Raw genomic sequence first — 144,179 nt, 5'->3', positions numbered from 1 at the left:
ACACAATATCACCATTGTTAATTAACTCTCTAATAAATTGATATTTAACATCAATGCGTTTGTTCCTCTTGTGAAAGACTGAGTTCTTGGATAGTGTAATTTCACAAGTGTTGTCATAGAAAATAGTTGTTGTTCCCTATTGGTCGTGGCATAGATCCCTCAACATCGTTCTCATCCAAACTGCCTGACACGTTGCAGTTGTTGCGGTGACATATTTAGCTTTTGCTATTGACAATGACACTATCAGCTGGTGTAACCAACCAGCCTAAAACCATTTCTAGTAGTGTATAAAATGCCATATTGTTTTGTTCCATTGACATACTTTAGAATCCTTTTCGTCGCTTGCCAATGCGTCTCCTTGGGCGTCTCCATGAACCTCAACACCAGACTCACTGCATACATTATATTCGGCCTAGTGGCGGTCAAATACATCAAATTGCCTACCATACTTTTATATAATGTCAGATTGATATTGTTGATGCAATCTTGTTTTCTCAACTTCAACCCCATGACAGTTGGAGTTGGTGCGGGCTTGGTGTTTGCCATTTTAAACCTCTCTAAGATGTCTGCTACATACTTTGCTTGGGAAATAAAAATAACATTTTCTGTTTGCTTCATTTCTATGCCCAAAAAATATCTTAGCAACCCCAAGTTAGTCATTTCAAACTCAAATTTCATGACTTCTTTGAAATCAATGATGAGGAAATCATCACTACCTGTAAAAATCAAATCATATATATATAAAATAATAATAATAAGCTTACCACTACGCTCTTTGATGTAGATATTATGCTCACCGTCACATTTGTTGAAGCCATTATCTAATAAGTAAGCATCTATCTTGCTATACCATGCACTCAGTGCTTGCTTAAGCCCATAAAGATATTTCCTCAACCTATACACCTTGTCTTCTAGGCCTTCTACCTCATAACTAGGTGGTTGCGCAACATATACTTCCTCTTTTAGCACTCCATTCAAGAAAGTTGATTTTACATCCATTTGATACACTTCCCATCTATGTTGCATTGCAATTGACACGGTTGTACGCACTATCTCCATTCCTATGACTGACGCAAATTTCTCTGCATAATATCTTCCATGATGTTGCTTGTATGCTTTGAAAACTACCCTTTCTTTATGCCTTTCAATCTTACCCTCAATGTTTCTCTTGCTCTTATATACCCACCTCACTCCAATGAATTTTTTTCTTGCGAAAGGTTCGCTAATTCCCATGTGTCATTCTTTTTTATTGCTTCTATTTCTTCCTCCATTGTCGCAACCCTTTTTTATTCTTTGACCTCATCCTCAAAATGGATTGGGTCATTTACATGACAAAATAATGCAAATAAGGAATTCAGACCAATGCTACTATCAACTTCATCTTGCTCATAAATTTCATCTAAATTTCTGAATTTCGATCTTCTTATGCTTGTGGCAGATGGGCTTGACATGTCACTTGAATTTCTGCTTGAAGTAGATGACGTTGTGGGTCTTTGTGGTGTGCTTGGACAAGCACTTGCTTGACTGCACAATGTTGTCCTATTATTTGATGATGGTGTCTGTTGTTGCCTACTTTGTTGTGCTTGAATAGGAGTACATGGAGCCATTGTTGAGGAATTTCTTATTGTTGTCAATTCCTCTTTGTCCTCATCTGGTATACATGGTTTCACATTGACCGTCTTCTCTAAACTTCCATCCCATGCTTCCTCTTCTATGAACTACAAATATCTACTGATTATGATCTTCTTGGTTGATGGATTGTAGAGCTTATATGCCTTGGAGTCATCACTATATTCAACAAATATGCATTTCCCCCCTTTTTTGTCCAACTTCTTCCACAGCTCATCTGGGACATGTGCATAAGCCACACATCCAAACACTCTCATGTTAGTAACACCATGCTTTCTTCCACTCCATGCCTTTTCGAGAATTACATTCTTGTCACTTTTGGTTGGACACCTATTCATAATATATGTTGCACAAGCGACAACTTCAACCTAATAATCATTTGGCAAATGTTTTTCCTTCAACATACTCCTCACCATTTCCATAATGATCCTATTCTTTCTTTCCGCTACACCATTTTGCCTCTGTTATATTTCTAGAATTTTTCAATAAGTATTTCAATTATTTGAGATCTAGTACTAAACATGTGAAGTTTCAAGATCACTTTATAATTTCAAATAGGAAGAAAAGTAAAAATAAATAAAAAAATATTATGTTTTGAAAATTTATTAAAGTTATTGTATATTAATGAGTTAAAATTAATTTGGTGAGTATTAATAGTTTCATATATATATATATATATATATATATATATTGAAAAAATGATGGGAAAAAGACTTAAATTTTTTCGCTCATACCCTATATATCTCTCTAAGTGGGGAAATACTAGCATTTGCACTAGATGTTGCAAAGGAAACACCGTAAGGCATAAATTCGAAAAGCATTGTGACATATAAAGAATCATTAAAGATGAAAATTAATAGGTGAAGGGTAAAGAGCTAGTACCCAATGCCCATTGCATTAAATAGGTCTTGTTGTTTTTGGAATTTTTTTCGCTATGACATCTGGCCAAAAAAAACTTTTCATTTTTAGTAGGCTATGGAATGACTTCAACTAGAAGGAGACAATACTGAATACTATCGCAGGTATTGAGGAGGAGGAGAATGTTTTCCTCGTTAGTAAGATGAATAAGGGCAACAAGAAAAGAGGAACTAAGAAGGGTTAAAAAGGGTTATCTACATTCCTCCATTGTGGGCTTTTTCTATAATCTTTTTGCTTCTCAATGTGTATGGTAAGTCTTCAACACTCTATCTCTGCTTCCAATGACTTCAATCTGCATATTCTTAAAAGGAGTTTTTGTTACTATTTAAGCTAACATCCTCTTTTTGGTTGGATTTATTTCTGTGAGCAGGGTGGTATTCATTCTTTTGGCTCTCTTTAGATCCTTTAGTTGTAAGTGCACAAAATTCATGGACTTATATGACACTGAATTATTGATAATGGGAGATAATAATCATGACAATTTTTTTGATTGAATTCTTTGGGTTTTATGTCATTTTATCTCCAAAATATCGTGATAATTTTGTTGGTTGGAACAAAGCTACAAGTTATAATAACAAAGTTGGCCTTAGAAATTCAAGGGAGGCATGTTGTAGTTAAAGGAACCCCAACTGTGTAGCCAACAAATAAATTGTTTTGGTTCAATCACCCTCAACTTATCCTTTTCTTGATCCATTTCACTCTTTTCTAGGTATCAAAATGATTTGCATTCTAAATTTCAATTAAAAAATTGTATTTCTAAATCCTATTCACTGAGTATTTATGGGAATACCAATTGCTTAATGGTTAACTTATGTTCTGCAGAATGCTTTCCAGCTTGCTTTCTTCTTGTGGATATGGGTGAGCACTATGTTCATTCAATGAAGGATAAATTCTTGTTTATAGAATCATAGGATTTACTATGGTAACGATGGGAAAAGTTGCAGTCTCATGTACCCAACTATCAAAGCACATTTAAACTCAAAGGGCCATCATATGATCATTGAGCATCATATTATTCTTTGTTTCATCGTACTTGTATTCATGCCCAAATATCAAAGCACATTTAAACTCAAAGGGCCATCATATGATCGTTGAGCATCATATTATTCTTTGTTTCATCATACTCGTATTCATGCCATGCATTACACTGCAAACCAACCAGCAATATTACAGAGCTAACATATTGAAGGGCAAAACGTATGTACCAATTTGGAGGGAAACGAGTTGTGTCAATGAGTAAGAAGATGCAAGTGCTATCCAACGTTATGCACACCATTTCCAACATCCAACATGATGGTCTTCTATCTCTTCTCAGATAGCATATTGAATTCCTATGTTCAGTTCTAATAAATTCATTTCCATTATAATATACTGCAACTCTTTGAAGTGATACTACTTCAAATGCCAAAGTACGGAGCCGGGGCCTTTCACACCATAGTAAAAGAAAAAAGGGAAATAAAGGTAGTATTCCATGCCAGAAGGAAGACTTCTACATAATAAAATATTTTTTCCTATATATTATGAAGCCAAGCAAAGTATAAATTAGTATAATTAAATAAATTAAATAGTTAATTAATGTTAATAGTCTTAGAATAAAATTATATCTTCTTACAATAAAATAAATTTCATTTTATTTTATTTAATTCTATTTTTCTTAATGTGATGATTCCTTTTCACTCTAATTTTAACTGTTTTCTTATTTTTATAATATCACTTTTGAATTATTAACTTTTCTCCTATTTTTAATCTTACTTTAAAGTTATTATGGTTTTAAACATTAATAATTATGAGGAATATATGTATTTGAAATAAAATAATTGAAAAAAAAAAATTAACTATTAAAGTTTAATTTAGAAAAGATCGTGTGCGATTTGTAAATGATCCATATTGTGTAATTTCCTTAGGCTGAACTACTATTTCCTCTCACGCGGGGAACTTGAAGGCCAACTGCATTTAGAGTGATACCAACGTACGTACCATTAGTTGATGCATAGCTACTTATATCAAAAGCTTATTTTCTCTTATTATTTGTATGTACAATTTTTAATATAATAACAAACATTTACATAGATTGGAACATTAATCCAAATTCAATTTCCAAATTACATTGGAAAGGGTATTTAATTAAGGATGGCATCTCCAAAACCACCAACTTAAAATAAGGTTAATGACAAAATTTTACAAGTTAAATTAAATTAGATTTAGTTTTGTTCTGGCAAATAATTGAATTTCTTAATGAGTATTCATTTCATACCGAATTGTATTGTAGAGAAAAAAAATGTGATGGTTACTCTTTTACTTTTTTTAGATGGTTATTCTTTTTCTTTTTTCTTTTAAATGACGATCTTAACTTTTAAGAACATGCATTATGGTGGAAATTCCTAGAATACACTGATTTGAACAAAATTTAAGTGCATTAATAAATAATAAGAAATATAAAATCTCAACGGTTCGGCACTTTGTCTTTTGATTTACTCTCATCAATGGATTTTTTCTTTGCTTTATTTTTACAATAGATTTTATGTGTCCCTCTGCCTAAATCCTGGGTGTATGTAAGTGTCGTTGTGATATTGACTTGGAATGAAAATCGTCGTATGTAAGTGCGGCTGTGATATTGACTTGGAATGAAAATCGCCGAAAAACAAAGAGAGGCAGAGAAGCCATACTACATATACATTTCTGGAGGGATATGCAGTTATAAACATTATTATATTATTATATGTAGTAAATCTATTCACAAAAGTTCCATCTATATAGACTTTTTCCATACTGCAATTACAGTTGCAGTTGTAGTTACAATTACAGGGTATAAACTTACTGCGCTATAAACTTAAACTTACTACGTTGTCCCCCAAAAAAATTTAAAATTACAAACTTGGTACAAATCTTGAAAGCCCAAAATCCAGTGCTTTGACATGCAATTCCTCGTCCAGCAGAATATTTGAAGATTTTACATCTGTGTGGAAAATATGCGGTTCATGGCCGTGAAGAAATGCTAAGGCCTCGGTAGCGTCTATAAAAATTCTGAGACAGGTATCCCAACCTGGGCCTTTATCCTTCTTCAGTGCCTTCTGCACACAGTTATAGCCACTAATAAAGTAGTTACTATAAGCACAACCGTTCCAACGGATTCACCATGAGTTGTTAAAATCAGTTAGTAATTAATAAACCAAACAATACCCTTCAGGTGCAATTAAATCAACCGATCTGGATAATCCATAAACCAAACAATACCCGTCAGGTGCAATTAAATCAAAGGATCTCGATAATCCAATCATCTAACAATGGATCAAATGGCAAAAAATGATGACAAGTGTGCACCAAGAAAAGTTGGTTTCAGAGAGAAATGCCTTACTAATTAATGCCTTACAACGTAATAATGAGAAACTAAAAACCAAAAACCAAAGCCCAAAGTTGATTCATATTTATACAAAGAGAGCGAGTTAGTGTTTAACATGAAAATTAATAAAGAAGAGGGTTGGTTGAATCGAAATTTATGTTAGAATGTATGAAACCTATATGTGTAGAGATAGAATCATACTACTAGAACTCAATAGTACAAGAGATATAAATACACTAATCTTTTAAAAAGTTGCAGAACAATAAGCTATATGTAGAGTCAACATTAAGGTTTAAGACAAGGTTAGCATGCTAGTGGGGTAATGCTAAGAAATAAGTGCATGAATTTTCCATACAAGAGATATAAATACACTAATCTTTTAAAAAGTTGCAGAACAATAAGCTATATGTAGAGTCAACATTAAGGTTTAAGACAAGGTTAGCATGCCAGTGGGGTAATGCTAAGAAATAAGTGCATGAATTTTCTTTGAGGGAACTTTATGTAAAAACACAATGACAAGGATCTATATATTCTTTAGCCGATATATCTATTGCTAGTGTAATTTTATATAAATATAATATTTAATATTAGTTTTAAGGTTTAATATTATTGATAGAGTTTATAATATTAATTTTTTGATTTTATTAATCAGTGGAGTTTATAATATCCTAATATTAATCACTAATAATTTGTAATATCAATTTTTTGGGTTTATAATATCAATAATCCATTGCGTTTATTAATGGAGTGAGCTTACAATATTAATCTATTAAGTGTATAATATTAATAATCACTTGAGTTTATTAACCTATTGATGTATAATTTAATTCTCTCCGTTTATAATATTAACCCTTTTGATTTAATATTATTTCTTTAGGTTTATAATATTAATCGTTAGATTTATAATATTAATAATCCCTTAGATTTATAATATCAATAATTCCTTGTTTATTAATCCATTGGGTTTATAATATTAATCCCTTGATTTTTTAATACTAATTTGTTGGGTCCACAGGGTCTTGTGTGTGTTGTTCAGAGACTCATAAATATTAATTCATGGTTCAGTTCCTTGCCCTATTTGAGTGTGATACGTGGACTCGTCACCCAACCACTAGGTAGCTTCACTAATAGCCATCTTACAAAAAACTAAAAATATTAATTTGTTAGATTTATAATATTAACAATCCCTTGGATTAATGATATTATTCATAGTATTAATAAAATTATTGACGATATAAATAATATTTTTCTATTATTATAATATAAAAAATATTATTTTGACCACGGGGCTTTGCATTGATGGTGAATGGGTGTTTTGTTAAGACACTCATTCGATAGGTCACCAGTTCAAATGCCCCGTCGGTGCTTAGATAGTATTATATAAAAATTATTGTTATATATATATATATATATATATATCTTCATCATTTCCAATATATCACCTAAGAGTAGAGAGTTGAACATGTAACTTCACATCAAGTAGTATCTTAACAACTCAATCGTTTATCCAAAACCTGGTAAACAATATTAATATTGTTTGAATTGCAAGGAAATTTTATGTCTACAGAACAACAGAGTGTAATCTACTCACATAAAAGCTCCTTTCAACATCAAAAAGAGAAGAGAACTGACATAGCACAAATATTAAGCTATTATCTAAATTGCAAAATTTTTTTAATATTAAATCCATGAATTGCAATTTTTTTTTAATATTAAATCCATAATATTGATGAAGATTTATTAATAAAATTTTGTTAATACTAATAACTATATGCCATTAAAAAAAAACAGTTCATTTTAATATATATAGATATATATATAAGATAACGAGTGCTATGCCATCAAAGTCACAGCATTTTTTATTTTTTTAACATATGTTAACTCGGTTTTAATTTTGAAACTAATTTCAATCAAATGCACACTAATTTTTATTCTTTTAAAATCTGTTAACACAGTCAAACTTAATCTTATACATGGGAGACTAATGTTACTCGAATCAATTTCGCCTCTATCATTAGAAAAAGAGAAATTACAATTCCGACCACAGCATGGTAAAAAACAGTAACAACTCCTTTCAACTAATTTGATGTGCGGAAATAAAAAACTCTCAGATCTTTATTCTGGCCAAGATTCTAGGGAATTGACCATTCTTTTGTCCACGGTAAAGAATATATCCGGTAAAACATGCTCTGGGAGATTTCCTGCGCAACTAAGAGTGATAGTTTGTAGGTTTGATGGAAGGCTCGGTTAAGATTAATTAAGTTACAAAAAGACAAGGTTGTGCCATCATGATGGCTATTTCCTCGTTGAATTCAGCAGTGGTTTTCCTTGGGAGGGCATGATTAAAAGCCATGAATATCTTCATCTATTAATTTAATTGCCAGGAATCTGAAACTTAGATCATTCTTCACACTGCCAAATTTTATAGACGGCTCTGCCTTCATTACTTAATTACTAGTTTTCGTACAAGTCAATACTCGATAAACGGGCTGGATCAAAAGATTCAAAGCCATTATTGTATCTGTCCAAAGTCGAATCCGTCGGTTTGAACGAAATTGCAATTCTGCCAAAGTCAACGAACAAAATTTCGACCGAAGAAAAGTCGATTGTAGAACGACCTTGCAGACAATGCACTTGCGTTGACATTGATAATAATGACACGTGTCGCCAGACATTACAAACTTGTGAATGCTTGACTTAACCAAACCACGCGTTATAGATGAAAGTCAACCATTTAGTTGGAGGACACTAGTTATATATGCACACACCGTACGCTTCAGTGATATGCATTAGAAAATCGGTGCCTACCTTTATATCAGGTGGGCATTCTAACCTCCGAGTCTCTGTGTCTTATTAGTACTGAGCATGCCCTTCTGTCTAATAGATCTAGGAAATTGGCTCTCTCTGTGCATTGACCCCGACCTTCATCTGTTATAGCTTCAATAATCAATCACTGTCTTCTGTCAGTCTTGCCATGAATTCAGGGCAAGATTGTTTGGATGTGGAGGTACCTTCATACTTCAGGTGCCCCATATCGATGGATCTGATGAGAGACCCGGTAACTGTTTGCACAGGCATGACCTATGATCGAGAAAGCATAGAGCACTGGATATTTTCATGCAAGAAAAATATATGTCCTATTACCATGCAGCCTCTGCAGAATTTCGACTTAACACCTAACCACATGCTGCGTCGCCTCATTAAGGGATGGTGCGTTGCCAGCAGCTCGAATGGCGTAGAGGAAATCCCCTCGCCCAGGCCACCCGTCGACTCCAATGAAGTGTCTAAGTTACTTCAGGCCGCACTCAAATCTCCATCATTCGAGGGCATTAATGCACTGAAGAAATTACGGTGCGTTGCGGAGGAGAGTCACGCAAACAGACGGTGCATCGCTGGGTTTGCTGCAAGTAATGTTCTGGTCTCTCTGATCAACTCCTCTTGCTGTGAAGAGATTGACAATGAAAAGTTCAGGACTTGTGAAGAGACTTTGGGAATTTTGCATATGCTTCCTATGACCCAGGAAACTGCCAAGTCGCTGGCGGAGGCAAAGAGTATTAGGTCGATGGCCTTGCTCTTGCATAAAGGAACTGACGAAGCTAGACATCAGACAGCCATTTTATTGCAGAAGGTTTCCACTTGGGTATCTGATTGGGAATTTATTGCCAGGGAAAGGATTGATATTTTCCGAGGGCTCTTAGAAATCATAACGCGTGGAGTTTGCCATCAGGCGACCATGGCGGCCTTGGCTGTTCTTATAGCAATTTGTAAGAAATCCAGAAAGATCAGATTAATGGCGATCGAGGCAGGCGTTGTATTTTGTCTCATCGAATTACTTCCAGAGTGCGAGAGGTCCAAATGTGAAAAGACGTTAGATTTGTTGGACATGCTAGTGGACTATGCAGAAGGGCGGGCTGCCATGGCTGATCACGCCATGGCTATTGCTGTAGTCTCAAAGAAGATTTTTAGGGTTTCAGAATTTGCAACTAAAAAAGCAGTGCGAATCCTTTGGTCACTGTGCATATATTCTTCATATGCTTCTATTCTTTGGGAGATGCTTCAGTGTGGAGCTGTGTCTAAATTGTGTATGCTTCAACAACTCAGTTGCGCAGAAAAAACCAAGCAGAGAGCCGACAAGGTACTGAAATTGCATGCAAATACCTTCAAAGTCTGGCCTTGTCTACCCTACCTAGTGAGAAATTATTATACACGCCAATGAAATTTTTATTCACTAAAATCATATCCAGAAAAATTGTTTCAATGTATTAATTTCTCCGAGGAATCATACAGTTTTTATGTAGTTTAGGTGTAAATGAGTAGTAAATTTGGGAAAGAATTAGCAAGAATGTGAGAGATTAAAATCCTTATAGATGTTCCATCTAAGAGGATTTGTGTCTAATTATATTTCAATGCTCCATTAATTCGAGCATATATGATATTATTGAGACTTATTTGTGTGTTTCACTGCGATACCAGTGAGATTTTCCTACTTATCCATCAAAATGGTATAATTCCAAAAGCATAGACCTGCTGAGAGTAGGGATGCTTTCTTAGTGGATTATTAAAGTGGTTTTTAATCATCAAGGAGTAAAAAAATTAAAACAAAAAGGTAATTGAGAATTTAGAAGAAAAAGATAAAAGGAGAAAGAATAAGAAAATTAAAATATAAAAAAGTTAAAAGCTAAAATCATTAAGGTGATTGAGTTTGAGTTTTCTATTAAAGAAGGTGACTGAAATCTCTTAAGAGTTGTTAGCATGGATTTTTCTGGTAGGTCACCACTTCCTATTTTCTTGATATAATGGTTTTAATATGAGAAGGTGACTGAAATCTCTTAAGAGTTGTTAGCATGTATTTTTCTGGTAGGTCACCACTTCCTATTTTCTTGTTATAATGGTTTTAATATGAGAACTTCACTACTAGCTAAAGATATTCTGTTGAACGGGTTTGAATAATCTTCAAGTTAGGGAGTATATAAATTGATGTTTCAATATCAAAATGATATTTTACTATCAGAATGATTAGCTTGGAACGAAGGATAAGGATGATGTAATAATATTTTTTTTATTATTCCGCAACAAAGGTTGGATGACATTTTTCTCAAAATTGCATACAATAGTATTATTGATTAACATCAAGTTAAGCCATAGAAAATTCTAGTGCCCGATAAAGCAACTATTATAACAGAAAAGGGAAGTTAAGCCATAGAACATTGTAGTGGCCGATAAAGCAACTATAATAACAGAAAAAGAAGTTAATCCATAGAACATTGTAGTGGATAAGGCAACTATTTTAAAGGAAAAAGGTAGAAGATTTTGTTTTTGCAAAAATAATGGAAAAAACTATGTAGAACATGTTCGAGGAAAATAAGATATACAAGAGATGAAGAGTGCAATTGTCTTAAACTCTATAGAAAACATAGGGGTGATGAACTCAATCTCAATCAACGGCCTGCTGGACAGCGTTTGTTGAGGAAAGTCTAAGAGAAAGCTGTGACATTGTAGGAGATGCAACTTATGAACATGGTGAAGAAAGTGAAGTCCACCATGCAAATACTACTAATGTGTGAATGATGAAATTGAAATTAAAAATAAAATTGAAAGTATACTGCAACAAATAAATATGAGAGAACGCTAGCAATGGAAATTGTTGAACACATGAATGAGACTATAATGATTGTTGAATTGGATTGCAATAAAATAAGTATTTATAAAGAAGTGGTTTGTTGGGCTAAAGTGTGATGAAGATTAAACTTAGTATCCAAAAGTTGTCATAACTATAATAGAAAAGATAAAAGAAACCATCACAATGGTTGAATCTTTTGTGATAATAAGAGAGGATGAAAGAAAACAATTTAAATGTCTTTTTTTTAAAATAAAAACTAAAATATAAAAAAAAAGAAGGTATACGTAATATAGTGTTCGGAGTAAAGTCCAAAAAAAACTCTTAATATAGAACTAAAATCAACCTGCATTAACAAGTAAAATTAAAGCAACATTTCTTAATTAATGTTAGCTAAAACATAGATTCATATGTGCTAGTAATCTTAATTAAAGGGGAAGAGCTAAAATATGTTAGTTATTTTGAATCTTTAGACAACATTTATGTAGTTTACATATACATGGATACTCTCAATTAAAGGAAGAGTTAATACCCCTCTGCCAGATAAAATTATGTCTTACGGCTACTAGCACCCTGAAATCTTCAAGACAACCTATGTGAAGCTTTGTCTTTATTTATTTTTCTGTTCTGTTCAAGTCAAACAATTCGATTTTGTTGAAAATGTAATTTCACCTACCGCGTAATTTATTTCCAGCAAAACCATTCAGGAAAACCGCCAACTTCCATCGGACCGCTTTTGCTAAAGGATTGATATTCCCTCAAACGCCCCCGATGCAATTAAAATTTGACGCGCATCCACCGTACTTTTTACAAAACCACTTTCTATCGGGACATAACATTCGTTTTGGTGAGCGATGATCGTTGAATTAGTGTGAACACTGTTCGCCGTCGGATTGAAGTCAAATTTTGAAGTACAGCCTGCACCTCATTGCGATTGCGTGGAGTAAAATTTTTTGTTAAACCACTGGTTTGTCAGGAAAGCAATTTAATGAATTTAACATGGTCGTAGATTGTTGGTAAAACGTTTTAATTTTATTATTTTTTTTTACCACGGAAGTATGGGCAAAGAAAAAAAATATGTAATTTTTTTTTTGTGGTTGCATATGTATCGTAAGTATTATGTTTTTTTGGTTGTTGACCATTCTGTAATGCAACGGTGGAACGCACAATAGTGCGAAGAAAAAACAAGCAGTGCTTAATGTCTTTTGTGCTGGAGGTTTTGTAATACGCAGGAGCGTATAATGATTTTTTTTTTAAGAATATGTGAAGTGAGTGAAATGCGCAGCAGCGCTGATGTATGAATCTTTTTTTGGTATTACAGCAACATATGTAAAAGTTTTTTTTACAGCAGTGAATGTAAAAGAGATTTTTACACATAGCAGTGTAAAATCTCAGAAGGAGACAGAGTAATGTTTTTTGTTGTTGAAATGTTTTTTTTTTTTATGAATCCCTCTGAGAGAAAGAGGATGAATTTTGTATCAGGAATCTTATTTTAATGAATACAAAGCTTTTGTGGGTATATGTAATACTCTGTTCTCAGAAATCAGTTATAGCTTCCCTGTGCTAAGATCCTGGAGATAAACAGAGCATTGTCTCTGTGTTCAGTTAATTGTTTTTGGAATTTTACCAGAAAAATTCCCAACAGTGGTATCAAAGCTTGTCCAGGCTCTTTGAAGGTGTCAAAGAAGCTGAAGGAAGGATCCTTTTGTTGCAGCAGCTTCTCCAGCAGAGTGAAGTCTCAGGCAAAAGGATCCAGGTATTTCTCATATTAGTTTTCTGTGTTACTGTTGAAGACAGACACTCAGTTATTTTAAATACAGTCAAGCATTTGAAGCATAGTTTAGAGAGCTAGAATGGCTGGCACCAGCACCAGCACTAGCATGGGTATTTTTAATACTCAGTTCTTACAGTTTAATGGGAAAAACTATGACTATTGGGCAATAACCATGAGAGCCCTGTTTGCTTCTCAAGATTTATGGGAATTTGTTGAATATGGGTTTGAAGAACCCGCAGATGAAAATGAATTTAACAGATTAACTCAGGCAGAAAAAGATCTGTTGAAGAGAAATAGAAAGAAGGATTCAAAAGCCCTTGTATTTTTGTATCAAGGAGTGCATGAGAGTGTGTTTCCAAGGATAACAGTAGCCAAGACATCCAAAGAAGCATGGCAAACTCTCAAGACAGCCTATCAAGGCATGGAGAAAGTTAAGACAGCAAAACTACAATTGTTGATGAGAGATTTTGAGAACTTGTGCATGAAGGAGTCAGATAATATTGACTCATTCTTCACACATGTGATTGGTCTATTCACACAGATAAGGTCTCATGGAGAAGTTCTTTAAGAAAGGAGGATTGTGGAGAAAATATTGAGGGTCCTACCCTCAAAGTTTGATGTGATTGTCACCACCATAGAAGAGACAAAGGATCTCTCAAACTTTTCAGTTGATGAACTTCATGCATCACTGATAACACATGAGCAGAGGTTGAGTAGAAATGAAAACTCATCTCTAGAGCAAGCCTTTAAGACCCAGATGTCCTTTGGAAGAGGAAGAGGTCAAGGCAGAGGAAACAAGAGAGGAAGAGGCAGAAGCCAAAACAGAGGTGGAAGAAACAGTCCAGCAAATGCTCAAGGAAGAGGTAGCAATCCAAATCAGAACCAAGGCCAAGGCAGCAGTCAACAAAGTGGACAACATCATGCTCAAGGACAAAGGTATGAAAAATCCAATGTCCAATGTTATTATTGTAAAAAATATGGGCATTATGCCAATGAATGTAGGAAGAAGCAGCATGATATGAATAATAGATCTAGTGCAAATATCACTAGAGAAAATATCAGCCAAGATAATGTGCTTTTAGCTTGTAACATGGCTGAAACAAACAGTGATGATATATGGTTTCTAGACTCCGGTTGCAGCAACCATATGACAGGAAACATAGCCCTGTTTTCTGCTTTAGATCAAAATGTGAAGTCACAAGTCACACTTGGGACTGATAGTAAAATTTCTGTTATGGGAAAAGGAGAAGTAAAAATATTTACAAAGAAAGGTGAAAAGAAAACCATAGCAGATGTCTATTATGTTCCTCGAATGAGATGTAACATCTTAAGTATTGGACAACTTGTTCAAAAGGGGTACAATGTTTTCTTTGTGAATGATGTATGCACCATCATGGATAGAGCACCCAGCAAACGATGCATTGCTGAAGTGAGGATGACAAGGAACAGGATGTTCCCTCTCAGAATAAGGGTAGATTTGAAAAACAAAGAAGTAATTGCAGCAGTTACCCAAGAGGCTTTCCAAAGAGTACCAAAAGATGAAAATTGGTTGTGGCACTTGAGATTTGGACATCTCAACTTTGGAGGTCTTAACTTGTTGAGTAGAAAAGGAATGGTAAGAGGATTACCATTGATAGAGAAACCGAACAGCCTTTGTGAAGGTTGCATCCTGGGGAAACAACACAGAGAAAGTTTTCCATCAGGGAAAAGCATAAGGGCAAAAACACCCTTAGAAATTGTTCACTCAGACTTATGTGGACCGATGCAAACTCCATCATTAGCAGGCAGCCAATATTTTCTAACATTCATTGATGATTTTACTAGAAAAACTTGGGTTTATTTCCTTAAGACCAAAAGTGAAGTGTTTGAAAAATTTCGGAATTCCAAAGAACTTGTAGAAAACCAAAGTGGGCTGCATATCAAAGTTCTAAGAACTGACAGAGGAGGTGAGTATATCTCTAAGGACTTTCTACGGTTTTGTAGAGAAAATGGAATTCACAAGCAATTTACAGCTAGGTACACCCTGCAGCAAAATGGAGTTGCTGAAAGGAAGAACAGGACCATCATGGATATGGCGAGGAGCATGTTGAAGGCAAAGCATTTGCCAAATGATTATTGGGCTGAAGCTGTACACTGTGCAGTATATATTTTGAATAGGTGTCCTACAAAAGTAGTGATGAACAAAGTGTCGGAAGAAGCATGGAGTGGGAGAAAGCAAGGAGTCACTCACATGAAATTTTTTGGTTGTGTGGCTTATGGACACATTCCAGATCAGCTAAGGAAGAAGTTGGACAACAAAGGGGAGAAATGTATTTTCATTGGATACAGTGAGGAATCCAAAGCTTACAGGTTGTATATCCCATCTACCAAGAAGTTTTTTGTGAGTAGAGATGTTCAATTCATTGAGGAGGAAGCTTGGGATGGAAGCATAGAGAAAACAGTGAATGTTAAAAATTGTTTGTCTCATGATGAAGATGATGAGGAGATGGCTGAAATACATCCCCAAACAACAACGCCAAACAAGGACAGCAAGAGACACCCTTGAGGAGAAATGAAAGTGCTTATCCAAGCACACCACAAGGAAGAAATTCAAGTGCGTCTTCAAGCACTTGTACACCAAATGAAAGAGGTAAGAAATTCAGAAATTTAAGTGACATTTATGATGAAGGTATGAATTCTTTGTTTGCTTTATATTGTCATGTTGATGACCCTATTCATTTCGAAGATGCAATTAAGGATAAGAAATTGATAGAAGCTATGGATGAGGAGATGAATGCCATAGAAAGAAACAAGACATGGGATTTGGTTGAACTACCAAAAGGTAAAGAAGTCATTGTAGTTAAATGGGTCTATAAGACCAAGAGCAATGCTGAAGGCAAGATAGAACGGCACAAGGCAAGACTTGTTGTCAAGGGATACAAGCAGCAGTATGGGAGAGACTATGAGGAGACTTCTACACCCATTGCAAGAATGGAAACCGTGAGAGCAATGTTGTCTATAGAAGCACAAAAGAAGTGGAAAGTTTACCAAATGGACGTGAAGTTAGCATTCCTAAATGGAGTGTTAATGGAAGAGGTTTATATTGAGCAACCTCTAGGCTATGAGAAGAAAGGCCAAGAGCACAAAGTATGCAGATTGAAGAAAGCTTTTTATGGGATGAAGCAAGCGCCAAGAGCATGGTACAGTAGGATAGATTCCTATCTACTGGAAAATGGATTTGATAAGTGTGAGGGAGAACCCACCCTCTACATCAAAGAAAAGTATGGTAGATTACTAGTTGTTGTGTTATATGTTGATGATGTTATTTTTACAGGTAATGATGACTACCTCATTGAAAATTTCAAAACAGTCATGAAAGAAGAATTTGAAATGACTGACATGGGTTTGTTGAGATACTTCTTAGGAATAGAAGTAGATCAAAATGAAAATGGAATTTTTATTTTGCAAGAAAAATATGTAAATGAAGTGTTGGGCAGATTTAATATGCAGGACAGCAAGGCAGCAATCACTCCCACAGTGATGGGATTAAAACTCAGCAAAGAGGACAGCAGCAAGGATTTTGATCCTAGCGTGTACAAGAGCATAGTTGGCAACCTTATGTATTTAACTGCAACTAGGCCTAATATAATGCATGCTGTTAGTTTAATTTCTAGATTCATGGAGAGGCCAAAAGAAGCACATTGGCAGGCAGCAAAAAAGATTCTGAGGTATGTTAAAGGTACTAAAAGGTTTGGAATTTTATATACTCTCTCAGAATGTTCCGATTTAGTTGGATACACTGATAGTGATTGGGCTGGAAGTGTAGATGATCGGAAAAACACATCCGGTTATGTTTTTAACATGGGATCAGGAGCCATTTCATGGGCTTCTAAGAAACATGCTATTGTAGCATTGTGTACAGCAGAGGCTGAATATGTGGCAGCAACAGCAGCAGCATGTCAAGCAGTTTGGATGAGAAGAACGTTAAGAAGCTTAGGCCAAGAACAGGAAAAAGGAACAATGATTTTTTGCGACAATAGCTCAGCTATTGCATTATCCAAGAATTCCGTGTTTCATAAGAGAACGAAACACATTGACACAAAGTTTCATTACATCAGGGAATTGGTAAGCAATGGAGAAATTGTTTTACAACATTGCAGGACTCAGGATCAGGTTGCAGACATTCTGACAAAGCCATTGGACCAGAAAAGCTTCGAATTTTTGAGGAAGTGTTTGGGTATGACTGAACGCCCAGCAGTTGAAATTAAAGGGGAGTGTTGAAAATGTAATTTCACCTGCCGCGTAATTTATTTCCAGCAAAACCATTCAGGAAAACCGCCAACCTCCATCGGACCGCTTTTGCTAAAGGACTGGTATTCCCTCAAACGCCCCCGATGCAATTAAAATTTGACGCGCGTCCACTGTACTTTTTACAAAACCACTTTCTATCGGGACGTAACATTCATTCTGTTTGGGTGAGCGATGATCGTTGGATTAGTGTGAAGATTGTTCGCCGTCAGATTGAAGTCAAAGTTTGAAGTACAGCCTGCACCTCATTGCGATTGCGTGGAGTAAAAATTTTCGTTAGACCACCCGCTTGTCAGGAAAGCAATTGAATGAATTTAACATGGTAGTAGATTGTTTGTAAAACGTATTAATTTTATTATTTTTTTTTACCACGGAAGTATGGGCAAAGAAAAAGAATATGTAATTTTTTTTTTGTGGTTGCATATGTATCGTAAGTATTATTTTTTACAGCAGTGAATGTAAAAGAGATTTTTACACATAGCAGTGTAAAATCTCAGAAGGAGACAGAGTAATGTTTTTTTTTGTTGAAATGTTTTTTTTTTTTTATGAATCCCTCTGAGAGAAAGAGGATGAATTTTGTATCAGGAATATTATTTTAATGAATACAAAGCTTTTGTGGGTATATGTAATACTCTGTTCTCAGAAATCAGTTATAGCTTCCTTGTGCTAAGAGCCTGGAGATAAACAGAGCATTGTCTCTGTGTTCAGTTAATTGTTTTGGGAATTTTACCAGAAAAATTCCCAACAGATTTCACTTTTGTGCGTGTTCACGGCTACGTGATTTGTTCGTATACCCATTAAAAAATATCATAATATTACGTCTGTAACTTTTCGTGAATATGGTGGAATTTAATAGTATTCTTCAAAGCATATGAAATCTAGACAGATTCGATACATGCACTTTTCTTGTTCTGAGAGTATTATTAGCAAAAAGATTTCATAGGTTGTCTTGCCATTTCCACCCCAACAGATTTCATGCCAGAACTTTTTATATCTGAAGTGCAATGTTTGATGTTTTTGGTTGTTGGCTTACTGTCAGTAAATGCCATTCGCGATGTAACAGGCTCACCATCTTTACTGCACATCTAACACAAAAATATCTAATCATCTCTATTTTGAAACCAAAACAACTGGAGTATTTTGACATATCGATGGATGGACCATATCGTTTCTATTTTGGTTAACGTTATTGATTTTCATAAATACTTTCTCTATGAAAAAATGGAGAGCCTGGAGAGTATAGGTTCTTGACGGTAAAGAGTCGTGGGCCACTAAACTACATAAATGAGATGTCTTACTGGATAATTAATGGTAAAAGTAGAAATATGAGCAGAGCCAGCGATTGCACATTTATAACATCAATCCATTCTTTGATGTTCTTAAAAATTGCAATTTCACTATGATGTTGGCAGCGATTAGTATGTGGTGGCACATTTATAATGAAATCCATTTAAAAGTTCGAGAAAAATTAGTTGCAATTGGATAATTGCGCTATAAAATTACGTTGACGGAAAAATTATATTATATAAGTATTAAAGTAAATTTTAATGTAAAATGTTAAAGAAAATATGGACGGAGGGGAGGAGTTTGCGGTAAGGAAAACGACTCACTGCAAAACAAGACAGAGTAAAAAAAAAATAACGCTGGGAGCAACAAAATAAAATTTATAATTTAATTCTAATTCATAAAAATACATTCATATGACACTACAACTCATCCACCAAGTAAAAACCCCAAAATTAGTTTTATGATTTTCTCTTCACTACCTCACACAGTCTTGCTCTGTAACTTTCTCTCTACATCTTAACTCTTTCAAAATGACTTTTACATCCATATTTATCTCAACATACAAATTTGACATTAATACATGACAAAGCAAATAATTAATACGCAGTGGAGTGTGGGCAACAATCACGTAGGTGTTGGAGTGTGGGCAATAGTCACGCAGGTGTTGTGATGTGTGGGCAATAGTCGCGCAGTGAATGTTTACATGTATTTACCAAACTTCATTAAATGCCTTAACCTCTGTAATGTGTTGCGGAATGGTCCGCGTTGTACTTCTGTTCTGACTTGAGTCTTTCCGTCTTCACTCAAAAACACAACCGCGTAGTAGTGGATTGGGCAAGCATGGTGTTTGTCAATGTGTTTAAGGCGACAGTTGGGATTAATATTTCCAACACTACCCCTTAATAACAACTGTCGCCATTGACAATTCCAAAACAGCCTCTGAGATAAACAAAACTTTCACGTGTTAATGGCTTTGTGAAAATATCAGCAAATTGTTCCTGTGACATGCAATGCTGCAACACAATTTCATCATTGTTAATCAACTCTCTAATAAAATGATATTTAGCATCAATATGGTTGGTCCTCTTGTGAAAAACAAAATTCTTTGATAATGCAATTGCGGAAGTGTTATCACAGAAAATGGTTGTCGTTCCCTCTTGGTCGTGATGAAGATCCCTCAACATCATTCTCATCCAAACTGCCTAACACGATGTTACTGATGTGGCGACATATTGAGCTTCTGTTGTTGACAGTGACATTATTCGTTTCTTCTTAGAGGCCCATGAAATGGATATTGAACCCAAGTGAAAAACATATCCTGACGTGCTCTTTCAGCGATCGACACTTCCTGCCCAATCACTGTCAGTGTAACCAACGAGCCTGAAATCACTTGTTGCAGTGTACAAAATGCTATATTGTTTTGTCCGATTGACATACCTTATAATCATTTTCAGTGCTTGCCAACGTGTCTCCTTGGATGTCTCCATGAACCAGAACACCAAGCTTACTGCATACATTATATCTAGCCAATGGCAGTCAAATACATCAAACTGTCTATTATGCTTTTGTATAATGTCAGATTGACATTACTACTGTAGTATTCTATGCTCAACTTCAACCCCATGATGGTTAGAGTTGGTGCGGGCTTATTGTTCTACGTTTTAAACCTCTCCAAAATGTCTGCTACATATGTTGCTTGAGAGATAAAAATGTCATTTTTTGTTTGCTTCAGTTCTATTCCCAAAAAATATCTTAACAACCCCAAGTCAGTTATTTCAAATTAACTCATCATGACTTATTTGAAATCAGTGATGAGGAAATCATCTCTGTCTGTAAAAATCAAATCATCTACATATAAGACGACAATAAGAATCTTACCATCGCTCTCTTTGATGTAGAGAGTATGCTCACCGTCACATTTGTCGAAACCATTTTCCAACAAGTAGGCATCTATCCTACTATACCATGCACGCAGTGCTTGCTTCAACCCATAAAGAGCTTTCCTCAACCGATACACTTTGTCTTCTTTTCTTTCTACCTCATAACCAAGCGGTTGTGCAACATACACTTCCTCTTTCAGCACTCCATTTAAGAACGTTGATTTTATGTCCATTTGATACACTTTCCATTTATGTTGCACGATAATTGCCGCAACTGTACGCACTGTCTTCATCCTCGCGATTGGTGCAAACGTCTCCGCATAATCTCTTCCATGCTACTGCTTGTATCCTTTGACAATAGTCTTGCTTTGTGCCTTTCAATCTTTCCGTCAACATTGCTCTTGGTCTTAGAGACCCACTTCACTCCAATTACTTCTTTTCCTTGCAGAAGGTTCACTAACTCGCATGTGACATTCTTTTCTATTGCTTCTATTTCTTCTTCCATTTTTGCAACCCATTTTTATTCTTTAGCTGCATCTTCAAAATGGATTGGGTCATCTACATGGCAAAATAATGCAAATAAGGAATTCAGACTAGTGCTACTATCAACTTCATCTTGATCATAAATTCCATTTAAATTTTTAAATTTTGGTCTTCTTGTGTTTGCTGAAGATGGGCTTCATATGTCACTTGGTGTTGCGCTTTGTGACGTGCTTGGAGAAACACTTGCTTGACTACGTGAAACTGTCCTATTATTTGTTAATGGTGTTCCTCGTTGCCTACTTTGTTGTGCTTGAATATGAGTAGAGTGAGTCACAGTTGAGGAGTTACTTGCTGCTGTCAATTCCTTTTTGTCCTCATGTGGTATACATGCTTTCACATTGACTGTCTTCTCTAAACTTCCATCTCATTCTTCTTCTTCTATGAACTACATATCTCCGTTGATTATGACCTTCTTGGTGAATGGATTGTAGAGTTTGTACGACTTGGATTCATCACTGGATCCAACAAATATACATTTCTCCCCCTTCTTGTCTAGCTTCTTCCTCAACTCATTTGGGACATGTGCATACGCCACACATCCAAAGACCCTCATGTGAGTGACACTATGCTTCCTTCCACTCCATGCCTCTTCAGGAACTATGTTCTGGACATTTTGGTTGGACATTTATTCAAGATATATGTTGCACATGTGACAGCTTCAGCCCAATAATCATTTGGCAAAAGATTTGTCTTCAACATACTCCTTTCCATTTCCATAATGATCCTATTCTTCCTTTCTGCCACACCATTTTGCTGAGGTCTATACCTTTTTGTAAATTTCTTGTGAATTCCATGCTCCCTGCAAAATCGAAGGAAGTCATTTGAGATGTATTCGCCACCTCTGTCAATTCTAAGGACTTTGATGTAGTGTCCATTTTGCTTCTCAACAAAAGCTTTGTATTGGCGAAAACGCTCAAACACTTCACTTTTCTGTTTAGGAGATAGACCCATGTATTCCTTGTGTAGTCATCTATGAAGTGTTGAAAATAGCAAAAAGAAATGATAAAAATGGAATCCATGATATTCCAATTTTAATTTGTCCTTGAATTAAAATTCGAATTTTAGTCTCTCAGCTGCTTGGAATTAATTAATTAATTCATTATGGATTAAATAGTTGGAGAAATTCAAGTTAGAAGTCTTTCTGAAGTCATTTAAGATTATCTCTTAAAGCAATGAGATTATCCATTAATTAAATAAATAAGATTGAGTTATATTTGAGTTGTAATTAGTTAGCTCAGTTTACTGAGTTAAGCCCAGTTAAATTAGTTCCAAACTATTTGAGGAACTAATTGTAAATTATCAGCCAATTGATGCATGCATGCACTCAACCAGTGTACTCTAGATAACTGAATATTTCCTCATCAGAAACTCATGCATGTTTGTTCTGAGAAAGACCCAATTGAGCTAAATGTCAAGGACATTGTACTATCAGTTGCATGTTTTCTCCTATAAAGGAAACTCATGCATGCAGTCAAGGTAAGGTTCCTTGAGAATTACGCAGCTTTGACAATGTGTTAGAGCACTGTGTGAGAGAAATGTTACACTTGGTGAAGGAGATCATGCCAGAGGTAACCGCACAAGGAAATAGGAGCTTGGAGGATAGAGGAGAATGCTTGCGAGAAACTTTGTTTGCCTGTGAGCATCCAGGAGGATTGTACTGAGAGCTAAGGCTTTGTATAATTTTGATGTATTTCCACCTTGTATGATAATATAGATAGTGGGGTTTTTAGCTAAGGCTTTCCCCTAACTATTTTTTGTGTTTCATGTGCATTGATTCTTCGTCTTATGGTTATATGTGTTCGGCTCTAATTCAGATCGATCTTTAAGCTTCCACAAGTTTGATAATAGAAGTAGATTATAGTATTTTACATTTGTATATTGCATTATCGAGTTAATCTATAGTCTTATTTTCTACATAGATCTCAGAGGTAGATTTGTAGAGAATTTGTAGGAAATTCTACATGGTATCAGAGCCTAGTTTATCGGAGCTGTGAACAGTATACGGAGAAGAGAATTCAAATTTTGAAGTTTGGGGTTGCAGGTGCAAATCGAATTCTTATCATTCTTCAAGGTTGGCCAATGAGATTCGAGTATGCCTTGGAAGGAAACTCGAATTACGTAGCATGGGAAGCTTGCATGGAGGCTGTATTAGAAGACAACGGCTTGAAGGATTTCAACGATCAAGAGATCCCAAAGCCAGGTTCAACTAATGCATAAGAGTTGGCTGAGTGGAAGAAGTGTGTGGTGAGGGCGAGATGGATCATCCTTGAGGGATTTCGAGACCATATTGTCTCGGGTCTCCATGGGAAGGATACTTCATATTCAATGTGGAAGACATTGAAGGACCTCTACCAGAACAATAGCGACCAGAGGAAATTGGCACTCAAGGATAAGCTTCGAAGAATCAAGATGGAGAACGACAATACTATTTCCAGATATCTAAACAAGCTCACCACTTGTAGAGATGAGTTTGGAAGTGTGGGAATAACTACTGTCGATGATGATATGGTGAGCCTCACTCTCCTTGGCCTTCCAAAGAGCTAGAATAGCTACCAGGACTCTGTGAATGGAAGGGAGAAACTGTTGGATTGGGAACGACTATGGTTAGATCTCATGCGAGATGGTTCTTCATCCAGGATGATGATGAAGAAAAACTGTCCTTAGCAAGTAAGACAAGGAAAGGGAAGGGGAAGGCATCCCATTCCGAATCGAATTCTTCTCATGGAGGGAAGAAGGTTGACAAGTCTAAAGTGAGATGCTTTAATTGTCACGAGATGGATCATTATGCGACTAATTTCCAATCGAAGAATTCCAAGAAGGGATCCTCGGAAGGATCGGAAGGTGAGGCATTAGCCTCTCAGTTCGAAATGGAATTCACCCTCATCGCATGCATGGTGTCATCAGTGATGGGTTGTGTTTGGTATCTTGACAGTGGAGCCTCATTCCATATGACTGGAGATAAAATTTTATTCAGTACCTTGGAGGAGAAAGACCTCAAGATGCACATAGAGATGGGTGACGACGAAAGGTATAGTGTTTCAGGAGTGGGCACAATTGCTTTTCAGAAGAAGCATGGAGCTCCTATCACCTTGATAGATGTGATGTATCTTCCTGGACTGAAGAAGAACTTGGTATCGATCGCGATGTTGGAGGACAAAGGCTACGATGTTGTCTTTAGTAAGGGAAAGGTTTTCCTTAGACACATCACCACGAGACAGGTGAAAAAAATCGGTTCATGAGTTAAGAACCTGTATGCTCTTGAGCTTCAAGATGCATGCAAAGCTTTGAGGAGCAAGGAAAATGTTAGAGACTTGGTGGTTGAGAGGGAGAGTAAATTACCTCTCAACATGCAGTCCCAGAAGAAGCCTCAGACACTTGTGGAGGAGCCACAATTAGAGTCGGCATAGGGATCACATGCAACCATACATCCAAGTGTGAGGTGGGGTGATGTGAAGTAATAGTCCCATGAAGGCTAAACTTGGGCAGGGTCCATTTAGAGGTTTTATCTCATGGATCGTACCTTGCTACGGGAGCCCAAAGTACATAGTAGTGGGAGGAATCAATGGGATTGATGTAGTCAGAGATCAAAGTGATAGAGGCTAGAGCATATAGATATTGAAGAGCGTAGAGAAGGATTGACAACAATGCAAAAAGGCAGAGACAACAGAAGCACAAAGTTTTCAGTTGATGGAGGCAATAGTGGTCAGAGATTTTGATGAAAGATGCATCATATTGATTCAGGTCGGATGTTTTTTTTGTTTCTAGAGTTGTTGGAGCTACAACACTTGAGAGAAGTGTTGCATGTAGAACATTCCAAAGGTTTAGGATCGGGATCAAGTTGAACTCGCTTCTTGTTGAGAGAGAGTGTTGAAAATAGCAACAAGAAACGATAAATATAGAATCGAGAATATTCCAATTTTAATTTGTCCTTGAATTAAAATTGTGAATTAAAATTTGAATTTTAGTCTCACCAGTTGCTTGGAATTAATTAATTAATTCATTATGGATGTATTAGTTGGAGAAATTCAAGTTAGAAGTCTTTCTGAAGTCATGCAAGAGTTATCCCTTAAATTAAGGAAATTATCCCTTAATTAAGGAGATAAGATTGAGTTATTTTTGAATTGTAATTAGTTAGCTTAGTTTACTGAGTTAATTCTAGTCAAAATTAGTTCGAAACTGTTTGAGGAACTAATTGTGAGTTATCAGTCAGTTGATGCATGCATGCACTCAACCACTATAGTCTAGCTAACTGGAGATTCCCTCATCAGAAACTCATGCATGTCTGTTCTGAGAAAGACCCAGTTGAGCTAAATGTCAAGGACAATGTACTATGAGTTGCATGTTTTCTCCTATAAAGGAAACTCATGCATGCAGTGAAGGTAAGGTTCCTTGAGGATTATGCAGTTCTAATAGTGTGTTAGAGTATTGTCTGAGAGCAGCATTACACTGGGTGAAGGAGATCATCCCAGAGGTAACTGTGCAAGGAAATAGGATCTTGGAGGGCAGAGGAGAAGGCTTGTGAGAAGCTTTGTTTGTCTATGAGAATCCAAGAGGATTCTACTAAGAGCTTGCTAGCTGTGAGAGCTAAGGCTTTGTATAATTCTTATGTATTTCCACCTTGTATGATAATACAGATAGTGGGGTTTTTAGCTGAGGCTTTCCCTTGAGTATTTTCTGTGTTTCATGTGCATTGATTCTTCTTCTTATATGGTTATATGTGTTCAGCTCTGATTTAGCTCGATCTTTAAGCTCTCGCAAGTTTGATAGTAGAGGTAGATTATAGTATTTTGCTTTGGTATATTGCATTATCGAGTTAATCTATAGTTAGATTTTCTACATAGATCTCAGAGGTAGATTTGTAGAGAATTTGCAAGAAATTCTACATGAAGCTCAATAAATAGTGGCTACCACCAACTGATGGTGTCTACATTGGTCCACATAAATCTGAGTGGACAATCTCCAAAGGTTCCTTTGCCCTTATTGACTTTCCTGCTGGAAATCTCTCTATATGTTGCTTGCCCAAGATACATCCTTCACATAGGTTGTCCGATTTTTCTATGATTGGTAATCCCTTCACCATGCCTTTCTTATTTAGCAAATTCAAACCTCCAAAGTTGAGATGTCTAAATCTCAAATGCCATAACCGATTTTCATCTTTGACCTCTTCTTGATAGTTCACTTGTGTGATAGCTACATCCTTTCTTCCATTCTCTTGTGAGTTCATTAAGAGTTGTTCTTGTGCACCTTCTTTCTCCAAATCTGATCTTATTTTTAGGGGAAACATTCTATTGTTTTTCATTTGAAATTTTGCAATAGTTGTCTTCTTGGAGTCCTATCCAAAATTGTGCACACATCATTTTTGAAAAATACATTGTAGCCCTTTTACATGAGATGTCCAATGCTTATGAGGTTGTGCTTCAAACGAGGGACAAAGTAAACATATGAGATGTAATTCTTCTCCCCATTCTTTGATAGGATATTAACTCTTCCTTTTCCCATGACAGAGACTTGGCTATCAGTCCCTAATGTCATTTTAGATTTCACACTTTCATCTAGATTGGAAAATATTTCTATGATCCCTTGCATGTGGTTGCTACACCCTGAATCTAGATACAATATATTACTCCCTTTTTCTTGTGCTACAGTACAAGCTAAAAACATGTTATCATGGTTTTGATTTTCTTTTGTGAAATTTACACTTGGTTTGTAACTAATGTCATATTGCTTCTTTCTACATTCATTTGCATAATGACCATACTTGTTACAGTAATGACATTGGACTTTAGATTTATCGTACCTTTGATCTTGTTCTTGATTTTGTCTTGGGTCTTGACATGGATTTTGATTGATGTCTCTTCCACTTGAGCTTGAAGGGTTGCTTCTTCCTCTTCCTCTAGCATATCATCTTCCTTTGCCTCGACCTTGACCAAGAGAAACTTGTGTCTTGAAGGAATGCTCTAATGAGGAGCTTGTTTCTCTATTCAGTCTATGTTCATGAGAAATCAATGATGCATGAAGCTCATCCACTAAGAACTGTGGGAGATCCTTTGTCTCTTCTATGGCCACAAAAATGACATCAAACCTTGCTGGCAAACTCCTCCAAACTTTCTCAACTATTCTTCTTTCTTCAAGTGTCTCACCATGAGATCTGATTTGAGTAACCAACCCAATTACATGTGTAAAAAATGAGTCTGCATTCTCAAACTCTTTCATACAAAGTGTTTCAAAGTCTCTTCTCAATATTTTCAACTTTGTTGTCTTGGCTTTTTCCATGCTTTCGTAGGCTATTTGGAGGGTGTCTCATGCTTGCTTGGACTTTATTGTTGCTGCAACCCTTGGGAAAACACTTTCATGAACTTTTTGAAAAATGTGGAAGAGGGATTTTGCATCCTTCTTCCTGTTGTCCCTTAACAAATCTCTTTCTGCTTGAGACAGGACATTGTATGTTGTTTCATTTGTTGGTTCTTTAAAACCATTTTCCACCAAATCCCAAATGTCTTGAGAAGAAAACAGGGCCTTCATTGTAATATCCCAATAATCATAATTTTTGCCATTAAACTGAGGTATATGAGGATTAGTCAAGCTTGTGCTTGATGTTGCGATTTCTGGGTAAAAACAACTTTCTACCTGCTCTTAAATATGCTAAAAAACAATCTGCCCTCAAGAGAATTTTAACTGCTAGTAAAAACACTTGTTTTTACACTGACAAAGTTTAACTTGCTCTGATACCATGTTAAAGAAAATTTACGTGGAGGCAGAGGAGAGGAGTTTCATGAAGATTTCAGTTGCAACAAAGATATCACAACTACACAGAGGCTTAATAAAACACAAGAAAATGACTCACGACAAAACAGAGCAAAAATAGAGTAAAGATTGGAGCAACACAATAAAACTTAGGATTCAATTCTAATTCATGAAAATACATTCATATGAGACTGCAGCTCATTCACGAAGTAAAAAATAAAGGTTTACGGTGATTTGCATTTCACCAGGGGTTGCGGAGTAACACATAGTAAAACACAGTAACTGTTGTTTTCATGCGCCCATGAAAATTCGCTCCACGATTTTCTCCTCACTACCTAAGAGACTTTCACTCTCTAACTTTCCCTCTACATATTAACTCTTTCAAAATGACTTTTACATCCATATTTATCTCAAAAACCAAATTTGACATTAATACATGACAGAGAAAATAATTAATACGCAGTGGAGTGTGGGCAACAACCGCGCAGGTGTTGGAGTGTGGGAAATAGTAGCGCAGGTGTTGTGGAGTGTGGGCAATAGTCGCGCATTGAATGTTTTCCCATATTTACCAAACTTTGTTAAATTCCTTAACTTCTGTGATGTGTTGCAGAATGGTCCACGTTGTACTTCTGTTCTGACTTCAGTCCTTCCATATTCACTCAAAAATGCAACCGCATAGTAGTTGACTGGGCAAGGATGTTGTTTGTCAGTGTGTTTATGGCGGTGGTTGGGATTAATATTTCCAACATAAAATTATATTATAAAAATAAATTAAAAGTTAATCTAGGTTGAGGGAATAATTGTGTCAATGTAATGAATTCATGTTGGGGATAATTACGTCTGTTTGTCATTTCACCAATGCATCGCCTCACTATCAAACACAGCCTCACCGTTTCAACCACATTAACATCTTCAGCTTCGAAGGGGCATCACCACCTCAACTCTTTCAACTTGAAAGATCAATTAACGGACTTATTTTGAGGCGTAGAAGCTATGTACAGTCAAAGTTTCATGGCGTAGAAGCTATGCACAGTCAGAGTTTTAATTTAGTTGTAGTTGTTTGCCATTTCATCCTTATGTAAATGAGTTAGAGTTTTTGTTAGCAATTGTAGTTGAGAGTTCTGTGTGTCTTTCATATATTATCAGAGCATTGTATGCTCAATCTTTCATCTGGTATCTTCCCTCTTAACATTAAAAATGACGTATGATCTTCCCTCTTAACTTTAAAAATAAGACCTTCAATAATCTTTTGATAAACCTATTAGAATTTTTTTATTAAATTTTTTAAACCCTTCAAACTTAAAACCTCCAGCGGTAGCTACAACTATGGTCCCTTTAAATACTTTTCGAACCTCTACACTGGATCCCAATGGTTATGCTTTGTCAATACTCACGGCGGTGTGGTAGTGGTGGTAGATGCTACTCGATACTTCTACTTTTAATTGGAGTTGTCTTTAGTGCGGTTTTTTGGACTTTCCGGTGTTGGAATCCAACATAAACAATTGATGTGAAATCTTGATTTGTGTTATTTAAACTGGTTTTTTTACTATATATATGGATTCAACACCCTGAAAAACCCCTAGGGCACTTCGATTTTGTAGGGGTTACCCATCAAGCTTGTGATTTCAATAAATTCTTACCATATTATAAAGAAAATAGTCCCGAAAAACCCATTGAAAAATCTTGCAAAAAATCGCACTAAAAACAACTCGCTTCTAATTTGGACAACTCTAGGGTCAGGTCCACTGACTGACGGTGGAAACAGTTGGGGTTTCTCATAGTGGCAGTAACTATTCCATTCTTCTAGCTTTGGGACATTGGGATTATGCACAACTGACAGGTTTACAAACACTCAGTGAACTCTCATTATAGTGTCTGTGGGCCAAATGAGCTCGCCTACGGCAGCTCCTTCCTCCGACCAAACATCAACCAGCTTATGGCTCAGCTTTAATAAAATTAAAAATAAGTTGGAGTGATACAAGATCTTTGCGGTCTTTATCAATGAACAAGGGAATTACTTCCACTGATGTTTGGCAGTTGTTTCTGACGGATAAAGTCTCGCTGGAAATTAATAAAAAATTCCTCTTCTGGACAGCGACAAATAAGATGATAGATGATGGGACTCTCTTTAAAATGGTTCTTTCTTTAACTCTTCACATTTTCTTCGCAGAACACAGGCAACGAACTCCTCTAACTCACATTCATTGGCTAAACAAATAGATTATCTTGAAGATGTATATAACCTAAAACCTCTATATATATAAAAAGTAAATGTTGTTGGCTATAGGACCCACTCACTCCCGAACCATAACACAAAAAGAAAGTAAGAAACTAACAACATATATGTATATATATCACGAAAGATAATTTTTCCATCGATACTTAAGTAATAATGATGTATGTATATTGTGAAAGATGATTTTGCCATCGATACTTAAGCAATAATGGAAAGTCAAGTCGCTACAACAAATAATCGATGCTTAAGAAAGAATGGAAAGTAAAGTAGGTACAACAAATAATACAACACGGGAGTAGGACACATCTGATACTAGACTGAAAGAATGAGAAGAGGAGGCACCAATAATGTCCACTAGGATTTTTCACTTGGGACAGTCTCCAAACGCATAACAACAAATTATACCCTCACTCTACTTTTCGAACAACTCTTCAAACAACCCTCAAAAGGCATGCAACACAATACAGGGTGCAACACAATATAGGGTATGCCTCCTCAGTAGAATTAGACACACCAAACACACTGTAATCTCAACAACATTCAACGCACAACTCACTTGCATCCACCTCATTTACGTTGACTTGACTTCGAACCGGTCTCTCCTCATTTAATCCTTCCTCACACTATACCAAGCTCTCATACCAGATGAAAGACATGGCGTACAACACTCTGATACCAGATGAAAGACACAGAGAACACACACTTGGAAATTGTAATTCCTACTTGTCTCACTTGTGATTCTTTCTATCTAGAGGAGTCTGTTCCTATTCCTTAGGTTTGTTATATCTGGATGTTCTGATATTTGTGTGGTTGATATATTCTTTCAACCAAGTGATTGTGTGTCAAAGATAGTCTACATATCTTGAGACAACACTAAATGTATTTATATGTAGCCTTATTTGATGTGAATATACAATATAGTGCGCTTGCTCAAATTTTAAGTTGGTATCAAAGCCTGTTTGGGCCTGGGCCTTAGCCCTCCCAAGTTGAGGATCATGGAGAGTAAATAGAAATGCATTGTTTAGTCGAATGTCTATGTTTTTCCATTATCAACAAACTCAAAGACTCGGATTCAAGTGACAGGGAGTCCTGCCTGATTACAATGGGTGTTCAGGGAAGTATCTGAGGGGAGACATTGGAAATGGGGCGGGATCTTTGGTTTTTGTGTTTGTGAAGCCTTTGTTTGTAGCATTGGGCGAGCAGAACAAGAGTGTACAAAGCAGATTTGCAATGTGCCTCTCAAAGCTCATTGAGAATGCCAAAGACCTACGAGTGGGAGATTTTTACCAGTTGAAATCGGCAAGCAAGAGAGTTGTTCCATTGTTTTGAGAGAGGTCACATAGTTTGATGTCAGGGGAAGCATGGTGCAGTGGCTTGGTTGAAAAATTAATTTGGTGAGGCATGTTCAACTACAGAGTAGTGAACGTCATGGAAACTCATTGTTTGTTATCAACATTTGATTTTGATTGTTTCCAGTTCGAATCCTATGATTAGTGGTTCTATGCTCTGCGCTCTTTTGGAGGCACATGTATCATAGTAGAGGAATTGAAAGGAAAGCTTCTAGGTTATGTCCACTTTCCCACCATTACACCATGTTCCCCATGGTTTCCAACAATTGTATCATGGTTGCCAATCCTCTCAAATTCCTTGTGGTGGGCGATTTGGGCATAATAGGTTTATACAATCAGTCCCAAGTGATTGCACATATGTGGAAGATTTTCCAACCTTTGACTGTCGATTTTGTCATTTCAATTAGAGATAGTTTTTATGAAGATGGGTTGAATGGAACATATGACCCAAGATTTGGAAAGTCATTCTTTGCCATTTATACCACCAGTTTGACTGCAAAAGAAGATTTGAGCAGGCTCCTCTGCTTATGTCCAAGGCGGTTTCACCATTGTCAATCTCAATGTTTGAGGAGTGGTAGAAATTATTAGACATGTTGAAGTCTTGTCATATTGGACGTTTATCAACAACGAGGGGGATTCAAGAAAAAATAGGGGTCAGGATGTCAGAAATAGATTATTCTTGCACATGAATCAAGGAAGTTGGAGAAATAATAATGGCAGAGCTGCAAGCTTGATGATATAATACATTTTTCCTCATAAACCATGAGTAGTTGTGTTTTGTATTTCTTTGTGTATTTTATTGGTTTTCAACATAAATATTTCAGCGAGGTTGTGGTTGCGTCACCATGGGAGAATTAAAAAATGGAACCTACGATTCAAATTTAATGATATGTCCTGTCTTTCCAAACATTAAACATTGTGCAGTCATTGCAGCGCAAGAGCCTAGAAAATGCCAAGCAGTTATTGCGGGAGGCCATCATCCTACACGTTAAGTTTACCCAGTTCTTCAAAGGTAAACGAAAGCCTTGCAGAGCTTTTCTTTTGTATAGGAATGATAAGTCATATTTGGCAAAGGTTGTTGCAACTGAAGAAGATTTAACATTTTATAGTATTTCTTCTTCGAACCTTGTTCCAAAATGGATCACTTGTTCCCAATCTATTTCAAATGGCTAGGGACTCTGCTTCATCAATAATATTTATTGATGAAATAGACTCCTTATGTGGGGAATGTGGAGTTCAACTAAGTGGAAACTCGATTGTCAGGGTATTGTTTTTTTTTAAATAGTGGTCAAACGTCATCTTGAGTAGAGATAGAGAAATTTGATGTTTTGTTAATATGAAACTTATTTTTTTTTATGTCTTGGAATCAGGATAAAATTATTGAGCCTTATTGAGCCTAGCTAACTCAATATCAGTAAAGTTATTTTGTTAGAATTCGCGACTCTAGAAAATGACAACTTAAGCATGGAGTTCCAAGATTTAATTAACAAAGACAAAGATGCCCAAGATATGAACAATTTCAAAAGATGAGGGAAAGGAGAAACTTAGCGATTAAAGGATGATGGAAAATAAATTTAAACTTTGTGTGAATTTGAGGAATAGACTCATCATGATGGTGTATTATGTGTCACATACAATTATTAGTAAGCAATTCTAGGATGTTTTGTAGTGGCCTTTCTTAAAGTGTGTACTTGGTAAATCCAAGAGTTAGAGTGTGTAATGAAAGCCCCATGAGGCATGTGTACCCCCCATAAAGTTCACGGTAATCTTAAAACCACTTTGTATTTATAGTGTTGGTTTGTAACCACGTGTGAGAGTGAAGTGGATAGGGATTCCTGTAGTCATGGTTTAGGGTCAGCCAATAAAATCCTTAGCATGGCTAAGGGTGAGCCGAGAAAACCCTAGGCCTAGTTAAGTTGGGTCTATGGTGAGCCTTGTTCACAGAGTTTAGCTTTAGTGGTTGTGTTGATTCTTCGTGGTTTAATTGAGTGCCTTCATGGCAGAGTTGAGTCTTTCTGGCTATGTTGAGCCTTCATGGCTGAATTGAGTGCCTTGGTCACAGAGTCGAGCCTTGGTGGCTGAGCTGAGCCTTAGTGGCCAAGAGCCCTTGTCAGCATGGTTAACTGTAATTCAATAAAACCCAGTGCATGGTTATGGGTAATCCGATAAAATCCATGATGATAATGGAGGGGGGTTTGTAGGTACAAGTACATGGATGTAGTTATAATGGTTGATAGAACCATGTATGCGAAGGGCATATTAGTAGACTTGTGGTTAAAGTGGTTGGAACCCATGCATTTTAGTGGATGGTTGCTCCTTTAGATGGACAACAACATATTCTTTCATTATGTTCAACCACAACTAGACTTTGCATATTGATATTGAGACAAGTAGTCATTAAGGGGGTGACCTAGAAATTATAATTCCTACTTGTCTGAGTTGCAATTCATTCTATCTAGAGGAGCCTATTCCTATTCCTTAGGGTTTTGATATCCAGGAGTTCCTAGATTGGTGTATGGTTGAGATATTCTTTCAACCAAGTGATTGTGTGTCCTAGATAATCTACCTATCTTGAGATAATACTAAATGTATTTGTATGTAACCTTATTTGATGTGAATATACAATATAGTGTGCATACTCAAATTTTAAGTCATCCATTTACACCTGCTAACAAAAAATCTAGCACATTTGATAATGATGAAATGGAAAAGAAACTACAACTGCATTACAACTTTGACGTTACATACCTTCTATGCCTCATCTATATTTATACACAAGATAAGTTTTTAATTTCCCTTTCAAGTTGAAAGAGTTAGGGCAATGATGCCCCTTCGAAGATCAATAGGTTAAGGTGGTTGAAACAGTGAGGCAGTGTGTAAGTGAAATGATAAATAAGCGTAATTATCTCCAAAATGTTTGGTGATGAAATAATAAATCTATCGGGAGTGTACAATCCCATCGTCCTACACCTAGAAGAATGGGGTAGTTACTACCACTATAAGAAACCCAAATCGTTTCCACTACGAGTCAGAGTAGTCAACCACATAGTCATCCAAATAAGAAGCAGAAGGTCGCAACCCTAATCGATGTCGAGTAGCATCTACAGTTGGGAGCCAACGTAGAGGTTTGAAAAGTCTTTAAAAGTGTCATAGCTGTAGGCGTTGCTGGAGGTTTTAAGTTTGAAGGGTTTAAAAAATTTATTCCTAAGTTTGTTATAGGTTTGAATGGTTTAAAACGTTTATTCCTAAGTTTGTTACGTGTTTATCAAAGGATTATTAAAGTTTTTGTTTTTAAAGTTAAGAGGGAAGACTATATGTCCGTTTTTTAAATATTTGATAGCAAATGAAAGACAAAGCATACAACTTGCTAATACCAGATGAAAGACACAGAGAACACACAAATACAATTGCTAAGAAAAACTCTAACTCATTTACATAACTATTTAATGGAAAAGAAACTATAGGTGCATTACAACTTTGACTTTTCATACCTTCTGCACCTCGTCTATATTTATACATAAAATAAGTTGGTTAATTTCCCTTTCAATTTGAAAGAGTCACGGCGATGATGTCCGTTCAACTCAATAGGTTAAGGTGGTTGAAACGGCGAGGCGATGTTCGAGAGTGAGGCAGTGCGTTGGTGAAATGACAGACGTGCGTAATTATCTCCCACGAGCGTAACAATGAGATTTTATTAAAAGTTTATTAAATATTAAAAAATAGAAGTTCATTCAATAAGGTTTTTATTAATAGTTTCACGTTATATGGACATTTTATGAAGAGCATTAAAGAACTTATAAATGGTCCTTGGTTAAAGGTTCAAAGATAAAAAAAAATTAATGTGTTTTTAATAAAAAAACAAAGGTGCACGGTATTAAAAATGGATTTTTTTTAAAAGAGAGATTAGGGTTTTGCAAAAAAAAATTCATCTGTAATTTTTTTTTTGTGTTTTTCCAGCATGATAGTGTTTTGGATGAAGATTGTGCCTTACAGGGGCGCATATTAGAAATCATATTTTTTTCGGGGCGATATGGAAGATAGACTCATGCAATCAAGAAAGCAAGTATAAGACAAAGGAAAGACATCAGTGATGTGTCGCAAAGAGAAACTGAAGAATATTAAGAAAAGGAATTGCAATGAAGAGGCGTATATCGTTGCCATATTTAGAGAGGTACAAGCTACAACTGAGGAACTGAGAATTATAGCAGAAGATAGAGAAGAGATCTAGGGTGATTGGTGTAGCTTTGATCTTCTACCACCTCCTATGTTTACTGGTAAATATTTTGATTTTTGGGTTATCAAAATGCTGACTTTTCTTCGGAAAAAAGAGTTATTTGAGTGTCAGTCTCATAACCCATATGATGATGTATGCGATGCTTTAGCATTGAATTTTATAAAACAGACATTGGATGAGAATTTTTTATGTAAGGTAGCAAAAGATACAACTTCGAAGGAAGCATGGAAGGTCCTGGAAGGATAATTTGGTGCAAAGGGGAGTAATCAAGTCAAAGATAGTAGTGTTGTACAACCTGTTGTAGCAGTACTTGAAGATGAAAAGGGAAGTGGGTCTTTAGCAACATATCTATAGAAATATGAAGAGTTTGGTGAATCTCCCTTGAAAGTGGATCACAATGTTGATGGTGTGTTACCAATAGGAGCTGATTTTGGCATAGATAATGTTACCAATGGAGAAGCAACTGATTCAGTGGATCCAACAATTGAAATTGTTGATGTTAACTTTGATGAAGAACAATTAACTAGTGATGAGTGGTTGCATATGATGCAATAGAAATATCTTATTGATATGTTGTTATTTGGCAAGAGAAACCCACTTGTGTTTGGAAACCAGGTGGAATAAAACTTGTTTGCAGAAGCAGAGGTGGAGAATCAAGATTATGAGGCATCGATAGAGTCAAAGAAGGAAGAAGAGAAGAAAGCTCTCATTCCAGAGAAGAATGAACAAAACCAATATGGTTTTGAAGATGTTTTTTCATATAAACTTAACATTGATTTTGTGTGTGCATATGTTAGAAGCAACCGAGATGAAACAACAAAATTTGAAGAAGAATTAAAGTTCCTTGAAGCATGGCTTGAAACACCATGTGTTGATAAAGTATGCATATAAGTTGCAACAATGAAGGTTGAAGACAACATGGACGATATTGAAATTGAAATGTCAATGAAATTTTCATGTATTGGAGTCCTGAAGAGATAAAATTCTATTATAAAATATTGTTGCAGCAAATTGATAATCAGAAGATTGATGATGAAGAAAAAACAATAGATGATGACAAGTGATAAAAGTACACATACAAACATGATTTTGAAGAAGTAAATGACATTCATGCATAGTCTGAAATGATTTTCTATATTTTTATGATAAATAAAGATATCGTGATGGAAGAGCTGCAACATAAAATCAAGAAATTGAAATTTGGAGCCTACAACAAAAAGAGAAAGCTGAAACAATTCAAATGATACAGGGTCTGGAAGAAAAGGAAAAAATAAATCCAGCACAAGAGTTGATGTCAAAGTTTTGATTCATTGTAAGCCTAGCTAAGATTTAGACCAGCATGCATGTCTATTTATGTTGATTCAAGGTTAAGTTGTCAGTTATAATTAAGGGGGTTTGTTGGAGATAATTACATCTACCTGTCATTTCATTGATGCACCGCCTCACTGTCGAACACCACCTCACTATTTCAACTGTCTTAACTTGTTGAGCTTCGAAGGGACATCACCGCCCTGAGTCTTTCAACTTGAAAGGGAAATTAACCAACCTATTTTGTCTATAAATATAGATGAGGTGTAGAAGGTATGCACAATGAGAATTGTAACGCAGTTGTAGTTTCTTTGCCATTTCATCATTATGTAAATGAGTTAGAGTTTTTGTTGACAACTGTAGTTGTGTTTTCTTTGTGTCTTTCAATTAAATTTTATATTATTTATTTGGTTGATATTGTTTCCCTTCAATTACGGTTTAAAAGCATGTATCATCCTTGTTTTTATATGACATTGAATATCATCAAATAACTCTGTCAAAGGTTTTCCAATAGACCTGAAATAAATTTGAACATTTAAATATTAGAAATTGGAGGAAAAGGGAATATGTTCATTACTTAGTTATCAGTTAAAGTTAAGTTATATAAAAGGTTTTCTAATCGACCTCGAATAAATTTACACATTTAAATACTAGAAATTGAAGGAAAAAGGGAATAGATTCATTACTCAGTTATTAGTTAAAGTTAAGTTATAGAGTTAAAGGATTTTAGGTAGAGTGTTTTGGTGAAGAATTGGTTTTCTAGTGAAGTAGTTCAATTTTCTAAAGATATGTTGTAACTGAGTGATTTATAATATTTATGAAATAATATATTTAATATGGTAGTGGCAACTAAATTTTAGAAAAATTTTAAGTTTGGGTGGGACTACATCATCTTCAATGTCTAATATACTTCACATCAAGAATTTCCTTAATAGAGCACAATAATATTTATGAAATAATATATTTAATATAGTAGTGGCAAGTAAAATTTAGAAAAGTTATAAGTTTTGGTGGGATTACATCACCTTCATGTCTAATATACTTCACATAAAGAATTTCCTTAATAACACACCCACTCACCATCTATCCAAGACCCCGTGGACAATTCTCCAAAAAATTTAATTCCAATTTAAGCAACAAAAAAGACAAACAAGACTAAAAAAAAGTATAGATTGTTTTGTAACATTCATTTAATACCAACGGATATGTATATTAATTTTATTAATTTATTCTATAAAACATATAATTTATTGAATTATTTTATATGTTTATTATTTTAAATTATATTTTATATATTTTATTTAATTATGAGTTAGATTTATCTATCTTGACGTATTATTCATTTTGACATTTGTATATTTATTTTTATGTTGAAGGCATGGTCTATATTGGAATTGGGTTTGAGGATTTCAAAATTTTAAATTATGAATAGTAAACATGAATATTAGTTTAATAAATGCTTCAACGGATAGTATAAAAGGTATGTGAGTGATTTTTTAGTTTCTTTGGTCTGCTCCTACCTTTAATTTATTAAAAAATAATCAATGAAGCATGACAAGAGCTATAATTTATTAAAAAATTATTTATCAAATGTTGCTTTGTCACTTGAGCAATCCTTCATTTGGAGTGGCGATTGAGTGCACACACATTAGTTTATAACATTTGGTTTATTAAATTTCTTGTTATGATTAATGAATTCTTAAACTCAATCTAAGAAGTTTTTACAAAGGGTTCAAGAGTCATTTTATAATTCTTATTTTTGAAGTATTTTTCAAACTTTTCACTTTTTTTTTTTTTTAAATATAATTTGATGATAAGATATATTTTATTTGGTAATTAAAACAATGTATTCATAGTTATTTACAATATAACGTATAAAGAGAACTTTGTAATACATTTTATGAATTATTTTTAGTATATTTATCAAATTTTGGAATTTTATCTTCTAGTTTAAAAAATTGGTATTTTGTCAATTTTGGTCTGTTACGATTGTAGGAAGAGAAAAAATAATTTGCCAATGAAAAAATATTAATGCCATGTCAAGTTACTTTGGAGATCAAAATTAAATTCTATCTTTTATATTTTTTTCCCCTGGGAAAAAGTCGTAATTTCTATTGATATAAAGAAATTACATTTTGTAGATGCTAAGGCATATGCATATGGAGGCAGTGTTGCCTGTCAAGTTCATAAACAAAACTTTTGACGATAATAGTAATGATTGTCTCCACGCAGGGAGTCTGATATCTGCTAAACTGTATCTATACCTGTTCTCTAACATAGAGAGAACAAGATCAAAATTGTAAACTATATCTTTGCAGAGAGAGATACTAAGTATCAAAATCTGGGTTGTATATACAATACATAATATAGTCCAAAAATATGTAAATACAAACATGCTATATACAGGTTTATCAGATCATATTATAGGGCTTGTAGCCCATTATCTCTAGTATCCACAAAAGGTCTGTGGTAATGCTGGTGGAAGGTCCCATCTATTTCCTCCTGTATCAGCCAGTCATTGCCCTGTCTAAGCGCTGCCTCTTTGGAAAGGTGATCTGCCCCCGTGTTTTGCTCCCTGTAAATGTGGCGACAGGTAAAGGAGTCAAAAGAAGATATCAATCTTTTAGCTTCTTCTAAAATATGCCTCAATGAAAATGCATTACAGTGGGATGCATTATTTAACCAATTGCAAACAATTTTGGAATCACCAAACAGCTGTAGATGTTTGTAGTTCATTTCCAATGCAAAATGTATGAGATGTTTAGCAGTGCAGAGTTCAGCATAATTATTGGTTCCCCTGCCTAAATTTATTTGAATCTTGTAGCAATGTGTATCATTTAGGTGAAGAATGGCACCGCCACCACATCCAGCCTCCTGTGTAGAGCCATCAAAGTATGCCCATGGTTTTGTTTTGTCTATGTTTTTTGGTATAATGGAGCGGGGAGGGGTAGTGGAGTCCTCCTCGGGGAGTAGATAATAATCCGCAATGATATGAAGCAGGATGGCAGGCCAGTGGGGAATTTTGTGGTTGAAAATAGAATGGTTTCTAGCAATCCAAAGTGACCAGCAAACTAAAAGAGGCATATTTCTGGATTTTTCGTTTTGATTTTGACACCATGTACTCCAGGCATCCAGAATGTTGTGTCCTTGCCATAATTTTAGGCTAGGATAGTGAGAAATGATGGAATTCCAATGTGCCTTAGTGGTGGGGCAATGTAGGAAGAGGTGTCCAGTATTTTCTTCTTCATTGCGACACACGTGACACCAGAAAGGGCCATGGAAGGATCTTTTCATCAGATTTGACCCAGTGGGTATCTTATCAAACAAAATGTTCCACATCAGTAAGCGGGTGCGAGGGGCCGCCTTTAGCTTCCAGAGTAATATCCAAGTTGGATTTATGTTTGGGGGTTTGTATGGTCCATTAATCTCAAATATCCCGCTTTTGGAGAATATATACCATGTTTGGCAAAGGCTCATATGATCTCGTCCGGTCCTTTGGTAAGTCGGATGTGAGCCTGTGTAAGAGAATTCGTAAATTCCTGCCAATCAGGTCGCCATTGTATAGGGATGTCCAGATCACGAGCCGATTTCCATGCTTGTTGTAGGAAGGAGGAATTGTTCCTGTCTCCGATGTGCTTGATGTGGGTGATACCCCTGTTGTGTAAATGCCTTATCAAGTCTGCCGGTAGCCTGTGTGCATTTCCACAACCAACCCATGGGTCCGTGCCAATACGGACAGCATTACCTTCCTTTATTCTCCATGTAATGCCTTCACGAAGGAGTGGTAAAGCATTAATGACCGCCTTCCATACATTGGAGATGTTATTGCTAGTTCTGTGCTGTTGTCTGAACCAATCCATCAGGTTCATGGGCCATATATATTTGACCTGAGCAACCCGAGACCAGAGGCTGTTTGAGGTGATAAGATGCCAATCGAGCTTCGCTGCCAGGGCTTTGGAAAAAAGATCAAGCCTTTTGATGCCCCATCCTCCCCATCTCTTTGGCATTGCAATAGTGTCCCATTTGACCCAGGCAAATATTCTACCTGGTTGATTACCATTCCATAAAAATCTACTACATATACATTGAAGTCTGTTCAGTATACCCTTAGGTATCCAGGCCAGAGTCATCCAAAAAACAGGAGTGGCCTCAATCACGGCTTTGATAAGGACTAATCTACCTGCACGGGATAGGTATTTATGGTACCAAACTTGTAGGCGCTTCTCCACTTTCGCAATCAGCCATGTCCAATCCGCGATCCTGTACATGTTAGGCTTTAGCCTAAAGCCCAGATATTTAAAACCGTCTTCTAGGTTCAGTGAGGTAAAAGGGAAACGTTGTGCGGTAAATATCAACTCATGTTGGGATCAGCCAAAGGAAGTAATAGTAGATTTACCATTATTTATAGTCATCCCGGTTTCCTGTTGTCTCCAATACTGCCATTTAAGAAAATAAGAATGTCATCAACAAATAATAGATGGGTGAGATAAAAATTCTCAAATATCTTAATGCCAGCCAGTTGATTCCTATTGCAGGAAGATATGAACGCCCTGCTTAATCCTTCCATGATAAGTAAAAACAGTAGTGGGGAGAGTGGGCATCCCTGCCTGAGACCCCTCTCCGAGAGGAAGAAAGATGTGGCTTCCCCATTTAATAGCACGTTGTAAGATACATCTTTAATGCAAGTCATGATCCATTTGATATATGCAAAGGGAAAGCCAAGATGAGTCAGAAGTAATCTTATGTAGAGCCAATTGGCTCTATCAAGTGCCTTTGAGAGGTCCACCTTCAAAATCATGCCTTTCTGTTTCTTCATCTGTATAGTGTGGAGGAGTTCCTGTGCTGTGGCTATAGCCTCATGTATCTGTCTATGCTGAGGGAAAGAAAATTGCTCCGAGGATATGTGTCTGGATAGGATAGGCTTAAGTCGGTTTGCAATGATCTTTGCAATAATCTTGTACAGGCAGTTATAGAGGGAAATGGGTCGGAAGTCGTTGAATGAGGAGGGATTGTCAGATTTCGGAATGAGGGCAATGAAGGTGGATTTGATGGCCAGGGAAATTCTTCCACTCCTTCTGTAATCCTCCACAATCTTGAGCAAATCGTCCCCCAGGATGTCAAAAAAGGCTATGAAGAATTCAATGGTCCACCCATCCGACCCAGGGCTCTTATCTTATTAAAACCATTTTATAGTCACCTCAAGCTCCTCCTTCGACACTTCCATCATCAGATCCTCTGAGTCTTCCTTCTGTACAAATCTAGGAAAGTATTCAGCAATCCACATGATTTCCAAAATATTCACAGCTCTGGGCACCTTGTAAATGCCTTTGAAGTGGTCAATAGCTAATTTAGCCAGATCCCATTGGGATGATACTGTTTGACCCTGCTCATTACGAAGTTCCCAAATAGTGTTTATGGCCTTTCTGCCATTAGCAAACTTATGATAAAACTTCGTATTGTCATCTCCTTTAGTGAGCCAGATTGCCCTGCTTCTGAGCCTCCAGCTCTCCTCCCTTTCCTTCAGAATTTGGGAACGCTTCGTGATGAGAGAGGTATAATGATTTTTATCTTCTTGTGTTAGGAAAGTACCAGCTGAAGAGTCCTCATGGTTGGCAATGGCCTTCTCCGCTTCCCTCAGGGTATTATCATCATTTTCTCGTTTCTGGTGAGCCCAAATTTTTGAGATCCTCTTAAGTTCTGTCAATTTCCTGATGAAGCCTATTGTATGTTCCTCGTGTTCCTGTATAGGGTTGGATTGCTAGTAATTTGTGACCATTTGGATGTAGGAGGGATCCTTGAGCCAAGAGGCGTTGAACTTGAAAGGGCTTTTAATCCTCAGATTTGTATCATCCAATTCCATAAATATTGGCCGATGATCAGATATGCCTCCAGTGCCAACCCACTGTCAAATACGCGGATGTGAGCTCAAAAAAGATTCTTTGATGAGGAATCTATCAAGTCTCCTTGAAAGGCTGTGGTCTCCACTGCGATTGTTTGTCCATGTATACTGAATCCTAGCCGATGGAATGTTTTCCCACTAGTGCTCCTCAAGTAGGGTAGAGATGGTATCCGAGAGGCTATCTACTTGGGCCGAGTGTCCCCAAGATTCACTGTATCCCAATGAAAAATTTAAATCTCCGCCAAGAATGATGTTGTCTGCCTGCATGAAATCTGAGTCCAAAAGGGATCTCCAAAAGTTTTCCCTATCCACACATGGACCATATATGTTCATAATGCGCACTTCAGATTCTATAGAGTGGGCATATATGTCCATACCTATAAATCCCCGACCTCCCTAAATGTTCCTGAGCTCCAAAGATTTGTTGTGTAGTCCAATAGCAAGTCCCCTGATCTCCCAGATGTGTCCAGGGCGTGGAAGGTCTAGTTCGGTAACCAATAATTAAAAGTAGAGGTAAGAGAAACAGCCGAACAAAGAGTTTCTTGTAGGAATATAATGTCTAGCTGTGTCGAGGTGAGCAATCTTTTGAGTGCTAGTTTTTTAGGAGGGCTAGCAAACCCTTTGCAATTGTAGGATAGGAGCTTCATGGAGGATGAGGCAGAGGGCCTTTCCTGGCTCTAAGGGACCTATCAATAGTTTGTTGTCACCTGAGGGAAACTTCTTCACCCGCAGTGTGTCTGGATTTAGTGAGAAGGGATGGTCGACCCCTGGAGGGTTTATGGGAGGCAGGGGTAATCTCAGGGTCCACTCCATTTGCGTCATGTCCACGATCCTTTGATCTGGATCGGAGAGCATACTGAGGGGATGCAGGGGGGGGAGGGGAGAGGAGGGAGAGAGGATGACGACAGAGATGGAATGCTGGGGGCAGTGATGGGAGGGGGAAAGGGAAGAGAGCAAATAATAGAGGAGGGAGAGGCAATACCCTAAGATTCAATAATTGTCGAGGAAACCAAATGTGATAGAGAAGAAGGGGAGCATGAGCTTCAGAAATACCAGATACAGGAGTAGAGAGAGTGGAGGATGTAGATAAAATACCCGACCTCGAGATGTTCTCCAATGCTGGACCGGTACTCACTCGAGGAGGAGACGAAGATGGGTTTGTGGCAGAGAGTGCCTTATCAGTGCTCACTGTCTCCCGAGTTCCCCGGGTGTCCACTGCTTCCTTGTCAATCATTCCAGGTACAGCGCCGATGTCATGTCGAGTAAGGTTACCACAGGGATGCTCCGACTCCAAACCCTGTACAGGGCTCCTGATCTTTTGCAAGAGGGGGCAGTCCTTGAATAAGTGCCCCACTTTGTGACATCTGCAGCATTGATATGGAATGCCTTCATAGTCAATGATCTACTTGCGGGATGTGTCCCTCCACTGTATAGTGATGAATTCCTGTAGGCCAACGTGAGTATTAAGGTTGATAAGAATCCGGACATAAGCCATCATGCCTGTGTATTGATAGGACTTATCATAATCCATGAAGGTGCCAATAGCATTACATATCCACCTGAAAATGCCCACAGACCAATATTGTAATGGGAGACCTGGGAGCCGAATCCATACTGGTCGAATACCTATTTGCTCAGTCTCTGGATCAAAAAGGGGCATCCAATGCTTCAGGAGTACCAGTGTGTGCTCAAAGTGCCAGTAGGAGGATAATACCTAGTTGGTGTGATAAGCACAAGCGAATCTCAATGCGAACCATCCCCTCATGAATGTTTGCACGAAGGGGATATCCACCAGATGGTGACCCCAAACCTCTGAAGTCCAGGCTTTAAAACGGGTAATCGTGTAGCTCCGACCTCTAATGTGTACAACCAAGACTCTGTCGGCGAAATCCATAGTCTCTCCCCACTGTATGTCCTTTTCGAGTCTGAGAAAGATATCGTCCGCCTTGGACTTGTAACACCTGTACTTCTTCTTAGAAACCTGAGGAGGTGGTTGATGTTGTACCCTGTTCAGTTGAGGGCCAGAAACCGTGGGGGGAGGGTTAGGGTTTGACGAGGAAGGGTTAGGGTTACCAACGGAGGCAGGAATAGAACCGGCGAGAGGCGAGACGGCGCTAAAGCTGCCAGAAGGAGGAGCGGATGTGGCATGAGGGGGAAAACCGGCAAAACCGACGGTCACTTGGGGGGGGGTAACCTGCCGGCCCGGCACTCCAGTAGCCTGGATGTCCAAACCAGGGTTAGGATGTAGGCAGTCAGAGACAAAACCGAGGGTAGCCAGTGAATGAGGGGGGGTAGAAAGTGATGGCCATGTAGGCGGGTCATCCGGGAGGACCACAGACTGTGACCGTGATGGTTCTGCAAAGGAGAAAGTAGGGAAACTTTCGAAAAGGCCAGATCTAAGCATACCTGCAGATGAGGAAAACGTGGAGCACCATATGGATACCCCTTCCAGCGGGTCTTCGGAGTAATCGTTGACATCGAGGTCGTCCATGGTGACAGCTGCTCCAAACGGAGGACACCTCAAAAAGCTAGAAAACGGAGTGAGAACCCAAAAACCCCCCCAGTAAAACGGACAGCCAGAAGACAGTGAGCAGACTGACGGCTAGTAAGTGGCCAGGTAAAAACAAAACGCCAAACAGTAAAAAACCCCCTCAAAAGCCCCAACAGGTCGAAATGTTGTTAGGGCATGCTGGAAAAAGATGAAGGAGTTAAGGAAAATGTACGAGGCACGGCAGGTGACTGTCCAGGTAGGGTAACCTGTGACCATCCAAGGTTGTTGTAAAACTGCAGAAGCCCAAACCCTAACCCAGGCCCTCACAGTCATCTTGCTACAGAGTCTTGCGCTCCATGATCATCCCTTCAATGATTTTGACTCTAAGTTATTTACCATACCTTTTGAGTGTTCATAGTTCCCTTAAGATCTCTATGTTTTATATTACTTTAATATCAATAATATTTAATTAATAATAATTATATTATTAATGATTTTAATGTTTTTCATATACATAATATTAGTATTAATACTAATATTAATATTAATACTAATATTATTATTAATAAATAATATTAAATTATGTTGATTGGGCTCATTTATAAAAAAATATCCACATATAAATAATAGAAAATGATACCAATCATATATATCAACCACATTTACTAATATAATTATACTAGTTTTTATTTATTTAAAAAACCACATATTCTATTAAGAAATTGTATACTATTATTAAATATTTTTTATTAATTAAATTCACTACATTTTTAATGAATAATTTTCATCCAAAAAATAATTTATTAATAAAATTTCTTTACACTAACCAATTATCTCACTATTATTATTTTATTTATTTTTATTTTAATTATATATTTATAAAACAAATTAATATAATTAATTTAAGATTTACATATATAACTAACTAAATTAAAATTGTCTTTCCACTTTTCTACTTAGTCAATCATTTAGATGAATAGAGAATATTATTAAAATAATAATATTAAATTTTGTCATAAAAAATTATATTAAATAAAATAGTCTATAAATATTGATAGGCATGATATTTGAAGATAGGTTTTAGTAAAAACTGTGTAATTGTAAGCTAAATTCCTAATTTCAAAATGTAAAAAAAAAACCAACAAAAATAAACAGGTTGAAATTTTTATTAATGCTAAATTATTTTTATATATATATTTTCAGTTTTTTTTTAAATAACAGAATAACACAGGCTTCAAAAGTTAAATTAAACTAATTTTAATAGAAATTAATTATTTACTAAAAACCATTGTAAATAAAAAAACACTCACCTATTTGAAAAGGAAAAAAATCATAATAGATCAGAGTGTTATTTGAAATGCGGGTGGTTGGAGAATGCACTTGTACGGTTTTCTTAAATGTATATAGATATCCAAAACACTCACTTATTTGGAAAGGAAAAATGAATCGTAAATAGATCGGGTGCTAATTCAAAATGTTAGTGGTTGGAGAATTCACTTGTAGCTCGCTTAAATGTATATAGATTATGTACACCTATTTAAATGTTCAAAAATTGTTGTTGGGAATCAGATTCAATGAATCCTGTAGTAATGCTAGTGAAATTAGTTTTACAAAGCTTATATCATCTTATGAATTTGACGGAGGATTGAAAAAGCAAAAATGAAAACTTGACGTAAATAATTATTTTTCTTAATAAAAATAAGATCGTTATATTATTATTATTATTATTATTATTATTGGAAATATAATTTTTGAGAATGTAAATAATTAATTTTGTTAATAAAAACAAGATTATTTTAGTTGTTGAATTTAGGCTTTTGTGATTCATAATAAATTTATTGAGAAAAATTTCGACGAAAATTATATCATTATTTATTTTTCAACACATTTCAAACCAACGAGTATGGTTCATACTCACGACAAGTTAAACCACACGTTCAAAACACGTCCACAAATGAATGATAATGTGATTTTCACCAAAACCTATCTCAATAAAGATTATTTTACTTATTATTATTTTTGGAAATATAACCGGACTCACCACATGAGTGATTAGATTCTTAAGCGCGGCCAAAACAATTAGAATCAGTTATAGTTTAATAAGGCACAAGAAATACACGAGAAAAACAAAAATCTTTTATGTTTTTTTAAGGGGATGACTCTTTTTTGGCTAATCTTACCACCAAAGCTAACGGTCACTATAGATGAATTCAATGAGTGGATGATGTTTTAAGAAAACAAATTCTAGGAGATAAAGGCATTAGAATTAAAGTAACAATGTATCATTAGGAGATAAAGACTGGACTGTATCCAGAATTGGCAAGACATTACTTGGGTTGAGGAAGCGTAAATCTGAGAGATTTTTTATTAATTTCGTAGTAGAAAAAGGCTTAGAGATGAGGGGATTACTGTGAAATATAGTTTAATGGTTGGGAGAATATATTTCTAGAAATTTTAAATTAGTATTTGAGATCTATTACTAAGCTTGTGAAGTTTACAAATCACTTTATGATTTAAATTAGGAAGAAGAATGAGAATGAATAAAAAATATTATGTTAAGAAAATTTATTAAAATTATTATATATTAATGAATTAAAATTAGTTTAGTTAATATTAATGGTGGATGTAGAATATATATATATATATATATAGAGGAAATGATGAGCAAACGACTTAAAGTTGTTCTATTATATTCCATATCCTAATTTATAATAGTAGATGTATAAATATACCAATATTTTAAAATGTTGGAGAACAATAAGCTATAGGTAGAGTTCGCATTAAGTCAAGGTTAGCATGCCAACAGGGTAATGACAAGAAAGAATTCCCGATGCAGGAGCATATGATCTTAGCCAACGATGTGAAGGTTTGTTCACATGTTGTGGCTAAATGAGTGAATTTCACTGACTTGAGTGGTCAAAAGTCAGTTTTGGTTGAGAGGGTTGGATCTCTCGAAAATGATCTGTAATTCATTAATGTAATAGTTAGGAAATTGTATTATTTTAGATTGAATGATAATTTGTTAGCATAGGTGTGCAATGGAGCTTGAAAATAGAGATTTGATTGTTAGATTGTTTAAAATAGAGATTGAGTTGTTCGTACAATTAGGATAGGATTTGATTCATAAAAGGAAGAAAATGTAATGAAGGATTAGTTGAGATGATTGAGGATTGAGCAAGAGGTGAGAGTTGAGTGATAGAGAGGTTTTTCAGATTGAAACAAAGGTCTGTTAATTCGTTGTGATTGAGTCGAGAGGGCCAAGACTCTGTAACAATTATTATATTGAAGGAATTTGTTTTAGTGTGCATATGTGTGTTGATCCTGATGAAAACTCTCATTTATTTCTGTGAATCTGCATTCTGAAGCGCATCTGGGTATTTTCTCTATTTTTCATATTTTAATTGTTAATCTCAATATTTCAGTGTTAATCGCAGTCATTAGTATTAAGGACGGGGGTAGAAGAGCATAGAAAGGCTCGATCGTAGTTGAAGGCCCGTACTCCATCCTCACCATCGATCTAAAGTTCAACTACTTACGTTATAGTCAACAACGGGGTTAAGCTTGTGTTTAAACCATGTGTTAGATGAAGAGCTGCTAGTTGAAGGATTTGAGGAACTATGTTATCCAAGGGATATCAGATTTTAAAGTGATTGGAGTTTAAGTCTAAACCCGGACCCAAATTTATATAGATGAAGGTTTATAAATCATATTGGCTTCGTGAGGCAGGTAGCATCGAACAAGTTCCCTGTGTGATATTGCATCAACCGTTGGATGATTGTCAATTGTTGACCATTGGATTGTATCGCATCGCATCATTTAGGAGTGAACGAACCTTGGCAAAGAAAAAATGCGATTTGCGATCTGCAATGTCACTGCCGACCGTTAGATATGGATAAAGGAAATCAACGGCTTAGAGTGCAGTGTTGTTCAAAAGGGAAATTCAATGCGGGAAGTCAACGTAGGATTGGTTGTTGTTCAGTTGTTGTTCAATCGCTGTTCAGTTGTTGTTCAATTGCCGTTCAATTGCCTCCTGCATCATTTTTGGTATCAGAGCATAGAAATTGAGTTTAACTGCAGTGAACATGCCACCAAGGAGAGGAGCTAGCATAGGTCAAGGAAGACCTGAAGCAAATGCAGTTATGCTATAGGAGATCCGGAGTCTATGTACAAAGATAGACACAATGGAGACTGTGTAGAGGAGAGCACCTGATGAAGGGGTTGAAAGTGTTGCAGAAGCATCTTCTGAGGAAGAAGAAGAGGGGGAAAATGAAACTACCAAAGTTATCAAGATGTTGGCTAAAGTAGGTGGAAAATCCTGTGTATGAAGGGAGTCTCAATGCCGAAGAGCTAGTGGATTGGATCAGTGCATTGGACAAATATTTTGACTATGAGGAGGTTGATGATAGAAAGAAGGTGAAGTTTACAGTTACCAGATTGAAGGGTCACATAGCTATTTGGTGGGATGAGCTACAGATGTCCAGGACAAGAAAAAGAAACTCCAAGATCAAGCAATGGGATAAAATGGTGAGTAAAATGAAAGCTAAATTTATGCCAAAAGATTATCAATTAAATCTTTTCAAACAGTGACAAAATTTAACGCAAAAAGGAATGTCTGACAAAGAATACACAAAAAAGTTTTATAGATTGATTATTAGAGCAGGACATGTAAAGGATGATATGGAGAAGGTAGCCAGATATATCAATGGCTTAAGATATGACATACAACATGAGATCATCTTGTTGAATCTGAAGACTATTGAAGATGCCTATCAAGCAGGTTTGAAGGCAGAAGAGAAGATGTTGAGAAAACAAAATTAGAGGAATAGAGGGAAAAGTTCGGTAAGAGGCAGAGGAGCTACTAGACCAAGGTTTCAGCAACATCAGCTCGAAGCAGGAATTTCAAGTCGCAGACCACTGCAGAGGGGATATTTTAATAGAGGAAGATTTGCACCCAGATTAAGAGGTTGAGGAAGAGATATTCGGTGTTACACGTGTGGAGAATGGGGACATGTATCGTGGGAATGTCCTCATAATAAACCAGCAAGTCAAAGGAATGCGAATGTGGCTAAGGCAAAGCCAGAAACACCTCGACTTATAGAAAAGGAAGAATCCCCTAAAGTAGGAGAATCCCTGTTGTTGAAAAGGGAATTGCTTAAGGCAAAGAAAGAGACTGAAGAACCAACGCAGAGGAAGATTTTATTCAGAGCTACATGCAAATCCAAAGGTAAATGTTGTAAGGTGATAATTGACAGTGTAAGCACTGATAACCTTGTTTCTACAGAGATGGTGGACAAGCTGGGATTAGTGAATACAATACACCCTACTCCTTACAGAGTGTCGTGGTTGCAGAAAGGACATCAGATTATTGTGACAGAACAATGCAAGGTAGAGATACAAATTGGTATATATAAGGATGTGTTATTGTGTGATGTACTGCCAATGGATGTATGCCATGTATTGCTAGGAAGACAGTGGCAGTTTGATCGGAAAGCTATTCACGATGGGAGGAAAAATACTTATACTCTGGAGAAGAATGGAAATAAACATACACTGCTGCCATTGAAGGATGATGCTGACAAAGGAGCACCTGGAAACAATGTTATGATGATGAGTGGAAAGGAGTTGTTGCATGAGGTAGCAAAAGGTGAAGAAATGCATTTTGCTGTCATAGGGAGACCTAAGGTAATTTTAACCTCCACAAACTTAGATGATTTACCTGATGAAATCAAAACTCTATTAAATATTTTGTTGATATTATTGTGGATGAGTTGCCAAATGTATTGCCACCAATCAATAGTATTAGTCATCATATTGATCTAATACCAGGAGAAATTTTGCCAAACAAAGCAACATACAGATTAACTCCTCAAGAGAATGCAGAAGTTGGAAGACCAGTGCAAGAACTGATGGATAAGGGACTAATTAGAGAGAGTCTTAGTCCATTTGTTGTTCCAACATTACTCAGTCCAAAGAAAGGAGGTGAATGGCGTATATGTACAGATTCCAGAGCCATCAACAAGATCACTATCAGGTATAGATTTCCTTTGCCACGCATGGATGATTTGATGGATTGTTTGAGTGGGTCAAATATTTTACTAAAATAGATATGAAGAGTGGATATCATCAAATAAGAATTAGAGAAGGAGATGAATAGAAGACCGCATTTAAAACAAACAGTGGGTTGTAGGAGTGGTTAGTGATGCCTTTTGGACTCACTAATGCACCTAGCACATTCATGAGATTGATAACTGAAGTTTTGAAGGAATATGCATGCAAGTTTGTGATTGTTTATCTTGATGATATTCTAGTTTTTAGCAGAAGTAAGGAAGAACATCTGGAGCATCTTAAATTGGTTTTAAGAACTCTACATGAAGAGAAACTACTGATAAATCTGAAGAAATGTAGTTTCATGAAAGAAGAATTAATTTACTTGGGATTTGTAGTTTCTAAAGAAGGGTTGAAAATGGATCCAAAGAAAGTCCAAGCAATTTGGAACTGGCCTATTCCTAAGAATATATTTGAGGTAAGAAGTTTTCATGGTCTTACAAGTTTTTATAGGAAATTTATCATAGGGTTTAGTCAGATTTGTGCACCAATTCTTGAAACAATCAAGGAGACTAATCAGTCGTTCAAGTGGACAGAAACAATGGACGGAAATTTTAAGTTGCTGAAGAGGAAAATCACAGAGAAACCAATTTTAGCTTTACCTGATTTTGGAAAAGTATTTCAAGTTGAAACAGATGCTAGTGGAGTTATAATTGGAGCAGTTTTGAGTCAGGAACAGAGACCAATAACGTACTTCAGTGAGAAATTAAATGAAGTGAAGAAGTAGTCTTATTATCATAAAGAATTTTATGCTATTGTACAAGCCTTAAAAAAAAGGAGACATTATTTGCTACCAAAGGAGTTTATATTGTATTCTGACAATCATGCATTGCAGTTCATAAATAACCAGCCAAAATTGAGCTAGAAACATGCCAAGTGGGTAGAGTTTTTGCAGAGCTTTATCTTTGTGATAAAGCACACAAGTGGTAAGTTGAAGAAATTCACTAATGCTTTAAGCAAGGTAAATTTTATTGTGCAAGAATTAAAAGTTGGTGTTGTAGGATTTGAAGAAATGGTTGAAATGTATAAAGATGCTGAAGATTTCAAAGATATTTACATAACAGTTCAAAATCCAATAGTTCATAACAAAGTTCAGTGGTTAGATTATCTTATCCAAGGAGGTTTATTGTTTAAAGGCAACAAGTTGTGTATTCTCAAATGTTCTGTGAGGGAAAACATAATAAAGGAGAAACATAGTGGAGGATTATTTAGTCACTTTGGACAAGACAAAAGCTTTGATCAGGTAAATGCTTTTTATTATTGGCCAAAGATGCAGACTAATGTTAAGAGATTTGTTGAGAAGTGCAGGATATGTCAGCATGCTAAAGGGAGAAGCCAAAATACAGGATTGTGCCAGCCATTTCCAATACCAGACCGACCATGGGATGCAGTAAACATAGATTTTTGTTTTGTGGTAGATATATTTTCCAAGATGGCACATTTCATTGCATATAAAAAGACGAGTGATGCAACAAATATTGGTAATCTTTTTTCTTTCAGAAATTGTAAAATTACATGGATTGCCTGTAAGTATTATGTCTGATACAGATACAAAGTTTGTAGGGAATTTCTGGAGGATCCTTTGGAAGAAACTAGGAACTAACCTCAGTTTTAGTTCAGCGTACCATCCTCAAATAGATGGACAGACTGAAGTAGTAAGTAGAAGCTTGGGGAAAATATTGAAAAGTTTAGTGTATCAAAATCCTAAGCGGTGGGATTCAGCACTAGCTCAAGCTGAGTTTGCTTATAATGACACTCCAAACCGAAGTACTGGAATGAGCCCATTTCAAATTGTTTTTGGGATGAATCCAAGAGGTGTGTATGAGCTCAGAAATTTTGGTAAACAAGAAACAAAAAGTGCAAAAGCTGAAGAGTTTGCAGAGCAGATGTCGAGACTACAAGAAGATGTCAAAGGCAGATTGCAGGAAAGTAGTAGCAAATATAAACAGAGAGCATATATGAAAAGAAGAGAGAAGAATTCCAAGTGGGAGATTTAGTGATGGTGTATTTTAGAAAGAAAGATTTCCTGCTAAGACTTACAATAAACTAAAAATGAAAAAGATAGGACCATGTAGAATTGTAAGAAAGTTTTCAACTAATGCTTATGAAATTGAATTGCCAGAAGGGATTGGAATATCACCTATCTTTAATGTTGCAGATTTGTGTCCATACAAAGAGACAGAGACAGAGCTACAAGAGGAAACTACAAAAGATGAAGTTCAAACTTTGAACTGGGAGGAACAGATGCTAAAGATAGTTAAGAGAGAGGTGGAAGCTGTTTTGGAGAAAAGAATATCCAAAAGAATCAGAGGAAAAATTTATTATCAATATCTAGTCAAATGGAAAGGACAGCCAGTGGAGGATGCTAGTTGGTTGACAACAACAGAGTTGCAGAATTATGGAGTAAACCCTCAAAGTCTTGAGGGATGATTCTTTTCTTCCCCGGGAGTCTGATGCAGGAGCATCCGGACTTAGCCAACAATGTGAAGGTTTGTTCACATGTTGTGGCTAAATGAGTGAATTTCACTGATCTGAGTGGTCAAAAGTCAGTTTTGGTTGAGAGGGTTGGATCTGTCGAAAATGATCTATAATTCATTAATGTAACAGTTAGGAAACTGTCTTATTTTGGATTGAAGGATAAGTTGTTAGCATAAGTGTGTAATGGAGCTTGAAAATAGAGATTTGATTGTTAGATTGTTTAAAAAAGAGATTGAGTTGTTCGTACAATTAGATAGGATTTGATTCATAAAAGGAAGAAAATGTAATGAAGAACGATTAGCTAAGATGATTGAGGATTGAGCGAGAGGTGAGAGTTGAGTGATAGAGAGGGTTTAAAGATTGAAATAGAGGTTTGTTAATTCGTTGTGATTGAGCCGAGAGGGCCAAGACTCTATAACCATTATGATATTGAAGGAATTTGTTTTAGTGTGCATCTATGTGTTGATCCTGATGAAAACTCTCGTTTATTTCTATGAATCTGCGTTTTGAAGCACATCTGGGTATTTTCTCTCTTTTTCATATTTTAATTGTTAATCTCAGTATTTAAGCGTTAATCACAATCATTAGTATTAAGGACGGGGTTAGAGGAGCACATAAAGGTTCGATCGTGGTTGAAGGCCTATACTCCATCCTCACCATCGATCTAAAGTTCAATTGCTTACGTCATAGTCAATAACGGGGTTAAGCCTGTGTTTAGATCGTGTGTTAGATGAAGAGACACTAGCCGAAGGATTTGAGGAACTCTGTTATCCAAGGGATATCGGATTTTCAAGTGGCCGAGTTTAAGTCTAAACTCGGACCCAAATTTCTATAGATCAAGGTTTATAGATCATATCGGCTCTATGAGGTGGGTAGCGCCCCGCAAGTTCCCTGTGCGATATCGCGTCAACCTTTGGATGATTGTTGATTGTTGACTGTTGGATCATATCGCATCACATCATTCAAGAGTGAATGAACCTTGGCCGAGCAAAAATGCGATTTGCAATCTGCGATGTCACTGCCGACAGTTAGATCTGGACAGAGGAAATGAATGGCGTAGAGTGAAGTGTTGTTCAAAAGGGAAAGTCAATGCGGGAAGTCAACGTAGGCCTGGTTGTTGTTCAGTTACCCTTCAATTGCTATTTAGTTGCTGTTCAATTATTGTGCAGTTGCTGTTCAATTGCCTCCTACGTCAATTCCTCACTGAACTATGAGTGTATGAAGTTTTTTGTCATTTTAATAGTGGCTCTAAGAGAACTTTATGTAAAAATTCAATGACAAGATTCTACAAATTCCTTGGCCTATAAATCTATTGCTAGTGTAACTTTATATATATATATATATATATATATAATATTTAAAGTCAAAAGATTATAATATTATTATTATGATTTAATATCATTTCTAGAATTTATAATATAAATCTCTTGGTTTAATTAATTTTTTGGGGTTATTATATTAATGAGTAATGATTTATACTATCATTTTTTTGGATTTATAATATTCATAATCACTTGATTTTATTAACCCCTAGGTGTGTAATTTAATTCCCTGGGTTTATAATATTAATTACTTTGATGTAATATTATTTCTTTATGTTTATAATATTATTAATCTTTTGGGTTTATATTATCATCTTTTGTATTTATAATATTAATAATCCTCTGGGTTTGTAATATCCATTGGATTTATAATATTAATCCCTTGATTTTTTAATATTAATTCGGTTGGCTCTACCGAGCCTTGGGTGTGTTGTTAAGACACCCCTAGATGTTAAGTCATGGTTCAGTTCCCGCCCTATTTAGGTGTCATAATTATAATATAATAATTATTTTTATAATCTTATAGTTATTAATATTAATATTTTTTTTTAAGTTCCTGAGGTCTACATCTTCATCATTTCCAATATATCACCTTGATCGGAGCAAGGAATTGAATATGGGACTTCACATCAAGGAATATCTTAACAACGTGATCACTGTCTATCCAAAACCCGCGAAAACTATTAATAATAAATCCATAATATTAATGCTCTATATCAACAACATTTATTAATATTATTGTGCTAATATTAATAATTATATCGAATTAAAAAAATTCAAATAATATTTATAAAATAAGTATGGATAATCAATCCAATTCACATCACTTTTTATTTTATTTTTTTAGATCTTTTAACTCGGTTTTAATTTTATATAGCTAATTTCAATAAAGTGCGCACTAATTTCTTTTCCTTTAACATTTGTTAACCTTAATTTTATACATTGGAAACTAATGTTTTTTTTTTAAATGGGAGGGGCTAGTTCCCTTTAGAAGCATTTATGGGCCCTCTTTTTGTACATATACGTGTCAGAACAAACTGACAACCGTCACATCAGGACAAACACATTACAAACACATAGAAGCGTGTATATGCTGCTGTGCAGCGGTACCAGAATATACGCCATGGGACCAAATACGCCATGGGACCAAATACGCTGCAGCATCCGCGCAGCTCCACAAGACACAAGACTCAAATGCCCCGGGGCGTGCAAACTGTCCGCCCCGACCACACCATCATGCACTCATGTGCATACATTGGAAACTAATGTTACTCGCACCAATTTAGCTTCTATCATTAGCCAAAAAAAGAAATTACAGTTACGATCACAGCATGGTAAAAAACAGTAAGAATCCCTTTCAACTAATTTGATGTCCGGGAACAAAATATGTGAGAACATTATTATGGCCAAGATTCTATGGAAATGACCATTCTTTTGTCCACAGTAAGAAAATATCCGCTAAAACATACTCTCGGAGATTTCCTGCGCAACTAATAGGGTAGTTTGTAGGTTTGGTGGAAGGCTCAGTTAAGATTAATTAAATTACAAAAAGACAAGGTTGTTCCACCATGATGGCTATTCCCTCGTTGAATTCAGGAGTGGAGTGGTTTTCCTAGGGAGGGCATATGATTAAAAGCCATGAAGATCATCATTAATTAATTTAATTTCCACGAATCGGAATCTGAGATCATTCTTCACGCAATGACAAATCTTATGGACGGCTGTCTTCATTACTTATTTACTAGTTTTTGTAGAAGTCAATACTCGATAATTTGTGGTTAGCGTGCCTTACGGGCTGGGTCAAAAGATTCAAAGCCATTATTCTATCCGTCCAAAGTCGGTTCTGTCGTTTTGAACGAAATTGCAACTCTCCCCAAGTCAACGAACAAATTTTCGACTGCACAAAAGTCGATTGTAGAACGACCTTGCAGAGAATGCAATTGTGTTGACATTGATAATAAGGATACGAGTCGCCGGACATTACAAACTTGTGAATGCATTGACTTAGAACCCAACCACGAGTTATAGAAGGAAGTCAACCATTTAGTTTGAGGACACTACCTATATATTCACACACGGTAAGCATCAGTGATATGCATTGGAAAATCCGCGCCCACCTTTAAGTTAGGTGAGCATGCTAACCTCCGAGTCTCTTTTTCAGGATAAAAAACGCTCATTTTATTTATGTAGTAAAGTCAGTACATATCCACGAGGATGCAACATAAATATGAAGAAAGATACCATAAATATAAGGTGCTGTGATAGGATCTGGTCCATGTCAACAACAGAGTAAAACATCATCTAAAACAGAGATATAGGTAGAGCTTATTATCAATAACAGTCCATGAAGGTGACCCAGCATCAAGAGAAAAACATGTTCCCAAAAATCCCAAATGTAAAAGCCAGCATAGTGATGAAAAGCAAAAGAAAGACAGTGAAATGAGTGTCAAGGAAATGGCATGTGACCAGCATCTAACAAGTCTCCCTCTGCCCCTAGTGAAATATAAAAGTCCTCCAATGGGTCGAGGAGTCCAAGCTTAGATAAAGCATCAGCGACTTCGTTGTGTGCCGTGTGTAGGTGTTGATAGGTAACCCCCTTAGAGAATCCCAAAAACATTTGATACGTTGCAGCAACCCTATAGATATGGATGAGAAATGTGTGAAGATCCCAAAACATGATTGATGATAGCTTGGGAATCTCCATATATGTTGATGTGTTGAATCTCTAGATAATCCACGAACCATAGTAGGCCCCAAAGTGCCATAGCCTCTGCCTTCATGTTAGTCCCGTCTCCGCCGCTCCAGTGTATCATGTACTGTGTGCAGTCGTCCATGCAAATCCAAATCCCACACCCGCATCTACCACCCTGTTCAGCATTGTCAAAGAAACCTGCTGGGAAAGCAATAAAAGGATCATCTTGTTCCTGTTGCACCTTGGGGATATGGGATGATGGCAGCAGTAGTGGTTCCAAACATATGTGAATGTTATCGATGATCTTGTCTATACTGAGAAAGTTGTTTTCAAAAATAATGTTGTTCCTAGCTTTCCAAATCTCCTAGAAAGTGATCATTGGGATAACACGCCTCTGCCTATTTTGTGTGCTCCACCAAAGCATGCATGATATAATGGAAGCATGTTCAATATATGTAAATGAAAGCATGATAGACAAACCTTGCCAGATTTGTTTTGCAAATAGGCACCTTAAGAGCATATGTGCATTATCCTCATCCTCCCGTCGACAGAAAGCACTGATATTCGGTCCCAGCAGGTCCCTCTTTTTAAATTCTCCCAGGTGAGCGTTTTATTTTGTCAGACAAGCCATGTGTACAAAATAAGCTTGTAGGGGATCTTCACTATCCAGAACTTGGTAAACTAAGAACGATCATACATATTGTGAGTCCTGCAACAAATATATATATATATATATATATATATATATATATCCACAACCGAGATAGTACCTTTTTTCATGATTCCATCCCACCCAAACTGATCTCCCATGTCGAATCTGCAAATCCAAGCACTCTGTAGCTCTGCAAAAATTTTCTTCCAAGTAATGGCTACTTCCCCACGCAGTCCCAGATCCTCCGCCTTGTGCCAAATTGGCATGTTTCTAGACCAATCATAGATTACTTGATCATAAAATATAATACCTCTAGTATTAAGGCAATGTGTGAGTACCTCAGAGTAGTGTTCATGCAGATCCGCTCCAAGGATGTTTTCCCTACCAATAATAATGTCCTTCCTAGATCCCATAACTGAGCTTATGTGATCCAAAAACCAAAACCGAACCTTATTTAGGTTGTTCCATATGACAAATCCTCGCATGTTACCGATCAATCCTTACCTCATCTAGTGACTGAATTTATATCTCGTAGATATTTAGTTTCTATGATCTAGCTCGATATACCTGTGCTCATCAGACCCCACCATAGAGATTCCATGAGTAATGCCCATCCAAAAAGTTTGATATTCATAATGCCCCACCCCCGCCAATGTCTTTGGTCTAGTGATCTTATGTAATGAAACCAAATGAAATTTATGTCTAGTACCATTACCCTCCCAAATGAAGCTAGCAATAGTCCTATTAATTTGTTTAATGATGGATGTAGGAATGCATAAAAGGTTTGCCCAGTAAACAACCACTTGTTGTAGGATGGATTGCACAAGAATGACTATGCCTCCAAGAGTAAGGCATCTGTGTGGCCATCCCGATATCTTCCTGTAGAATCTGTCCACAAGCCATGTCCACTCTTGGATGTGATAGCAATTGGGCTTGATAATGTATCCCATATATTTCATACCATCCCTTATCAGACTAGCCCTCACCCAAAATGGGTTTGCAATATATGAAATATCTTCCTGTATACCATCTCCATATAAGAAATATGATTTTTCCTTATTCATGTACAGGTCGGATGCGTGGCTGAAACAATAGAATATTTGATGTAGTGTAATCCATGAGTTCCTTGAAATGATACCAAAAGTAAGGATATCATCAACAAATAGGTTGTGTGATACTCTTATATTCCTGCCCATCGGCGGTGGCAAGTATGCCCCCCTCTAGCAAGCATCTTGAATCCTGAGACAAAGCCCATCCATTATCAAAATAAAAAGCATGGGGGAAAGTGGGCACCCCTGTCTCAGCCCGCATCCTACCCCAACGTATTTGGTTGGGTATCCATTAATGATGACCGAAAAACATACATATGTAACACAGGCCATAATCCATTCAATGTTATGAGTGTGAAGCCCAATTTTGTGTTGTGAAATGTGAAATAAGCTCCAACCAATATTATCGTATGTCCTTTACAAATCCACCTTCATGATAGCGACATCCAGTTTCTTAATGTGTATGGAGTGAATGCATTCCCAAGTTGTGGCAATTCCATCATGAATCTGTCTATCTTGAAGAAATCCATATTGCTTCATAGTGATATATGTAGACATGGTATTTTGGTACGCAGAGCTATGATTTTAGAAATCAATTTATAAATGAGATTACAAAGAGATATGGGTCTATAATCATAAAAATACCGTAATTTCTGCTTCTTTGGGATGAGGGAAATGTATGTCGAGTTGATCTCACCCATGATGCATCCTTCCAATCTGGATTGTTCCACCATATGAATGAGATCTGTTTCCATGAGATAAAAAAAAATGGAGGAAAAGTTCAACAGTCCATTTGTCTCATCTAGGACATTATCTATGGAAAATGTTTTCAGGACGGAGTGAACTTCCTCCAAATCAACATCTTTGTACAATTATCAGTTGTTGTTTTCATCGAACATATTGGGATAAAGTTCGGCTACCCATAGTTGATCCTCGATGTGCATATTACCTCTGCGTTGATATGCATGTTGAAAATATGCCACCGCAACCCGTTGGATTTTTGGGAGTGCGTACCTCACTGTCATTTGTATCCTTAATTTTCCATATTGAATTTATCTGCCTCTGATAGCTTGCATATTTGTGGAAGATCTTCGAATTTCTATCCCCATCCTTAAGCCAAATAGCCCTGCTCTTTAGTCTCCCGTCCACTTCCTGTATGTGTAGTAGCTCCTATTTTTTCGCCTGTAGAGCTTTGATATTATTGATAAGGTCAATGGATGGATTACCCATATCCAGATTCTGCCCAGCTCCTCCAGCTGATAGAGAATCACATCCAGTTCCTTACATGACATATTTTTTTTTGTATTTTCCAATTGTGTACCTTCCTTCGGAGTAATTCTAGCTCGTGTACCATAGCCCACATAGGAGTCATGCTCAATACCCCAATTTGTGTCCATGTGTCTCTCACAAATGATCCAAATTCAGGATCCTCGATCCATATGTGATTAAATTTAAAAGGGATACCCATTTATTCATAATCACTTGATTTTATCAACCCTTAGGTGTGTAATTTAATTCCCTGGGTTTATAATATTAATTACTTTGATGTAATATTATTTCTTTATGTTTATAATATTCATCCTGTGGATTTATAATATTATTAATCTTTTGGGTTTATATTATCATCTTTTGTATTTATAATATTAATAATCCTCTGGGTTTGTAATATCCATTGGATTTATAATATTAATCCCTTGATTTTTTAATATTAATTGGGTTGGCTCTACCGAGCCTTGGGTGTGTTGTTAAGACACCCCTAGATGTTAAGTCATGGTTCAGTTCCCGCCCTATTTAGGTGTCATAATTATAATATAATAATTATTTTTATAATATTATTATTATAATATTATAGTTATTAATATTAATTTTTTTTTTTAAGTTCCTGAGGTCTACATCTTCATCATTTCCAATATATCACCTTGATCGGAGCAAAGAATTGAATATGGGACTTCACATCAAGGAATATCTTAACAACGTGATCACCGTCTATCCAAAACCCACGAAAACTATTAATAATAAATCCATAATATTAATGCTCTATATCAACAACATTTATTAATATTATTGTGCTAATATTAATAATTATATCGAATTAAAAAAATTCAAATAATATTTATAAAATAAGTATGGATAATCAATCCAATTCACATCACTTTTTATTTTATTTTTTTAGATCTTTTAACTTGGTTTTAATTTTATATAGCTAATTTCAATAAAGTGCGCACTAATTTCTTTTCCTTTAACATTTGTTAACCTTAATTTTATACATTGGAAACTAATGTTTTTTTTTTAAATGGGAGGGGCTAGTTCCGTTTAGAAGCATTTATGGGCCCTCTTTTTGTACATATACGTGTCAGAACAAACTGACAACCGTCACATCGGGACAAACACATTACAAACACATAGAAGCATGTATATGCTGCTGTGCAGCGGTACCAGAATATACGCCATGGGACCAAATACGCTGCAGCATCCGCGCAGCTCCACAAGACACAAGACTCAAATGCCCCGGGGCATGCAAACTGTCCGCCCCGACCGCACCATCATGCACTCATGTGCATACATTGGAAACTAATGTTACTCGCACCAATTTAGCTTCTATCATTAGCCAAAAAAAGAAATTACAATTACGATCACAGCATGGTAAAAAACAGTAAGAATCCCTTTCAACTAATTTGATGTCCGGGAACAAAATATGTGAGAACATTATTATGGCCAAGATTCTATGGAAATGACCATTCTTTTGTCCACAGTAAGAAAATATCCGCTAAAACATACTCTCGGAGATTTCCTGCGCAACTAATAGGGTAGTTTGTAGGTTTGGTGGAAGGCTCAGTTAAGATTAATTAAATTACAAAAAGACAAGGTTGTTCCACCATGATGGCTATTCCCTCGTTGAATTCAGGAGTGGAGTGGTTTTCCTAGGGAGGGCATATGATTAAAAGCCATGAAGATCATCATTAATTAATTTAATTTCCACGAATCGGAATCTGAGATCATTCTTCACGCAATGACAAATCTTATGGACGGCTCTGTCTTCATTACTTATTTACTAGTTTTTGTAGAAGTCAATACTCGATAATTTGTGGTTAGCGTGCCTTACGGGCTGGGTCAAAAGATTCAAAGCCATTATTCTATCCGTCCAAAGTCGGTTCTGTCGTTTTGAACGAAATTGCAACTCTCCCCAAGTCAACGAACAAATTTTCGACTGCACAAAAGTCGATTGTAGAACGACCTTGCAGAGAATGCAATTGTGTTGACATTGATAATAAGGATACGAGTCGCCCGACATTACAAACTTGTGAATGCATTGACTTAGAACCCAACCACGAGTTATAGAAGGAAGTCAACCATTTAGTTTGAGGACACTACCTATATATTCACACACGGTAAGCATCAGTGATATGCATTGGAAAATCCGCGCCCACCTTTAAGTTAGGTGAGCATGCTAACCTCCGAGTCTCTTTTTCAGGATAAAAAACGCTCATTTTATTTATGTAGTAAAGTCAGTACATATCCACGAGGATGCAACATAAATATGAAGAAAGATACCATAAATATAAGGTGCTGTGATAGGATCTGGTCCATGTCAACAACAGAGTAAAACATCATCCAAAACTGAGATATAGGTAGAGCTTATTATCAATAACAGTCCATGAAGGTGACCCAGCATCAAGAGAAAAACATGTTCCCAAAAATCCCAAATGTAAAAGCCAGCATAGTGATGAAAAGCAAAAGAAAGACAGTGAAATGAGTGTCAAGGAAATGGCATGTGACCAGCATCTAACAAGTCTCCCTCTGCCCCCAGTGAAATATAAAAGTCCTCCAATGGGTCGAGGAGTCCAAGCTTAGATAAAGCATCAGCGACTTCGTTGTGTGCCGTGTGTAGGTGTTGATAGGTAACCCCCTTAGAGAATCCCAAAAACATTTGATACGTTGCAGCAACCCTCTAGATATGGATGAGAAATGTGTGAAGATCCCAAAACATGAGTGATCAGATAGCTTGGGAATCTCAATATATGTTAGTGTGTTGAATCTCTAGATAATCCACGAACCATAGTAGGCCCCAAAGTGCGATAGCCTCTACCTTCATGTTAGTCCCATCTCCGCCACTCCAGTGTATCATGTACTGTGTGCAGTCATCCATGCAAATCCAAATCCAACACCCACATCTATGACCTTGTTCAACATTGTCAAAGAAACCTCCTCGGAAAGCAATAAAAGGATCATCTTGTTCCTGTTGCACCTTGGGGATATGGGACGATGGCAGCAGTAGTGGTTCCAAACATATGTGAATGTTATTGATGATCCTGTCTATACTGAGAAAGTTGTTTTCAAAAATAATGTTGTTCCTAGCTTTCTAAATCTCCTAGAAAGTCATCATTGGGATAACACGCATCTGCCTATTTTGTGTGCTCCACCAAAGCATGCATGATATAATGGAAGCATGTTCAATATATGTAAATGAAAGCATGACAGACAAACCTTGCCAGATCTGTTTTGCAAACGGGCATCTTAAGAGCATATGTGCATTATCCTCATCCTCCCGTCGACAGAAAGCGCAGATACTCGGTCCCAGCAGGCCCCTCTTTTTAAATTCTCCCAGGTGAGCGTTTTATTTTGCCAGACAAGCCATGTGTACAAAATAATCTTGTAGGGGATCTTCACTGTCCAGAACTTGGTGAACCAACAACGATCATACATATTGTGAGTCCTGCAACAAAAATATATATATATATATATATATATATATATATATATATATATATATATCTATATATATATATATATATATATATATATATATATCTATATATATATATATATATATATATATATATCTATATATATATATATATATATATATATATATATATATATCTATATATATATATATATATATATATATATATATATATCTATATATATATATATATATATATAGATATATATATATGCATCCACAACCGAGATAGTACCTTTTTTCATGGTTCCATCCCACCCAATCTGATCTCCCATGTCGGATCTGCAAATCCAAGCACTCTGTAGCTCTGCAAAAATTTTCTTCCAGGTAATGGCTACTTCCCCACGCAGTCCCAGATCCTCCGCCTTGTCCCAAATTGGCATGTTTCTAGACCAATCATAGATTACTTGATCATAAAATATAATACCTCTAGTATTAAGGCAATGTGTGAGTACCTCAGAGTAGTGTTCATGCAGATCCGCTCCAAGGATGTTTTCCCTACCAATAATAATGTCCTTCCTAGATCCCATAACTGAGCTTATGTGATCCAAAAACCAAAACCGAACCTTATTTAGGTTGTTCCATATGACAAATCCTCGCATGTTACCAATCAAACCTTACCTCATCTAGTGACTGAATTTTATATCTCGTAGATATTTAGTTTCTATGATCTAGCTCGATATACCTGTGCTCATCAGACCCCACCATAGAGATTCCATGAGTAATGCCCATCCAAAAAGTTTGATATTCATAATGCCCCACCCCCGCCAATGTCTTTGGTCTAGTGATCTTATGTAATGAAACCACATGAAATTTATGTCTAGTACCATTACCCTCCCAAATGAAGCTAGCAACAGTCCTATTAATTTGTTTAATGATGGATGTAGGAATGCATAAAAGCTTTACCCAGTAAACAACCACTTGTTGTAGGATGGATTCTACAAGAATGACTATGCCTCCAAGAGTAAGGCATCTGTGTGGCCATCCCGATATCTTCCTGTAGAATCTGTCCACAAGCCATGTCCACTCTTGGATGTGATAGCAATTGGGCTTGATAATGTATCCCATATATTTCATACCATCCCTTATTAGACTAGCCCTCACCCCAAATGGGTTTGCAATATATGAAATATCTTCCTGTATACCATCTCCATATAAGAAATATGATTTTTCCTTATTCATGTACAGGTCGGATGCGTGGCTGAAACAATGGAATATTTGATGTAGTGTAAGCCATGAGTTCCTTGAAATGATAGCAAAAGTAAGGATGTCATCAACAAATAGGTTGTGTGATACTCTTATATTCCTGCCCATCGGCGGTGGCAAGTATGTCCCCCTCTAGCAAGCATCTTGAATCCTGAGACTAAGCCCATCCATTATCAAAATAAAAAGCATGGGGGAAAGTGGGCACCCCTGTCTCAGCCCGCATCCTGCCCCAACCTATTTGGTTGGGTATCCATTAATGATGACCGAAAAACATACATATGTAACGCAGGCCATAATCCATTCAATGTTATGAGTGTGAAGCCCAATTTTGTGTTATGAAATGTGAAATAAGCTCCAACCAATATTATCGTATGCCCTCTACAAATCCACCTTCATGATAGCGACATCCAGTTTCTTAATGTGTATGGAGTGAATGCATTCCCAAGTTGTGGCAATTCCATCATGAATCTGTCTATCTTGAAGAAATCCATATTGCTTCATAGTGATATATATAGACATGGTATTTTTGGTACGCAGAGCTATGATTTTAGAAATCAATTTTTAAATGAGATTACAAAGAGAGATGGGTCTATAATCATAAAAATACCGTAATTTCTGCTTCTTTGGGATGAGGGAAATGTATGTCGAGTTGATCTCACCCATGATGCATCCTTCCAATCTGGATTGTTCCACCATATGAATGAGATCTGTTTCCATGAGATAAAAAAAAATGGAGGAAAAGTTCAACAGTCCATTTGTCTCATCTAGGACATTATCTATGGAAAATGTTTTCACGACAGAGTGAACTTCCTCCAAATCAACATCTTTGTACAATTATCAGTTGTTGTTTTCATCGAACATATTGGGATAAAGTTCGGCTACCCATAGTTGATCCTCGATGTGCACATTACCCCTGCGTTGATATGCATGTTGAAAATATGCCACCGCAACCCGTTGGATTTTTGGGAGTGCGTACCTCACTGTCATTTGTATCCTTAATTTTCCATATTGAATTTATCTGCCTCTGATAACTTGCATATTTGTGGAAGATCTTCGAATTTCTATCCCCGTCCTTAAGCCAAATAGCCCCGCTCTTTAGTCTCCCGTCCACTTCCTGTATGTGTAGGAGCTCCTATTTTTTCGCCTCTAGAGATTTGATATTATTGATAAGGTCAATGGATGGATTACCCATATCCAGATTCTGCCCAGCTCCTCCAGCTGATAGAGAATCACATCCAGTTCCTTACATGACATATTTTTTTTTGTATTTTCCAATTGTGTACCTTCCTTCGGAGTAATTCTAGCTCGTGTACCATAGCCCACATAGGAGTCATGCTCAATACCCCAATTTGTGTCCATGTGTCTCTCACAAATGATCCAAATTCAGGATCCTCGATCCATATGTGATTAAATTTAAAAGGGATACCCATCCTAGATTGTGCCTTCGTCCAGAACATTGTAATAGGTAGGTGATCTGAAATATATGTCTTCAAAACTGATGACTGCAAGTTACCCATTCATGCCATGAGATCGTCCTGAATAAGAAACCGGTCGAGTTTTTTGGTAATCTTTTTTGTGCCAGAGCTCCCATTGTGCCAAGTAGGAACTAGCTCCTTGGTCGAATATCAATCAAATTTCATACCAAAAAGAAATTTTTGAGTTTATCTACCAATGAGTCCATCATTTTGTGCATTCCCCAACATTCCTCCAACGCGGTGGTGGCATTAAAATCCCCCGCAACAATAAGAGAGTCCAATTTAAATAACGCAACCTCCATTAGTCTTTCCAAAAATCCACTACGATCCTTCTATGGTGCATATATATTGAGGATCCTGATACATCCAGCAAAGCCTTGGCGCTGCCCAGTAAGTAAGATTAAAAAAAAACATCTGTATGCTGAGAATCTAAACCACCCTAGATCCCACATTGCAATCAGTCCACTCAAGTGTCCCATTGAGTCCATGTCCACCATATGGAATGTGGGAAAGATCTTCCTAAAATTATGAAGAGTGTTATGGGAAAGAGTCATTGATTCATGCTTGAGAATGATAGCAGGTTTCATAGAAAAGAAGAGATCTTTGAGGGCCAGAAATTTGTGCGAGTCCCCAAGTCCTCACATGTTGACTGATATGCAAAGGTTCATTTCAATGAGGAATCAGACATCTATTCTCTAAGGGGATGAGGGTCTAAAGTGGTGCTAATAGGGATATCAACTAGAGATTCAGTGATCGAAAATGGTAGCTTCTTACGTCTGCCCTCGAAATGTCGGCTTCCCATGTTATTCCTACATTAGATAGTGATATTAAATCCCAAATTGGGGCTAATATATGGGGATGACTGAGTTTTGGAACGATGGATAGTGAGGGACTGTAGGTCGAGCATAGGCTGGGTGAGTAGGTATTCGATCTCGCTATCAACAGAGTTTCTCGGAGATGGGAAAGGAGGACCCAGAGTGTGAGAGTTTGGGGTCTCATAGGAGGGGATATCCACAGGTTTCATAGTTTGGATATGAGAGATATTCAGCGAAGCAGGTTGCCCGAGAATGTGTGGGGAGGATCCCGGGGGAGATGCAAATAATCAGGGAGTGTTATGGTGGTATGCTTATGTAGAGACACATCCTGTGAAATGGGGGTGTGAAGTGAGGTGGGATCATGAGATAATTGAGCCCCAGACAGTGGCCTTAGTTGGATATCACAGGGATGTAGAAACTTTGATTCCAATGAGGATGTTCGGGTAGAATGAGGTGACGATGTGTGCTCAGGGTGAGAGGAGAGAGATTTTCCATTCAAGGCATGACCTTCAAAGGAAGAAGGGTGAGATGAATGGTGTGTACCTGGAAGTCTATGCGGCAACAAATGAGCCTCCATGTGAGAAATAGTTGTTCGTAGTGGCCAAGCGCTCCCATGTAGGTCCTCACAATCCCTCCGAGTCCTATGAACATATCTATATGAGCATTGTGCTTTCAGGTGTCCAGTGCGATCACATATAAGGTAGAGGAAAGGGATACACCAGTAGTCCAACGTCTGAATGAATCTGAATATGGTCCTAGGCTAGGTCAATATGAGCAAGTAAGCCTCTCGAGAGTCCCCTTTCTGTCAACACCCAAGAAACTTGCTTATCCATGGGGCTAATGCACTTCGAATTCCAATTGTCTTCCCAATATCCATGAAAACCCTTCGAGCTCATAACTCAATGGGTAATCCAGGCAATTCGAGCCATATATTTGTGTCGGGGAGTACCCTTGAGAGGGTTGAACCCGATATACCATGGATGCAGTGACATGAAGCCCCTTCCTCTAACCCATGGAATGCTAATAATTTTCTCCAGGTCCACTTGGTGTAAAAAATTGAAACTATACCAAGAGTTCATAAGGCGTCTCACAATGGGTACATATGCTAATAAACTCTTCCACTTATCTTCCACCCAGCTTTACATCTCCTCCTCTTGAAGGTCAATGAAATACAAATGGTCGACTAAAGCTTGCTTATGTAGACTGATAACCCTGTCCAGAACCACATCATATCCAAAAATGAATAACTGTGTCTATGAGCTCTTCTGAACCACTTTCCTCTTTTGCTTAGGTCTCTAGTGGTGAGGGGCATGTGTACCATCTGTCAACCAATGATGGAGTGTGTCACATGAATCAAGATCCATCGAAAATGTGTCCCCACAATGACTCCTCGTCTCGGCAAGGAATTGTGGCATCCGATTCAGGCCTCCCATCATGCCTGCAACGCCAGTTGCTTCCACAGCGCAAGTGGCGTTAATGAATTCCTCATGTGTTGAGGTGTCAGATACAAATGGATTAGAAACCTCCATGAACTCAGGTGTAGAAGGGTCCCAAAGTATAGGGTTCAAAGGAAACGCAGTGTGGATCAGCAGGTGATTTGGGATTTGCATGTGGACAAACAACGGGAGGGAAGAAAAACCACGATAGATATGAGGCCAGATTAGGCACGTAAAAGTAACGAGGTCACATTAAAGATCAGATCCCAATCCCGACGGAAGATGGAGAATGAATTGGAATAGCTAGTACATGACAAAGTACCGAGATAATGCTCATGGAACTTGTTGCATTTAACCCTCATCGTCACTGCAATTCCCGATCTGGAAAAGAAAGAGATAGTCAGTTGCCACCCAAACAAACCTGTCACGACCCCAATTCTTTTTTCGTTAAATTGGCCGGGTGCGGCACCGCCTAAGTAATTAACATTCACCATTGTTACGTTCCTTTACAAACTACGCCTTAACATTCATCATAAAACATGAATAACATATTAATGTGCGGAAACCATTAGTATAAAACCATCATAGAAAAGCAGGAGAACAACATCACATGTATAATAATATTTTATTATATATGAAGAGTTTTTGTACAATGACTGGGAGCTTGGCTCCACTGGCGTTTATACCCAAGTCGGGCGCCCACCCGTGCAATAGCACATGGTGGTCTCACCATGACTTAATCGATTTACAACACAAGTTTTCTTTGCTGAATGGGCGTGTGCGCCCGTGCATGACCCACACCCAACACAGCCCAAAACATGTTCAACGTTCCAGTGGGCGGGCGCCCTAGCGCACCCTCCAGCTGTGCCTCAACCGAACACAACTCCGTGTAGGCTGCTCGGCAAGTGGGCGCATAGACCTGCGCCTTTGCCGCAACTCCTATCCCTTTTGCACACTTCCTCCTTGTTCAATAGAGCCAAGTTCGATGATGAAAATTCCATCCTTCGTCGTGTGTATATATGTTTCCTCCATGGAGAGCTATGCCCTTGGCCGACTCTCCAATTATGTTTCCAACCAATGCGCGCAAGAAATCGTTCTATGTATTTTCGAGGTCGGCCAACCCATGGTGCGGGACCACCCCTCAACCCATCCTACGTTTTCCATCGCTACCTCGGTCGACTTATGGACAAGCTCCTCCTTGACTCGCCCTTATAAACATGAACACCAACATCACCTATATTTTATATAGTTTTCATGCCTTAGTCGATTTTGTGGAGCGGGTGGAGCGCACACCTGGTTGGTATCAACCGCAGGGCGTTACATCCTCCCCCACTCGAAATCATTGTTGCCCTCGACAATCCCGACTTCCTCAGAAGCTTCCTGTCATACTTCTCAATCTTCTTCTTCCATCTCCAAAGTGAGTCCTCCGATTCCCAGCTTTCTTCCTCCGGTGCATTCTTCCGTCTAGCAAGAAATTCCCGCTTCATGTGGCAACCAATCCCTGTAGTTCTGAAGCTCAAAATATTATCCAACTCCAGTCCTGGCTTGTCCACAATCCTGGCTGGTCCTCTCGGCTGTTCAACTCTCTCTGGTTGATCAACATCAAGTCTGCATCTCTTCAACTGACTAATGTGAAAAACTGGATGCTTCATGTGCATATGGTGTGGAAGCTCCAGATTGTAAGCAACTTCCCCCACTCTCTTCTTCACTCGAAATGGTCCCTCATACTTTTGTGTTAGTTTGCTCGTAGTCCCCTTGGCTGGCTGAAACTGCTCCCTGGTAATCCTGAGAAACACCATATCTCCTTACACTGAAGTGCGCATCTCGTCTTCCTCGATCAGCCCATTTCTTCATTCTCCTTGCAGCTTCGTGCAAGAACAACCGTGCCAACTCCAAGGTCTCATCCCAAGCCTTCATGAACTTCTTCACATGAGGACTCCTAAAAAACCCTCCTGTCACTACGGTATGCGGCGCAACCAGCATCTGCCCATTCACCAACTCAAATGGACAATACCCCGTTGCAGAACTCTTTTGAATATTGTAACTGAACTGAGCAATATCTAAGAGTTCAAGCCAATTCTTCTGATCAGCCGTCACATAATGTCTCAAGTAGTCCTCCAGCAATGCATTGATCCTCTCAGTCTGCCCATCTGTCTACGGATGGTAACTTGAACTCATGAACAACTCTGTCCCGACTAACTTGAACAATGTGGTCCAAAATCTGCGTGTAAAACGCGGATCTGTATCCGACACGATGCTCAACGGCATCCCCCAATACTTCACTATGTTCTTAAAGAACAACTCCGCAGTCCACTCGGCTCCACAAGGTATCTTTGTTGGAACAAAGACAACATACTTGGAAAAATGATCAACCATGACCATTATCCCATTATACCCCTGAACTTGTGGCAACTAAGTGATGAAGTCCATCGAGACACTCATCCATGGTCTCTCAGGAATCGGTGAAGGCTACAACAGTCCTCCTTGTCTCTGAGTATCCGATTTGTCCTGCTGACAAATGATGCACGTATGTACATACTCCTCCACATCCTCTCGCATCTTCTCCCAAAAGAATCCTCTCTCCAATAATGCCAATGAATGACGTTGCCCTGGGTGGCTAGCCCACAGTGAGTCGTGGCACTCCTTCAAAAGTTGCCTCCTGAGCCCAGATGACTTTGGAACATAGAGTCGGTTTCCAAAGAACAAGAACCTGTCCCGTAGAAAGAACTTTCGTGCCTTTCCCTCCTTTATCTGCTTCACTATATTCTGCACCAAAGTATTGGTTTCAACACATTTCTTGAGCTTATTCTGCATCTCTTCTGACATCTGAATCCAACTCCTACTCCTCTCTGCTCGGTCTTCTCCTTCCAATGCTGCAAGTTGTCCCTACCTGCTAAGGGCATCTGCTACCGCATTGTGCCTTCCCGGTCTATACTCAACAGTCATGTCAAATTCTGCCAAGAAGTCCTGCCAACGAGCTTGCTTCGCAGAAAGCTTCGGTTGTGATGCAAAATAACTTGCTGCAATGTTGTCCGTCTTGACAACAAACGGCTTCCCAATCAGGGAATGCCTCCACACATGAAGACAGTGAATTATTGCAGTCATCTCCTTCTCATGGATCGGATACCTCCGTTCTATATCCTACAACTTCCGACTCTCGTACACCACCGGATGCCCATCTTGCATAAGAACCCATCCTATGGCAAAATTCGAGGCATCAGTGTGTACCTCAAACGGTCTCTCAAACTCAAGAAACTTTAGTATCGGTGATGTAACCATCCTGTTCTTCAAGTCATCAAATGCATTTTGACATTTATCCGTCCAAATCCACCTCTTCTCTTTCTTCAATAGGTCTATCAGTGATGATGTTACCTTGGAGTACCCCTCTACAAACTTCCGTTGGTAGTTGGTCATGCCCAAAAACACCCTCATCTCATGGACATTCTTCAGCTCAACCCAGTCCTCAATCGCCTTCACTCTGCTCGGTTCCATCCGTATGTACCCTTGACCAACTATATGCCCAAGGAACGGAATCTCGGTCTAAGCGAACACACACTTAGACTTCTTCAAGAACAACTGATTTGCCCTCAGTGCCTCAAACACCAGCACCAAGTGCTTCTTATGATCCTCCATGTTGTCACTGAACACCACTATGTCGTCCAAGTACACTACTACGAACGAATCCAAGTATGGTCGTAGGACATCATTCATCAAATTGCAAAACGTAGCAGGAGCATTACACAACCCGAATGGCATAACAAGGAACTCAAAGCTACCATACCTTGTTACTATCGCGGTCTTCTTCTCGTCTCCTTAAGCTATTCGCACTTGATAATACCCATGCCTCAAGCACAACTTGGAAAACACTCGGGCTTTCGCAAGCTTGCCAAAGCAATTAGTAGCCAATGGCAAAGGATTCATGTTCCTTATCGTCTGCTTGTTCAATGCACGGTAATCACAGCACATCCGTAGCTCATTCGAATCCTTCTTCTGCTGGAATAATACTGGAGCTCCATAAGGGGACCTTGAAGGTCTGATGAAACCTACATCAGCTAACTCCTTCATCTGTCGTTTCAATTCTTCCAACTCAGGTCCTGACAACTGATAAGGTGCTTTAGTCGGGGGTTGTTTCCCTGGCTCAAGCTCAATGCTATTGTCCACTGCACGCCTTGGTGGAAGCTTCTTTGGTAGCTCATCAGGCATCAAATCTGCATACTTGGCCAGTACCTCAGAAATCTCGGCTGGAACAGGTGTCCCCACTCCATCACCTTCGACATCCTTGAAAATCACCGCATATGTCTCCATATTTGACTCCTTCATAGCCTTCTCCAAACTCAGTGCCGAAACATGTTGCACCTTGACTTCCCTCCTTTTCCTATGAGTGGGAAAAGTCCAAGTTTGTGACTGTCCAACCAGCACCACCTCATCACAGAAGGGGACAACAATAGCCCTGTTGCCCTTCAAGAAATCTTGTCCGAGTATCATATCGAAGTCATTCATATCCATCACTGTGAAGTCCAACTGACCCTTCCAGTCTTTTATCTGCACAAGCACTTCGTGTGCCAAACCCGCCACTTTAGCTCTAGAGTTCACTGCCTTGACTTCCACATTCGATGGGAAGATCATCAGTCCAACCTCTTTTTCTAACCGTGTAATCATGAAGTTATGAGTGGCCCCCATGTCCACCAGAGCTTGAATGGTTTTTCCATGAACCATCAAGTCCACGAAACCCAGACTGTTAATCCACGATTTATCCATAACTTTTCCCTGCATACATGTCTGTTCTCTACGTTCATCCAGCAACGGTTTCACCACCTATGAGCCTGCTTTGATACCACCTGTCACGCCCCCAATTCTTTTTTCGTTAAATTGGCCGGGTGCGGCACCGCCTAAGTAATTAACATTCACCATTGTTACATTACTTTACGAACTACGCCTTAACATGAATAACATATTAATGTGTAGAAACCATTAATATAAAACAATCATAAAAGAGCAGGAGAACAAAATCACATGTATAATAATCTTTTATTATATATGAAGAGTTTTTGTACAATGACCAAGAGCTTGGCTCCACCGGCGTTTATACCCAAGTCGGGCGCCCACCCGTGCAAGAGCGCATGGTGGTATCACCATGAATTAACTGATTTACAACACAAGTTTTCTTTCCCGAACGGGCGGGCGTGCCCGTGCACGACCCATGCTCAACACAACCCAAAACTTGTTCAACGTTCCAGTGGGCGGGCGCCCTAGTGCACCCTCCACCTGTGCCTCAACCAAACACAACCGTGTGCAAACTCTATGTAGGCTGCCTGGCAAGCAGGCGCGTAGACCTGCGCCTTTGCCGCAGCTCCTATCCCTTTTGCACACTTCCTCCTTGTTCGAGCGAGCCAAGTTCGATGGTGAAAATGCCATCCTTTGTCATGTGTATATATGTTTCCTTCACAGAGAGCTATGCCCTTGGCCGACTCTCCAATTATGTTTCCAACTGACGCGCCCAAGCAATCGTTCTATGTCTTTTGGAGGTCGGCCCGCCCATGGTGCGGGACCGCCCCTCAACCCATCCTCCGTTTGCCATCACTACCTCAGTCGGCTTGTGGACGAGCTCCTCCTCGACTCGCCCTTATAAACATGAATGCCAACATCGCCTATATTATATATGTCATTCTTGGTCACCCATGCTTAGTTTTCATGCCTTAGTCGATTTTGTGGAGCGGGTGGAGCACGTGCCCGGTTGGTATCAACCGTAGGGAGTTACATGGAGCAATAAGAGCTAGTGTCGGGGAGCTGGTGCTGGTGTTTAAGTGTTGAAGCTGATACACACGTGCACTTCATGATAGGTGGTATCAGAGCTAGTCTGAAGACTTGGAGGAGTCTTTCAAGGTTGCTCATGACGAAGTGCAGATATTGAAAGCTGATTCAGGGTTGAAGAAGCTTGATAGTTGAAGATAGTGAAGCAGGTACTTGCAAGTGAAGGAAGTTGTTTCACATACAAGTGGAACAAGAGCTGGTTCAGGTTGCAGGCATCTTGGTGAAGCTGTTGGATGGTCGAAACTAGATTGCAAAGAAGAAGGAAGCTATTAGCAATGGCAGCTGAATCTCAGGCTGGGTCTAGTCACGGTGTGAAGGATGCTACTATGGCATTCATGGAAAAAGTGTTGGAGAAGATGGAGGACTTAGAGACTTACTGGACTAAGAAGATGGACTTGGTCGATAGGGATCAAGAGGCCAATTCGAAGATGAGGGAAGAGCTCGAGGAACTCTGGACTCAACACGAGTACACTGATCTTATGTGTACACAACTTGAAGTAAGGGTCAAGGAGGTTGAAGAGGCAAGAGACCAAGGTCTTGCAGAGATCGTGGGCTTGCGAAAATCTCTTGATGAAGCCAGAGATGAGATCGCGGTGTTGAAGAAGGCCATGAGGCATAACTCAGGTGGAGGAGTGCCTCATGTGAAAGTCAAAGAACCGGAATCTTACGATGGTACAAGGAGTGAAAAGACTCTTGGCAACTTTCTATGGGACATGGAGCAATACTTGGAATGCTTGGGTCTATCTGATGATGAGACGAAGGTGAAGGTAGCTGCTCAGTTCTTGACAAAGGATGCTAAGATGTGGTGGTGAAGGAGGATGGATCAGATTGCCAATGGTAGTGCTGGTGACATTACTTCATGGGATGAGATGAAGAAAGCTTTGCAGACCCATTTCAGTCCTCAGGATGAAACGTGGGAAGCAAGGATGAAAATTAAGTTCATAAAGCAAACCGGGAACCTTCAGACATATCAGCGAGAGTTTGCAAGTGTGGTTCTGGAACTTTCTGACATGGCGGAGAGGGACAAGGAGTTCAATTTCATTATTGGGTTGAAGCCTTGGGCATGCAATGAAGTGAAGAGGTAGAGGATTAGAACACTTGAGGAAGCTTTTGCTGTTGTGGACAAGTTGGTGGAGAATTATGATGAGACTTCTGATGATAGGAAGAAGAAGTCTGATAAGCCGAAAGATAAGAAGAAGGATGATGCTTCAAAATCGGATGATAATTCGAAGACGAAGAAAGCCTTGAAGTGTTGGATATGTGCTGGACCACATATGGTGAAGAATTTCCCTTCTAGACTGAAAGTGGTTGCAATTGCACAGTCTAATGCGAAGAATGAAGAAGCTTCTGTGGGGATGATGTAGATACGTGGTGCTGCTGCTGCTACAGAGGTGATCTCTCGGGGGGATCCTGAGAGGAACAACTTTGAGTATGTTCAGATGAAGGTTGGGAGTGTTGATATACTCACTATGGTGGATAGTGGGGCTTCTCACAACTTCATGGGTGAAGATATTGCGAGAAGAATTTGGCTGAAATTTGTACCAGTGAAGGCACAGATGAAGACAGTCAATTCTCCTCCTGACAATGTTCTTTGTGTAGCTAAAAAAGTGGACACAACACTAGGTGAGTGGACAGGGAAGGTCGACTTCACTACAGTGCGGATTGATGACTATGAGGTTGTGCTAGGAATGGAATTCATGAAACAATTTGATGCTATGATTGTTCCACATTTGAGGAAGCTGTACATTTACGATGGAAGGGAAGATGTACCCATTGGTGTTCCAACCATTAGAGTGACAAGGCCTGATTGTAAGTTGGGAGTGATGCAAATGGAGGATGAGAAGCGGATGGAAGACATGAGTAAGTGGTTGTCTACGGTTGAGACAAAGCTTACCGAGTAGTCATTGGTCATCAGGAAACTTTCCGATAGTATCTTGGATTTGTCAAGAAGGCTAGAAGTGGTCGAGGATTATGATGATGATGATGAGACATATGTGAGGCCGAATGTCCGGGAGGAGGATCGGGTCACTTATCTACAAAGGATGGAGATAGAAGATCCTGACAGATGGATTGAGATGATTAGTGAGGGTGAGCCTTCAGGCTCTACCCTCTCCACATCTTCTTAGATGACATAGAAGATGGGGCTGATTGTTAGCTGCTCATGGCAGTGAGTCCTTAAAACAGGTTAAGCAGGTATGACAGATGGTGCAGGGATGGCTTGGCATCAAGCATCAAGACATGTTGCAGATGGGATGGAGTTTTCATGAACCTGAGCATGGGAGAGATTCTTGGTGAGTCCGAGATGTGGAAGAATCCGAGATAGGTTGGTGAAGGCATAAGGATGGACATTCTTATGATTTGAGCGTGACAGTTGGACTGATCACATGACTAGTTCAAGTCATGAGGGCTACCAGTGTACCATAGAGATGTTGACATCAGGTAGATGAGGAGGACAGTTCACAGGATGAGGACGACACATGATGGAGATGGGAGTTCTACATATGTTGCAGGGATGTTTGCAGTATGTGGAGGAGTTGACATCATGGACCGAGGAGGAAATAGATATTGATGGTGATCTTGGTGGATGGCTACGAGGATGGTATGTTGTCAAGGATGACAACGACTTCAGGTGGAGGAGGATGTAAGGACCTACAGTCCTTGAGCGCTCCCAGCTTGAAGTGCGACAAAGAAAAGATGAGGTGCGAGCTCAGGCTTCATGTGTGATGGTGTTATGTTAATGCGCACAAGGACGAGTAGAGCGTTGGGTTTATAGATGCGTGGGGAGCATGAGTGCTCAACCCACGACCGACCTACAACATGGGCAAGCCGACATACACCTTGGGTGAGATTGCAATGGTGTCTAGCTTCTTCCTCAACTCATTTGGGACATGTGCATACACCACACATCCAAAGACTCTCATGTGAGTGACACAATGCTTCCTTCCACTCCATGCCTCTTCAGGAACTATGTTCTGGACATTTTGGTTGGACACTTATTCAAGATATATGTTGCACATGTGACAGCTTCAGCCCAATAATCATTTGGCAAAAGATTTGTCTTCAACATACTCCTTTCCATTTCCATAATGATCCTATTCTTCCTTTCTGCCACACCATTTTGCTGAGGTCTATACCTTTTTGTAAATTTCTTGTGAATTCCATGCTCCCTGCAAAATCGAAGGAAGTCATTTGAGATGTATTCGCTACCTCTGTCAATTCTAAGGACTTTGATGTAGTGTCCATTTTGCTTCTCAACAAAAGCTTTGTATTGGCGAAAGCGCTCAAACACTTCACTTTTCTGTTTAGGAGATAGACCCATGTATTCCTTGTGTAGTCATCTATGAAGTGTTGAAAATAGCAAAAAGAAATGATAAAAATGGAATCCATGATATTCCAATTTTAATTTGTCCTTGAATTAAAATTCGAATTTTAGTCTCTCAGCTGCTTGGAATTAATTAATTAATTCATTATGGATTAAATAGTTGGAGAAATTCAAGTTAGAAGTCTTTCTGAAGTCATTTAAGATTATCTCTTAAAGAAATGAGATTATCCATTAATTAAATAAATAAGATTGAGTTATATTTGAGTTGTAATTAGTTAGCTCAGTTTACTGAGTTAAGCCCAGTTAAATTAGTTCCAAACTATTTGAGGAACTAATTGTAAATTATCAGTCAGTTGATGTATGCATGCACTCAACCAGTGTACTCTAGATAACTGAATATTTCCTCATCAGAAACTCATGCATGTCTGTTCTGAGAAAGACCCAATTGAGCTAAATGTCAAGGACATTGTACTATCAGTTGCATGTTTTCTCCTATAAAGGAAACTCATGCATGCAGTCAAGGTAAGGTTCCTTGAGAATTACACAGCTTTGACAATGTGTTAGAGCACTGTGTGAGAGAAATGTTACACTTGGTGAAGGAGATCATGCCAGAGGTAACTGCATAAGGAAATAGGAGCTTGGAGGACAGAGGAGAATTCTTGCGAGAAACTTTGTTTGCGTGTGAGCATCCAGGAGGATTGTACTGAGAGCTAAGGCTTTGTATAATTTTGATGTATTTCCACCTTGTATGATAATATAGATAGTGGGGTTTTTAGCTAAGGCTTTCCCCTAACTATTTTTTGTGTTTCATGTGCATTGATTCTTCGACTTATGGTTATATGTGTTCAGCTCTAATTCAGATCGATCTTTAAGCTTCTGCAAGTTTGATAATAGAAGTAGATTATAGTATTTTACATTTGTATATTGCATTATCAAGTTAATCTATAGTCTTATTTTCTACATAGATCTCAGAGGTAGATTGGTAAAGAATTTGTAGGAAATTCTACATGGTATCAGAGCCTAGTTTATCAGAGCTGTGAACAGTATACGGAGAAGAGAATTCAAATTTTGAAGTTTGGGGTTGCAGGTGCAAATCGAATTCTTATCATTCTTCAAGGTTGGCCAATGAGATTCGAGTATGCCTTGGAAGGAAACTCGAATTACGTAGCATGGGAAGCTTGCATGGAGGCTGTATTAGAAGACAACAACTTGAAGGATTTCAACGATCAAGAGATCCCAAAGCCAGGTTCAACTAATGCATAAGAGTTGGCTGAGTGGAAGAAGTGTGTGGTGAGGGTGAGATGGATCATCCTTGAGGGATTTCGAGACCATATTGTCTCGGGTCTCCATGGGAAGGATACTCCATATTCAATGTGGAAGACATTGAAGGACCTCTACCAAAACAATAGCGACCAGAGGAAATTGGCACTCAAGGATAAGCTTCGAAGAATCAAGATGGAGAACGACAATACTATTTCCAGATATCTAAACAAGCTCGCCACTTGTAGAGATGAGTTTGGAAGTGTGGGAATAACTACTGCCGATGATGATATGGTGAGCCTCACTCTCCTTGGCCTTCCAAAGAGCTAGAATAGCTACCAGGACTCTGTGAATGGAAGGGAGAAACTGTTGGATTGGGAACGACTATGGTTAGATCTCATGCGAGATGGTTCTTCATCCATGGATGATGATGAAGAAAAACTATCCTTAGCAAGTAAGACAAGGAAAGGGAAGGGGAAGGCATCCCATTCCGAATCGAATTCTTCTCATGGAGGGAAGAAGGTTGACAAGTCTAAAGTGAGATGCTTTAATTGTCACGAGATGGATCATTATGCGACTTTTCCAATCGAAGAATTCCAAGAAGGGATCCTTGGAAGGGTCGGAAGGTGAGGCATTAGCCTCTCAGTTCGAAATGGAATTCACCCTCATCGTATGCATGGTGTCATCAGTGATGGGTTGTGTTTGGTATCTTGACAGTGGAGCCTCATTCCATATGACTGGAGATAAAATTTTATTCAGTACCTTGGAGGAGAAAGACCTCAAGATGCACATAGAGATGGGTGACGACGAAAGGTATAGTGTTTCAGGAGTGGGCACAATTGCTTTTCAGAGGAAGCATGGAGCTCCTATCACCTTGATAGATGTGATGTATCTTCCTGGACTGAAGAAGAACTTGGTATCGATCGCGATGTTGGAGGACAAAGGCTACGATGTTGTCTTTAGTAAGGGAAAGGTTTTCCTTAGACACATCACCACGAGACAGGTGAAACAAATCGGTTCATGAGTTAAGAACCTGTATGCTCTTGAGCTTCAAGATGCATGCAAAGCTTTGAGGAGCAAGGAAAATGTTAGAGACTTGGTGGTTGAGAGGGAGAGTAAATTACCTCTCAACATGCAGTCCCAGAAGAAGCCTCAGACACTTGTGGAGGAGCCACAATTAGAGTCGGCATAGGGATCACATGCAACCATACATCCAAGTGTGAGGTGGGGTGATGTGAAGTAATAGTCCCATGAAGGCTAAACTTGGGCAGGGTCCATTTAGAGGTTTTATCTCATGGATCGTACCTTGATATGGGAGCCCAAAGTACATAGTAGTGGGAGGAATCAATGGGATTGATGTAGTCAGAGATCAAAGTGATAGAGGCTAGAGCAGATAGATATTGAAGAGTGTAGAGAAGGATTGACAACAATGCAAAAAGGCAGAGACAACAGAAGCGCAAAGTTTTCAGTTGATGGAGGCAATAGTGGTCAGAGATTTTGATGACAGATGCATCATATTGATTCAGGTCGGATGTTTTTTTTGTTTCTAGAGTTCTTGGAGCTACAACACTTGAGAGAAGTGTTGCATGTAGAACATTCCAAAGGTTTAGGATCGGGATCAAGTTGAACTCACTTCTTGTTGAGAGAGAGTGTTGAAAATAGCAACAAGAAATGATAAAAATAGAATCGAGAATATTCCAATTTTAATTTGTCCTTGAATTAAAATTTGAATTTTAGTCTCACCAGTTGCTTGGAATTAATTAATTAATTCATTATGGATGAATTAGTTGGAGAAATTCAAGTTAGAAGTCTTTCTGAAGTCATGCAAGAGTTATCCCTTAAATTAAGGAAATTATCCCTTAATTAAGGAGATAAGATTGAGTTATTTTTGAATTGTAATTAGTTAGCTCAGTTTACTGAGTTAATTCTAGTCAAAATTAGTTCGAAACTGTTTGAGGAACTAATTGTGAGTTATCAGTCAGTTGATGCATGCATGCACTTAACCACTATAGTCCAGATAACTGGAGATTCCCTCATCAGAAACTCATGCATGTCTGTTATGAGAAAGACCTAGTTGAGCTAAATGTCAAGGACAATGTACTATGAGTTGCATGTTTTCTCCTATAAAGGAAACTCATGCATGCAGTGAAGGTAAGGTTCCTTGAGGATTATGCAGTTCTAATAGTGTGTTAGAGTATTGTCTGAGAGCAGTATTACACTGGGTGAAGGAGATCATCCCAGAGGTAACTGTGCAAGGAAATAGGATCTTGGAGGGCAGAGGAGAAGGCTTGTGAGAAGCTGTGTTTGTCTATGAGAATCCAAGAGGATTCCACTAAGAGCTTGCTAGCTGTGAGAGCTAAGGCTTTGTATAATTCTTATGTATTTCCACCTTGTATGATAATACAGATAGTGGGGTTTTTAGCTGAGGCTTTCCCTTGAGTATTTTCTGTGTTTCATGTGCATTGATTCTTCTTCTTATGGTTATATGTGTTCAGCTCTGATTTAGCTCGATCTTTAAGCTCTCGCAAGTTTGATAGTAGAGGTAGATTATAGTATTTTGCTTTGGTATATTGCATTATCGAGTTAATCTATAGTTAGATTTTCTACATAGATCTCAGAGGTAGATTTGTAGAGAATTTGCAAGAAATTCTACATGAAGCTCAATAAATAGTGGCTACCACCAATTGATGGTGTCTACATTGGTCCACATAAATCTGAGTGGACAATCTCCAAAGGTTCCTTTGCCCTTATTGACTTTCCTGCTGGAAATCTCTCTATATGTTGCTTGCCCAAGATACATCCTTCACATAGGTTGTCCGATTTTTCTATGATTGGTAATCCCTTCACCATGCCTTTCTTATTTAGCAAATTCAAACCTCCAAAGTTGAGATGTCTAAATCTCAAATGCCATAACCGATTTTCATCTTTGACCTCTTCTTGATAGTTCACTTGTGTGATAGCTACATCCTTTATTCCATTCTCTTGTGAGTTCATTAATAGTTGTTCTTGTGCACCTTCTTTCTCCAAATATGATCTTATTTTTAGGGGAAACATTCTATTGTTTTTCATTTGAAATTTTGCAATAGCTGTCTTCTTGGAGTCCTATCCAAAATTGTGCACACATCATTTTTGAAAAATACATTGTAGCCCTTTTACATGAGATGTCCAATGCTTATGAGGTTGTGCTTGAAACCAGGGACAAAGTAAACATATGAGATGTAATTCTTCTCCCCCTTCTTTGATAGGATATTAACTCTTCCTTTTCCCATGACAGAGACTTGGCTATCAGTCCCTAATGTCATTTTAGATTTCACACTTTCATCTAGACTGGAAAATATTTCTATGATCCCTTGCATGTGGTTGCTACACCCTGAATCTAGATACAATATATTACTCTCTTTTTCTTGTGCTACAGTACAAGCTAAAAACATGTTATCATGGTTTTGATTTTCTTTTGTGAAATTTACACTTGGTTTGTAACTAATGTCATATTGCTTCTTTCTACATTCATTTGCATAATGACCATACTTGTTACAGTAATGACATTGGAATTTAGATTTATCATACCTTTGATCTTGTTCTTGATTTTGGCTTGGGTCTTGACATCGATTTTGATTGATGTCTCTTCCACTTGAGCTTGAAGGGTTGCTTCTTCCTCTTCCTCTAGCATATCATCTTCATTTGCCTCGACCTTGACCAAGAGAAACTTGTGTCTTGAAGGAATGCTCTAATGAGGAGCTTGTTTCTCTATTCAGTCTATGTTCATGAGAAATCAATGATGCATGAAGCTCATCCACTAAGAACTGTGGGAGATCCTTTGTCTCTTCTATGGCCACAAAAATGACATCAAACCTTGCTGGCAAACTCCTCCAAACTTTCTCAACTATTCTTCTTTCTTCAAGTGTCTCACCATGAGATCTGATTTGAGTAACCAACCCAATTACATGTGTAAAAAATGAGTCTGCATTCTCAAACTCTTTCATACAAAGTGTTTCAAAGTCTCTTCTCAATATTTTCAACTTTGTTGTCTTGGCTTTTTCCATGCTTTCGTAGGCTATTTGGAGGGTGTCTCATGCTTGCTTGGACTTTATTGTTGCTGCAACCCTTGGGAAAACACTTTCATGAACTTTTTGAAAAATGTGGAAGAGGGATTTTGCATCCTTCTTCCTGTTGTCCCTTAACAAATCTCTTTCTGCTTGAGACAGGACATTGTATGTTGTTTCATTTGCTGGTTCTTTAAAATCATTTTCCACCAAATCCCAAATGTCTTGAGAAGAAAACAGGGCCTTCATTGTAATATCCCAATAATCATAATTTTTGCCATTAAACTGAGGTATATGAGGATTAGTCAAGCTTGTGCTTGATGTTGCGATTTCTGGGTAAAAACAACTTTCTACCTGCTCTTAAATATGCTAAAAAACAATCTGCCCTCAAGAGAATTTTAACTGGTAGTAAAAACACTTGTTTTTACACTGACAAAGTTTAACTTGCTCTGATACCATGTTAAAGAAAATTTACGTGGAGGCAGAGGAGAGGAGTTTCATGAAGATTTCAGTTGCAACAAAGATATCAGAACTACACAGAGGCTTAATAAAACACAGGAAAATGACTCACGACAAAACAGAGCAAAAATAGAGTAAAGATTGGAGCAACACAATAAAACTTAGGATTCAATTCTAATTCATGAAAATACATTCATATGAGACTGCAGCTCATTCACGAAGTAAAAAATAAAGGTTTACGGTGATTTACATTTCACCAAGGGTTGCGAAGTAACACATAGTAAAACACAGTAACTGTTGTTTTCACGCGCCCATGAAAATTCGCTCCACGATTTTCTCCTCACTACCTAAGAGAATTTCACTCTCTAACTTGCCCTCTACATATTAACTCTTTCAAAATGACTTTTACATCCATATTTATCTCAACAAACAAATTTGACATTAATACATGACAGAGAAAATAATTAATACGCAGTGGAGTGTGGGCAACAACCGCGCAGGTGTTGGAGTGTGGGAAATAGTCGCGCAGGTGTTGTGGAGTGTGGGCAATAGTCGCGCATTGAATTTTTTCCTGTATTTACCAAAATTTGTTAAATTCCTTATCTGTGATGTGTTGCAGAATGGTCCACGTTGTACTTCTGTTCTGACTTCAGTCCTTCCATATTCCCTCAAAAATGAAACCGCATAGTAGTTGACTGGGCAAGGATGTTGTTTGTCAGTGTGTTTATGGTGGTGGTTGGGATTAATATTTCCAACATAAAATTATATTATAAAAATAAATTAAAAGTTAATCTAGGTTGAGGGAATAACTGTGTCAATGTAATGAATTCATGTTGGGGATAATTACGTTTGTTTGTCATTTCACCAATGCATCGCCTCACTATCAAACACCTCCTCACCGTTTCAACCACATTAACATCTTCAGCTTCGAAGGGGCATCACCGCCTCAACTCTTTCAACTTGAAAGATCAATCAACGGAATTATTTTGAGGCGTAGAAGCTATGTACAGTCAAAGTTTCATGGCATAGAAGGTATGCACAGTCAGAGTTTTAATTTAGTTGTAGTTGTTTGCCATTTCATCCTTATGTAAATGAGTTAGAGTTTTTGTTAGCAATTGTAGTTGAGAGTTCTGTGTGTCTTTCATATATTATCAGAGCATTGTATGCTCAATCTTTCATCTGGTATCTTCCCTCTTAACATTAAAAATGACGTATGATCTTCCCTCTTAACTTTAAAAATAAGACCTTCAATAATCTTTTGATAAACCTATTAGAATTTTTTTATTAAATTTTTTAAACCCTTCAAACTTAAAACCTCCGACGGTAGCTACAACTATGGTCCCTTTAAATACTTTTCGAACCTCTACACTGGATCCCAATGGTTATGCTTTGTCACTACTCACGGCAGTGTGGTAGTGGCGGTAGATGCTACTCGATACTTCTACTTTTAATTGGAGTTGTCTTTAGTGCGGTTTTTTGGACTTTCTGGTGTTGGCATCCAACATAAACAATTGATGTGAAATCTTGATTTGTGTTATTTAAACTGGTTTTTTTACTATATATATGGATTCAACACCCTGAAAAACCCCTAGGGCACTTCGATTTTGTAGGGGTTACCCATCAAGCTTGTGATTTCAATAAATTCTTACCAGATTATAAAGAAAATAGTCCCGAAAAACCCATTGAAAAATCTTGCAAAAAATCGCACTAAAAACAACTCGCTTCTAATTTGGACAACTCTAGGGTCAGGTCCACTGACTGACGGTGGAAACAATTGGGGTTTCTCATAGTGGCAGTAACTATTCCATTCTTCTAGCTTGGGACATTGGGATTATGCACAACTGACAGGTTTACAAACACTCAGTGAACTCTCATTATAGTGTCTGTGGGCCAAATGAGCTCGCCTACAGCAGCTCCTTCCTCCGACCAAACATCAACCAGCTTATGGCTCAGCTTTAATAAAATTAAAAATAAGTTGGAGTGATACAAGCTCTTTGTGGTCTTTATCAATGAACAAGGGAATTACTTCCACCGATGTTTGGCAATTGTTTCTGATGGATAGAGTCTCCCTGGAAATTAATAAAAAATTCCTCTTCTGGATAGCGACAAATAAGATGACAGATGATGGGACTCTCTTTAAAATGGTTCTTTCTTTAACTCTTCAAATTTTATTCGCAAAACACAGGCAACGAACTCCTCTAACTCACATTCATCGGCTAAACAAATAGATTATCTTGAAGATGTATATAACCTAAAACCTCTATATATATAAAAAGTAAATGTTGTTGGCTATAGGACCCACTCACTCCCGAACCATAACACAGAAAGAAAGTAAGAAACTAACAACATATATGTATATATATCACGAAAGATGATTTTTCCATCGATACTTAAGTAATAATGATGTATGTATATTGCGAAAGATGATTTTTCCATCGATACTTAAGCAATAATGGAAAGTCAAGTCGCTACAACAAATAATCGATGCTTAAGAAAGAATGGAAAGTAAAGTAGGTACAACAAATAATACAACACGGGAGTAGGACACATCTGATACTAGACTGAAAGAATGAGAAGAGGAGGCACCAATAATGTCCACCAGGATTTTTCACTTGGGACAGTCTCCAAACGCATAACAACAAATTATACCCTCACTCTACTTTTCGAAAAACTCTTCAAACAACCCTCAGAAGGCATGCAACACAATACAGGGTGCAACACAGTATAGGGTATGCATCCTCAGTAGAATTAGGCACACCAAACACACTGTAATCTCAACAACATTCAACGCACAACTCACTTGCATCCACCTCATTTACGTTGACTTCACTTCGAATCGGTCTCTCCTCATTTAATCCTTCCTCACACTATACCAAGCTCCCATACCAGATGAAAGACATGGCGTACAACACTCTGATACCAGATGAAAGACACAGAGAACACACACTTGGAAATTGTAATTCCTACTTGTCTCACTTGTGATTCTTTCTATCTAGAGGAGTCTGTTCCTATTCCTTAGGTTTGTTATATCTGGATGTTCTAATATTTGTGTGGTTGATATATTCTTTCAACCAAGTGATTGTGTGTCAAAGATAGTCTACATATCTTGAGACAACACTAAATGTATTTATATGTAGCCTTATTTGATGTGAATATACAATATAGTGTGCCTGCTCAAATTTTAAGTTGGTATCAAAGCCTGTTTGGGCCTCGGCCTTAGCCCTCCCAAGTTGAGGATCATGGAGAGTAAGTAGAAATGCATTGTTTAGTCGAATGTCTATGTTTTTCCATTATCAACAGACTCAAAGACTCGGATTCAAGTGATAGGGAGTCCTGCCTGACTACAATGGGTGTTCAGGGAAGTATCTGAGGGGAGACATTGGAAATGGGGCAGGATCTTTGGTTTTTGTGTTTGTGAAGCCTTTTTTTGTAGCATTGGGCGAGCAGAACAAGAGTGTACAGAGCAGATTTGCAATGTGCCTCTCAAAGCTCATTGAGAATGCCAAAGACCTACGAGTGGGAGATTTTTTACCAGTTGAAATCGGCAAGCAAGAGAGTTGTTCCATTGTTTTGAGAGAGGTCACATAGTTTGATGTCAGGGGAAGCATGGTGCAGTGGCTTGGTTGAAAAATTAATTTGGTGAGGCATGTTCAACTACAGAGTAGTGAACGTCATGGAAACTCATTGTTTGTTATCAACATTTGATTTTGATTGTTTCCAGTTCGAATCCTATGATTAGTGGTTCTATGCTCTGCGCTATTTTGGAGGCACATGTATCATAGTAGAGGAATTGAAAGGAAAGCTTCTAGGTTATGTCCACTTTCCCACCATTACACCATGTTCTCCATGGTTTCCAACAATTGTATCATGGTTGCCAATCCTCTCAAATTCCTTGTGGTGGGCGATTTGGGCATAATAGGTTTATACAATCAGTCCCAAGAGATTGCACATATGTGGAAGATTTTCCAGCCTTTGACTGTCGATTTTGTCATTTCAATTAGAGATAGTTTTTATGAAGATGGGTTGAATGGAACATATGACCCAAGATTTGGAAAGTCATACTCTGCCATTTATACCACCAGTTTGACTGCAAAAGAAGATTTGAGCAGGCTCCTCTGCTTATGTCCAAGGCGGTTTCACCATTGTCAATCTCAATGTTTGAGGAGTGGTAGAAATTATTAGACATGTTGAAGTCTTGTCATATTGGACGTTTATCAACAACGAGGGGGATTCAAGAAAAAATAGGGGTCAGGATGTCAGAAATAGATTATTCTTGCACATGAATCAAGGAAGTTGGAGAAATAATAATGGCAGAGCTGCAAGCTTGATGATATAATACATTTTTCCTCATAAACCATGAGTAGTTGTGTTTTGTATTTCTTTGTGTATTTTATTGGTTTTCAACATAAATATTTCAGCGAGGTTGTGGTTGCATCTCCATGGGATAATTAAAAAATGGAACCTACGATTCAAATTTAATGATATGTCCCGTCTTTTAAAACATTAAACATTGTGCAGTCATTGCAGCGCAAGAGCCTAGAAAATGCCAAGCAGTTATTGCGGGAGGCCATCATCCTACACGTTAAGTTTACCCAGTTCTTCAAAGGTAAATGGAAGCCTTGCAGAGCTTTTATTTTGTATAGGAATGATAAGTCATATTTGGCAAAGGTTGTTGCAACTGAAGAAGATTTAACATTTTATAGTATTTCTTCTTCGAACCTTGTTCCAAAATGGATCACTTGTTCCCAATCTATTTCAAATGGCTAGGGACTCTGCTTCATCAATAATATTTATTGATGAAATAGACTCCTTATGTGGGGAATGTGGAGTTCAACTAAGTGGAAACTCGATTGTCAGGGTATTGTTTTTTTTTAAATAGTGGTCAAACGTCATCTTGAGTAGAGATAGAGAAATTTGATGTTTTGTTAATATGAAACTTATTTTTTTTTATGTCTTGGAATCAGGATAAAATTATTGAGCCTAGCTAACTCAATGTTAGTAAAGTTATTTTGTTAGAATTCGCGACTCTAGAAAATGACAACTTAAGCATGGAGTTCCAAGATTTAATTAACAAAGACAAAGATGCCCAAGATATGAACAATTTCAAAAGATGAGGGAAAGGAGAAACTTAGCGATTAAAGGATGATGGAAAATAAATTTAAACTTTGTGTGAATTTGAGGAATAGACTCATCATGATGGTGTATTATGTGTCACATACAATTATTAGTAAGCAATTCTAGGATGTTTTGTAGTGGCCTTTCTTAAAGTGTGTACTTGGTAAATCCAAGAGTTAGAGTGTGTAATGAAAGCCCCATGAGGCATGTGTACCCCCCATAAAGTTCACGGTAATCTTAAAACCACTTTGTATTTATAGTGTTGGTTTGTAACCACATGTGAGAGTGAAGTGGATAGGGATTCCTGTAGTCATGGTTTAGGGTCAACCAATAAAATCCTTAGCATGGCTAAGGGTGAGCCGAGAAAACCCTAGGCCTAGTTAAGTTGGGTCTATGGTGAGCCTTGTTCACAGAGTTTAGCTTTAGTGGTTGTGTTGATTCTTCGTGGTTTAATTGAGTGCCTTCATGGCAGAGTTGAGTCTTTCTGGCTGTGTTGAGCCTTCATGGCTGAATTGAGTGCCTTGGTCGCAGAGTTGAGCCTTGGTGGCTGAGCTGAGCCTTAGTGGCCAAGAGCCCTTGTCAGCATGGTTAACTGTAATTCAATAAAACCTAGTGCATGGTTATGGGTAATCCGATAAAATCCATGATGATAATGGAGGGGGGTTTGTAGGTACAAGTACATGGATGTAGTTATAATGGTTGATAGAACCATGTATGTGAAGGGCATATTAGTAGACTTGTGGTTAAAGCGGTTGGCACCCATGCATTTCAGTGGATGGTTGCTCCTTTAGATGGACATCAACATATTCTTTCGTTATGTTTGACCACAACTAGACTTTGCATATTGAGATTGAGACAAGTAGTCATTAAGGGGGTGACCTAGAAATTATAATTCCTACTTGTCTGAGTTGCAATTCATTCTATCTAGAGGAGCCTATTCCTATTCCTTAGGGTTTTGATATCCAGATGTTCCTAGATTGGTGTATGGTTGAGATATTCTTTCAACCAAGTGATTGTGTGTCCTAGATAATCTACCTATCTTGAGATAATACTAAATGTATTTGTATGTAACCTTATTTGATGTGAATATACAATATAGTGTGCATACTCAAATTTTAAGTCATCCATTTACACCTGCTAACAAAAAATCTAGCACATTTGATAATGATGAAATGGAAAAGAAACTACAACTGCATTACAACTTTGACGTTACATACCTTCTATGCCTCATCTATATTTATACACAAGATAAGTTTTTAATTTCCCTTTCAAGTTGAAAGAGTTAGGGCAATGATGCCCCTTCGAAGATCAATAGGTTAAGGTGGTTGAAACAGTGAGGCAGTGTGTAAGTGAAATGATAAATAAGCGTAATTATCTCCAAAATGTTTGGTGATGAAATAATAAATCTATCGGGAGTGTACAATCCCATCATCCTACACCTAGAAGAATGGGGTAGTTACTACCACTATAAGAAACCCAAACCGTTTCCACTACGAGTCAGAGTAGTCAACCACATAGTCATCCAAATAAGAAGCAGAAGGTCGCAACCCTAATCGATGTCGAGTAGCATCTACAGTTGGGAGCCAACGTAGAGGTTTTAAAAGTCTTTAAAAGTGTCATAGCTGTAGGCGTTGCTGGAGGTTTTAAGTTTGAAGGGTTTAAAAAATTTATTCCTAAGTTTGTTATAGGTTTGAATGGTTTAAAACGTTTATTCCTAAGTTTGTTACGTGTTTATCAAAGGATTATTAAAGTTTTGTTTTTAAAGTTAAGAGGGAAGACTATATGTCCGTTTTTTAAATATTTGATAGCAAATGAAAGACAAAGCATACAACTTGCTAATACCAGATGAAAGACACAGAGAACACACAAATACAATTGCTAAGAAAAACTCTAACTCATTTACATAACTATTAAATGGAAAAGAAACTATAGTTGCATTACAACTTTGACTTTTCATACCTTCTACACCTCGTCTATATTTATACATAAAATAAGTTGGTTAATTTCCCTTTCAATTTGAAAGAGTCATGGCGATGATGTCCGTTCAACTCAATAGGTTAAGGTGGTTGAAACGGCGAGGCGATGTTCGAGAGTGAGGCAGTGCGTTGGTGAAATGACAGACGTGCGTAATTATCTCCCACGAGCGTAACAATGAGATTTTATTAAAAGTTTATTAAATATTAAAAAATAGAAGTTCATTCAATAAGGTTTTTATTAATAGTTTCACGTTATATGGACATTTTATGAAGAGCATTAAAGAACTTATAAATGGTCCTTGGTTAAAGGTTCAAAGATAAAAAAAAATTAATGTGTTTTTAATAAAAAAACAAAGGTGCACGGTATTAAAAATGGATTTTTTTTAAAAGAGAGATTAGGGTTTTGCAAAAAAAAAAATTCATCTGTAATTTTTTTTTTTGTGTTTTTCCAGCATGATAGTGTTTTGGATGAAGATTGTGCCTTACAGGGGCGCATATTAGAAATCATATTTTTTTCAGGGGCGATATGGAAGATAGACTCACTCAATCAAGAAAGCAAGTATAAGACAAAGGAAAGACATCAGTGATGTGTCGCAAAGAGAAACTAAAGAATATTAAGAAAAGGAATTGCAATGAAGAGGCGTATATCGTTGCCATATTTAGAGAGGTACAAGCTACAACTGAGGAACTGAGAATTATAGCAGAAGATAGAGAAGAGATCCAGGGTGATTGGTGTAGCTTTGATCTTCTACCACCTCCTATGTTTACTGGTAAATATTTTGATTTTTGGGTTATCAAAATGCTGACTTTTCTTCGGAAAAAAGAGTTAGTTGAGTGTCAGTCTCATAACCCATATGATGATGTATGCGATGCTTTAGCATTGAATTTTATAAAAGAGACATTGGATGAGAATTTTTTATGTAAGGTAGCAAAAGATACAACTTCGAAGGAAGCATGGAAGGTCCTGGAAGGATAATTTGGTGCAAAGGGGAGTAATCAAGTCAAAGATAGTAGTGTTGTACAACCTTTGGTAGCAGTACTTGAAGATGAAAAGGGAAGTGGGTCTTTAGCAACATATCTATAGAAATATGAAGAGTTTGGTGAATCTCCCTTGAAAGTGGATCACAATGTTGATGGTGTGTTACCTATAGGAGGTGATTTTGGCATACATTATATTACCAATGAAGAAGCAACTGATTCAGTGGATCCAACAATTGAAATTGTTGATGTTAACTTTGATGAAGAACAATTAACTAGTGATGAGTGGTTGCATATGATGCAATAGTAATTTCTTATTGATATGTTGTTATTTGGCAAGAGAAATCCACTTATGCTTGGAAACTAGGTGGAATAAAATTTGTTTGCAGAAGCAGAGGTGGAGAATCAAGATTATGAGTCATTGATAGAGTCAAAGAAGGAAGAAGAGAAGAAACCTCTTATTCCAGAGAAGAATGAACAAAACAAATATGGTTTTGAAGATGTTTTTTTCATATAAACATAACATTGATTTTGTGTGTGCATATGTTAGAAACAACCGATATGAAACAACAAAATTTGAAGAAGAATTAAAGTTCCATGAAGCATGGCTAGAAACACCATGTGTTGATAAAGTATGCATATAAGTTGCAACAATGAAGGTTGAAGGCAACATGGACGATATTGAAATTGAAATGTCAATGAAATTTTCATGTATTGGAGTCCTGAAGAGATAAAATTCTATTATAAAATATTGTTGCAGCAAATTGATAATCAGAAGATTGATGATGAAGAAAAAACAATAGATGATGACAAGTGATAAAAGTACACATAAAAACACGCTTTTGAAGAAGTAAATGACATTCATGCATAGTCTGAAATGATTTTCTATATTTTTATGATAAATAAAGATATCGTGATGGAAGAGCTGCAACATAAAATCAAGAAATTGAAATTTGGAGCCTACAACAAAAAGAGAAAGCTGAAACAATTCAAATGATACAAGGTCTAGAAGAAAAGGAAAAAATAAATCCAGCACAAGAGTTGATGTCAAAGTTTTGATTCATTGTAAGCCTAGCTAAGATTTAGACCAACATGCATGTCTAGTTATGTTGATTCAAGGTTAAGTTGTCAGTTATAATTAAGGGGGTTTGTTGGAGATAATTACATCTACCTGTCATTTCATTGACGCACCGCCTCACTGTCGAACACCACCTCACTATTTCAACTGTCTTAACTTGTTGAGCTTCGAAGGGACATCACCGCCCTGAGTCTTTCAACTTGAAAGGGAAATTAACCAACCTATTTTGTCTATAAATATAGATGAGGTGTAGAAGGTATGCACAATGAGAATTGTAATGCAGTTGTAGTTTCTTTGCCATTTCATCATTATGTAAATGAGTTAGAGTTTTTGTTGACAACTGTAGTTGTGTTTTCTTTGTGTCTTTCAATTAAATTTTATATTATTTATTTGGTTGATATTGTTTCCCTTCAATTACGGTTTAAAAGCATGTATCATCCTTGTTTTTATATCACATTGAATATCATCAAATAACTCTGTCAAAGGTTTTCCAATAGACCTGAAATAAATTTGAACATTTAAATATTAGAAATTGGAGGAAAAGGGAATATGTTCATTACTTAGTTATCAGTTAAAGTTAAGTTATATAAAAGGTTTTCTAATCGACCTCGAATAAATTTACACATTTAAATACTAGAAATTGAAGGAAAAAGGGAATAGATTCATTACTCAGTTATTAGTTAAAGTTAAGTTATAGAGTTAAAGGATTTTAGGTAGAGTGTTTTGGTGAAGAATTGGTTTTCTAGTGAAGTAGTTCAATTTTCTAAAGATATGTTGTAACTGAGTGATTTATAATATTTATGAAATAATATATTTAATATGGTAGTGGCAACTAAATTTTAGAAAAATTTTAAGTTTGGGTGGGACTACACCATCTTCAATGTCTAATATACTTCACATCAAGAATTTCCTTAATAGATCACAATAATATTTATGAAATAATATATTTAATATAGTAGTGGCAAGTAAAATTTAGAAAAGTTATAAGTTTTGGTGGGATTACATCACCTTCATGTCTAATATATTTCACATAAAGAATTTCCTTAATAACACACCCACTCACCATCTATCCAAGACCCCGTGGACAATTCTCCAAAAAATTTAATTCCAATTTAAGCAACAAAAAAGACAAACAAGACTAAAAAAAAGTATAGATTGTTTTGTAACATTCATTTAATACCAACGGATATGTAAATTAATTTTATTAATTTATTCTATAAAACATATAATTTATTGAATTATTTTATATGTTTATTATTTTAAATTATTTTTTATATATTTTATTTAATTATGAGTTAGATTTATCTATCTTGACGTATTATTCATTTTGACATTTGTATATTTATTTTTATGTTGAAGGCATGGTCTATATTGAAATTGGGTTTGAGGATTTCAAAATTTTAAATTATGAATAGTAAACATGAATATTAGTTTAATAAATGCTCCAACGGATAGTATAAAAGGTATGTGAGTGATTTTTTAGTTTCTTTGGTCTGCTCCTACCTTTAATTTATTAAAAAATAATCAATGAAGCATGACAAGAGCTATAATTTATTAAAAAAATATTTATCAAATGTTGCTTTGTCACTTGAGCAATCCTTCATTTGGAGTGGCGATTGAGTGCACACACATTAGTTTATAACATTTGGTTTATTAAATTTCTTGTTATGATTAATGAATTCTTAAACTCAATCTGAGAAGTTTTTACAAAGGGTTCAAGAGTCATTTTATAATTCTTATTTTTGAAGTATTTTTCAAACTTTTCACCTTTTTTTTTTAAATATAATTTGATGATAAGATATATTTTATTTGGTAATTAAAACAATGTATTCATAGTTATTTACAATATAACGTATAAAGAGAACTTTGTAATACATTTTATGAATTATTTTTAGTATATTTATCAAATTTTGGAATTTTATCTTCTAGTTTAAAAAATTGGTATTTTGTCAATTTTGGTCCGTTACGATTGTAGGAAGAGAAAAAATAATTTGCCAATGAAAAAATATTAATGCCATGTCAAGTTACTTTGGAGATCAAAATTAAATTCTATCTTTTATATTTTTTTTCCCCTGGGAAAAAGTCGTAATTTCTATTGATATAAAGAAATTACATTTTGTAGATGCTAAGGCATATGCATATGGAGGCAGTGTTGCCTGTCAAGTTCATAAACAAAACTTTTGACGATAATAGTAATGATTGTCTCCACGCAGGGAGTCTGATATCTGCTAAACTGTATCTATACCTGTTCTCTAACATAGAGAGAACAAGATCAAAATTGTAAACTATATCTTTGCAGAGAGAGATACTAAGTATCAAAATCTGGGTTGTATATACAATACATAATATAGTCCAAAAATATGTAAATACAAACATGCTATATACATGTTTATCAGATCATATTATAGGGCTTGTAGCCCATTATCTCTAGTATCCACAAAAGGTCTATGGTAATGCTGGTGGAAGGTCCCATCTATTTCCTCCTGTATCAGCCAGTCATTGCCCTGTCTAAGCGCTGCCTCTTTGGAAAGGTGATCTGCCCCCGTGTTTTGCTCCCTGTAAATGTGGGGACAGGTAAAGGAGTCAAAAGTTCAATCTTTTAGCTTCTTCTAAAATATGCCTCAATGAAAATGCATTACAGTGGGATGCATTATTTAACCAATTGCAAACAATTTTGGAATCACCAAACCGCTGTAGATGTCTGTAGTTCATTTCCAATGCAGAATGTATGAGATGTTTAGCAGTGCAGAGTTCAGCATAATTATTGGTTCCCCTGCCTAAATTTATTTGAATCTTGTAGCAATGTGTATCATTTAGGTGAAGAGTGGCACCGCCACCACATCCAGCCTCCTGTGTAGAGCCATCAAAGTATGCCCATGGTTTTGTTTTGTCTATGTTTTTTGGTATAATGGAGCGAGGAGGGGTAGTGGAGTCCTCCTCGGGGAGTAGATAATAATCCGCAATGATATGAAGCAGGATGGCAGGCCAGTGGGGAATTCTGTGGTTGAAAATAGAATGGTTTCTAGCAATCCAAAGTGACCAGCAAACTAAAAGAGGCATATTTCTGGATTTTTCATTTTGATTTTGACACCATGTACTACAGGCATCCAGAATGTTGTGTCCTTGCCATAATTTTAGGCTAGGATAGTGAGAAATGATGGAATTCCAATGTGCCTTAGTGGTGGGGCAATGTAGGAAGAGGTGTCCAGTATTTTCTTCTTCATTGTGACACACGTGACACCAGAAAGGGCCATGGAAGGATCTTTTAATCAGATTTGACCTGGTGGGTATCTTATCAAACAGAATGTTCCACATCAGTAAGCGGGTGCGAGGGGCCGCCTTTAGCTTCCAGAGTAATATCCAAGTCGGATTTATGTTTGGGGGTTTGTATGGTCCATTAATCTCAAATATCCCGCTTTTGGAGAATATATACCATGTTTGGCAAAGGCTCATATGATCTCGTCCGGTCCTTCGGTAAGTCGGATGTGAGCCTGTGTAAGAGAATTCGTAAATTCCTGCCAATCAGGTCGCCATTGTATAGGGATGTCCATATCACGAGCCGATTTCCATGCTTGTTGTAGGAAGGAGGAATTTTTCCTGTCTCCGATGTGCTTGATGTGGGTGATACCCCTATTGTGTAAATGCCTTATCGAGTCTGCCGGTAGCTTGTGTGCATTTCCACAACCAACCCATGGGTCCGTGCCAATACGGACAGCATTACCTTCCTTTATTCTCCATGTAATGCCTTCACAAAGGAGTGGTAAAGAATTAATGACCGCCTTCCATACATTGGAGATGTTATTGCTAGTTCTGTGCTGTTCTCTGAACCAATCCATCAGGTTCATAGGCCATATATATTTGACCTGAGCAACCCGAGACCAGAGGCTGTTTGAGGTGATAAGATGCCAATCGAGCTTCGCTGCCAGGGCTTTGGAAAAAAGATCAAGCCTTTTGATGCCCCATCCTCCCCATCTCTTGGGCATTGCAATAGTGTCCCATTTGACCCAGGCAAATATTCTACCTGGTTGATTACCATTCCATAAAAATCTACTACATATACATTGAAGTCTGTTCAGTATACCCTTAGGTATCCACGCCAAAGTCATCCAAAAAACAGGAGTGGCCTCAATCACGGCTTTCATAAGGACTAATCTACCTGCACGGGATAGGTATTTATGGTACCAAACTTGTAGGCGCTTCTCCACTTTCGCAATCAGCCATGTCCAATCCGCGATCCTGTACCCGTTAGGCTTTAGCCTAAAGCCCAGATATTTAAAATTGTCTTCTAGGTTCAGTGAGGTAAAAGGGAAACGTTGTGCGGTAAATATCAACTCATGTTGGGAGCAGCCAAAGGAAGTAATAGTAGATTTACCATTATTTATAGTCATCACGGTTTCCTGTTGTCTCCAATACTGCCATTTAAGAAAATAAGAATGTCATCAACAAATAATAGATGGGTGAGATAAAAATTCTCAAATATCTTAATGCTAGCCAGTTGATTCCTATTGCAGGCAGATATGAACGCCCTGCTTAATCCTTCCATGATAAGTAAAAACAGTAGTGGGGAGAGTGGGCATCCCTGCCTGAGACCCCTCTCCGAGAGGAAGAAAGATGTGGCTTCCCCATTTAATAGCACGTTGTAAGATACATCTTTAATGCAAGTCATGATCCATTTGATATATGCAAAGGTAAAGCCAAGATGAGTCAGAAGTAATCTTATGTAGAGCCAGTTGGCTCTATCAAGTGCCTTTGAGAGGTCCACCTTCAAAATCATGCCTTTATGTTTCTTCATCTGTATAGTGTGGAGGAGTTCCTGTGCTGTGGCTATAGCCTCATGTATCTGTCTATGCTGAGGGAAAGAAAACTGCTCCGAGGATATGTGTCTGGATAGGATAGGCTTAAGTCGGTTTGCAATGATCTTTGCAATAATCTTGTACAGGCAGTTATAGAGGGAAATGGGTCGGAAGTCGTTGAATGAGGAGGGATTGTCAGATTTCAGAATGAGGGCAATGAAGGTGGATTTGATGGCCGGGGAAATTCTTCCACTCCTTTTGTAATCCTCCACAATCTTGAGCAAATCGTCCCCCAGGATGTCAAAAAAGGCTATGAAGAATTCAATGGTCCACCCATCCGACCCAGGGCTCTTATCTTATTAAAACCATTTTATAGTCACCTCAAGCTCCTCCTTCGAGACTTCCATCATCAGATCCTTAGAGTCTTCCTTCTGTACAAATCTAGGAAAGTATTCAGCAATCCACATGATTTCCAAAATATTCACAGCTCTGGGCACCTTGTAAATGCCTTTGAAGTGGTCAATAGCTAATTTAGCCAGATCCCATTGGGATGATACTGTTTGACCCTGCTCATTACGAAGTTCCCAAATAGTGTTTATGGCCTTTCTGCCATTAGCAAACTTATGATAAAACTTCATATTGTCATCTCCTTTAGTGAGCCAGATTGCCCTGCTTCTGAGCCTCCAGCTCTCCTCCCTTTCCTTCAGAATTTGGGAACGCTTCGTGATGAGAGAGGTATAATGATTTTTATCTTCTTGTGTTAGGAAAGTACCAGCTGTAGAGTCCTCATGGTTGGCAATGGCCTTCTCCGCTTCCCTCAGGGTATTATCATCATTTTCTCGTTTCTAGTGAGCCCAAATTTTTGAGATCCTGTTAAGTTCTATCAATTTCCTGATGAAGCCTATTGTATGTTCCTCTTGTTCCTGTATAGGGTTGGATTGCTAGTAATTTGTGAAAATTTGGATGTAGGAGGGATCCTTGAGCCAAGAGGCGTTGAACTTGAAAGGGCTTTTAATCCTCAGACTTGTATCATCCAATTCCATAAATATTGGCCGATGATCAGATATGCCTCTAGTGCCAACCCACTGTCAAATACGTGGATGTGAGCTCAAAAAAGATTCTTTGATGAGGAATCTATCAAGTCTCCTTGAAAGGCTGTGGTCTCCACTGCGATTGTTTGTCCATGTATACTGAATCCTAGCCGATGGAATGTTTTCCCACTAGTGCTCCTCAAGCAGGGTAGAGATGGTATCCGAGAGGCTATCTACTTGGGCTGAGTGTCCCCAAGATTCACTGTATCCCAATGAGAAATTTAAATCTCTGCCAAGAATGATGTTGTCTGCCTGCATGAAATCTGAGTCCAAAAGGGATCTCCAAAAGTTTTCCCTACCCACACATGGACCATATATGTTCATAATGCGCACTTCAAATTCTATAGAGTGGGCATAGATGTCCATACCCATAAATCCCCGACCTCCCTAAATGTTCCTGAGCTCCAAGGATTTGTTGTGTAGTCCAATAGCAAGTCCCCTGATCTCCCAGATGTGTCCAGGGCGTGGAAGGTCTAGTTCGGCAACCAATAATTAAAAGTAGAGGTAAGAGAAACAGCCAAACAAAGAGTTTCTTGGAGGAATATAATGTCTAACTGTGTCGAGGTGAGCAATCTTTTGAGTGCTAGTTTTTTAGGAGGGCTAGCAAACCCTTTGCAATTGTAGGATAGGAGCTTCATGGAGGATGAGGCAGAGGGCCGTTCCTGGCTCTAAGGGACCTATCAATAGTTTGTTGTCACCTGAGGGAAACTTCTTCACTCGTAGTGTGTCTGGATTTAGTGAGAAGGGATGGTCGACCCCTGGAGGGTTTATGGGAGGCAGGGGTAATCTCAGGGTCCACTCCATTCGCGTCATGTCCACGATCCTTTGATCTGGATCGGAGAGCATACTGAGGGGATGCAGGGGGGGAGGGGAGAGGAGGGAGAGAGGATGACGACAGAGATGGAATGCTGGGGGCAGTGATGGGAGGGGGAAAGGGAAGAGAGCAAATAATAGAGGAGGGAGAGGCAATACCCTAAGATTCAATAATTGTCGAGGAAACCAAATGTGATAAAGAAGAAGGGGAGCATGAGCTTCAGAAATACCAGATACAGGAGTAGAGAGAGTGGAGGATGTAGATAACATACCCGACCTCGAGATGTTCTCCAATGCTGGACCGGTACTCACTCGAGGAGGAGACGAAGATGGGTTTGTGGCAGAGAGTGCCTTATCAGTGCTCACTGTCTCCCGAGTTCCCCGGGTGTCCACTGCTTCCTTGTCAATCATTCCAGGTACAGCGCCGATGTCATGTCGAGTAAGGTTACCACAGGGATGCTCCGACTCCAAACCCTGTACAGGGCTCCTGATCTTTTGCAAGAGGGGGCAGTCCTTGAATAAGTGCCCCACTTGTGACATCTGTAGCATTGATATGGAATGCCTTCATAGTCAATGATCTACTTGCGGGATGTGTCCCTCCACTGTATAGTGATGAATTCCTGTAGGCCAGCGTGAGTATTAAGGTTGATAAGAATCCGGACATAAGCCATCATGCCCATGTATTGATAGGACTTATCATAATCCATGAAGGTGCCAATAGCATTACATATCCACCTGAAAATGCCCACAGACCAATATTGTAATGGGAGACCTGGGAGCCGAATCCATACTGGTCGAATACCTATTTGCTCAGTCTCTGGATCAAAAAGGGGCATCCAATGCTTCAGGAGTACCAGTGTGTGCTCAAAGTGCTAGTAGGAGGATAATACCTAGTTGGTGTGATAAGCACAAGCGAATCTCAATGCGAACCATCCCCTCATGAATGTTTGCACGAAGGGGATATCCACCAGATGGTGACCCCAAACCTCTGAAGTCCAGGCTTTAAAACGAGTAATCGTGTAGCTCCGACCTCTAATGTGTACAACCAAGACTCTGTTGGCGAAATCCATAGTCTCTCCCCACTGTATGTCCTTTTCGAGTCTGAGAAAGATATCGTCCGCCTTGGACTTGTAACACCTGTACTTCTTCTTAGAAACCTGAGGAGGTGGTTGATGTTGTACCCTGTTCAGTTGAGGGCCAGAAACTGTGGGGGGAGGGTTAGGGTTTGACGAGGAAGGGTTAGGGTTACCAACAGAGGCAGGAATAGAACCGGCGAGAGGCGAGACGGCGCTAAAGCTGCCAGAAGGAGGAGCGGATGTGGCATGAGGGGGAAAACCGGCAAAACCGACGGTCACTGGGGGGGTGTGGGTAACCTGCCGGCCCGGCACTCCAGTAGCCTGGATGTCCAAACCAGGGTTAGGATGTAGGCTGTCAGAGACAAAACCGAGGGTAGCCAGTGAATGAGGGGGGTAGAAAGTGATGGCCATGTAGGTGGGTCTTCCGGGAGGACCACACACTGTGACCGTGATGGTTCTGCAAAGGAGAAAGTAGGGAAACTTCCGAAAAGGCCAGATCTAAGCATACCTGCAGATGAGGAAAATGTGGAGCACCATATGGATACCCCTTGCAGCGGGTCTTCGGAGTAATCGTTGACATCGAGGTCGTCCATGGTGACAGCTGCTCCAAATGGAGGACACCTCGAAAAGCTAGAAAACGGAGTGAGAACCCAAAAACCCCCCCAGTAAAACGGACAGCCAGAAGACAGTGAGCAGACTGACGGCTAGTAAGTGGACAGGTAAAAACAAAACGCCAAACAGTAAAAAACCCCCTCAAAAGCCCCAACAGGTCGAAATGTTGTTAGGGCGTGCTGGAAAAAGATGAAGGAGTTAAGGAAAATGTACGAGGCATGGCAGGTGACTGTCCAGGTAGGGTAACGTGTGACCATCCAAGGTTGCTGTAAAACTGCAGAAGCCCAAACCCTAACCCAGGCCCTCACAGTCATCTTGCTACAGAGTCTTGCGCTCCATGATCATCCCTTCAATGATTTTGACTCTAAGTTATTTACCATACCTTTTGAGTGTTCATAGTTCCCTTAAGATCTCTATGTTTTATATTACTTTAATATCAATAATATTTAATTAATAATAATTATATTATTAATGATTTTAATGGTTTTTCATATACATAATATTAGTATTAATACTAATATTAATATTAATACTAATATTATTATTAATAAATAATATTAAATTATGTTGATTGGGCTCATTTATAAAAAAATATCCACATATAAATAATAGAAAATGATACCAATCATATATATCAACCACATTTACTAATATAATTATACTAGTTTTTATTTATTTAAAAAACCACATATTCTATTAAGAAATTGTATACTATTATTAAATATTTTTTATTAATTAAATTCACTACATTTTTAATGAATAATTTTCATCCAAAAAATAATTTATTAATAAAATTTCTTTACACTAACCAATTATCTCACTATTATTATTTTATTTATTTTTATTTTAATTATATATTTATAAAACAAATTAATATAATTAATTTAAGATTTACATATATAACTAACTAAATTAAAATTGTCTTTCCACTTTTCTACTTAGTCAATCATTTAGATGAATAGAGAATATTATTAAAATAATAATATTAAATTTTGTCATAAAAAATTATATTAAATAAAATAGTCTATAAATATTGATAGGCATGATATTTGAAGATAGGTTTTAGTAAAAACTGTGTAATTGTAAGCTAAATTCCTAATTTCAAAATGTAAAAAAAAAACCAACAAAAATAAACAGGTTGAAATTTTTATTAATGCTAAATTATTTATATATATATATTTTCAGTTTTTTTTTAAATAACAGAATAACACAGGCTTCAAAAGTTAAATTAAACTAATTTTAATAGAAATTAATTATTTACTAAAAACCATTGTAAATAAAAAAACACTCACCGAAAAGGAAAAAAATCATAATAGATCAGAGTGTTATTTGAAATGCGGGTGGTTGGAGAATGCACTTGTACGGTTTTCTTAAATGTATATAGATATCCAAAACACTCACTTATTTGGAAAGGAAAAATGAATCGTAAATAGATCGGGTGCTAATTCAAAATGTTAGTGGTTGGAGAATTCACTTGTAGCTCGCTTAAATGTATATAGATTATGTACACTTATTTAAATGTTCAAAAATTGTTGTTGGGAATCAGATTCAATGAATCGTTATATTATTATTATTATTATTATTTTTGGAAATATAATTTTTGAGAATGTAAATAATTAATTTTGTTAATAAAAACAAGATTATTTTAGTTGTTGAATTTAGGCTTTTGTGGATCCATAATGAATTTATTGAGAAAAATTTCGACGAAAATTATATCATTATTTATTTTTCAACGCATTTCAAACCAGAGTATGGTTCATACTCACAACAAGTTAAACCACACGTTCAAAACACGTCCACAAATGAATGATAATGTGATTTTCACCAAAACATCTCTCAATAAAAATTATTTTACTTATTATTATTTTTGGAAATATAACCGGACTCACCACATGAGTAATTAGATTCTTAAGCGCGGCCAAAACAATTAGAATCAGTTATAGTTTAATAAGGCACAAGAAATACACGAGAAAAACAAAAATCTTTTATGTTTTTTAAGGGGATGACTCTTTTTTGGCTAATCTTACCACCAAAGCTAACGGTCACTATAGATGAATTCAATGAGTGGATGATAAACAAATTCTAGGAGATAAAGGCATTAGAATTAAAGTAACAATGTATCACTAGGAGATAAAGACTGGACTGTATCCAGAATTGGCAAGACATTACTTGGGTTGAGGAAGCGTAAATCTGAGAGATTTTTTATTAATTTCTTAGTAGAAAAAGGCTTAGAGATGAGGGGATTACTGTGAAATATAGTTTAATGGTTGGGAGAATATATTTCTAGAAATTTTAAATTAGTATTTGAGATCTATTACTAAGCCTGTGAAGTTTCAAAATCACTTTATGATTTAAATTAGGAAGAAGAATGAGAATGAATAAAAAATATTATGTTAAGAAAATTTATTAAAATTATTATATATTAATGAATTAAAATTAGTTTAGTTAATATTAATGGTGGATGTAGAATATATATATATATATATATATATAGAGGAAATGATGAGCAAACGACTTAAAGTTGTTCTATTATATTCCATATCCTAATTTATAATAGTAGATGTATAAATATACCAATATTTTAAAATGTTGGAGAACAATAAGCTATAGGTAGAGTTCGCATTAAGTCAAGGTTAGCATGCCAACAGGGTAATGACAAGAAAGAATTCCTGATGCAGGAGCATCTGATCTTAGCCAGCGATGTGAAGGTTTGTTCACATGTTGTGGCTAAATGAGTGAATTTCACTGACTTGAGTGGTCAAAAGTCAGTTTTGGTTGAGAGGGTTGGATCTCTCGAAAATGATCTGTAATTCATTAATGTAATAGTTAGGAAATTGTCTTATTTTAGATTGAATGATAAGTTGTTAGCATAGGTGTGCAATGGAGCTTGAAAATAGAGATTTGATTGTTAGATTGTTTAAAATAGAGATTGAGTTGTTCGTACAATTAGGATAGGATTTGATTCATAAAAGGAAGAAAATGTAATGAAGGATTAGCTGAGATGATTGAGGATTGAGCAAGAGGTGAGAGTTGAGTGATAGAGAGGTTTTTTAGATTGAAACAAAGGTCTGTTAATTCGTTGTGATTGAGTCGAGAGGGCCAAGACCCTGTAACAATTATTATATTGAAGGAATTTGTTTTAGTGTGCATATGTGTGTTGATCCTGATGAAAACTCTCATTTATTTCTGTGAATCTGCATTCTGAAGCGCATCTGGGTATTTTCTCTATTTTTCATATTTTAATTGTTAATCTCAATATTTCAGTGTTAATCGCAGTCATTAGTATTAAGGACAGGGGTAGAAGAGCATAGAAAGGCTCGATCGTAGTTGAAGGCCCGTACTCCATCCTCACCATCGATCTAAAGTTCAACTACTTACGTTATAGTCAACAACGGGGTTAAGCTTGTGTTTAAACCATGTGTTAGATGAAGAGCTGCTAGTTGAAGGATTTGAGGAACTATGTTATCCAAGGGATATCAGATTTTAAAGTGATTGGAGTTTAAGTCTAAACCCGGACCCAAATTTATATAGATGAAGGTTTATAAATCATATCGGCTTCGTGAGGCAGGTAGCATCGCACAAGTTCCGTGTGCGATATTGCATCAACCGTTGGATGATTGTCAATTGTTGACCATTGGATTGTATCGCATCGCATCATTTAGGAGTGAACGAACCTTGGCCAAGAAAAAATGCGATTTGCGATCTGCAATGTCACTGCCGACCGTTAGATATGGACAAAGGAAATCAACGGCTTAGAGTGCAGTGTTGTTCAAAAGGGAAATTCAATGCGGGAAGTCAATGTAGGATTGGTTGCTGTTCAGTTGTTGTTCAATCGTTGTTCAGTTGTTGTTCAATTGCCGTTCAATTGCCTCCTGCGTCATTTTTGGTATCAGAGCATAGAAATTGAGTTTAACTGCAGTGAACATGCCACCAAGGAGAGGAGCTAGCATAGGTCAAGGAAGACCTGAAGCAAATGCAGTTATGCTATAGGAGATCCGGAGTCTATGTACAAAGATAGACACAATGGAGACTGTGTAGAGGAGAGCACCTGATGAAGGGGTTGAAAGTGCTGCAGAAGCATCTTCTGAGGAAGAAGAAGAGGGGGAAAATGAAACTACCAAAGTTATCAAGATGTTGGCTAAAGTAGGTGGAAAACCAAAGGTGGAAATTCCTGTGTATGAAGGGAGTCTCAATGCCGAAGAGCTAGTGGATTGGATCAGTGCATTGGACAAATATTTTGACTATGAGGAGGTTGATGATAGAAAGAAGGTGAAGTTTACAGTTACCAGATTGAAGGGTCACATAGCTATTTGGTGGGATGAGCTACAAATGTCCAGGACAAGAAAAAGAAACTCCAAGATCAAGCAATGGGATAAAATGGTGAGTAAAATGAAAGCTAAATTTATGCCAAAAGATTATCAATTAAATCTTTTCAAACAGTGACAAAATTTAACGCAAAAAGGAATGTCTGTCAAAGAATACACAGAAGAGTTTTATAGATTGATTATTAGAGCAGGACATGTAAAGGATGATATGGAGAAGGTAGCCAGATATATCAATGGCTTAAGATATGACATACAAGATGAGATCATCTTGTTGAATCTGAAGACTATTGAAGATGCCTATCAAGCAGGTTTGAAGGCAGAAGAGAAGATGTTGAGAAAACAAAATTAGAGGAATAGAGGGAAAAGTTCGGTAAGAGGCAGAGGAGCTACTAGACCAAGGTTTCAGCAACATCATCCTGAAGCAGGAATTTCAAGTCGCAGACCACTGCAGAGGGGAGATTTTAATAGAGGAAGATTTGCACCCAGATTAAGAGGTTGAGGAAGAGATATTCGGTGTTACACGTGTGGAGAATGGGGACATGTATCGTGGGAATGTCCTCATAATAAACCAGCAAGTCAGAGGAATGCGAATGTGGCTAAGGCAAAGCCAGAAACACCTCGACTTATAGAAAAGGAAGAATCCCCTAAAGTAGGAGAATCCCTGTTGTTGAAAAGGGAATTGCTTAAGGCAAAGAAAGAGACTGAAGAACCAACGCAGAGGAAGAGTTTATTCAGAGCTACATGCAAATCCAAAGGTAAATGTTGTAAGGTGATAATTGACAGTGTAAGCACTGATAACCTTGTTTCTACAGAGATGGTGGACAAGCTGGGATTAGTGAATACAATACACCCTACTCCTTACAGAGTGTCGTGGTTGCAGAAAGGACATCAGATTATTGTGACAGAACAATGCAAGTTAGAGATACAAATTGGTATATATAAGGATGTGTTATTGTGTGATGTACTGCCAATGGATGTATGCCATGTATTGCTAGGAAGACAGTGGCAGTTTGATCGGAAAGCTATTCATGATGGGAGGAAAAATACTTATACTCTGGAGAAGAATGGAAATAAACATACACTGCTGCCATTGAAGGATGATGCTGACAAAGGAGCACCTGGAAACAATGTTATGATGATGAGTGGAAAGGAGTTGTTGCATGAGGTAGGAAAAGGTGAAGAAATGCATTTTGCTGTCATAGGGAGACCTAAGGTAATTTTAACCTCCAAAACTTAGATGATTTACCTGATGAAATCAAAACTCTATTAAATATTTTGTTGATATTATTGTGGATGAGTTTCCAAATGTATTGCCACCAATCAAGAGTATTAGTCATCATATTGATCTAATACCAGGAGAAATTTTGCCAAACAAAGCAACATACAGATTAACTCCTCAAGAGAATGCAGAAGTTGGAAGACCAGTGCAAGAACTGATGGATAAGGGACTAATTAGAGAGAGTCTTAGTCCATTTGTTGTTCCAACATTACTCAGTCCAAAGAAAGGAGGTGAATGGCGTATATGTACAGATTCCAGAGCCATCAACAAGATCACTATCAGGTATAGATTTCCTTTGCCACGCATGGATGATTTGATGGATTGTTTGAGTGGGTCAAAGTATTTTACTAAAATAGATATGAAGAGTGGATATCATCAAATAAGAATTAGAGAAGGAGATGAATAGAAGACCGCATTTAAAACAAACAGTGGGTTGTAGGAGTGGTTAGTGATGCCTTTTGGACTCACTAATGCACCTAGCACGTTCATGAGATTGATAACTGAAGTTTTGAAGGAATATGCATGCAAGTTTGTGATTGTTTATCTTGATGATATTCTAGTTTTTAGCAGAAGTAAGGAAGAACATCTGGAGCATCTTAAATTGGTTTTAAGAACTCTACATGAAGAGAAACTACTGATAAATCTGAAGAAATGTAGTTTCATGAAAGAAGAATTAATTTACTTGGGATTTGTAGTTTCTAAAGAAGGGTTGAAAATGGATCCAAAGAAAGTCCAAGCAATTTGGAACTGGCCTATTCCAAGGAATATATTTGAGGTAAGAAGTTTTCATGGTCTTACAAGTTTTTATAGGAAATTTATCATAGGGTTTAGTCAGATTTGTGCACCAATTCTTGAAACAATCAAGGAGACTAATCAGTCTTTCAAGTGGACAGAAACAGTAGACGGAAATTTTAAGTTGCTGAAGAGGAAAATCACAGAGAAACCAATTTTAGCTTTACCCGATTTTGGAAAAGTATTTCAAGTTGAAACAGATGCTAGTGGAGTTATAATTGGAGCAGTTTTGAGTCAGGAACAGAGACCAATAACGTACTTCAGTGAGAAATTAAATGAAGTGAAGAAGTAGTCTTATTATCATAAAGAATTTTATGCTATTGTACAAGCCTTAAAAAAAAGGAGACATTATTTGCTACCAAAGGAGTTTATATTGTATTCTGATAATCATGCATTGCAGTTCATAAATAACCAGCTGAAATTGAGCTAGAAACATGCCAAGTGGGTAGAGTTTTTGCAGAGCTTTATCTTTGTGATAAAGCACACAAGTGGTAAGTTGAACAAATTCACTGATGCTTTAAGCAAGGTAAATTTTATTGTGCAAGAATTAAAAGTTGGTGTTGTAGGATTTGAAGAAATGGTTGAAATGTATAAAGACACTGAAGATTTCAAAGATATTTACATAATAGTTCAAAATCCAATAGTTCATAACAAAGTTCAGTGGTTAGATTATCTTATCCAAGGAGGTTTATTGTTTAAAGGCAACAAGTTGTGTATTCTCAAATGTTCTGTGAGGGAAAACATAATAAAGGAGAAACATAGTGGAGGATTATTTGGTCACTTTGGACAAGACAAAAGCTTTGATAAGGTAAATGCTTTTTATTATTGGCCAAAGATGCAGACTGATGTTAAGAGATTTGTTGAAAAGTGCAGGATATGTCAGCATGCTAAAGGGAGAAGCCAAAATATAGGATTGTGCCAGCCATTTCCAATACCAGACCGACCATGGGATGCAGTAAACATAGATTTTTGTTTTGTGGTAGATATATTTTCCAAGATGGCACATTTCATTGCATATAAAAAGACGAGTGATGCAACAAATATTGGTAATCTTTTTTCTTTCAGAAATTGTAAAATTACATGGATTGCCTGTAAGTATTATGTCTGATACAGATACAAAGTTTGTAGGGAATTTCTGGAGGATTCTTTGGAAGAAACTAGGAACTAACCTCAGTTTTAGTTCAGCGTACCATCCTCAAACAGATGGACAGACTGAAGTAGTAAATAGAAGCTTGGGGAAAATATTGAAAAGTTTAGTGTATCAAAATCCTAAGCGGTGGGATTCAGCACTAGCTCAAGCTGAGTTTGCTTATAATGACACTCCAAACCGAAGTACTGGAATGAGCCCATTTCAAATTGTTTTTGGGATGAATCCAAGAGGTGTGTATGAGCTCAGAAATTTGGGTAAACAAGAAACAAAAAGTGCAAAAGCTGAAGAGTTTGCAGAGCAGATGTCGAGACTACAAGAAGATGTCAAAGGCAGATTGCAGGAAAGTAGTAGCAAATATAAACAGAGAGCAGATATGAAAAGAAGAGAGAAAGAATTCCAAGTGGGAGATTTAGTGATGGTGTATTTGAGAAAGAAAGATTTCCTGCTAAGACTTACAATAAACTAAAAATGAAAAAGATAGGACCATGTAGAATTGTAAGAAAGTTTTCAACTAATGCTTATGAAATTGAATTGCCAGAAGGGATTGGAATATCACCTATCTTTAATGTTGCAGATTTGTGTCCATACAAAGAGACAGAGACAGAGCTACAAGAGGAAACTACAAAAGATGAAGTTCAAACTTTGAACTGGGAGGAACAGATGCTAAAGACAGTTAAGAGAGAGGTGGAAGCTGTTTTGGAGAAAAGAGTATCCAAAAGAATCAGAGGACAAATTTATTATCAATATCTAGTCAAATGGAAAGGACAGCCAGTGGAGGATGCTAGTTGGTTGACAACAACAGAGTTGCAGAAGTATGGAGTAAACCCTCAAAGTCTTGAGGGATGATTCTTTTCTTCCCCGGGAGTCTGATGCAGGAGCATCCGGACTTAGCCAACAATGTGAAGGTTTGTTCACATGTTGTGGCTAAATGAGTGAATTTCATTGATCTGAGTGGTCAAAAGTCAGTTTTGGTTGAGAGGGTTGGATCTGTCGAAAATGATCTATAATTCATTAATGTAATAGTTAGGAAACTGTCTTATTTTGGATTGAAGGATAAGTTGTTAGCATAAGTGTGTAATGGAGCTTGAAAATAGAGATTTGATTGTTAGATTGTTTAAAATAGAGATTGAGTTGTTCGTACAATTAGATAGGATTTGATTCATAAAAGGAAGAAAATGTAATGAAGAACGATTAGCTAAGATGATTGAGGATTGAGCGAGAGGTGAGAGTTGAGTGATAGAGAGTGTTTTAAGATTGAAATAGAGGTTTGTTAATTCGTTGTGATTGAGCCGAGAGGGCCAAGACTCTATAACCATTATGATATTGAAGGAATTTGTTTTAGTGTGCATCTATGTGTTGATCCTGATGAAAACTCTCGTTTATTTCTGTGAATCTGCGTTTTGAAGCACATCTGGGTATTTTCTCTCTTTTTCATATTTTAATTGTTAATCTCAGTATTTAAGCGTTAATCACAATCATTAGTATTAAGGACGGGGTTAGAGGAGCACATAAAGGTTCGATCGTGGTTGAAGGCCTATACTCCATCCTCACCATCGATCTAAAGTTCAATTGCTTACGTCATAGTCAATAACGGGGTTAAGCCTGTGTTTAAATCGTGTGTTAGATGAAGAGACACTAGCCGAAGGATTTGAGGAACTCTGTTATCCAAGGGATATCGGATTTTAAAGTGGCCGAGTTTAAGTCTAAACTCGGACCCAAATTTCTATAGATCAAGGTTTATAGATCATATCGGCTCTATGAGGTGGGTAGCGCCCCGCAAGTTCCCTGTGCGATATCGCGTCAACCTTTGGATGATTGTTGATTGTTGACTGTTGGATCATATCGCATCACATCATTCAAGAGTGAATGAACCTTGGCCGAGCAAAAATGCGATTTGCAATCTGCGATGTCACTGCCGACAGTTAGATCTGGACAGAGGAAATGAATGGCGTAGAGTGAAGTGTTGTTCAAAAGGGAAAGTCAACGCGGGAAGTCAACGTAGGCCTGGTTGTTGTTCAGTTACCCTTCAATTGCTATTTAGTTGCTGTTCAATTATTGTGCAGTTGCTGTTCAATTGCCTCCTACGTCAATTCCTCACTGAACTATGAGTGTATGAAGTTTTTTGTCATTTTAATAGTGGCTCTAAGAGAACTTTATGTAAAAATTCAATGACAAGATTCTACAAATTCCTTGGCCTATAAATCTATTGCTAGTGTAACTTTATATATATATATATATATATATATATAATATTTAAAGTCAAAAGATTATAATATTATTATTATGATTTAATATCATTTCTAGAATTTATAATATAAATCTCTTGGTTTAATTAATTTTTTGGGGTTATTATATTAATGAGTAATGATTTATACTATCAATTTTTTGGATTTATAATATTCATAATCACTTGATTTTATTAACCCCTAGGTGTGTAATTTAATTCCCTGGGTTTATAATATTAATTACTTTGATGTAATATTATTTCTTTATGTTTATAATATTATTAATCTTTTGGGTTTATATTATCATCTTTTGTATTTATAATATTAATAATCCTCTGGGTTTGTAATATCCATTGGATTTATAATATTAATCCCTTGATTTTTTAATATTAATTCGGTTGGCTCTACCGAGCCTTGGGTGTGTTGTTAAGACACCCCTAGATGTTAAGTCATGGTTCAGTTCCCGCCCTATTTAGGTGTCATAATTATAATATAATAATTATTTTTATAATCTTATAGTTATTAATATTAATATTTTTTTTTAAGTTCCTGAGGTCTACATCTTCATCATTTCCAATATATCACCTTGATCGGAGCAAGGAATTGAATATGGGACTTCACATCAAGGAATATCTTAACAACGTGATCACTGTCTATCCAAAACCCGCGAAAACTATTAATAATAAATCCATAATATTAATGCTCTATATCAACAACATTTATTAATATTATTGTGCTAATATTAATAATTATATCGAATTAAAAAAATTCAAATAATATTTATAAAATAAGTATGGATAATCAATCCAATTCACATCACTTTTTATTTTATTTTTTTAGATCTTTTAACTCGGTTTTAATTTTATATAGCTAATTTCAATAAAGTGCGCACTAATTTCTTTTCCTTTAACATTTGTTAACCTTAATTTTATACATTGGAAACTAATGTTTTTTTTTAAAATGGGAGGGGCTAGTTCCCTTTAGAAGCATTTATGGGCCCTCTTTTTGTACATATACGTGTCAGAACAAACTGACAACCGTCACATCAGGACAAACACATTACAAACACATAGAAGCCTGTATATGCTGCTGTGCAGCGGTACCAGAATATACGCCATGGGACCAAATACGCTGCAGCATCCGCGCAGCTCCACAAGACACAAGACTCGAATGCCCCGGGGCGTGCAAACTGTCCGCCCCGACCACACCATCATGCACTCATGTGCATACATTGGAAACTAATGTTACTCGCACCAATTTAGCTTCTATCATTAGCCAAAAAAAGAAATTACAGTTACGATCACAGCATGGTAAAAAACAGTAAGAATCCCTTTCAACTAATTTGATGTCCGGGAACAAAATATGTGAGAACATTATTATGGCCAAGATTCTATGGAAATGACCATTCTTTTGTCCACAGTAAGAAAATATCCGCTAAAACATACTCTCGGAGATTTCCTGCGCAACTAATAGGGTAGTTTGTAGGTTTGGTGGAAGGCTCAGTTAAGATTAATTAAATTACAAAAAGACAAGGTTGTTCCACCATGATGGCTATTCCCTCGTTGAATTCAGGAGTGGAGTGGTTTTCCTAGGGAGGGCATATGATTAAAAGCCATGAAGATCATCATTAATTAATTTAATTTCCACGAATCGGAATCTGAGATCATTCTTCACGCAATGACAAATCTTATGGACGGCTCTGTCTTCATTACTTATTTACTAGTTTTTGTAGAAGTCAATACTCGATAATTTGTGGTTAGCGTGCCTTACGGGCTGGGTCAAAAGATTCAAAGCCATTATTCTATCCGTCCAAAGTCGGTTCTGTCGTTTTGAACGAAATTGCAACTCTCCCCAAGTCAACGAACAAATTTTCGACTGCACAAAAGTCGATTGTAGAACGACCTTGCAGAGAATGCAATTGTGTTGACATTGATAATAAGGATACGAGTCGCCGGACATTACAAACTTGTGAATGCATTGACTTAGAACCCAACCACGAGTTATAGAAGGAAGTCAACCATTTAGTTTGAGGACACTACCTATATATTCACACACGGTAAGCATCAGTGATATGCATTGGAAAATCCGCGCCCACCTTTAAGTTAGGTGAGCATGCTAACCTCCGAGTCTCTTTTTCAGGATAAAAAACGCTCATTTTATTTATGTAGTAAAGTCAGTACATATCCACGAGGATGCAACATAAATATGAAGAAAGATACCATAAATATAAGGTGCTGTGATAGGATCTGGTCCATGTCAACAACAGAGTAAAACATCATCTAAAACAGAGATATAGGTAGAGCTTATTATCAATAACAGTCCATGAAGGTGACCCAGCATCAAGAGAAAAACATGTTCCCAAAAATCCCAAATGTAAAAGCCAGCATAGTGATGAAAAGCAAAAGAAAGACAGTGAAATGAGTGTCAAGGAAATGGCATGTGACCAGCATCTAACAAGTCTCCCTCTGCCCCTAGTGAAATATAAAAGTCCTCCAATGGGTCGAGGAGTCCAAGCTTAGATAAAGCATCAGCGACTTCGTTGTGTGCCGTGTGTAGGTGTTGATAGGTAACCCCCTTAGAGAATCCCAAAAACATTTGATACGTTGCAGCAACCCTATAGATATGGATGAGAAATGTGTGAAGATCCCAAAACATGAGTGATCAGATAGCTTGGGAATCTCCATATATGTTGATGTGTTGAATCTCTAGATAATCCACGAACCATAGTAGGCCCCAAAGTGCGATAGCCTCTACCTTCATGTTAGTCCCATCTCCGCCACTCCAGTGTATCATGTACTGTGTGCAGTCATCCATGCAAATCCAAATCCAACACCCACATCTATGACCTTGTTCAACATTGTCAAAGAAACCTCCTCGGAAAGCAATAAAAGGATCATCTTGTTCCTGTTGCACCTTGGGGATATGGGATGATGGCAGCAGTAGTGGTTCCAAACATATGTGAATGTTATTGATGATCCTGTCTATATTGAGAAAGTTGTTTTCAAAAATAATGTTGTTCCTAGCTTTCTAAATCTCCTAGAAAGTCATCATTGGGATAACACGCATCTGCCTATTTTGTGTGCTCCACCACAACATGCATGATATAATGGAAGCATGTTCAATATATGTAAATGAAAGCATGATAGACAAACCTTGCCAGATTTGTTTTGCAAATAGGCACCTTAAGAGCATATGTGCATTATCCTCATCCTCCCGTCGACAGAAAGCACTGATATTCGGTCCCAGCAGGTCCCTCTTTTTAAATTCTCCCAGGTGAGCGTTTTATTTTGTCAGACAAGCCATGTGTACAAAATAAGCTTGTAGGGGATCTTCACTATCCAGAACTTGGTAAACTAAGAACGATCATACATATTGTGAGTCCTGCAACAATATATATATATATATATATATATATATATATCCACAACCGAGATAGTACCTTTTTTCATGATTCCATCCCACCCAAACTGATCTCCCATGTCGAATCTGCAAATCCAAGCACTCTGTAGCTCTGCAAAAATTTTCTTCCAAGTAATGGCTACTTCCCCACGCAGTCCCAGATCCTCCGCCTTGTGCCAAATTGGCATGTTTCTAGACCAATCATAGATTACTTGATCATAAAATATAATACCTCTAGTATTAAGGCAATGTGTGAGTACCTCAGAGTAGTGTTCATGCAGATCCGCTCCAAGGATGTTTTCCCTACCAATAATAATGTCCTTCCTAGATCCCATAACTGAGCTTATGTGATCCAAAAACCAAAACCGAACCTTATTTAGGTTGTTCCATATGACAAATCCTCGCATGTTACCGATCAATCCTTACCTCATCTAGTGACTGAATTTATATCTCGTAGATATTTAGTTTCTATGATCTAGCTCGATATACCTGTGCTCATCAGACCCCACCATAGAGATTCCATGAGTAATGCCCATCCAAAAAGTTTGATATTCATAATGCCCCACCCCCGCCAATGTCTTTGGTCTAGTGATCTTATGTAATGAAACCAAATGAAATTTATGTCTAGTACCATTACCCTCCCAAATGAAGCTAGCAATAGTCCTATTAATTTGTTTAATGATGGATGTAGGAATGCATAAAAGGTTTGCCCAGTAAACAACCACTTGTTGTAGGATGGATTGCACAAGAATGACTATGCCTCCAAGAGTAAGGCATCTGTGTGCCCATCCCGATATCTTCCTGTAGAATCTGTCCACAAGCCATGTCCAGTCTTGGATGTGATAGCAATTGGGCTTGATAATGTATCCCAGATATTTCAAACCATCCCTTATCAGAGTAGCCCTCACCCCAAATGGGTTTGCAATATATGAAATATCTTCCTGTATACCATCTCCATATAAGAAATATGATTTTTCCTTATTCATGTACAGGTCGGATGCGTGGCTGAAACAATGGAATATTTGATGTAGTGTAAGCCATGAGTTCCTTGAAATGATACCAAAAGTAAGGATATCATCAACAAATAGGTTGTGTGATACTCTTATATTCCTGCCCATCGGCGGTGGCAAGTATGCCCCCCTCTAGCAAGCATCTTGAATCCTGAGACTAAGCCCATCCATTATCAAAATAAAAAGCATGGGGGAAAGTGGGCACCCCTGTCTCAGCCCGCATCCTGCCCCAACGTATTTGGTTGGGTATCCATTAATGATGACCAAAAAACATACATATGTAACACAGGCCATAATCCATTCAATGTTATGAGTGTGAAGCCCAATTTTGTGTTATGAAATGTGAAATAAGCTCCAACCAATATTATCGTATGTCCTTTACAAATCCACCTTCATGATAGCGACATCCAGTTTCTTAATGTGTATGGAGTGAATGCATTCCCAAGTTGTGGCAATTCCATCATGAATCTGTCTATCTTGAAGAAATCCATATTGCTTCATAGTGATATATGTAGACATGGTATTTTGGTACGCAGAGCTATGATTTTAGAAATCAATTTATAAATGAGATTACAAAGAGAGATGGGTCTATAATCATAGAAATACCGCAATTTCTGCTTCTTTGGGATGAGGGAAATGTATGTCGAGTTGATCTCACCCGTGATGCATCCTTCCAATCTGGACTGTTCCACCATATGAATGAGATCTGTTTCCATGAGATAAAAAAAAATGGAGGAAAAGTTCAACAGTCCATTTGTCTCATCTAGGACATTATCTATGGAAAATGTTTTCAGGACGGAGTGAACTTCCTCCAAATCAACATCTTTGTACAATTATCAGTTGTTGTTTTCATCGAACATATTGGGATAAAGTTCGGCTACCCATAGTTGATCCTCGATGTGCATATTACCTCTGCGTTGATATGCATGTTGAAAATATGCCACCGCAACCCGTTGGATTTTTGGGAGTGCGTACCTCACTGTCATTTGTATCCTTAATTTTCCATATTGAATTTATCTGCCTCTGATAGCTTGCATATTTGTGGAAGATCTTCGAATTTCTATCCCCGTCCTTAAGCCAAATAGCCCTGCTCTTTAGTCTCCCGTCCACTTCCTGTATGTGTAGTAGCTCCTATTTTTTCGCCTCTAGAGCTTTGATATTATTGATAAGGTCAATGGATGGATTACCCATATCCAGATTCTGCCCAGCTCCTCCAGCTGATAGAGAATCACATCCAGTTCCTTACATGACATATTTTTTTTTGTATTTTCCAATTGTGTACCTTCCTTCGGAGTAATTCTAGCTCGTGTACCATAGCCCACATAGGAGTCATGCTCAATACCCCAATTTGTGTCCATGTGTCTCTCACAAATGATCCAAATTCAGGATCCTCGATCCATATGTGATTAAATTTAAAAGGGATACCCATCCTAGATTGTGCCTTCCTCCAGAACATTGTAATAGGTAGGTGATCTGAAATATATGTCTTCAAAACTGATGACTGCAAGTTACCCATTCATGCCATGAGATCGTCCTGAATAAGAAACCGGTCGAGTTTTTTGGTAATCTGTTTTGTGCCAGAGCTCCCATTGTGCCAAGTAGGAACCAGCTCCTTGGTCGAATATCAATCAAATTTCATACCAAAAAGAAATTTTTGAGTTTATCTACCAATGAGTCCATCATTTTGTGCATTCCCTAACATTCCTCCAACACGTTGGTGGCATTAAAATCCCCCGCAACAATAAGAGAGTCCAATTTAAATAACGCAACCTCCATTAGTCTTTCCAAAAATCCACTACGATCCTTGTATGGTGCATATATATTGAGGATCCTGATACATCCAGCAAAGCCTTGGCGCTGCCCAGTAAGTAAGATTAAAAAAAAACATCTGTATGCTGAGAATCTAAACCACCCTAGATCCCACATTGCAATCAGTCCACTCAAGTGTCCCATTGAGTCCATGTCCACCATATGGAATGTGGGAAAGATCTTCCTAAAATTATGAAGAGTGTTATGGGAAAGAGTCATTGATTCATGCTTGAGAATGATAGCAGGTTTCATAGAAAAGAAGAGATCTTTGAGGGCTAGAAATTTGTGCGAGTCCCCAAGTCCTCACATGTTGACTAATATGCAAAGGTTCATTTCAATGAGGAATCAGACATCTATTCTCTAAGGGGCTGAGGGTCTAAAGTGGTGCTAATAGGGATATCAACTAGAGATTCAGTGATCGAAAATGGTAGCTTCTTACGTCTGCCCCTGAAATGTCGGCTTCCCATGTTATTCCTACATTAGATAGTGATATTAAATCCCAAATTGGGGCTAATATATGGGGATGACTGAGTTTTGGAACGATGGATAGTGAGGGACTGTAGGTCGAGCATAGGCTTGGTGAGTAGGTGTTCGATCTCGCTATCAACAGAGTTTCTCGGAGATGGGAAAGGAGGACCCAGAGTGTGAGAGTTTGGGGTCTCATAGGAGGGGATATCCACAGGTTTCATAGTTTGGATATGAGAGATATTCAGCGAAGCAGGTTGCCCGAGAATGTGTGGGGAGGATCCCGGGGGAGATGCAAATAATGAGGGAGTGGTATGGTGGTATGCTTATGTGGAGACACATCCTGTGAAATGGGGGTGTGAAGTGAGGTGGGATCATGAGATAATTAAGCCCCAGACAGTGGCCTTAGTTGGATATCACAGGGATGTAGAAACTTTGATTCCAATGAGGATGGTCGGGTAGAATGAGGTGACGATGTGTGCTCAGGGTGAGAGGAGAGAGATTTTCCATTCAAGGCATGACCTTCAAAGGAAGAAGGGTGAGATGAATGGTGTGTACCTGGAAGTCTATGCGGCAACAGATGAGCCTCCATGTGAGAAATAGTTGTTCGTAGTGGCCAAGCGCTCCCATGTAGGTCCTCACAATCCCTCCGAGTCCTATGAACATATATATATGAGCATTGTGCTTTCAGGTGTCCAGTGCGATCACATATAAGGTAGAGGAAAGGGATACACCAGTAGTCCAACGTCTGAATGAATCTGAATATGGTCCTAGGCTAGGTCAATATGAGCAGGTAAGCCTCTCGAGAGTCCCCTTTCTGTCAACACCCAAGAAACTTGCTTATCCATGGGGCTAATGCACTTCGAATTCCAATTGTCTTCCCAATATCCATGAAAACCCTTCGAGCTCATAACTCAATGGGTAATCCAGGCAATTCGAGCCATATATTTGTGTCGGGGAGTACCCTTGAGAGGGTTGAACCCGATATACCATGGATGCAGTGACATGAAGCCCCTTCCTCTAACCCATGGAATGCTAATAATTTTCTCCAGGTCCACTTGGTGTAAAAAATTGAAACTATACCAAGAGTTCATAAGGCGTCTCACAATGGGTACATATGCTAATAAACTCTTCCACTTATCTTCCACCCAGCTTTACATCTCCTCCTCTTGAAGGTCAATGAAATACAAATGGTCGACTAAAGCTTGCTTATGTAGACTGATAACCCTGTCCAGAACCACATCATATCCAAAAATGAGTAACTGTGTCTATGAGCTCTTGTGAACCACTTTCCTCTTTTGCTTAGGTCTCTAGTGGCGAGAGGCATGTGTACCATCTGTCGACCAACGATGGAGTGTGTCACATGAATCAAGATCCATCGAAAATGTGTCCCCACAGTGACTCCTCGTCTCGACAAGGAATTGTGGCATCCGATTCAGGCCTCCCATCATGCCTGCAACACCAGTCCCTTCCACAGTGCAAGTGGCGTTAATGAATTCCTCATGTGTTGAGGTGTCAGATACAAATGGATTAGAAACCTCCATGAACTCAGGTGTAGAAGGGTCCCAAAGTATAGGGTTCAAAGGAAACGCAGTGTGGATCAGCAGGTGATGTGGGACTTGCATGTGGACAAACAACGGGAGGGAAGAAAAACCACGATAGATATGAGGCCAGATTAGGCACGTAAAAGTAACGATGTCACATTAAAGATCAGATCCTAATCCCGACGGAAGATGGAGAATGAATTGGAATAGCTAGTACATGACAAAGTACCGATATAATGCTCATGGAACTTGTTGCATTTAACCCTCATCGTCACCGCAATTCCCGATCTGGAAAAGAAAGAGATAGTCAGTTGCCACCCAAACAAATCTGTCACGGCCCCAATTCTTTTTTCGTTAAATTGGCCGGGTGCGGCACCGCCTAAGTAATTAACACTCACCATTGTTACGTTCCTTTACAAACTACGCCTTAACATTCATCATAAAACATGAATAACATATTAATGTGCGGAAACCATTAGTATAAAACCATCATAGAAAAGCAGGAGAACAACATCACATGTATAATAATATTTTATTATATATGAAGAGTTTTTGTACAATGACTGGGAGCTTGGCTCCACTGGCGTTTATACCCAAGTCGGGCGCCCACCCATGCAATAGCACACGGTGGTCTCACCACGACTTAATCGATTTACAACACAAGTTTTCTTTGCTGAATGGGCGTGCGCACCCGTGCACGACCCACACCCAACATAACCCAAAACATGTTCAACGTTCCGGTGGGTGGGCGCCCTAGCGCACCCTCCACCTGTGCCTCAACCGAACACAACTCCGTGTAGGCTACTCGGCAAGCGGGCGCATAGACCTGCGCCTTTGCCGCAACTCCTATCCCTTTTGCACACTTCCTCCTTGTTCGATAGAGCCAAGTTCGATGGTGAAAATGCCATCCTTCGTCATGTGTATATATGTTTCCTCCATGGAGAGCTATGCCCTTGGCCGACTCTCCAATTATGTTTCCAACCGATGCGCCCAAGAAATCGTTCTATGTATTTTCGAGGTCAGCCAGCCCATGGTGCGGGACCACCCCTCAACCCATCCTCCGTTTGCCATCGCTACCTCGGTCGACTTATGGACGAGCTCCTCCTTGACTCGCCCTTATAAACATGAACACCAACATCACCTATATTTTATATAGTTTTCATGCCTTAGTCGATTTTGTGGAGCGGGTGGAGCGCACACCTGGTTGGTATCAACCGCAGGGTGTTACATCCTCCCCCACTCGAAATCATTGTTGCCCTCGACAATCCCGACTTCCTCAGAAGCTTCCTGTCATACTTCTCAATCTTCTTCTTCCATCTCCAAAGTGAGTCCTCCGATTCCCAGCTTTCTTCCTCCGGTGCATTCTTCCGTCTAGCAAGAAATTCCCGCTTCATGTGGCAACCAATCCCTGTAGTTCTGAAGCTCAAAATATTATCCAACTCCAGTCCTGGCTTGTCCACAATCCTGGCTGGTCCTCTCGGCGGTTCAACTCTCTCTGGTTGATCAACATCAAGTCTGCATCTCTTCAACTGACTAATGTGAAAAACTGGATGCTTCATGTGCATATGGTGTGGAAGCTCCAGATTGTAAGCAACTTCCCCCACTCTCTTCTTCACTCGAAATGGTCCCTCATACTTTTGTGTTAGTTTGCTCGTAGTCCCCTTGGCTGGCTGAAACTGCTCCCTGGTAATCCTGAGAAACACCATATCTCCTTACACTGAAGTGCGCATCTCGTCTTCCTCGATCAGCCCATTTCTTCATTCTCCTTGCAGCTTCGTGCAAGAACAACCGTGCCAACTCCAAGGTCTTATCCCAAGCCTTCATGAACTTCTTCACATGAGGACTCCTAAAAAACCCTCCTGTCACTACGGTATGCGGCGCAACCAGCATCTGCCCATTCACCAACTCAAATGGACAATACCCTGTTGCAGAACTCTTTTGAATATTGTAATTGAACTGAGCAATATCTAAGAGTTCAAGCCAATTCTTCTGATCAGCCGTCACATAATGTCTCAAGTAGTCCTCCAGCAATGCATTGATCCTCTCAGTCTGCCCATCTGTCTGCGGATGGTAACTTGAACTCATCAACAACTCTGTCCCGACTAACTTGAACAATGTGGTCCAAAATCTGCCTGTAAAACGCGGATCTGTATCCGACACGATGCTCAACGGCATCCCCCAATACTTCACTATGTTCTTAAAGAACAACTCCGCAGTCCACTCGGCTCCACAAGGTATCTTTGTTGGAACAAAGACAACATACTTGGAAAAATGATCAACCACGACCATTATCCCATTATACCCCTGAACCTGTGGCAACTAAGTGATGAAGTCCATCGAGACACTCATCCATGGTCTCTCAGGAATCAGTGAAGGCTACAACAGTCCTCCTTGTCTCTGAGTATCCGATTTGTCCTGCTGACAAATGATGCACGTATGTACATACTCCTCCACATCCTCTCGCATCTTCTCCCAAAAGAATCCTCTCTCCAACAATGCCAATGAATGACGCTGCCCTGGGTGGCCAGCCCACAGTGAGTCATGGCACTCCTTCAAAAGTTGCCTCCTGAGCCCAGATGACTTTGGAACATAGAGTCGGTTTCCAAAGAACAAGAACCTGTCCCGTAGAAAGAACTTTCGTGCCTTTCCCTCCTTTATCTGCTTCACTATATTCTGCACCAAAGTATTGGTTTCAACACTTTTCTTGAGCTTATTCTGCATCTCTTCTGACATCTGAATCCAACTCCTACTCCTCTCTGCTCGGTCTTCTCCTTCCAATGCTGCAAGTTGTCCCTTCCTGCTAAGGGCATCTGCTACCGCATTGTGCCTTCCCGGTCTATACTCAACAGTCATGTCAAATTCTGCCAAGAAGTCCTGGCAACGAGCTTGCTTCGCAGAAAGCTTTGGTTGTGATGCAAAATAACTTGCTGCAACGTTGTCCGTCTTGACAACAAACGGCTTCCCAATCAGGGAATGCCTCCACACATGAAGACAGTGAATTATTGCAGTCATCTCCTTCTCATGGATCAGATACCTCCGTTCTATATCCTGCAACTTCCGACTCTCGTACACCACCGGATGCCCATCTTGCATAAGAACCCATCCTATGGCAAAATTCGAGGCATCAGTGTGTACCTCAAACGGTCTCTCAAACTCAAGAAACTTTAGTATCGGTGTTGTAACCATCCTGTTCTTCAAGTCATCAAATGCATTTTGACATTTATCCGTCCAAATCCACCTCTTCTCTTTCTTCAATAGGTCTATCAGTGATGATGTTACCTTGCAGTACCCCTTTACAAACTTCCGTTGGTAGTTGGTCAAGCCCAAAAACACCCTCATCTCATGGACATTCTTCAGCTCAACCCAGTCCTCGATCGCCTTCACTCTGCTCGGCTCCATCTGTATGTACCCTTGACCAACTATATGCCCAAGGAACGGAATCTCGGTCTAAGCGAACACACACTTAGACTTCTTCAAGAATAACTGATTTGCCCTCAGTGCCTCAAACACCAGCACCAAGTGCTTCTTATGATCCTCCATGTTGTCACTGAACACCACTATGTCGTCCAAGTACACTACTACGAACGAATCAAAGTATGGTCGTAGGACATCATTCATCAAATTGCAAAACGTAGCAGGAGCATTACACAACCCGAATGACATAACAAGGAACTCAAAGCTACCATACCTTGTTACTGTCGCGGTCTTCCTCTCGTCTCCTTAAGCTATTCGCACTTGATAATACCCATGCCTCAAGTCCAACTTGGAAAACACTCGGGCTTTCGCAAGCTTGCCAAAGCAATCAGTAGCCAATGGCAAAGGATTCCTGTTCCTTATCGTCTGCTTGTTCAATGCACGGTAATCATAGCACATCCGTAGCTCATTCGAATCCTTCTTCTACTTGAATAATACCGGAGCTCCATAAGGGGACCTTGAAGGTCTGATGAAACCTGCATCAGCTAACTCCTTTAGCTTTCGTTTCAATTCTTCCAACTCAGGTCCTAACAACCGATAAGGTGCTTTAGTCGGGGGTTGTTTCCCTGGCTCAAACTCAATGCTATGGTCCACTGCACGCCTTGGTGGAAGCTTCTTTGGTAGCTCATCAGGCATCAAATCTGCATACTTGGCCAGTACCTCAGAAATCTCGGTTGGAACAGGTGTCCCCACTCCATCACCTTCGACATCCTTGAAAATCACCGCATATGTCTCCATATTTGACTCCTTCATAGCCTTCTCCAAACTCAGTGCCGAAACATGTTGCACCTTGATTTCCCTCCTTTTCCTATGAGTGGGAAAAGTCCAAGTTTGTGACTGTCCAACCAGCACCACCTCATCACAGAAGGGGACAACAATAGCCCTATTTCCCTTCAAGAAATCTTGTCCGAGTATCATATCGAAGTCGTTCATCTCCATCACTGTGAAGTCCAACTGACCCTTCCAGTCTTTTATCTGCACAGGCACTTCATGTGCCAAACCCGCCACTTTAGCTCTAGAGTTCACTGCCTTGACTTCCACATTCGATGGGAAGATCATCAGTCCAACCTCTTTTTCTAACCGTGTAATCATGAAGTTATGAGTGGCCCCCGTGTCCACCAGAGCTTGAATGGTCTTTCCATGAACCATCAAGTCCACGAAACCGAGACTGTTAATCCACGATTTATCCATAACTTTTCCCTGCATACATGTCTGTTCTCTACGTTCATCCAGCGACGGTTTCACCACCTATGAGCCTGCTTTGATACCACCTGTCACGCCCCCAATTCTTTTTTCGTTAAATTGGCCGGGTGCGGCACCGCCTAAGTAATTAACATTCACCATTGTTACATTACTTTACGAACTACGCCTTAACATTCATCATAAAACATGAATAACATATTAATGTGTAGAAACCATTAATATAATACAATCATAAAACAGCAGGAGAACAACATCACATGTATAATAATCTTTTATTATATATGAAGAGTTTTTGTACAATGACCAGGAGCTTGGCTCCACCGGCGTTTATACCCAAGTCGGGCGCCCACCCGTGCAAGAGCGCATGGTGGTATCACCACGAATTAACTGATTTACAACACAAGTTTTCTTTCCCAAACGGGCGGGCGTGCCCGTGCACGACCCATGCCCAACACAACCCAAAACTTGTTCAACGTTCCGGTGGGCGAGCGCCCTAGCGCACCCTCCACCTGTGCCTCAACCGAACACAACCGTGTGCAAACTCTATGTAGGCTGCCAGGCAAGCGGGCGTGTAGACCTGTGCCTTTGCCGCAGCTCCTATCCCTTTTGCACACTTCCTCCTTGTTCGAGCGAGCCAAGTTCGATGGTGAAAATGCCATCCTTTGTCATGTGTATATATGTTTCCTTCACAGAGAGCTATGCCCTTGGCGGACTCTCCAATTATGTTTCCAACTGACGCACCCAAGCAATCGTTCTATGTCTTTTGGAGGTCGGCCCGCCCATGGTGCGGGACCGCCCCTCAACCCATCCTCCGTTTGCCATCGCTACCTCGGTCGGCTTGTGGACGAGCTCCTCCTCGACTCGCCCTTATAAACATGAATGCCAACATCGCCTATATTATATATGTCGTCCTTGGTCGCCCATGCTTAGTTTTCATGCCTTAGTCGATTTTGTGGAGCGGGTGGAGCACGTGCCCGGTTGGTATCAACCGTAGGGAGTTACATGGAGCAATAAGAGCTAGTGCCGGGGCGCTGGTGCTGGTGTTGAAGTGTTGAAGCTGATACACACGTGCACTTCGTGATAGGTGGTATCAGAGCTAGTCTGAAGACTTGGAGGAGTCTTGCAAGGTTGCTCATGATGAAGTGCAGATATTGAAAGCTGATTCAGGGTTGAAGAAGCTTGATAGTTGAAGATAGTGAAGCAGGTACTTGCAAGTGAAGGAAGTTGTTTCACATACAAGTGGAACAAGAGCTGGTTTAGGTTGCAGGCATCTTGCTGAAGCTGTTGGATGGTCGAAACTAGATTGCAAAGAAGAAGGAAGCTATTAGCAATGGCAGCTGAATCTCAGGCTGGGTCTAGTCACGTTGTGAAGGATGCTACTATGGCATTCATGGAAAAAGTGTTGGAGAAGATGGAGGACTTAGAGACTTACTAGACTAAGAAGATGGACTTGGTCGACAGGGATCAAGAGGCCAATTCGAAGATGAGGAAAGAGCTCGAGGAACTCTGGACTCAACACGAGTACACTGATGTTATGTGTACACAACTTGAAGTAAGGGTCAAGGAGGTTGAAGAGGCAAGAGACCAAGGTCTTGCAGAGATCGTGGGCTTGCGAAAATCTCTTGATGAAGCCAGAGATGAGATCGTGGTGTTGAAGAAGGCCGTGAGGCATAACTCAGGTGGAGGAGTGCCTCATGTGAAAGTCAAAGAACCGGAATCTTACAATGGTACAAGGAGTGAAAAGACTCTTGGCAACTTTCTATGGGACATGGAGCAATACTTGGAATGCTTGGGTCTATCTAATGATGAGACGAAGGTGAAGGTAGCTGCTCAGTTCTTGACAAAGGATGCTAAGATGTGGTGGTGAAGGAGGATGGATCAGATTGCCAATGGTAGTGCTGGTGACATTACTTCATGGGATGAGATGAAGAAAGCTTTGCAGACCCATTTCAGTCCTCAGGATGAAACGTGGGAAGCAAGGATGAAAATTAAGTATATAAAGCAGACCGGGAACCTTCAGACATATCAGCGAGAGTTTGCAAGTGTGGTTTTGGAACTATCTGACATGGCAGAGAGGGACAAGGAGTTCAATTTCATTATTGGGTTGAAGCCTTGGGCATGCAATGAAGTGAAGAGGTAGAGGATTAGAACACTTGAGGAAGCTTTTGCTGTTGTGGACAGGTTGGTGGAGAATTATGATGAGACTTCTGATGATAGGAAGAAGAAGTCTGATAAGCCGAAAGATAAGAAGAAGGATGATGCTTCAAAATCGGATGATAATTTGAAGACGAAGAAAGCCTTGAAGTGTTGGATATGTGCTGGACCACATATGGTGAAGAATTTCCCTTCTAGACCGAAAGTGGTTGCAATTGCACAGTCTAATGCGAAGAATGAAGAAGCTTCTGTGGGGATGATGTAGATACGTGGTGCTGCTGCTGCTACAGAGGTGATCTCTCGGGGGGATCCTGAGAGGAACAACTTTGAGTATGTTCGGATGAAGGTTGGGAGTGCTGATATACTCACTATGGTGGATAGTGGGGATTCTCACAACTTCATGGGTGAAGATATTGCGAGAAGAATTTGGCTGAAATTTGTACCAGTGAAGGCACAGATGAAGACAGTCAATTCTCCTCCTGACAATGTTCTTGGTGTAGCTAAGAAAGTGGACATAACACTAGGTGAGTGGACAGGGAAGGTCGACTTCACTACAGTGCGGATTGATGACTATGAGGTTGTGCTAGGAATGGAATTCATGAAACAATTTGATGCTATGATTGTTCCACATTTGACGAAGTTGTACATTTACGATGGAAGGGAAGATGTACCCATTGGTGTTCCAACCATTGTAGTGATAAGGCCTGATTGTAAGTTGGGAGTGATGCAAATGGAGGATGAGAAGCGGATGGAAGACATGAGTAAGTGGTTGTCTACGGTTGAGACAAAGCTTACTGAGTAGTCATTGGTCATCAGGAAACTTTCCGATAGTATCTTGGATTTGTCAAGAAGGCTAGAAGTGGTCGAGGATTATGATGATGATGATGAGACATATGTGAGGCCGAATGTCCGGGAGGAGGATCGGGTCACTTATCTATAAAGGATGGAGATAGAAGATCCTGACAGATGGATTGAGATGATTAGTGAGGGTGAGTCTTCAGGCTCTACCCTCTCCACATCTTCTTAGATGACATAGAAGATGGGGCTGATTGTTAGTTGCTCATGGTAGTGAGTCCTTAAAACAGGTTAAGCATGTATGACAGATGGTGCAGGGATGGCTTGGCATCAAGAATCAAGACATTTTGCAGATGGGATGGAGTTTTCATGAACCTGAGCATGGGAGAGATTCTTGGTGAGTCTGAGATGCGGAAGAATCCGAGATAGGTTGGTGAAGGCATAAGGATGGACATTCTTATGATTTGAGCGTGACAGTTGGACTGATCACATGACTAGTTCAAGTCATGAGGGCTACCAGTGTACCATAGAGATGTTGACATCAGGTAGATGAGGAGGACAATTCACAGGATGAGGACGACACATGATGGAGATGGGAGTTCTACATATGTTGCAGGGATGTTTGTAGTATGTGGAGGAGTTGACATCATGGACCGAGGAGGAAACAAATATTGATGGTGATCTTGGTGGATGGCTACGAGGATGGTATGTTGTCGAGGATGACAACGACTTCAGGTGGAGGAGGATGTAAGGACCTACAGTCCTTGAGCGCTCCCAGCTTGAAGTGCGACAAAGAAAAGATGAGGTGCGAGCTTAGGCTTCATGTGTGATGGTGTTATGTTAATGCGCACAAGGAAGAGGAGAGCGTTGGGTTTATAGATGCGTGGGGAGCATGAGCGCTCAACCCACGGCCGACCTACAACATGGGCAAGCCGACATACACCTTGGGTGAGATTGCGATGGTGTAGGGGCGTTGGGCAAGTCGGCTGGGCAGCCAAGACTTCGCCCTACCATTGGTATATATTGGAGGAGCGTGGAGCTCATTTCATCATCATTCGCTCATCACTCAAACATGTGAGAAGTGCACAGATTAGAGGTGGATGCAACAAGGAAGCCACATAGCTTGGTGATGTGCCCATTCTTGGGCAAGGCCGCACAGAGGTGAACGCACATCTTTGTTTTGGGTGAAGGGTGCGGGCAGGGTCGCCCGCCGGTTGGAGAAAGGCGTGCACGGTGTGTGGGCGCCCGGTTTGTGCGATGACTTGGCACTGGTTATTGGGTGACTCGGGTGAGCGCCCGCCCGTCGTGCAAGTGTGCACGGTGACTTGGTGAAGTGTTGAGATTGTAGACAAAGGTGTGTCTCGGGTGGAGGCGCCCGTGTGTGGCGACTTGGAGGTGTGCCCAAGTTGGGCAAACAACACGATCGTGCGACGAGGTGAACGAAGGGTTGGTGAGTCGTGCGGCGACCGTGCAGAGGCACTGACAAGCTAGGCAACCGAGTTTGCCGAAGATTGTAAATTTGGCTAAGTATGAAACTTGGGGTTCCCAAGTATACTTATAAAGCTTTTTAATATTGAAAGACTATATAATATATTATTCAGGCAGACTCACTGTTCAGGGAGTTGCCCCTCCCTTTATACTGTGCAATTGTGTTCTTTGTTTATAATTGCTGATGATAATGAATGTGTATGGGTGTTCATTGGTATAAAGGAAACATTAATAATACTTGGTTGCGAAACACAAACTAAGTAGGAATAAATGGTTAGGAGTAGTCCACGAACATAAGTATTGGTGAAAAGAAAGTGTTCGGTGGTGCTGCACCTCGCCTAGAGCGGTTGAAAGACTACCACAGGCTTGGGGGCGTGACAGGTGGTATCAGAGCATTTGATTCAGGCATTGAAGGTTGAAGCTGCTACACACCTTCACCGAAGTGAAAGTGGTATTAGAGCAAGGTTGCTCGTGACGAAGTGCAGACATTGAAGCTGATTCAGGGTTGAAGAAGCTTGAAAGTTGGTGGCAGTGGAAGCAAGTACTTGCAGGAGAAGGAAGTTGTTTCACATACAAGTGAAACAAGGGCTGGTTCAGGTTGAAGGTATCTTGGTGAAGCTATTGAATGGTCGAAAATAGATCGCAAATTAGAAGTAAGCTGTTAGCAACGGCAGCTGAATCTCAGGTTGGGTCTAGTCAGAGTGCAAAGGATGCTACTATGGAATTCATGGAAAAAGTGTTGGAGAAGATGGAGGACTTGGAAGCTTTCTGGACTAAGAAGTTGGACTAATTCGATAAAGGGCAAGAGGCCAATTCAAAGATGAGGGAAGAGCTCGATGAACTCCAGACTCAACATGAGTACACTGATCTTATGTGTACACAACTTGAAGTAAGGTCAAGGAGATTGAAGAGGCAAGAGACCAAGGTCTTGCAGAGATCGTTAACTTGCAGAAATCTCTTGACAAAGCCAGAGATGAGATCGCGGTGTTGAAGAAGGCCATGAGGCATAAGTCAGGTGGAGGAGTGCCTCATGTGAAAGTCAAGGAACTGGAATCTTACGATGGTACAAGGAGTGCAAAGACTCTTGGCAACTTTCTATGGGACATGGAGCAATACTTGGAATGCTTGGGTCTATCTGATGATGAGACAAAGGTGAAAGTGGCTGCTCAGTTCTTGACAAAGGATGCTAAGATGTGGTGGCGGAGGAGGATGGATCAGATTGCCAATGGCAGTGTTGGTGACATTACTTCATGGGATGAGATGAAGAAAGCTTTGCAGACCCATTTCAGTGCTCAGGATGAAAGGTGGGAAGCAAGGATGAAAATTAAGTTCATAAAGCAGACCGGGAACCTTCATACATATCAGCGGGAGTTTTCAAGTGCGGTTCTGGAACTTCCTGACATGGCGGAGAGGGACAAGGTGTTCAACTTCATTATTGGGTTGAAGCCTTGGGCATGCAATGAAGTGAAGAGGCAGAGGATTAGAACACTTGAGGAAGCTTTTGTTGCTGTGGACAGGTTGGTGGAGCATTATGATGAGACTTCTGATGATAGGAAGAAGAAGTCTGATAAGCTGAAAGATAAGAAGAAGGATGATGCTTCGAAATCAGATGATAATTCGAAGACAAAGAAAGCCTTGAAGTGTTGGATATGTGTTGGACCACATACAATGAAGAACTGTCCTTCTAAACTGAAAGTGGCTGCGATTTCACAATCTGATACGAAGAATGAAGAAGCTTCTGTGGGGATGATGCAGATTCTTGGAGCTACTGCTGCTACGGAGGTGGTCTCTCGGAGAGATCCTGAGAGGAACAGTTTGGAGTATGCTCGGATGAAGGTTGGAGGTGCTGATATGCTCACTATGGTGGATAGTGGGGCCTCTCACAACTTCATGGGAGAAGATACTATGAGAAGAATTGGGTTGAAATTTGTACTGGTGAAGGCACATATGAAGACAATCAATTCTCCTCCTGGGGATAATGGAAGGGAAGATGTACCCATTGGTGTTCCAACCATTGGAGTGACAAGGCTTGATTATAAGTTGGCAGTGATGCAAATGGAGGATGAGAAGCGGATGGAAGACATGAGTAAGCGGTTGTCTACGGTTGAGACAAAGCTTACAGAGCAGTCATTGGTCATCAGGACACTTTCAGATAGTATCTTGGATTTGTCAAGAAGGCTAGAAGGGGTTGAGGATGATGATGATGATGAGGAGGAGGCATATGTGAGGTCGAATTTCCGGGAGGAGGATCGGGTCACTTATCTACAAAGGATGGAGATAGAAGATCCTCACAGATGGATTGAGATGATTAGTGAGGGTGAGCCTTTAGGCTCTACTCCCTCCACATCTTCTTAGATGACATAGAATATGGGGCTCATTGTTAGCTGCTCATGGCAGTGAGTCCTTAAAACAGGTTGAGCAGGTATGGCGGATGGTGCAGGGATGGCTTGGCATCAAGCATAATGACATGTTGCAGATGGGATGGAGTTTCCATGGACCTGAGAATGGGTGAGATTCTTGGTGAGTCTAGGATGTGGCAGATATCCGAGATAGACTGGTGAAGGCATAAGGATGTTCACTCTCATGGCTTGAACATGACAGTTGGATTAGCTACCCAACTAGTTCAGACATGGGGTCTGGAAGTGCATGGAGAGATGTTGGCATCAGGCAGGCAGGAAGGATGACAGTTCACAGGATAAGTATGACACATGGTGGAGATGGAGTTCTACATATGTTGTAGGGATGTTTGCAGTATGTGGAGAAGTTGACATCATGGACCAAGGATGAGACAGATATTGATGATGATCTTGGTATATCGCTACCAGGATGGTATGTTGTCGATGACGACAATGACTTTAGGTGGAGGAGGATGTAAGGACCCGCGGTTCCGCTCGAAGTGCGACCATGTTCAAACAGTGAGCGACCGGTTGTAACGATGAACAAACGATGAAAGTGCAAGCTCCGGCTTCATGTGCGATGGAATTATGTTATAATGCACACAAGGGAAGGGAGAGCGACAAGTTTATAAGGTGTGGGGAGCATGAACGCTCAACCCATGGCCGACCTACAAACATTGGCAAGACGACATGCGTTTTGGATGAGATTGCGATGGATTGTGGGCGATGGGCAAGTCGGCTAGGTAGCCAAGACTTCGCCCTGACTTTGGTATATATTGGTGATGTGTTGAGTCATTTGGAGCATGGAACTTCGCTCAACAAACAAGAGAAGTGCGCAGATCTAAAGGTGGACGCAGCAAGAGGAGAAGGTGCAGATTTGGTGATGTGCCCACTCTTGGGCAAGGCCACACAGAGTTAAGTGTCGCTCTTGGTTTTGGGTGAAGGGCGCGAACAGTGTCGCCCGTCGGTTGGAGAAAGGCGTGCACAGTGTGTGTGGGTGCCCGGTTTGTATGACAACTTGGCACGGTTCTTGGGTGACTCAGGTGAGCCCCCCCCCCATTGTGCAAGTGTGCACGGTGACTTGGTGAAGTGTTGAGATTGTGGACAAAGGTTTGTCTCGGGTGGAGGCGCCCATGTGTGGCGACTTGGAGGCGTGCCCAAGTTGGGCACACAAAATGATCGTGTGATGAGGTGAACGAAGGGTTGGTGAGTAGTGCGGTGACCGTGCAGAGGCGCCGATGAGCTGGCCAGGTTTGCCGAAGATTGTAAAATTAGCTAAGTATGAAGAAAAACAACGGGAGGGAAGAAAAACCACGACAGATATGAGGCTAGATCGGGCACGTAAAAGTAAATGGTCACATTAAAGATCAGATCCCAATCCCGACGGAAGATGGAGAATGAATTGGAATAGCCAGTACATGACAGAGTACCGAGATAATGCTCATGGAACCTGTTGCATTTAACCCCCACCGTCACCGCAATTCCCAATCTGGAAAAGAAAGAGATAGTCAGTTGCCACCCAAACAAACCAATCCAAAAGGGGATTTGACATAAATAACCTTGTAATCCCAACCACCCCGAAATTGTCAAAAATCTTAATCATATAATACCAACGAAGTTCAATAAACCACAAACTCTGCTGTCGTTCCATATGGTAATTAGGAAGTAAATGTGATATTACATGCACCACCCACCCAACTCAAAAACGCCAATCTCCCAATAATCCAGTACAACCATAGAATATCACCCATATAGATCAGAAAATCAATTCAAGATTTTATTTATGTCAGAAAATATGAAAAATAGTCGAGGATTAGCAGAAAAACCAGAGTAAAGGAAGTAGCACGTAGTGACAGTGAGATTCCTAAATGCTCATGTGTATCAAGCACAACAACAACGTCATGCACAGCCCATGCAGGTCCACCAACGATGACAACGAAGGATGCCACAATCCCTACATGGTCTAGAGATAATGAATGAATCCACCTATTTGCACCAGGGGATAGAAAAATTTGTGGTATCAAAATAGGAGTCCTGGTCCCGAATGATAATGGGACATGCAAGTTGTAGAATCTCAATCCACCTAGTTAATTGTCGCTCTTGGTTTTGGGTGAAGGGCGTGGGCAGTGTCGCTCGCCAGTTGGAGAAAGGCGTGCACAGTGTGTGTGGGTGCCCGGTTTGTGCGACGACTTGGCACGAGTTCTTTGGTGACTCGGGTGAGCGCCCCCCCCGGTTTTGCAAGTGTGCATCGTGACTTGGTGAAGTGTTGAGATTTTGGACAAAGGTGTGTCTCGAGTGGAGGTGCCTGTGTGTGGCGACTTGGAGGTCCGCCCAAGTTGGGCAAACAACACGATCGTGCGACGAGGTGAACGAAGGGTTGGTGAGTCATGCAGGGACCGTATAGAGGTGCTGACGAGCTGGGCAACCAAGTTTGCCGAAGATTGTAAAATTGGCTAAGTATGAAGACAAACAACGGGAGGGAAGAAAAGCCATGAAAGATATGAGGCCAGATCAGGCACGTAAAAGTAATGAGGTCACATTAAAGATCAGATCCCAATCCCAACGGAAGATGGAGAATGAATTGGAATAGTGTTGGCATTATGATGCATGTGTTGTACTTGATGGCAACCCTCTCATAGAAGAATATCTCACTTGTGTATAACTGGATGAATCTTCAGAAGAGATATCAGATGTGACTGATGGAGGATGGCTCAAAGGAATCAGATGATAGTTCTAAGTGTGACAAGTTAGCTTTGCCATCAAGTCCAAAGGGGGAGATTGTTGGCATTATGAGACAAGTGTTGTCCTTGATGGCAAACCACACTGATGACAAATCATAGTGCAGAAGGTCAGCAGCAAGGAATTGATGATCAGTCTACAAGTATGAAGAAAAATATATACACGCTAGTTCACTATATCCCAAGTAGCGTATACAAGCAGGTTCACTATATACCAAGTCGCGTATACAAGCAGGTTGGCTTCAGCAAAAGAGCGTGTATGTGGAAATCTTATCTTTGGTCCACGGCGGTTATTCCTTGGAAGTTGTGCCTATGGTTTTGGACCTTGGTGTCTCGACGGACGTATTGATCCCTAGTTTTGAAGTTGATGGTTTTGGATTTCTATGGTTTTGGCTCTTGGTATTGAGCTAGGCCTAAGGCTATATAAGGAGGAGAAGATCATTAGGCAAATCATCTAGTAAAGGCTTGAATATCTGAAGAAGAAAGAGATCTGGTATGCAGGTTCTGGGTTGCTTGATCTAAGCTAAGGAGAGATCACTTCGGTTGATGAAAGACTAGATCTAAAGGATAGATCGAGATCTAATGATTTGAAATGCACTATTATGATATGGTTGATTATGCGTATTTCTAGATCTGCATACTGACGCAATGTTATGTTCTGGGTCTAACTGATGTCTGCTACAGCTGCAAGTTGATAGAATTTATTTTTAGATCTGTACGCAGGTTGGCTTCGGTAAAAGCGCGTGTATACGCGGGTTTCTCTCATTGAAGTAGCGTATATATTTTGGAGCTTGATTTTTGAGTTACAGTTGGGTCTGACTGTTACTGCAGAGTTCTGTAGTCTGCTTTGTGTTCTGGTAACTGGTGATTGACAGGGTTCAGTGGTTCAATGATTCAAAGTTTGATGATGCTAGTATTGGTTGTTTTATGCTTCAATGATCTGTTTGTGGTCTACAGATTGTAATGTTGTGCTTCAGGAATATCCAGTCTGAAAATGTATGAAACGTGGTACCTGGAGGTGAGAAGATTGTAGGCAAGCACCTACGTACTAGTATCTAAGCTAGTACAAAAGCTAAAGGAGATCTTTGGAGCATTGTAGCAGGTAGCAGCCTGCGTACTAGTAAATGGATCGGCTAGTACAAGAGCAAAGGGGGTTGTAGCTCCCGTACTGGTATAAGACTGCACCAGTACAAATATTGTAAAAGGATTTTCTTATTAAGAAGAAGATTGAGATGACTTGCAGCAGGTGGTTTTCACCCACATTGGGTTTCCACCTTATATCTTTGTGTTCATGTGTGTGGCTCTTGTGTGGTGTTCTGTTCTGTTATTCTGCACTTGTTTACTGTTAATATGCTTAATAATGATCTGATGCATTTACTGAAGATTAAGCTAACTGAATTATAAGATCTCTGGATATACGCGAGTTTCATTAGATACAATAGCGTGTACACGCGGGTTCACTTAATTGAAGTAGCGTATATGTTTCTGAGTATGAAATTTAAAAGTTTGATTGATCTAATAATACTGATTCACCCCCCCCTCTCAGTATTATTTCCAACAATTGGTATCAGAGCAGGTCCTTTGATAGAAGCTTGATCGCTTGAAGGAGATCCGTGGAATAATGGGAAAGAAGCTTAAGAAGAAAGCTCATAAGAAGAAGAAGACATCTCAGAAGGACTATGACAGTGGGAGAGTCGATTGGGGATTAGGTATAAGAAGCTCTTCAGATTCAGAATCAGATTCAGAATCATTATCAGGTATGAATGTGTTATCCCCTGATGTTCCAGCTATATTTCCTTGTGAAAGAGATGGAAGTGATAGTGAAACTACTGAACATGCTTGTATGGGTGAGCAAGAAAAGTGTCAAATAGAGGCAGTATTTAGAAGGCTTGCAGACAAAGTTAAAGATCAACAAGATCTATTGAAGAAAAGGGAATGTGCTTTCAAAGAAGAAGTTACCAAACTAAAGGCCCAACTAGAAGAAGGAAACAAGGTAAGAAAGCTACTCAAGGACAAGGAAGACCAATGTCAAAAATTGCAGCATGAAGTGACATCATTAAGAAAAGAAGTCAACGAAAGAAGCACAACCATCAAGAAACTCAAAGATAGATCCAGCTACTATGAAAATCTTGAAGCTACAATCCTCTCACTAAAAGGAGATCTTGAAGAATCAAAGAAGCAGAATACAGATCTACTCCAAGCTGTTGCAAAACAAGAAAACGAAGTCACCAGCTTAAAATCTCAACTGGAATGTGCCTTCCGAGTTCGTCAAATGCAGCAGGATCTGTATGAAGAACAAGAAAAAGAAATTCTCAAACTAAGGGAACAAATGGAAGAAGGAAGGAAAGCTGAAGAAGTTTTGAAAAAGAAATCTCTTGAAAAGGAAGAACAACTTCAGGTTGAGGTAAATATCTTGAAAGGTAAACTAGAAGAAAAGGATAAGCTTTTACGATTTCAAGATAGCTCTAAAGTATTGGATGATATTCTTAGTAGTCAAAGGTCCCCTGCTATAAAGACTGGTCTTGGTTTCCATGAATCTGTTGAAGGTGAATCTAGTTCACAAGGTGAGGCAAGAAACTCTAAAAGGAAATCTAAAGTGATCAACGAAGAAGTGAAAGACCAATCTCATCATCAACCAAGGAAAGAGATTCCTCAAAGAAAATCCTTTACTCCTCCTATGAATAATGTTGAATGTTATGTATGTCATAATCTTGGACATGTTGCAGCTAGATGTAGAAGAAGAAGAGTTCAAGACCATTATGCAGAAAGGTCATCTCAATCAAGGTACTTTTATGGATATTGCTTTGCTTGCAATATGTTTGGTCACAAAGCTACTGATTGCTACAGGAGGAATATGAAACATGTAAGATGTTATGCATGTAACAAGCTTGGACATATAGCAAAGGAATGCAGGAACAAAGGATGGACATCACACCAAAAGAAGAAAACCTCATCACACTTGAAGATATGGAGGAAGAAGGAAGTACAGTCAGCACGATGTACTGAGACACAGCACAGCACAGACATATCAGACTCAGGGGGAGCTGAAAGTATAAAACTTCAGTGTTCTGAATCTCATACGCAAGTTCCTTAAAGGGAAGTCGCGTACATACGCGAGTTAGACACTGCAAAGTCGCGTATATGTCAATCTGAGGAAAAGCAGTGGAGACAGGGTCAAGAAAAGGATCTGATATGATTCAGTCTATTATTTGCTCTATTGGTTACAGTCTGCTGAGGATGTGTGGAAATGTTTTGTTACTTGTATGATGTCTAGAAGTGTTTTGATCCTAACTTGAGGATGATGATGTTTTGATGCTTATTGCTGATATATGCATCTAACAGATGGCACTGGTTGAGGGGGAGCATATGCCTTTAGTAATTCATTGTTGGCATTATGGTTAATAATCCTTGGTGATGATTCTTATATAGCTAAATGATATATCTTGCTATGATGTGGTTGTGAGTTGTCTATGATAAACTCTCATATGATTCTTGAAGTTACATAGAAGATGTTCAGATCAGATTTATGATTGATTCTTTGATGATGCATATATGGTGCTTACATGGTAATCTTCATAAGGACAAGGAGAAGTACAAAGCTTGAATACACATCTTCCTCTCTTGATGATGAGTCACTTATATACTGCTGTTGTCATATGCATAAAGATCATACAGTTATGATGCAGGCACTCTTGTGAATAAGGATTGTTGATGTTGATGATATCAAGAAGTTTTGTCAAATGAGCTTGAGCTCAAGATACATAGTGCTGATACATGGATGACTACTCAAGGTTGCTTTGTTGGAGACATGGTGATGAGTTCTTATCTATATAATGATAGGTTGATACTTGCATGTGTTGATTGATGCAGATGTTCCCAAGTAATCATACTTGGATCATGTAGAGCTTGATGAAATGGCTATGGTGGTTTCACACATGTGAATGACTCTGAATTCTGTTCAAAGGGATGAATTGATGCAGACATACCTTGTTATAGGTTGATGACTTATTCCCTACAGGACATTTACAGGTTGCTGATATGGAAATTGGTATACGCGAGTTGGATAAGGACTATCTGCGTATATACGCTTGTTTATGAAGATACAGTCGCATATATGATAATTTGAAGGAAATCAGTGGTTCAAACTCAGAAGATTCTGATATGGGTCTGACAAAGACCATCTGGCACAGGTTCAGGGGGAGCAGATAATCTTCCAATGATGCATTGTTGGCATTATCTTAGAAGCCTTTGGTTCTAGTTCACAAGTTGTTGTTGATTTCAGGAGAAACAAAGTCAGAGGAAGAACAAAAGGATCTCTTGGTTGCTGATCTGAATGCTGATTGACAAGATGCTGGCGATATCAGTTATTTGTGACTTTCATAAGTCTTGGTCTAGATCTATTGTCGCTATGTCATGTATCTCATTTGTGATAACTCTTTTATGGTTTCAAGGTCATGTAACGGCCTATTTTGGGTTCCCCACTATGCCTGGGATGATTGATGCAATATGATTGGTTGTCATATGTAAACTTTTGATGTATCCCCACTTGGTTGGGTGGATGAGTCAATTTTTGTATATCCTCACTTAGTTGAGAGATGGATGTATGTATGAGTCTTTGGTGATAGGAAGGTCTTTTATGATGTATAGAGTCATGTTCTTCTTAAAGAACATCTTTTGTCGTTCTTGCCCACAGTCAGGAAGAGCATGAACAGCACACTTCAACAGTACAGAGATTCAGCATGTACTCAGAGGGAGCATGGACAGATTGGTACACCTTGGCATATACAAAGGGGGAGATTATTCAGAGATTTCAGCAGGTACTCAGGGGGAGTATGGACAGTGGAATGATTCAACAAAGGAAGAGAATATCTTGGTCCACCCTTTGCCCTTGATGTCAAAGGGGGAGAGTGATTTGGTGTTGTTGCCATCAAGTCCAAAGGGGGAGATTGCTGGCATTATGATGCATGTGTTGTACTTGATGGCAACCCTCTCATAGAAGAATATCTCACTTGTGTATAACTGGATGAATCTTCAGAAGAGATATCAGATGTGACTGATGGAGGATGGCTCAAAGGAATCAGATGATAGTTCTAAGTGTGACAAGTTAGCTTTGCCATCAAGTCCAAAGGGGGAGATTGTTGGCATTATGAGACAAGTGTTGTCCTTGATGGCAAACCACACTGATGACAAATCATAGTGCAGAAGGTCAGCAGCAAGGAATTGATGATCAGTCTACAAGTATGAAGAAAAATATATACACGCTAGTTCACTATATCCCAAGTAGCGTATACAAGCAGGTTCACTATATACCAAGTCGCGTATACGCAGGTTCAATATATACCAAGTCGCGTATACAAGCAGGTTGGCTTCAGCAAAAGAGCGTGTATGTGGAAATCTTATCTTTGGTCCACGGCGGTTATTCCTTGGAAGTTGTGCCTATGGTTTTGGACCTTGGTGTCTCGACGGACGTGTTGATCCCTAGTTTTGAAGTTGATGGTTTTGGATTTCTATGGTTTTGGCTCTTGGTATTGAGCTAGGCCTAAGGCTATATAAGGAGGAGAAGATCATTAGGCAAATCATCTAGTAAAGGCTTGAATATCTGAAGAAGAAAGAGATCTGGTATGCAGGTTCTGGGTTGCTTGATCTAAGCTAAGGAGAGATCACTTCGGTTGATGAAAGACTAGATCTAAAGGATAGATCGGGATCTAATGATTTGAAATGCACTATTATGATATGGTTGATTATGCGTATTTCTAGATCTGCATACTGACACAATGTTATGTTCTGGGTCTAACTGATGTCTGCTACAGCTACAAGTTGATAGAATTTATTTTTAGATCTGTACGCAGGTTGGCTTCGGTAAAAGCGCGTGTATATGCAGGTTTCTCTCATTGAAGTAGCGTATATATTTTGGAGCTTGATTTTTGAGTTACAGTTGGGTCTGACTGTTATTGCAGAGTTCTGTAGTCTGCTCTGTGTTCTGGTAACTGGTGATTGACAGGGTTCAGTGGTTCAGTGATTCAAAGTTTGATGATGCTAGTATTGGTTGTTTTATGCTTCAATGATCTGTTTGTGGTCTACAGATTGTAATGTTGTGCTTCAGGAATATCCAGTCTGAAAATGTATGAAACGTGGTACCTGGAGGTGAGAAGATTGTAGGAAAGCACCTACGTACTAGTATCTAAGCTAGTACAAAAGCTAAAGGAGATCTTTGGAGCATTGTAGCAGGTAGCAGCCTGCGTACTAGTAAATGGATCGGCTAGTACAAGAGCAAAGGGGGTTGTAGCTCCCGTACTGGTATAAGACTACACCAGTACAAATATTGTAAAAGGATTTTCTTATTAAGAAGAAGATTGAGATGACTTGCAGCAGGTGGTTTTCACCCACATTGGGTTTCCACCTTATATCTTTGTGTTCATGTGTGTGGCTCTTGTGTGGTGTTCTGTTCTGTTATTCTGCACTTGTTTACTGTTAATATGCTTAATAATGATCTGATGCATTTACTGAAGATTAAGCTAACTGAATTATAAGATCTCTGGATATACGCGAGTTTCATTAGATACAATAGCGTGTACACGCGGGTTCACTTAATTGAAGTAGCGTATATGTTTCTGAGTATGAAATTTAAAAGTTTGATTGATTTGATAATACTGATTCACCCCCCCCCCCCCCCCCCCCCCTCTCAGTATTATTTCCAACAAATAGCCAGTACATGACAGAGTACTGAGATAATGCTCATGGAACCTGTTGCATTTAACCCCCACCGTCACCACAATTCCCGATCTGGAAAATAAAGAGATAGTTTGTTGCCACCCAAACAAACCAATCCAAAAGGGGATCTGACATAAATAACCTTGTAATCCCAACCACCCCGAAATTGTCAAAAATCTTAATCATATAATACCCACGAAGTTCAATAAACCACAAACTCTGTTGTCATTCCATATGGTAATTAGGAAGTAAATGTGATATTACATGCACCACCCACCCAACTCAAAAACGCCTATCTCCCAATAATCCAGTACAACCATAGAATATCACCCATATAGATTGGAAAATCAATTCAAGATTTGATTTATGTTGGAAAATATGAAAAATAGTCGAGGATCACCAGAAAAACCAGAGAAAAGGAAGTAGCACGTAGTGACGTGAGATTCCTAAATGCTCATGTGTATCAAGCACAACAGCAACGTCATGCATAGCCCATGCAGGTCCAGCAACGATGACAACAACGGATGCCACAATCCCTACATGGTCTTGAGATAATGAATGAATCCACCTATTTGCACCAGCGGATAAAAAAATATGTGGTATCAAAACAGGAGTCCTGGTCCCGAATGATAATGGGACATGCAAGTTGTAGAATCTCAATCCACCTAGTTAAGTGTCGCTCTTGGTTTTGGGTGAAGGGCGTGGGAGGGTCGCCCGCCGATTGGAGAAAGGTGTGCACAGTGTGTGTGGGCGCCCGGTTTGTGCGACGATTTGGCATGGGTTCTGTGGTGACTTGGGTGAGTGCCCCCCCTGTTGTGCAAGTGTGCATGGTGACTAGGTGAAGTGTTGAGATTGTGGACAAAGGTGTGTCTTGGGTGGAGGTGCCCGCGTGTGGCGACTTGGAGGTGTGACCAAGTTGGGCAAACAACACGATCGTGCGATGAGGTGAACGAAGGGTTCGTGAGTCGTGCGACGACCATGTAGAGGCGCCGATGACCTGGGCAACCAAGTTTGCTGAAGATTGTAAAATTGGTTAAGTATGAAGACAAACAACGGGAGGGAACAAAAACTACGACAGATATGAGGCCAGATCGGGCACGTAAAAGTAACGATGTCACATTAAAGATCATATCCCAATCCCGATGTAAGATGGAGAATGAATTGGAATAGCCAGTACATGACAGATACCGAGATAATGCTCATGGAACCTGTTGCATTTAACCCCCACTGTCACCGCAATTCCCAATCTGGAAAAGAAAGAGATAGTCAGTTGCCACTCAAACAAACCAATCCAAAAGGGGATTTGACATAAATAACCTTGTAATCCAAACCACCCCGAAATTGTCAAAAATATTAATCATAGAATACCCACGAAGTTCAATAAACCACCAACTCTGTTGTCGTTCCATATGGTAATTAGGAAGTAAATGTGATATTACATGCATTACCCACCCAACTCAAAAACACCTATCTCCCAATAATCCAGTACAACCATAGACTATCACCCATATAGATCGGAAAATCAATTCAAGATTTGATTTACATCAGAAAATATGAAAAATAATCGAGGATCACCAGAAAAACTAGAGTAAAGGAAGTAGCATGTAGTGACGGTGAGATTCCTAAATGCTCATGTGTATCAAGCACAACAACAACGTCATGCACAACCCATGTAGGTCCACCAATGATGACAACAATGGATGCCACAATCCCTACATGGTCTACAGATAATGAATGAATGCACCTATTTGCACCAGGGGATAGAAAAATCTGTGGTATCAAAACAGGAGTCCTGGTCCCGAATGATAATGGGACATGCAAGTTGTAGAATCTCAATCCACCTAGTTAAGTGTTGCTCTTGGTTTTGGGTGAAGGGCGCGGGCAGGGTCGCCCACCGGTTGGAGAAAGGCATGCATAGTGTGTGTGGGTGCCCGATTTGTGCGACAACTTGGCACGGGTTCTTGGGTGACTCGGGTGAGCGCCCACCCCCATTGTGCAAGCGTGCACGGTGACTTGGTGAAGTGTTGAGATTGTGGACAAAGGTGTGTCTCGGGTGGAGGCGCCCGTGTGTGGCGACTTGGAGGCGCACCCGAGTTGGGCAAACAACACGATCGTGCAACGAGGTGAACGAAGTGTTGGTGAGTCGTGCGGCGACCGTGCAGAGGCGCCGACAAGCTGGGAAACCGAGTTTGCCGAAGATTGTAAAATTGGCTAAGTATGAAGACAATAAACGGGAGGGAAGAAAAAGCACGACAGATATGAGGCCAGATCGGGCATGTAAAAGTAACGAGGTCACATTAAATATTAGATCCCAATCCCGACGGAAGATGGAGAGTGAATTGGAATAGCCAGTACATGACAGAGTACCAAGATAATGCTCAAGGAACCTGTTGCATTTAATCCCCATCATCACCGCAATTCCTGATCTAGAAAAGAAAGAGATAGCTAGTTGCCACCCAAACAAACCAATCCAAAAGGGGATCTGACATAAATAACCTTGTAATACCAACCACCCCGAAATTGTCAAAAATATTAATCATATAATACCCACGAAGTTCAATAAACCACCAACTCTACTGTCGTTCCATATGGTAATTAGGAAGTAAATGTGATATTGCATGCACCACCCACCCAGCTCAAAAACGCCTATCTCCCAATAATCCAGTACAACCATAGAATATCACCCATATAGATCAGAAAATCAATTCAAGATTTGATTTACATCGAAAAATATGAAAAATAGTCGAGGATCACCAGAAAAACCAGAGTAAAGGAAGTAGCACGTAGTGACGGTGAGATTCCTAAATGCTCATGTGTATCAAGCACAACAGCAATGTCATGCACAACCCATGCAGGTCCACCAACGATGACAACAACGGATGCCACAATCCCTACATGGTCTAGAGATAATGAATGAATCCACCTATTTGCACCAGGGGATAGAAAAATCTGTGGTATCAAAACAAGAGTCCTGGTCCCGAATGATAATGGGACATGCAAGTTGTAGAATCTCAATCCACTTAGTTAAGTGTCGCTCTTGGTTTTGGGTGAAGGGCACGGGTAGGGTCACCCGTCGGTTGGAGAAAGGTGTGCATAGTGTGTGTGGGCGCCCGGTTTGTGCGACAACTTGGCACGGGTTCTTGGGTGACTCGGGTGAGCGCACCCCCCGTTGTGCAAGTGTGCACGATGACTTGGTGAAGTGTTGAGATTGTGGACAAAGGTGTGTCTCGAGTGGAGGCGCGTGTGTGTGGCGACTTGGAGGCGCGCTCAAGTTGGGAAAACAAC

The 144,179-nt window shown here is 38.7% G+C and overlaps 1 pseudogene; it reads left to right on the top strand.

Annotated features, from left to right (window-relative positions):
* The first annotated feature begins 8,861 nt into the window (after positions 1–8,861).
* LOC149155298 (E3 ubiquitin-protein ligase PUB22 pseudogene) lies at positions 8,862–10,103 on the top strand (annotated as a pseudogene).
* The last annotated feature ends 134,076 nt before the right edge of the window (positions 10,104–144,179 follow it).

The sequence above is a fragment of the Pinus tabuliformis genome, chromosome 9 (assembly GCF_031772625.1).
Source record: "Pinus tabuliformis cultivar Carrire ecotype Pingquan chromosome 9, CPIR1, whole genome shotgun sequence".
Classification (NCBI taxonomy): domain Eukaryota; kingdom Viridiplantae; phylum Streptophyta; class Pinopsida; order Pinales; family Pinaceae; genus Pinus; species Pinus tabuliformis.
This window is presented reverse-complemented; position numbering and strand designations above follow the sequence as displayed.